Source organism: Cervus elaphus, chromosome 18 (assembly GCF_910594005.1).
Source record: "Cervus elaphus chromosome 18, mCerEla1.1, whole genome shotgun sequence".
NCBI classification, from domain to species: Eukaryota; Metazoa; Chordata; class Mammalia; order Artiodactyla; family Cervidae; genus Cervus; species Cervus elaphus.
This window is the reverse complement of record NC_057832.1, coordinates 69736346-69846683: the sequence shown is the minus strand read 5'-3', so window position 1 is coordinate 69846683 and position 110338 is coordinate 69736346. Positions and strand designations below refer to the sequence as shown.

Genomic DNA, 110338 nt, shown 5'->3' with positions numbered 1-110338 from the left:
GAGTGATGTTACAGACTATGGAGAAGCTGGCAGGACCCCAGCTTCCAGGAGGCGGGGGCTTCTGAGCAGAGACGTGAAAGATGAGCAAGAGAAGAACAGTTAAGGCCTTGATAGACTGGGTGGAGAGTGTGAGCACAGACAAGAGAAAGGGACGTGGCGATTTCAAGCAGTTCATTGTTGCTGCAGTGAGAGTGCTGTGTGGTAGTATCAGTGTATCCGTGGTCCTGGACAGGGAGGGAGGGACGAAATCAAACAGAACCTTCTAAGGCATGGGAGGTGGGAGTTGGATGGATGAAATAGCAGAGGTGTGGGGGCAAGGGAGAAAAGCAGGAATTATGCTTCTATCACTATCTGTGAGTAAATCACAATGTAAAAAAAAAAAGTGTGATTCATGTCGAGTTCTCTTCATTTCTCCTTTGGAGTTTTCCTATTTTCTATTAAAGTGAAAGTGAAAGTGTTAGTCACTCAATCATGTCGGACTCTTTGAGACCCCCACGGACTGTAGCCTGCCGGACTCCTCCATGGAATTCTCCAAGCAAGAATACTGGAGTGGGTTGCCATTCTCTTCTCCGGGGAATCTTCTCAACCCAGGGATCAAACCCAAGTCTCCTGCATTGCAGGCAGACTCTTACTCTTTAATCAGGGACGCCCCCTATTTTCTATTAAAACACATGTAAACATGAAACACATTTCATTCATGAAATAACATACCTACAAAAAGTGTTAAGGAATAATTTTGCTGAAATAACATACCTATAGAAAGCGTTAAGGAACTAGTTTGCATGGCAACTCACTCCTGTATTCTTGACTGGAGAACCCCATGGATAGAGGAGCCTGGGGGAATACAGCCCTTGGAGTCACAAAGAGTGGGACACTATTTCATGACAAATGTTATAATACGTCATAGCCAGCAGATGGCACTAGGCATATATAAAATAAACATTTTGGGCACTGTAACTTTCCAGTGGCCATTCCCTCCTAGTTATTACCCCAAAAAATTGCTTTTATAATACAACAAATCATTTTGGTAAGTATGGGGAATAAACACAAACTATGTTTCAGATTATGATAGCTTTGCTTTTCAGTATAGTAGAGAGTGTCTAATAAAGCCCAGCTGTTCATTTAAGATAACTGGACTTGGCTAGAGTAATTTTATGATCAAATTTCAGTGTCTAAATCCTCAAAGAAGCGTGCATGTGTATTTACTAAGCTTTGATGGTTTGAATGCCTGGCTTCTATGGTTCACATAGCACTTTATTCTGGGAACTCTGAGGTTTGACTAAGGTCCAAGGTGTGAGAAGCATGGGCATCTCATAGTCATGCAGTCACCCTCTCCTGACAACAGCTACCATGACATAGCCCCAAAAGGGATTACCTTCAGTGCCTCAGTGAGCTTCTAAAAAGAAATTTCATTGGTGGCACCATCTCTGAGTAGTCAGGAAAATTCATGGAAAACTAGCATGGGTGCAACTAGATTTTCCTACAGTCAGGGTTGTTTTGTATTTATAAGCCCTGCACACACACAGAATGGCACAACTCTCCAGAATCCCTGGCAGACTGAGACATAACCCTGAACTTTCTCTGCTTGGGATTCGAGCTGGCAATCCACCTAGGTTAGTTTGGATTCTCCAGAAAACAGACGCTGAGAGAGGGCAAGAGGCTTATTGGAAGGGGAATCACCTGTTAGATTTTAGGAATGAGGTGGATACCTACAACAGGAGGAGCAAGAAAGGAGAGCCAGGGGGATCCAACCAGGTCTTGGCTTCCTCAGTAGGGAGTTCCAAAGTCCAGCACTGGGCAGAGATGGCCAGGCCCTGGTACCCTGCTATGCCCCGTCACTGGTTGGGGACTTCCTGGAAGAGTGTGACCTTCGCTTGAACACTAGTGGAAGATGCAGAAGGGGTTGCAGGAGGAGGAGGCCATCAGTAAACTGTAGGTGGACGGTTAGTTTTTTTTTCCCAGAAGGAGGTCTGAGGGCTGGTGTACCTTTGTGGCTGCCACACTAGCCTAGTTAAAACAAACTCTATTCATGTTAAGATCCCCTTTGTATTCCTTAGGTTTCTCTCGGATGAAGGTGTGTGAACAGACTGTTTCTTTTCCAGTAGTTGAGGTGCTATTTCTGTACAGATGTTAACTCCTAGATTCTTGGGTCATGATTCAATCCAGAATATTCCATGAAGGGCCCTTCAGCTTCATTTGAAAAATCTCGATGTCTATACATGAATCATATGTACTTCTTTTATGGAATTTAAAAAAATAAAGACTGCTGTCTGAGTTTAAAAGTTACAGATGAATTTTAATATCAAGCAAGCATAATAAGGAAGTCAGTATCTGCAAAGGCTCCTCTAACATAAGACAAAGTCAATATAAGTGATTTTGTTACATATTTGCTCTTTTGGATTAATAATTCTTAGATCTTTCTTATTAACACCTCGGTCAATGTTGACTCAGTGTCTGGATCGCAAGGGTGATGCTGTCCAACACACTTCCACATGGAACATCTTATTTATGCACACGATTCAAGGTATTCAAGGTGAGAAAGGTGTTATACTCAATTTACAGATGAAGGAACAGAGCCTGAGAGGTAACAGATTTAAGAGTAAGGCATGCGTGTCTTTACACTCCAGAGGCCTAGCTTTCCTTTAGACCCTGCTGCTTTCAGGATCTGCCCGTCTCTCCAACTTACGGTAAATACCTCCACAGCCAGGTGCTCTCACTGAACCAAACTGCAGTTCCTGGATTGAGCCATGTCCCCTGATGATCTCATGCTGTGGCACATGCTGCCTCCTTTACCTGGAAAGACCCCCGATACCACTGTGGCCCCCTTTACTTGGTTACTTGCTGTTTTCCCTATAAGATCAGATCAAGCAGCACCTCTGCTAGGACATCTTTTATGAAAGGACCCAGTCGTCTTTCCTTCCATTGTGCTCCAGCACTGATCACAGTGCGATGATTTATCACTTGCTATCTGAACAGACTCTTGTATATTGTATCTATACAGTTGGCAAACAATGAACTTTGAAAAGATCAAAGACACAACTCTAAGAGCTACAGAGCACACGAAGAGTATTAGATAGTAAATATTAATACTTGATTAGATCTTATTTCAAAGAAAAGCAGTGTACCCTATTAATATTAGTGAAACGTGCTAGAAATTTTGCTTTTGAAAAAACATCTAATGGATATATACAGTATTCTATTAACTGTGTACATTTTGTATTTTTTCTAATCTTGTAGTTAACAACAGGGGGAGAAAAGGAGGTAATTTAGCATGATACAAGAGAAACAGGGAGGCTAATTTGAAGTTCTAAACAAGGTACTGCTGAGTAATAAAAATCTTGACCTTTGAAAAAATAACAAATTTGCATTTATCTTAACTATTAAACGACATGAATATTTGATATGCAGAGGCTGTCAACTAACTACTCTGATGGGTTACAAAAACAGAATTCTCATCACATGGAGGCTATGTTAAGGACATGAAGAAGCCACATTATATTGCACATTTTAAAAAAATATTCTTAATTGTAACAAAATTTCTATGAATGATGTCTTTCTTCAGTCTATAATGTAATTTTTAAAAAGCTATACCACCATATAAAGTACCATATATCATGTACTTTCTCTCCACTACTATTATGGATTTTCCAACTTTCCCTTTATGAACACGAATTACTTTTATAGAAAAAAATTTTAAAATAAGAATAAAAAATAATAATCACTTTCTATCCAGTTTGGTTGTTCAATACAGGCACTGTCATATCATCTGCCATTTAAAGAAACTAAGTAATACACTGCACAAATATACGCTCATCTACAATTTGAGAATTTGACAAGTTGTACTCCAGTCTGATGATGCTTGTTTAAGCACCCGAGAACCACTAAAAGAGAATCTGAGGGTTAAGAACCACTGATATGGTATCAAGGCCTTACTTTGAAGGGTATAAAATATATCAAACATTATCAAGTATAAACACATCTTAATTACAATATGAAAACTTACATACTTCACACTCAGTTAAGAACAGGGACATTAAAGCACCCAGGGTTCCTCTGGATTGCACTCTCTCTTAGAAGTGACTGCCAGCCTAACTCTTGTATGAATTATGCATATGCTTTTATTGTTCTGCTACACATGTATCTCCTAATATTCTTGTTTTGCTTTTAGGCTATATACAAATACCATATATACTTATACATGTATACACATACAACCATTGATAACTTTTTTATTCTTTTTTCAAAAATGTATGTATCTATTTTTGGCTGCTATGGGTGTTCATTGCAGTGTGGGCTTTCTCTAGTTGCTGTGAGCAGGGGCTACTCTGTGTGGTGAGCAGGCTTCTTACTGTGGTGGCTTCTCTAGCTACAGAGCACAGGCTCTAGGCAGGTTTCATTAGTTGTGGCATGCGGGATCTTTCCAGACCAGGGATTGAACCCATGTTCCCTGCATTGGCAGGCAGATTCTTAATCACTGGGCCACCGGGAAAATTCCAAGTTTTTTATTCTTAACTTTATGTTTGAGATTCATTCCTATTGACATGTGAATAGATGGTTTACCCCTGTATAATATTCCATCATATGGAACTATTTTGCTTTACTCACTCACTCTATTGGTGTCTTTATGTTGTTTCCAGCTCCCTCCACCAGGTACAAATAATGCTTCCATGAACATTCTTGGGGTTGAAAATTTAATAATTCTGCCTTCTATAACCTATAAAAAGCAGCCCAGATGAGATCAATAATAATGGTCTAAGAAATTTCATACATAAAACACAATTTATAAAGTCAATGGTGTCCAAGCATGAAATTATGATCATTGAATCCTTATTTAAAAGCAGTGGAAGCACTGAGATTTTTTAATGTGGCATTTAATATTAAATATGACATACTGGATATACTACAAAGTATATTATATAGTATAAAGTATATGGTATAAATTATAAACTATTTTAGACAGGCTGAAGCATCATGCCCAGCTTATTGAGGAGTAGGTAAACTAATATGGCATTTTTATCAACTTTATGGAGTACTTAATGACAAGACAGACTCACCAACAGTGAGGATCTGTAACCCAGCTGGTCTCAGTGCCAGGCTGGGCTTTCATAAAATATATGCAGACAAATGTAAACAGACAATGTACAAAAGGAAATGCACCATTTACAAACATGAATAGGTGGCCCAATCACACAAACCATAGGATAAACGCAAATTAAAATGATAATGAATACCATTTTGAGTGTCACAAATTAGTGAAAAATATTAATTAAAAACCCAATGCTATGAGTATTGTGAGATGAGCATTATCATTCGCTGATTTTTGGTGATGCATACCATACTTTTGCAGAGGTAATTTGAGGCAAACTGCATTGACAGTATCCATAGTGTTTTATTGAAAGGAATTTATGGGAATGTACCCTAAAGAAATAATTTGAAAATTTAAAAAGGAATTCATGGCAGTGTTCTATACATATCTTATATATCATACTACGATATCCACATAGTTGCAAAAGTGGAAACAGCTAAACAATGGTTAAGATACAAATATCTGTGCATATATTTATATACAAAATAGGGTATTATGGAGCCATTAAAAATAGTTGGTATGTAATACTTCCATATTTATTACATGAAGAACAAAACATAAAACTGTTTACATTAAAACAACAAAAACTTATGCCTAAAGGTTGGAAGAAAACAATGAGATATTAATAAGGTCTTGGTGAACATTTTTGCCTTTTAAATTTTGTTTTTTTCAAAACTAATTTTTCATAATGAGTTTGTATGGCTTGTATAATACAAACATATAAAATATAAGCATAGTTTTATTATTAAAATTAACATGAAAAGTGAAGTGAAAATCACTCAGTCATGTCCAACTCTTTTTGATATATAGTCCATGGAATTTCCCAGGCCAGAATACTGGAGTGGGTAGCCATTCCCTTCTCCAGGAGATCTTCCCAACCCAGGGATTGAACCCAGGTCTCCTGCATTGCAGGCGGATTCTTTACCAGCTGAGCTACCAGGGACTCCACCATGAAAAGTATTCAATGATTTTTTTTTCTATGCATGCAAGGTTTAATAAGACCTTATAATACACTCTATCCAATTTTATCTGCTTGTTTACGAGATGACGTAAGTACAGAGTGAAGGACAGTGACACGATGCCTAGTTCCATTGCTGTTTTAGGCTCTTGATAGCCAACTCCATAAATATAAAAAGGTCTCTGGTCAATTGAGAATATGTGTCTTTCCAAGTTTTTCTCCCCAGTGGTCAATTTTTAAAAATTTATTGTTAATTGGAGGATAATCGCTTTACAATCTTGTGTTGGTTTCTGCTGGTCTTAGTTCTACTTTCTAACAGAATTCCATCTGTAGCAAAACTTTCAAGACTGATTTAACTGTCAAATCCGTTTGACATTTTCTATGCTATAAAGATTTCTCCTTCAGGAACATAGCTTTTTGTCAACAATAATCAGTATCTATTAAAAAAAAAAAATAGTGAGCTTAAAGTTTCCCTGCCATTCTGTATTCCTTTCTCTTAGATGAAAATCAGCCCCAACATAGACTGTTCTATTTCTAACAAACTTGTGCTTTCCTTTTTGATCCTACTTTTTTTTTCTTTTTTTTCCATTTATTTTTATTAGTTGGAGGCTAATTACTTTACAATATTGTAGTGGTTTTTGCCATACATTGACATGAATCAGCCATGGATTTACATGTGTTCCCCATTCTGAACCCCCCTCCTACCTCCCTCCCCATATTCAATGATTTTTTATGTAGTGTTATTAGCAGCAAGACTAGCATATAACACACGTATTATTCACTGAAGCTGTATATCAGCTTCTGACAACTTGATGGTGGAGGGAATTGCTAAACTTGTGCACAACTCACTTTTATCATGGTTTCAAATAAGTGTGCAAAAATATGACCATAGAAAACTAAGGAAAATGCTTCCTACCCATTACTCAACAAACAGCATTCATGCATTTTTTTTTCAGATTTCCAAGAATAAATAATAAAATGTACACAGATAAGAATCTAATAACCTAATTTATATTAAAAAAGCAAGCAGTAGTCCAGTATTCTTACTTATTGACACTAAAGAAAAGTAGGACTATTTGCATTAGTATATGAACCTATTTACTGGGAAGGGATGGAGACACAGACGTAAAGAACAGACTTGTGGCCACAGTGGGGGGAGGAGAGAGTGGGATGAATGGGGGAAGTAGCATCGACATATGTGCACAGCCATGTGTAACATGGATAGCTGGTGCTGAGCTCCTGTATAACACAGGAAGCCCAGCCACGCACTCTGTAATGACCTGGCGGGGTAAGAGTTGGGGATGGGAGGGAGGCTCAGGAAGGAGGCTCAAGAGGGAGGTGATATATGTACAGTTGTGGCTGATTTGCATTGTTGTATGGCAGAAACTATCATAATACTGTAAAGCTATTTCCCTCCAATTAAAGAATAAATTTTTTAAAAAAGTAGGACTATTTTGAATTCTGAAATGAGACAACACACCAGGTAACACGGAATTACAGAACTGGTTATTGGTGGGTAAGGGAGAAAGAGTAAACGGGCTAACAACTGTCGAGGGCCTGTATGTGCTGTAACATATCATCTCACTAATCCTCAAAATGACTCTGCCAAGTAGGTAGTGTGAGTCTCCTTTATGTGTTAAGAAACTGAAGTTTTCAGAGTCAAGCCACATGGCCAAGAACAGTGCCTGACATACAGTAAGTGTTCAGTAAATGCCTTTTCGATGGATGGCAGGTAATATACCTAGTAAATGAAAGTTATCAGGATTCACACTGAGATTCACCTGGTTACAAAGCCACACTATTTCCTCCATAGTACATTGCCTTTTGTGTGAGACTACACAGAATTGTTTTAAAATGGTTAACTATCAGTGTAAACATGGTCAGGAAACCGTAATTTCTACCTTCATATCAGAGTGATTTCAATATCCAAATGTGTTTTAGTAAAGAATGAAGAAAGACAGAAAACACATGCCAGGATCTTCAAGGGCTTTTTTAATTTAAAACATATATAGCATGTGAAAATAACATAAATTCATATTAATACATTATATTTATATGAAATATGTTTTAGTTAATCCAACTCATCCATTTTTGTTGCTAAATTCTAGCAATTTCTTTTAAATGTTGCTTATGAAAATACCATCCAAAATGTGCTGCTTTAATTTCATTAATCTTAGGTGTTGTAGCTCTTTTCTTTATCCCACATTTACACCAAATGAAATATTTGAAAATGCTAAAATAATGCTTTCTTAGTGGCTTTGCATCCTGTATTAAAATATTTTATAACTATAAAAGGTGAAAATAATTTTATTGATTCCCTATATATAAATCCATGTAAATATACTTGTACTGCATATTTTATTAACTGATAAAGTTCTTTAAAAATTCTACCAACTTCTTTAGAATAGTTCCTATGAAAGCATCATCCAAAATATATTTCAATTTTTGTGTTAGGTGTTCTATCTCCTTTACTTCTTTGCCCCCTACTTAGATCAAAACAAAGTATCTGAAAATTGTGAATATAACTACAATGTTGTATTCTTAGCTGTTCTGTATCTTGTATTAAAATATTTTACAACTATAATAAAAGTTGAAAAGTAATTTATTGGTTTTCCTGTATATGTAATTTTCTACCTACTATAAATGAACTAATCTATGGAATTAAGTCATTTTGCTATCTCAAACACAGAGAAGGCCAAAAACAAGGGAATTACAAACATTCCAAGATTATTAAAGTAGATGCACGTTAAAATACTACAGATAAGGCATAGGCAACATCTGTCAATCAGAGAGAGTGTTTAACTTTCCACTTGGCAACTATATTTTCCAGATAACTACCACTTTTCAAAGCATTACTGTTGGGTAGGTTTTATACTGGAAGAGATCTATAAAACATTACTGTCCTCATCCAAAGCCAAAACTAAACAAGGACTTAAAACATATTATTAAAAAAGATGGTGACTGGGGTAAAAATGACCATGACCAATGAGCTACAGGACTTCAAGATGAAATGCCTTTGCTTCTTCAAATTTTATTTCATAAATTTAACTGGGTTTTCTTTTCTGATTATGCTTAAGCCCTAAATTTGGCTGTGTACTATAACAATTTTAATTTACTTGGCTAGTAAAAGAAAAAAAAAAACCCACTGGATTCTAAAAGACAGATTAATGATCTGTTGAACTTAAATTGAGAACTGATCAGTGGAAAATATCTGGCTGGATAAATAAATTTTAAAAGACTGAAAACATTGCAAAATAAGCTGTTTTGAAAAATACTTAACTTGAAATGATAAAAAAAAAAGTTGTTAAAAGCTATTAAAGATCTTTCCTGAGGGTTACTAAAGGCAAAAACAACCTTAATAGACACATGGTTACAAACAAATTTCCTCACAAAAGTAGAGGTTGTGATCAGTAGCAGGATCTTAGGGAAGTGTCATTTCAGAAACTGCATTCATCTCTTCTAAGTGTTTTAAAGAGTTTGAGTTGGTACATCCTAGAACTAGCGAAAATTCAAAGCAATTTGCCTAGCTGGATACAAAAGGACTTATATATTCTTGATTTATTCAATTTCATTGTTCTGTTACATATACTTTTCTTCTTTAAAACTTTAAGATGAACATTTATTTATGGAACATGAAATGATTTATTCATTTATATGACAAGTTTAATAAGGCTGACATTCAATGGAAAACAATGAAATAATTTACCTTTTAGAAATTAGAAAAACTTTAAATCATTTTTCCTATCTTGTTTTTAAGGGTCCCTTATTAAAGCTTGTGATTTTTATTAATGTAAATAAACTAAATTGATTGTTTTTGTACACCTCTTTGCACCATAGTGTAAAGGGCAGTCTTTTCTCAATTAACCTTTAACACTCTGTACATACTATTCTGAAACACTGTGGTGAAGTACGGCCTCGCATCCTTGAGCAAGACGCTACATAAGGGGGGGTTAGCTGAGTTAGAAGGGTCTTCCACATCCCAAATTTCAAGCATACTGCAACCAGGCCTGAAAAAATAGACACACATATATATATTAAAAATGCATTCATATCTAGAAGAACTATAATTATAAAATATCTCAGATTTTTAGAGACTAACATTTAATAAATTAAAAATCTTGGTGCATTTCAAAAAACATGTTTAAAATTTAGAGATATTAATAATAAAATGAAATTATGCTATACTTTATATTCCAGTTAACCAAATAACCAATATATTATTGAATCAAATAATAAGAGCTCAATGTAATTCAGAAACATATATTTAAAAATCCACCTTCAAAGTGAAATATAAATGAATATATGTTCTAAGCAGTACTGCCATCCAAACATAATACCCATTTACAGTAGAATGAGAGAAATTAAAGCAAAGTTAATAGTTAATCTAATTCCTGATGAATTACCTACTTCATATTCTTGAACTTAAATTTTGAATTAAATTAGCATGAAAACATATAAAGTCCAAAGCAGGAAAAAGAAGCTCTTCTGCCAGTGTTACTCTCCTCAACTCTTCCCTTTCTGAGTGGACTGAATGAGATATTTCTCACTAGAGAATAACCCTGCACGGGAATCATTACAGGGAAGAAGTCAGACAATATCAGTCTATATTGAGGCATAATTTATGCACAATAAAATTCACTCAGTTTATGTGTAAATTTTCATAAGCATGGGTAAATGTGTATAGGTGTGTGAGCACCATCATAATCATAACACGGAAAATTTCCATCACCTCCATAAGTTCCCTGGTACTGTTTTATAGTCAATCCTCTCCCTGAAACATCAGCCTAGGTAAGTACTTATCTTCCTTCCACACTATAGTGTTGCCTTTTTAGAATATGCTAGAAAATACATATTTAGCATATGCTACACACATGGTTACTCAAGTGGTAACATTTTTATCCCTTCTACTTCAACCTTTCTTTCATGCATTTGTACTTAAAATGCATCTTCCTGTAAGGAAGGACATAAATGGGATTTGCTTTTGTATTCAGTCTCAATCTCTGGCATTTGATTGGAGTGTTTAGTCCCCACTCACATTTGCAAGTACTCAAATACTTCTTCCTATACATTATTTATTAGATTTTAAAATTAGGTACAAAAATTAGCTACTAAAATCTCCAAAATTAGCTCTTCAAAAGTCCCATATAGCCAATTCCTAATTATTCATAGGAGAAATGAAAATTCTTAATGTTAAGATTAATACAACTAAGGACTTTTTAAATCGAGGAGACTAAACAAAGGCCTGAAGATATTCATTACACATCTCAGAATTAGATGTATTTTTAGGTATTCAAAATTCAGAAATTTAAAACTGTTAATTAGAAACATTTTCTTATTATGTCCTTCTGAGTTATGTGAAACTTTTCTTATGTGTCTTATAAAGCCAATGTAAATCAGCTGTAGTAGCAGAATGCTAGTATCTCACTTTGCTATAAATTCAGATCTGTATTTTAGATATCTAATAAAAGTTTAAAAAACTTGAAAATTATGGAAAAAAGCTACATTCAGATGTTAAAATGAAAGAATTAGGATAGCAAAATATACTATCATTTCTGAAATTACATTATGCTTAAATAGTATAATTCCATGCAAGAATTTTAAATAAAATGCCAAGATAACAATTTAATGGAATTAATTTAAAATAAAAAAATTTAAAGCATCAGGACTGCTGTAATGAAGTAAAACACTCACTGCTTTAAAATATACCATATATCATAGAGCACAGGGGTCATACTCACTTAGTTCTCACAACACACCATGCCTCTTCTAAAATGTAGTAATTTACATGTAACTCCACCAACTTATCTCTCACTTCTTTTGCAGATTTTCGACTATATGCGGAGTAAACTATTTTTGTCCGAGCTCTTTAAATTCAAACAAGTTAAAAAAAAGTTTCTAAATAAGTGATAATAGAGTTGACTAGAGAAATTTTGTTACCAAATTAAAACCCCAATGCTTACTGGATGGAGCACTGATTAACATGACCCCAAACAGCATGAATTATTTGGGGATAGAAATTTCCACATTTTACTTACATTTTACATGTTCTAAAACTTACAGAAATTTGAATTTTGCAGGTAGTGATTATCAGTGTATAAGCCAGTTTAGAGTCTAGAGACAGGTAGCAGTATAATAGTTCAGAATATAAAATTAGCTCTGCATAATTCAAAAAATAACTAATCTGGGAGAAATTCAGATAGAGGCTAAATATAGTGAAAATACAGATTTCAGTAGATAATTTCATTTAGAGAAGGTCTGAAAGACATATGAGTTGAAGCTGAATATAGTAAATAGAATAATCAGACAGTGGGCATCTACAGTAGTGGTCAGGTAGAGAAAGTACCCTAACAGAAGCTTGAGAGACAGAAAGCTTAGCAAAATATGGTAGACAGATGATTTAGTTCTAAATGGGAATTTTTATAAAATCCTAAATAAATGATCAATTATACATTAGACTTTTCTTAGGAGCTCAAGCATACAGAATGCCCAATCTTCAAAACCAAACATAAAACTTTAAATAATTTAAAATATTACCTTTAACAATAAACCAAAGTCACATTAAAAGGAAAAGATTATCCAATTACTAGGATGATTAAAATAATTTTTAAAAGTCACTTAAGGAAAACAAAACTTTCAGATTTCAGTGGAAACTAGAGTTCCCATAATCAACTAGCAAAAGAGCAACCCATATTTTCATAAAAGCATTTAACATAGTGCACTTCGTAAACTCTTTTTACCTGTGAAGAAAGGCTAATCATTGGCCACCAGTAAGATCAAGAGTGGTTTCTTAAACCGGGCAGAGGGGCTGTGGAATCTAGAACGGGGGTTGGCAAATGATGGCCATGAGCCAAGTCTATTCCCTTCTTGTTACTACTACTTAGGAGTGCCACTGGAACACACACACCCACAGAAACACACAGAGGCTAGTCATAAATGTGATCTATTTTTACTTTGAGCAAAATTCAGTTTTGCTTTTTTCAGTTTTCAGCAATTTATTAAGGTTGCTTTAACAGGTATATGTTGTAATTTCTGAATTGTTATTACTTTTTAACTTTAAAATGAACATGAGGATGAAAGAATGTGTATGTGTATATAAAAATTTTCCCTATTCCTATAAGTCAGTAGAAGTCATTGGTGTGTCGGGTTGTAGTGTTCTATCAGTTGCCCACCTCAAGTCTGCATCCTCATAATGTGGGTGATTCACAATGGGGTGAAGAGTGGAAAGCTTGACACTTGCCATTGTAGGCATGGCACCAGCAAAAACAGCATCTGGAAAACAAGATTATATTTCTTAACAACATGTTTTAAAGAAAACCAAAGGTTAATCATCTGTAATATTTGAACCCAATTAAGAAAGATGTACTGTGCTTAGTTGCTCAGTCATGTCCAACTCTTTCCGACCCCATGGACTGTAGATACTAGCCTCCTCTGTCCACGGGATTTTTCTGGCAAGAATACCAGAGTAGATTGCCATTTCCTCCTCCAAGGGATCTTCCCAACCCAGGAGTCAAACTCGGGTCTCCTACATCGCAGGGAGATTCTTCACCGTCTGAGCCGCCAGGGAAGCCCAGGAATACTGGAGTGGGTAGCCTATCCCTTCTCCAGGGGATCTTCCTGACCCAGGAATCAAACCAGGCTTTCCTGCATTGCAGGCGGATTCTTTACCAGAAGAGCTACCAAGGGAAGCCCAAGAAAGATGAAGTACAGTTAAAATAATAATCATTGACAGCATTCTTTTTTTTTCACTTAATATTTACTGATGGTCTACAAAATAATAGCCAACTTTTTTAAAATGTTATCTTGGTACCATACACTTGGTGATTATACAATTTAACTTGCACAGCTTTGGGGGTGGGTTCTATGTTATTCCTGTTTTGTAGATTAGGAAGCTAAGAGACAGCAAAGCAATGAGCCCAAGATAGCACAGCTAGGAACTATCAGGGCCCACCCTCTTAGCCACTTCACTACAGCACACTGCCCTGTTCAAGCGCTATACTAACAGCACTACAAAGACAGGACTGGGAAGAACTGTAAAATTTCATATCTTGTTCCAATAGTCTAAAGTTCTAGGAACTAGAAGACTTATAAAGGGCAAGTCTCACGGTACATGTTTTAAAGTGAGTTTCATGGGTTATGAACTGTAATTCTGAGAACTTGCCAGATGAAGGCATTGTTTTCTTCCCTCAGATCACTTTTAAATATTCATAACTAAGTCTTCTTAGTTTTTGTTTGACTTTATAAATATATACATTTCATCAAACCATTTCATTACATGTTAGTAGTACTTTCTGGAGTAATACCAGTATAAATCCATTGCTTTCTGGTTATAACTAGTGATACACCAAAATCTACTGTGTGGCTTCAGTTTTAGTTGTATTTCTTGAGAGACAAAAAGACCAAATGGAAAGAAATAAATATGATTTATTATAATCATATAATAAATGATTATATAATTAGGAACATCATTATCACTTTTAATTAGCAAAGTAAAACCACCAATAAGAACTAGGCATATTACTCAGATCTACTGGAAATAATTGAATATTTATTTTCAAATATAATTAACCATTCTAAATGTAACTTTGAATGAATTTGTTGTTGCTGTTCAGTCACTCAGTCATGTCCAACTCTTTGCAACCCCATGGACTGCAGCACACCAGCTTCCCTGTCCTTCACCATCTCCCGGAGCTTGCTCAAACTCATGTCCATTGAGTCAGTGATGCCATCAAACCATCTCATCCTCTGTCATTCCCTTCTCCTCCTGCCTTCAATCTTTCCCAGCATCAGGGTCTTTTCCAATGAGTCAGTTGTTCGCATCAGGTGGCAAAAGTATTGAAGCTTCATATTGAAGCTTTAGCATCAGTCCTTCCAATGAATATTCAGGATTGATTTCCCTCAGGATTGACTGGTTTGATCTTCTGGCCAACACTCAAGAGTCTTCTCCAACATCACAGTTCAAAAGTATCAGTTCTATGGCTGATTCATATCAATGTATGACAAAACCCACTGAAATGTTGTGAAGTAATTAGCCTCCAACTAATAAAAAAATTAAAAAAAAAAAAGTATCAGTTCTTCGGCACTCAGCTTTATTTAAGGTCTAGCTCTCACATCCATATATGACTACTGGAAAAACCATAGCTTTGACTAGACAGACCTTTGTCCGCAAAGTAATGTCTCTGCTTTTTAATATGCTGTCTAGGTCTGTCATAGCTTTTCTTCCAAGGAGCAAGCGTCTTTTAATTTCATGGCTGCAGTCACCATCTGTAGTGATTTTGGAGCCCAACAAAATAAAGTCTCTCATTGTTTCCATTTTTTCCCCATGTATTTGACATGATTGGATACCATGATCTTCATTTTTTCAACACTGAGTTTTAAGCCAACTTTTTCACTCTCCTCTTTCACCTTCATCAAGAGGATTGTTAGTTCCTCTTTGCTTTCTGCCCTAAGGGTGGTGTCATCTGCATATCTGAGGTTATTGATATTTCTTCCAGCAATCTTGATTCCAGCTAGCACTTCATCCGGCCCGGCATTTTGCATGATGTGCTCTACACATAAGTTAAATAAGCAAGGTGACAATATACAGCTTTGACATACTCCTTTCCCAATTTGGAACCAGTCCATTGTTCCATGTCCAGTTCTAACTGTTGCTTCTTGACCTGCATACAGGTTTCTCAGGAGGCAGGTTAGGTGGTTTAGTATTCTCATCTCTTGAAGAATTTTCCATATTTTGTTGTGGTCCACACAGCCAAAGGCTTTATTTAGCATGGTCAATGAAGCAGAAGTAGATGCCTTTCTGGACTTCTGCTTTTTCTATGATCCATCGGATGTTGGCAATTTGATCTCTGGTTCCTCTGTCTTTTCTAAATCCAGCTTTAACATCTGGAAGTTCTCGGTTCATGAAGCCTGGTCTGGAGAATTTTGAACATTACTTTGCTAGCAGGTGAGATGCATGCAATTGTGTAGTACTTTGAGCATTCTATGGCATTGGCTTTCTTTGGGACTGGAATGAAAACTGACCTTTTCCAGTGCTGTAGCCACTGCTGAGTTTTTCAAATTTGCTGGCATATTGAGTGCAGCACTTTCACAGCATCAGCTTTTAGGATTTGAAATAGCTCAACTGGAATTCCATCACCTCCACAAGCTTTGTTTATAGTCATGCTTCCTAAGACCTACTTGACTTTGCATTCCAGGATGTCTGGCTCTAGGTGAGTGATCACACCATCATGGTTATCTGGGTCATTAAATCTTTTTTGTAAAGTTCTTCTGTGTATTCTTGCCACCTCTTCTTAATATCTTCTGCTTCTGTTAGGTCCATACCATTTCTGTCCTTTACTGTCTGCATCTTTGCATTAAATGTTCCCTTGGTATCTCTAATTTTCTTGAAGAGATCTCTAGTCTTTTCCATTCTATTGTTTTCCTCTGTTTCTTTGCATTGTTCACTTAGGAAGGCTTTCTTATCTATCCTTGCTATTCTTTGGAACTCTGCATTCAAATGGGTGTATCTTTCCTTTTTTCCTTTGCCTTTCACTTCTCTTTTTTTCTCAGCTATTTGTAAGGCCTCCTCAGCGAACCATTTTGTCTTTTTGCATTTCTTTTTCTTGGGCATGGTTTTGATCACCACCTCCTGTACAATATTATGAAACTCTGTCCATAGTGCTTCAGGAACTCTATCAGATCTAATCCCTCGAATCCATTTGTCACATCCACTGCATAATTGTAGGGATTCGATTTAGGTCATACCTGAATGGCCTAGTGGTTTTCCCTGCTTTCTTCAATTTAAGTCTGAATTTGGCAATAAGGAGTTCATGATCTGAGCCACAGTCAGCTCTTGGTCTTGTTTTTCTGAATGTACAGAGCTTCTCCATCTTCAGCTGCAAAGACTATAATCAATCTGATTTCAGTACCGGCCATCTGGTGATATCCATGTGTAGAGTTGTCTCTTTTGTGTTGCAAGAGGGTGTTTGCTATGTTGGAAGATGGTGTATGCATTCTCTTGGCAAAACTCTATTAGCCTTTGCCCTGCTTTATTTTGTTCTCCAAGGCCAAATTTGCCTGTTATTCCAGGTATCTCTTGACTTTCTGCTTTTGCATTCCAGTCTCCTATGATGAAAAGGATATCTTTTTTGGTTTTAGTTCTAGAAGGTCTTGTAGGTCTTCACAGATCATTCAACTTCAGCTTACTTGGCATTAATGGTTGGTGCATAGACTTAGATTACTGTGATACTGAATGGTTTGCTTTGGAAACAAACAGAGATCATTCTGTTGTTTTTGAGACTACACCAAACTACTGCATTTTGGACTCTTTTGTTGACTATGGGGGCTATTACATTTCTTCTAAGGGATTTATATCTCTTCATATGCCTTAAATTTAAAAAATATATAAATAAACTGAAGTAAACATATTTTTATTACTGTAAGATTTAATAATTAATGATGAAAAGCTCTTAGACAAGAGTAGTAGTTCTGTCAGGAGTAATTTTGTTCCTGGCAACTTCTGGAGACATTTTTGGTTACCACCCTATTAAGGGAGAGGTAATACTGATAACTGATTGGTAGAAGAAAGGAATGCTGCTAATGCTGCTAAATATTGTTCTGCCAGTGTAAAGGGTAGCCCCGAATATCAAAGTTGAGAAACTCTGGGCTAGAGCGACCCAAGTTCAGGACCAGGGTCATCCAGAAGAAACTAGGGAAGCCTGTCCAGCAAGAACTGGAACCCTGGAGAAGAAACCGTCTATGAAACAGAAGGAAAGGGAGAAATACTCCTTAGCTGCTTCTTTCCTCTTGGGAGTAAGGCATCAAATTTGAGCATGACAGGGAAACCACAGGATCTTTTCTATAATATATTTAAATCTCCAATTAGCCTACCGCATGTATTAGAAAAAAGTATCCCTTCTGATCTGACAGAACCTCACTAATACATGACTTGTGAGTGGCCCACAAGCTGGATTACAGTTCCCACTTGTCCTCTCAACTGAGCACCTCTGTGCTCTGTACAAACTACGCAAAGCCACATGGTAGACCTGAATGTAAGTTTTAGTCTCACCTTCTATAGTATCTCAAGCTTCTTTTAATAAAACAGGTGGTAACCATGAGAGAACTCATAATACAGAGATGAGAAAAACTGGCAGGATCAAAGAAGAGGCAAAAATGAGGTAGGAGTTTGTGGGAATTGTCTTAGAAGGATAAGTTGCTAAACATAGGCTTTTTTTGCCAAAAACCCAAGACAAACACTGGATAAAAGATGCAAGCAAACATGAAAAGAACAGATACTTTTTAAAGCTTTGGAAAAACAGGTGTAAGTGGTGAGGGGTGAGAGAGAGTAAAGGCAGTAACTACCTTGTACCTTATAGGGAAAAAATAAAATATTAATTCAAAAATTCTGATTAAACTAGCCTGGAAGCTCTAAGACTCAGAGTCTAAGTGATGAGGCACTGTCATCTACACCCTTTGAAAGCCACAAACCAAACATCTGAGTTGAAGTTTATAAGAGTTTACCTTAACGATAGCTAATTAGTAAAATGATGACTACCAAATAAGAGGAAAGTGGCTCAAAGAGTCACAGGATAAATTTAAATAAATCGTAGTGAAGAAATTAACCCAGAAAAAAACTGTCTTGAACAGGACTATAGAGTAGTTGCAGAAAACAGCATAGAATATGTTCATTCTCTGAAAAGGTATTTAAAAATGAAGTAAATATCAATCTGCTTGAGGTGGTCTTAGATAAAAGACTGTAAGAAAAAGTAAAAGAATTTTTTATACTATTTAAAAGTAGCATGTATAATCATCTTTTTGAGATGAGTTAGTGAAAAAACCCAAAAGTCTAAGATTTTAACCCTTCTGTATGTGATTGGTTTTCTAGACATGGAGCAGAGGGTATGCACTGACGGAAGTAATGGGAGGGGTGTTCTTAACCTCCCCACAGTCAACACTGGTTTCTCCAGTGGCCTGTTACATGGTGTGAAAGTTTGTCATTAAAGGTTTTTTACTTTGAGCTGTCACTGTTATGATTAAAATACAATAATAATCTCAGAGTTATAGCATATAATTTGTGAACAATCATTAACTCTAAATAGAATTAACATTCTTTTTGACAGGTACCCAGGAGGGGTTTAAAGAGGACACAACATTTCTTTTTGGAAATTTGACTTGGTGAACACTGCAGTTAACACACTAAAAATGTGTGAAGGTATGAATGCATGTTTTTTTAAATTGTATATATCAGTTCAGTTCAGTCGCTTAGTCGTCTCCAACTCTTTGCGACCCCATGAATCACAGCACGCCAGGCCTCCCTGTCCATCACAAACTCCCGGAGTCTACCCAAACCCATTCCCATCCAGTTGGTGATACCATCCAGCGATCTCATCCTCTGTTGTCCCCTTTTCCTCCTGCCCCCAATCCCTCTCAGCATCAGGGTCTTTTCCAACGAGTCAACCCTTCGCATGAGGTGGCCAAAGTACTGGAGTTTCAGCTTCAGCATCAGTCCTTCCAATAAACACCCAGGACTGATCTCCTTTAGGATAGACTGGTTGGATCTCCTTGCAGTCCAAGGGACTCTCAAGAGTCTTCTCCAACACCACAGTTCAAAAGCATCAATTCTTCGGCGCTCAGCTTTCTTCACAGTCCAGCTCTCACATCCATACATGACCACTGGAAAAACCATAGCCTTGACCAGATGGACTGTTGTTGGCAAAGTAATGTCTCTGCTTTTTAATATGCTATCTAGGTTGGTCATAACTTTCCTTCCAAGGAGTAAGCGTCTTTTAATTTCATGGCTGCAATCACCATCTGCAGTGATTTTGGAGTTCAAAAAAATAAAGTCTGACACTGTTTCCACTGTCTTCCCATCTATTTCCCATGAGGTGATGGGACCAGATGCCATGATCTTAGTTTTCTGAATGTTAAGCTTTAAGCCAACTTCTTCACTCTCCTCTTTCACTTTCATGAAGAGGCTTTTTAGTTCCTCTTCACTTTCTGCCATAAGGGTGGTGTCATCTGCATATCTGAGGTTATTGATATTTCTCCTGGCCATCTTGATTCCAGCTTGTGCTTCTTCCAGCCCAGCGTTTCTCATGATGTACTCTGCATATAAATAAGCAGGGTGACAATATACAGCCTTGAAGTACTCCTTTCCCTATTTGGAACCAGTCTGTTGTTCCATGTCCAGTTTTAACTGTTGCTTCCTGACCTGCATACAGGTTTCTCAAGAGGCAGGTCAGGTGGTCTGGTATTCCCATCTCTTTCAGAATTTTCCACAGTTTATTGTGATCCACACAGTTGAAGGCTTTGGCATAGTCATAATTGTATATATACAAACATATATATGTGAAATGACAACTGTACAACATATACAAACGTATAACAACATATAATGTGTGTGAGTGTATGTGTGTGTGCTAGCTATACATATAATCAAAACAGCTACATACCTGGCCTGGTATTGTATTTGATCCACTGTATCAGTTCTTCCTGGGGCAAATTATTAAATTCTCCTATTATGCTCCATTGATTATGGAGGTTTGCATAACCTTGTATTGACATTACTGTTACAAGACTGAGGATAAGAGGCATAAAACGAACTCTGCAAAAAAGCCAGCCAAAGAGCTGAAATGAAAGAAACCATTTATTTATAATTCTTATATGAACAGTGCTATTGGGTCAATAATATATTCTCACCTTTCTACCAAAACCAAGATGGATTACCATTTGATACTAATAATATACAGAATATAATAATTATCTATTATTTAAAACCAGCAAACATTTTAGAATTATATAATCCAGTTAAAATGGAGTTTACTTTCCTCTTGAAAGAATTAAACAAGAAATACCTGATCCTTCCAGTACAGATTTACAACCAGGAGTTAAGGTTCAGTTCAGTTCAGCTCAGTTTAATCGCTCAGTCATGTCCGACTCTTTGCCACCCCATGAATCGCAGCATGCCAGGCCTCCCAGTCCATCACCAACTCCCAGAGTCTACTCAAACCCATGTCCATTGAGTCAGTGATGCCATCCAGCCATCTCATCCTCTGTCGTCCCCTTCTCCTCCTGCCCCCAATCCCTCCCAGCATCAGGGTCTTTTCCAATAAGTCAACTCTTCGCATAAGATGGCCAAAGTACTGTAGTTTCAGCTTCAGCATCAGGAGTTAAGGTTAGCAAATCATAATTCTGACATATCCCCGAACTAAAATCCTGTAATATCTGGATGTCTTTTATGGACATCTTGAATATCTAGGGAAACACCATTAGTACTGACAATTTTTATCCTCTCAGGAATTTAAGTATTATGATATTCTAAGGCAAAACATTTTTAATCAAAACCAAGTAAGGGGTCTCCAGAAGTAACTTGGTCCCAAAATTCTAGCTACTTTATCTAGCTGTCTTGCATATGAGCTACAGTAACAGAACCCTAGAAATTGATAATTTTTCCACCAATTATCCAAGCCCAACAGGACAATACTACAGCAATTGCACTGCATCTTCTCTAGTACCACAAGAGCACTTGAGGATAGTTCTGATGGGCTGTGAAGCTGTTACACTGACCTCAATTTCAAAAACTATATTAGTGAGAATACTAATAGAGGGGAAAGTCACAGAATTATCAGCTAAAATCTAGGAATAAATTTCAAAGCTACTTGAATTTGCTTTTCTTATGCTATAATGGCACCCCACTCCAGTACTCTTGCCTGGAAAATCCCATGGACGGAGGAGCCTGGTAGGCTACAGTCCATGGGGTCGCAAAGAGTCAGACACGACTGAGCAACTTCACTTTCACTATGCTATAATGAATCACAAACTAGTACTTTAAATCACTTAAGATAAAAAAACACTGAGTGCTTTTACGTTTTAAATTAGTGAGCAAAACCATGATTAACTACATTGTAGTTGCTATAGTGTTATAGAGTAGTTATAAAAGAATGAAACCTTACCCGCCGAGAACATATCAGGGAAGCCATAACACACATGTGAGGTGTCAAAAAGAGTTTCAGCCTCATAATTAAAATGGCAAGGGAAGTAAATGCAAGCAACTGCAATGTGTGAAAAATTAGCTATAAAAACACAAAACAAAATTAATTTTCACTTTATATTTTAAAATTAGTATATGTACAACAAAGTATATTAAAACTATTGTTATTCACTAGGACAAGGATCTTTTACCTCAGTAATACATCTATTAATATTCATTCATTCACTCAACAAAGATTTATCAAATGCCTGCTATATGCCAGGTACTGTTCTGAGTGCTTTGGATACAGTAGGGTGCTAAAACTACACTGAGCAATTCCTGTCCTCATGAGACTCACATCTTAGTACATTTAGTAAGGAGAGACAGAAAATTGAATAGACGTATCAAATAACAAAACCTATTAAACAGTCTTTCAGAAAGTGGTAAATATAATGGAAAAGGAAGAAGAGCTGAAAAGGAGACTGAAGTGCAGGGTGTGGGGTGAGGTTACAGGCAGAAGCTGCAAGTGTACTTAGGATCATCAGAGCGGAACTCCTCAAAAAGGTGGTATTTGAGCAAGGACCTATACCAGGTGAGAAAGGGAGTCACAGAGACTTAAAAATGTGGGATGCTTCACAAATATGTGATATTCAGTCAGCAACAAAAATCATAACACAATTTAGATTATTTTAGAAGTAGTGGAATTGTATAAATATTTGTACCATCAGTAGGACACCCCATTTTGATTAAGATGGAGTTTCACTGAGCTAAGTTTTCCAACAAAACTTTTCTAATAGACATATTCATAAAATATCAAACTCCTCAGTACATAAATGGACAAAGAATTAATACAAGTAAAAGTAACTAAATATTCATATTCTAAACCACTAATATTAAAACAAGGGAAACAGTAAAAATAATGTTTTCATCTATAAAATTGACAAATATTAAATTGAGTATTAGAGAATATGCCATGAAACCACACACTGTAATAATCAGTATATTTCTGTAATTTAGCAATATTTATCAAGATCCTAGAAAAGAGTCAAACTTGGATAGGGTCTAGCCATGATCCTAGAACCAAACCAACCTAAATTTTGGTTCTAGGTATTTAAGGGAATAATCAAAACATAAAAATACTTGTACAAAGATGGTAACTGAAGTGAATTTTTCACACCAGAAATAGAAACAAACTAAATAAACAATGTAGAAGACTAAGTAAATTATAGCATTTTCACATGTGAAAATTAGTGTTAGTTCCTCAGCTGTGTCTGACTCTTTGCGACCCCATGTACTGTAGCCCCCCAGGCTCCTCTGTCCATGGGATTCTCCAGGCAAGAAAACTGCAGTGGGTTTCCATTCTCTTCTCCAGGGGATCTTCCCAAGGCAATAATCAAAGCCAGGTCTCCTGCATTTCCTGCATTGTAGGCGGATTCTTTATCATCTGAGCTACCAGAGAAGCTCCGTTATCACATGTATATAGACATTAATATATTGGAAGACTATTTAATGGTGTGGAACAGTTTTCAAAAACAAAGATCATGTCATATGGTCCCATTACTTCACAGCAAATATATGGGGAAAAAATGGCAACAGTCACAGACTTTATTTTTGGGGGCTCCAAAAATCACTGCAGATGGTGACTGCAGCCATGAAATTAAAAGACGCTTGCTCCTTGCAAAAAAAAAGCCATGGCAAACTTGGACAGCATATTCAAAAGCATAGCCATAAAGGTCCATATAGTTAAAGCTATGGTTTTTCCAGTAATCATGTACAGATGTGACAGTTGGACCATAAAGAAGGTCAAATGCTGAAGAATTGATGTTTTTCAACTGTGGTGCTGAAGAAGATGCTGAGAGTCCCTTGGACAGCAAGGAGATCAAACCAGTCAATCCTAAAGGAAATCAATCCTGAATATTCCTTGGAAGGACTGATGCTGAAGCTTCAGTGACCACCTGACATGAAGAGCCGACTCACTGGAAAAGATACTGATACTAGGAAAGATTGAAGGCAGGAGGACAAGAGGATAACAAGAGTATGAGATGGTTGGATGGCATCACCAACATGATGGGACATGAGTTGAGCAAACTCTGGAAGATGGTGAAGGATAGGGAAATCTGGCATACTGCAGTCCACGGGATTGCAGAGTCTGACATGATTTAGCAACTGAACAAAAGTGTTCAGAATATAAAATTCTATATTTACAAAATAATATTAATTGTGTGAAAACCATTTATGTGTGTATATAATATATATGCACAGGGGGAAAGGCTATAAGAGAGTATACCTAAAAAGTTTACAGAGATTATTTCTAAATGGTAATTTTTCTGATTTTTCAAATTTTAAAAACGTGCTATTCTTATAATCAGAAACATATACTTGATATTTCAAACAGAATGGCATATGACTCAACAATCCCACTGCTGGGCATACACAGAAATGAAAGAGACACATGCACGTCAACGCTCATCGCAGCCTGTTTACAATAGCCAGGACATGGAAGCAACCTAGATGTCCATGGACGGAGGTTCGTGACATTGTACAGGAGATAGCAATCAAGACCATCCCCAGAAAAAAAAATGCAAAAAAGTAAAACAGCTGTCTGAGGAGGCCTTACAAATAGTTGTGAAATGAAGAGAAGCAAAAAGCAAAGGAGAAAAGGAAAGATATTCCCATTTGAATGCAGAGTTCAAGAGAATAGCAAGGAGAGATGAGAAAGCCTTCCTCAATGATCAGTGCAAAGAAATAGAAGAAAACGATAGAATGGGAAAGACTGGAGATCTCTTCGAGAAAATTTGAGATACCAAGGGAACATTTCATGCAAAGATGGGCTCAATAAAGGACAGAAATGGTATGGACCAAACAGAGGGCAGAAGCTATTAAGAAGAGGTGGCAAGAATACACAGAAGAACTATACAAAAAAGATCTTCACGACCCAGATAATCATGATGGTGTGATCACTCACACTCACCCAGAGCCAGACATCCTGGAATGTGAAGTCAAGTGGGCCTTAGGAAGCATCACTACGAACAAAGCTAGTGGAGGTGGTGGAATTCCAGTTGGGCTATTTCAAATCCTAAAAGAAAGTGCTGCACTCAATATGTCAGCAAATTTGGAAAACTCAGCAGTGGCCACAGGACTGGAAAAGGTCAGTTTTCATTCCAATCCCAAAGAGAGGCAATGCCAAAGAATGCTCAAAGTACCACACAATTGCACTCATCTCACATGCTAGTAAGGTAATGTTCAAAATTCCCCAAGCCAGCCTTCAGCAATACGTGAACCGTTAACTTCCAGATGTTCGAGCTGGTTTTGGAAAAGGCAGAGGAACCAGAGATCAAATTGCCAGCATCCACTGGGTCATCGAAAAAGCAAGAGAGTTCCAGAAAAACATTTATTTCTGCTTTATTGACTATGCCAAAGCCTTTGACTGTGTGGATCACAATAAACTGTGGAAAATTCTGAAAGATGGGAATACCAGACCACCTGACCTGCCTCTTGAGAAATCAGTATACAGGTCAGGAAGCAACAGTTATAACTGGACATGGAACAACAGACTGGTTCCAAACAGGAAAAGGAGTACGTCAAGGCTGTATATTGTCACCCTGCTTATTTAACTTATAGGCAGAGTACATCATGAGAAATGCTGGGCTGGAGGAAGCACAAGCTGGAATCAAGACTGCCGGTAGTAATATCAATAACCTCAGATATGAAGATGACAGCACCCTTATGGTAGAACGTGAAGAAGAACTAAAGAGCCTCTTGATGAAAGTGGAAGAGGAGAGTGAAAAAGTTGGCTTAAAGCTTAACATTCAGAAAACTAAAATCATGGCATCCGGTCCCATCACTTCATGGGAAATAGATGGGGAAACAGTGGAAACAGTGGCTGACTATTTTTCTGGGCTCTAAAATCACTGCAGATGGTGATTGTAGCCATGAAACTAAGACGCTTACTCCTTGGAAGGAAAGTTATGACCAACTTAGATAGCATATTAAAAAGCAGAGACATTACTTTGTCCACAAAGGTCCATCTGGTCAAGGCTATGGTTTTTCCAGTAGTCACGCATGGATGTGAGAGTTGGACTATAAAGAAAGCTGAGCACTGAAGAATTGTTGTTTTTGAACTATGGTGTTGCAGAAGACTCTTGAGAGTCCCTTGGACTGCAAGGAGATCCAACAAGTCCATCCTAAAGCAGATCAGTCCTGGGTGTTTATTGGAAAGACTGATGCTGATGCTGAAACTCCAATACTTTGGCCACCTGGTGCGAAGAGCTGACTCATTGGAAAAGACCCTGATGCTGGGAAAGATTGAAGGCAGTAGGAGAAGGGGATGACAGAGGATGAGATGGTTGAATGGCATTATCGACTCAATGGACATGGGTTTGGGTAGACTCTGACAGTTGGTGATGGACAGGTAGGCCTGCCACGCTGCGGTTCATGGGGTTAAAAAGAGTCGGACAGACTGAGCGACTGAACTGAACTGAGATGTCCATTGGCAGATGAATGGATAAGAAAACTGTGGTATATATAACAATGGAATATTACTCAGCTATTAAAAAGAATACATTTGAATCAGTTCTAATGAGGTGGATGAAACTGGAGCCTATTATACAGAGCGAAGTAAGGCAGAAAGAAAAATGCCAATATAGTATATTAATTCATATATATGGAATTTAGAAAGACGGTAATGATGACCCTATATGCGAGACAGCAAAAGAGACATAGGTGTAAAGAACAGACTGTTGGACTCTGTGGGAGAAGGCAAGGGTGGTACGATTTGAGAGAATAGCATTGAAACATGTCATATGTGAAACAGATCACTAGTCCAGGTTCGATGCATGAGGCAGGATGCTCAGGGCTGGTGCACTGGGACGACCATGAGGGATGAGATGGGGAGGGAGGGGGGAAGGAGGGTCAGGATGGGGAACACATGTACACCCATGGCTGATTCATGTGAATGTATGGCAAAAAGGACCACAATGTTGTAAAGTAATTAGCCTCCAATTAAAATAAAAATAAACAGAATCACAAAAATTGTACTTAAAGCTATTTTTTCCATTTTTAAAATGATGTTTAAAATGCAATCTTTAATTTTTAAAAATAATTCTTGAACCCAAGTTTGGAATATGGAACATTTATTTCAAAATCAACCCTTCATTTTCCTTTAGTCAGAATCACCCTTGGACAAAATCTGAATCATGTTTTGGAGAAAAAAAAGAAACCTACACATTTCACACCTGAATAGGTCCTTTTTTGGAGGGCCACTAAATCACAGATTGGTAGATTATGTGAGCTATCTACTTTAATCAACTACCCAAAACAGGGATCACTTCTATAAATCTATTAACAGAATATTCACCATTTCCAGAATAGAAATATGCCATAGGAGTACCTATTACAAAGATAGATGCTGTATATATGTGAGAAAATCTTTTCTAAAACTGAACTAATGTTTTCCTATAACTTCCACACCTATTGGTGCATCTCAGTTCTCGATTATCTAAACACTGTAATTATGATTTTGCATTATTAACTTATACTTTGTCTCCAAACTATTCAACAATATAGTTCTAATAATCTGTGAATACAGAAGTGTACAGATTCCCAAAATATATTACTTAATACCAGTTTCTCAAAAGAAGTAATTCCTCCCCCAAATTCTGTATCACTTCACTTTTTCAACTGAATAGTTCCAAATAAGTTGTATGTTATGACATATGCCTTCGGCTGTATGCCATATAAAGCCCTTTGGTTATAACAGAAAAACTTTGTTTATAATATAAAACACAAAATAAAATGGACAAATATGAAGCATCTAATATAAAGTAATCACATAATATAATAAACTAGGGACTAGACAAAAATGAAGGCTGATGCAATACTGACTGTCATGCTCAAAATGAGGTATGAGTAGGTCAAAAGAATATTCAGGAGTTAATTCTAAATGTTATCTCTCCCTAGCCTATCTTTTCACAAGTTCTTCACAGTATTATTATATTCTGGAATCAAATAGTTTCTAAATCTCTTTCTTTTTCTTTCCTGTGAATTACTATGTATTCCTTCACTAATTTCTAAGCTCGTAACATAGAAAAGTTGGCTAAAAGAAACTAATTTGATGGAATAAATAAAACACAAGTACATTAAATTATGAGTAAAAAAATCACAATAGACTCCATTAATCTAACAAACTTTAATAATATCATGACAGTAGGGAGGTAACCCAGGGGTTCATTTAGTGAGTTGAGATTTGCAGACTGTCCCTGTTTCAGAGGGTTGGCACAAAGCAAGGAACTTAGAACTTACTCCCTGGTGAAAAAATTATCCTAAGGAATTCTCACCTAATTTTGAAACAAGCTGGAATGTACAACCTTTTGTTATCATATCACATTCAGAGTTTGTCAAGGTTTGTGCCTCTCATACCCTGTCATCTCTAAGGTGAAAACAGTTCCATCCCAAACCAAAGAGATTTATCAAGTGTGGATTACAAGTGGAAGTAGGATTAGGTTCCAGGAAGACAAAAGACTTCACATTGGTACTGCCCAGAAAGCTATCATCTCCTTCTATGAGATCTACTATTTTTAGAAATTTACATCTCTTATCTGCTTATGTATCAGGAGTTTAACATACCCACTTCGGTTTAAAAAATTAGAGATTTTCTATCACTGTCCTCTTTTTGGTCAGCTTGATTTCTAATTGCCTTTCAAAAAAATATATATATATCTTCTTTACTGCCAACAGACTAAAGTATTTAAAACTCAGAACTGACCATACCATCACCAACTTAACAACAAGGTCCTAATAAAGTCCAGCTTCTGTGCATACAAAGCTCCCACAGTCTAATGCTGCTTACGTTTCCGACCTTCTTGTCTTTTTATCCATCAGCAACACTGATTTGCCTTATATCTATAGGTAAATTTGGAAAACTCAACAGTAGCCACAGGATTAGAAAAGGTCAGTTTTCATTCCAGTCCCAGAGAAAGGCAATGCCAACAAATGTTCAAACTACTGCACAATTGCATTCATCTCACACACTAGCACTAGGCCTCAACAGTATGTGAATGAGAACTTCCAGATGTTCAAGCTGGATTTACCAAAGGCAGAGGAACAAGAGATCAAATTGCCAATATCTGTTGGATCACTGAAAAAACAGAAATCCAGAAAAACATCTACTTCTGCTTTACTGACTATGCCAAAGCCTTTGACTGTGTGGATCACAATAAACTGTGGAAAATTCTGAAAGAGATGGGAATACCAGACCATCTAACCTGCCTCCTGAGAAACATGCATGCAAGTCAAGAAGCAACAGTTAGAATAGGACATGGAACAACAGACTGGTTCCAAATTGGGAAAGGAGTACGTCAAAGCTGTATATTGTCACCCTGTTTATTTAACTTATATGCAGAGTACATCATGCAAAATGCCATGCTGGATGAAGCACAAGCTGGAATCAAGACTGCAGGGAGAAATATCAATAACCTCAGATATGCAGATGACACCACCCTTAGGGCAGAAAACAAAGAAGAACTAAAAAGCCTCTTGATGAAAGTGAAAGAGGAGAGTGAAAAAGCTGGTTTAAAACTCAACATTCAGAAAACTAAGATCAGGGCATGCAGTCCCATCACTTCATGGCAACTAGATAAGGAAAAAATGGAAACAATGACAGACTTTATTTTCTTGGGCTCTAAAATCACTGCAGATGGTGACTGCAGCCATGAAATTAAAGGTCCTTGGAAGAAAAGCTATGACAAACATAGAGAGCATATTAAAAAGCAGAGACATTACTTTGCGGACAAAGGTCTGTCTAGTCAAAGCTATGGTTTTTCCAGTAGTCATATATGGATGTGAGAGCTAGACCATAAAGAAAGCTGAGTGCCAAAGAACTGATACTTTTAAACTGTGATGTTGGAGAAGACTCTTGAGAGTTGGCCAGGAGATCAAGCCAGACAATCCTAAAGGAAATCAATCCTGAATATTCATTGGAAGGACTGATGCTGAAGCTGAAGCTTCAATACTTTTGCCACCTGATGCGAAGAATTGACTCACTGGAAAAGGCCCTGATGCTGGGAAAGATTGAAGGCAGGAGGAGAAGGGAATGACAGAGGATGGGATGGTTTGATGGCATCACTGACTCAGTGGACATGAGTTTGAGCAAGCTCTGGGAGTTGGTGATGGATAGGGAAGGCTGGCCTGCTGCAGTCCATGGAGTCACAGAGTCAGACACAACTGAGTGACTGAACTGAGCTAAACCAGATAAATTTATTACCTTCTGTCTTTCTTGCACACATGCATCCTTTGTCTTCAGCTAGCTGTTCCTCTATATACATTTTAAAAACCTTTTTCCAACTACCACATCCCCTCCACACAGATTTAATCACTTCTTCTGTACTACTTTTATGTCTCCCTTTGTCATTGCACATATACTTATATGTTCTCATTTTTTCCTTCTACCATATACCTTCATTTCCATAGAAATAGAAACCTGGTGTATAGTAGGCACATAATAAAGATTGAATGGATAAATATACAGAATTAACACAAAAGAGAAAAGTGGGCAAAATAAGAATAAATGGAGAAATGAAAGACAATGAGAAGGTAGCAAACTAACGTGAAAAAGGGAGGCAGAAACTTAAGGAATACTGTATGGAATTAGGTGGTTGCAGAGTGAATGACAAACAGCATAGATTTTTGTTGCTACACTGCCTGGATTCATAGTACTTGGCTCTACAAAGCTCAGGTCACTCTAGCTTTCTGACTTTAGGCAAGTTACTGATCATCTCTTTGCCACACTTATTTTAACCTGTGAAATAAAAAGTAATAGTATTTACATCAGTGGGTTGTTGTGAGAATGAAAGTATTAAAGTACGTAATTAACTACCCCCCCAACCAAAATACCTGGCACACAGGAAGCAGTAAAGTGCTGACTGCTCCTCTGAGAGCACTGGAAATGGACTGGTAGTGGATAAATTCAAGATCTACTGCAAATTCGCTGTGAGACCTTAGGTCTCCAGTTAGCAGAGACTCTTTGCTCTTATTCCTAGAAACACAGCAAGATCCCACTTCCCAGCCTCACTGGCAGTCAGGTGTGGCCACACGTCTGAGTTCTGGCTATGAGCAGGAAGCGATATTTATCTATCTTTTCCAGGGCTAGCTCTTACAAAGCCTCCAGTGTGCAGTGTTCTTTTTTCTTTGCTGTCTTGTACAAATCAAGCCTGAAAACCACATGTTAAAGATGGCAGAACCATAGAGGGAAGGAATCTGGGTCCCTGAAACACTGCTTGCTGGAGAACCACCTGCTAATCCGAAACTCTGGTTTTAACTTTATGTGAGCAAAGAATTAAACTTCCACTGAGTTAAGTCATTTTGATGTTATCATTTATCTTTAAAAGCTAATATCATATAATTAACATAATTTTCTTATTCGCAAAGTAGGAATAATATTATGAGACTCAAACAGCACAGTACATGGCACATAGTAACTATTCAAAACATATTGTTTATCATCATAAGTTATTCCTATTAAGTTCACAATCAGTTGTCCTTTCATGTAAATTTGACCTGTCCCTTAAGACTCAAACTTCTATGACTTAGGAAATCATATTTCTAGCCCATGCTGATCTTTCTCTTATCACAAAACAATTTGGCACCATAAAAAAAGACTATCCTGTTTTGTTTTCCATTGAAAAATTAGATGTATCTGAGAGCAGAAACACTGCTATACCATCTGTTGTATCCTATAACACTGCTAAGATTATAACTGATTGACCATCAAGTCTGTATGTGGCAAAGTCACCAGTCACAGTACCTACCCTGATAGCCCATAGCTGATTGGCTCAGCAGGCTAGAAATTAATATTTATTATTGTTGAATGAATGAACGAATGAAAGTAATTTAATCATACTGGGTGGTCATAAATCAACTTTCTGGTTGTCAAGTCCTTACCACTCTTCAAAATTGAGAGCAGCATAAAAAGTGGGAAGGATCATCAGAAATTTACTACCAGTACTGAACCATTTTAGCACTGCTGATGGTGTACCTGCAACAAGGTTATACCTTTGTGAATATCCTTGAACTTAAATATAATACACAAAACTAGCAGAGATTAAGATGAAAGCTTTACCTCACCATGTTCAAGAAGCTGTTTTCTGGAATAAAACAAAAATATTCTCTATTAACTGACTGTTCATTATACTATAATTATATCAGAATGAACCTCCACTTATTTGTTCTTATATTTTAAATAAATTAATATATAAATAAAGCTGTTAGATAAAAATTACTAAGTTCTACCAAAAAATTACTAAATTAGATAAAAATTACTAAAAATGATGGAAATTTAAAAGGTATGATTTATAGTCATTCTATTTAACGTATATCAAAATGCTCTTCTTTGGTTAAGATAAAATGGGTTTTACTGACTGCTAAATATGACCTCTGGAGAAATAAATAATAAAAAGAATATTTATTAAATATTCAATCACATACATATATTATGCTTTAGATAAGCATGACTGTAACTTTTGAGTTATTTTTATTTTTCACAATTATAAATAACATGAACATCCTTGTACTTAAAACTCTAAGCATTTCTGAGTAGTTCCTTAGGATAAATTTCTAGAATAAAAGTTTTTGGGTAAAGCATATAAATATTTTTAGTTCCACAAAAGTTGTTTTACAAATTTTCTAAATATTTGTGCCTAAAAATTTACTAAACTTTTATGGCACACCTACTGTGTTCCAGACACTGCAGTGAACACAGTGTGGACAGCATAGATCCTGTTCTTATTCTCCACAGTTTGTGTTAGATTGACAAGAGGTACAAGACTGCTTGTTTTATTGCCCATTGTAAAGACAATATTTCACTTCTTAACAAAGCTTTGTAGTATAAAAGGCCTTCTCATATGGATTTTGGGTTTGGCAAGAGAAGTAAGGCAGTATAAATATGAAAGTTAGAAGTATAAGGAAGTTCAGGGGCACACACAAATCCAGAGATTAAAAAAAAAAAAAAAAAAAGAGTAGTGAGGGGAAGGCCTCTTAGAAGAGTAGTGAAATCACTAAATTATTTTTCCACCACTGCAGCTCCTTCCTGACTTTCGCAGTCAAGAGTGGAAGTGGGGGTGTATGGATGGGTTCCCATATGTCCAGAAACCTGTCAGTCACAACAGAATTCTGTAGTGAGCAATTGCATGTAAGGGAGAGGCCTGGTAGGTAAGTATTATAATCATCAAAGATCCCAACAATAACTATGGATACAAATAAATCTAGTAACTAACTTAGAATATCAGTGTACAACCAAATCATGAGAAACAAACAGGATGAAAGAAAAACACCAAGATAAATGAGCAAATGAACTGAACTCTCAAGAAAGTGTTAATATAAGTAATAAGTGTATTAAATGAAAGTTCCAATTATCTTCACAGATGCTTAAGAGAACACTGCATCCATACAAATAAAACAATCTGTAATAAAATAGAGCTTTCAGAGATAATGAAAAAAATGTATTTGCCAAATTTAAAACCTCAAAAGAAGGTCAAATAGCAGTATACACAACTGAAAGTTGTGTTGAAGATGCATTCATGAAATTCTGAGAGGAGAAAAAAATTAAAAATATGATAAATGTAATAATAGATGTTTAAAAAAGAGAGGCTAAAGCAAAAAAGAGAGGGAGAGAGAATATCCCTTGAGCTAAAGAAAAATCTGAGTGTTCAGATGAAAATTTCCATGAATAATTATATAAGTAGAGCAGAAATTTTATTTAAGAAATACCAGCTGAAAACCTGCAAACTCTGGAGAGAGATATGGACATTCAAGTACATGAAGCTCATAGGTAACTCCACACACACACTGCAAATTCACTAGATATAATAAATCCATCAAAAGCAAAAAATGAACTTTGAAAACAAAAAATCATCTCATATAAGGGAACCCCTTTAAGGCTATCAACAGATTTCTCAACAGAAACCTTGCAAGCCAGGAGAGACTGGGATACCTAAAAGTGCTCAAATAAAAGAATCTGCCATCTAAGAATACTTCACTTAGCAAAGCTGTCTTTCAGATGAAGGTGAGAAAGACAAATATTTCCCAGACAAATAGAGTTGAGGGAGTCATCATCACTAGACCTGCCTTATAAGAAATGCTAAAGAGAGTCCTTCAAGCTGAAATGAAAACATGCTAATCAGTAACATAAACATACATGAAAGTATAAAATTTGCTAGTAAAACTAACTATATAGTCAACCTCAGAGTACTGTAATACTGTAATAGTGGTGTGTAAATCACTTAACTCTAGTATAAAAAGACCAAAGCATTAAAAAATAAATATAGCTACAATAATTTGCTAACGGACACACAATATAAGAAGATACAGATTGTGACATCAAAAGCATAAAATGGGGACGAGGGAAGTAAAAAAGCAGAATTTTTTTTTTAAGCAGAATTTTTATATATAAATGAAGTTAAGCTGTTATCATCTTAAAATAGACTCATAACTATAAGATGTATTATGATAAGCACACAGCAAAAACGTACAACAAAAACATACAACAGATATACAAAAGATAAAGGAATCAAAGTATACCACTATGAAAATCATCACATGATGAAGAAAGATAGCATGAAAGGAAGACAGACACTACAAAACAGAAACAAGATGGCAAAAATAAGCCATCCCCATCTACCAATAATTACTTTAAGTATAAATTGATTAAATTCTCTAAAGATAGTAGCTAAACGGATAAAAAACAAGACCCAATCATGCTGCCTATGAGAGTCTCATTTTAGTTTTAAGGATACACATGAAGTAAAAGTGAACGGATGGCAACAAGTATTCCACTAAAATGGAAATGAAAAGAAAGCAAGGGTGTGTATATACATATTATATATAAAATCAGGAGAAACAGCCTAAGTTGAAAAATGTAACAAGAGATACAGGATATCCCAGGATATCCAGATCAGGCCTGTTGGAAATTTATCATCAAATCTTTGATGATGACATACCGCTTTAGATGATCACAAAGATCTAGGATCTTGATAACATATAAACTTTAGATAAAAAGTCCCTGAGATGTGTCCTTCCCCTCTCTCTTTTTTACTTGCATGTGTCCTCAATAGGTTTCTAATCAGTATACTTATCCTCGGCAGACACTACACCCAGGAAAAGTCCTTCCTAGCATTAAGGGACAGAAAGCTACTGAAACTGGAAAACCTGACTCTCGATCAATGCTGCTTTCAGAGAAAGGTCTTGATCAAAAGGAAGAAAGAAGAAAAAAATAGAAATCTCAATTAAATAGGAGTCGGGAGACAAGAAGGGGGAACTTTCGTGCCCTGAAACAATAGCAGAGTCCAGTAAGAAGAATAAGGATTCCTCTCCTTTCCTGGCAAGTATTCAGCCAATGAAAAGCCATGAATTTTTTGTTTACTATAGCACTCACAACTTTGTTTTCCCTTCCATAGAAGTGTTCTCTTCTCCTTGCTGTGCAGGGACTTGCATGTGGCTGACCATGGTGGTAAACCTCAAAGTGCAATCCTCTGCTGATCCCCAATAAACCCAACTGTGCTGAAGAAATTATCTGGCAGTCCAATTGTTTTAGGTCAACAATGAATAAAGGAAATGTGGTATGTGTGTATACTCTAAAACAATAATACTCTAATACAATAGAGTATTATTCCACCATTAAAAAAAAAAAAGAAAAACAAGGAAATCCTGTCATTTGCAACTACATGGATAAACCTGGAAGGCATTATGCTATGTGAAACAGGGCAGACAGGGAAAGACAAATATTTTATGGTATCACTCGTATGTGGAATCTAAAAATGACCGCCCAAAATATAAAACTCAGAAATAGCAGAATGGTAGTTGCCAGGATCTGGGGACTGGGCATAATGACATGATGTTCCTTAAAGGGTACAAACATTTAGTTATAAGATGAAGAAATTCTGATGAAGCAATGTACACCATACTGACTATAGTTGACAATACTGCATTGTATACTTGACATTTACTCATAAGGTAGGCCTTAAGTATCTACACACACACAAACACTCACAGTAACTCTGTGAGGTGATAGATGTGTTGAATGTGTTAATTAACTTGGTTGTGGTGATCACTTCACAACATTTATGAATATCAGATCATTGCATTATATACTTTACACATATTTATTTTGCAAAAAATGAAAATTATGAAAGAGAATATGGGGAACTATTTTAATGATATTGATGTGGGGAAGTGTATCTAAGCACAGAAATTAACAGAAAACAGAGAGCATACAGTTGTGATTGTATAGAAATTTTAGTCTTCTATAGAGCAATGATCATTAATAAGTTATAAACTGACATTCTAGAATAAAGCATGTTATACACATAATAGACAAAATATTACTGTCTATAATATAAAAATACACCATAAATTAATTTTCAAATGGGCAAAAAGAAATACAAATAGCCAACAGACATATGGAAAGATGTACTTCACTGGTAAAGATGTAAAACTTCACTTCACTTTCTAAAATGAGTTACTTCTTAAAAAAACTACCAGTAACAAAATGTGATTAAGAAAACTTAATAACGTTGGTATTCATAGAGATGCAGAGAAATGGATACCCTCACCATTATAAGCTCTCAGTATCCATCAAATTATAAAATATTCATAGTCCCATTTCAAATATGTTAAAGATTCTAAATACTGAAATAAGTGTCCATGTGAATGTGTATAAAGTTGGTAATTACTCATAGCATTGGTTGTTATGACAAAAAGAGAAACATAATCTAAACATTCACTAATGTAAGAATGGCTAAGTATGTGATAGTCACTCGTGATAATGAATAAATAAAACATGGGGACTACTATAAAGTATGAGCAAGATGCCCAAGAGAAACTGTGAAATAAAAGTAAAGTTAGATAAAGAACATTACAGCATACTAACACATATATATGGAATTTAGAAAGATGGTAATGATAACCCTATATGCAAAACAGAAAAAGAGACACAGAAGTACAGAACAGACTTTTGAACTCTGTGGGAGAAGGTGAGGGTGGGATGTTTCGAAAGAACAGCATGTATATTATCTATGGTGAAACAGATCACCAGCCCAGGTGGGATGCATGAGACAAGTGCTCGGGCCTGGTGCACTGGGAAGACCCAGAGGAATCGGGTGGAGAGGGAGGTGGGAGGGGGGATCTGGATGGGGAATACGTGTAACTCTATGGCTGATTCATATCAATGTATGACAAAACCCACTGAAATGTTGTGAAGTAATTAGCCTCCAACTAATAAAAAAAAAGAAAGAAAAAAAAAAGTAAAGTTACAGAATAATACCAGTAAAAAAAATACATTGTGCTTTCAGAAGTATTTCCTGAAATGACACATACTAAGCCATTTATAAACAGCACTAATTGAGGAATACATCTAAGAGAGGGGAATATTTCTTCTTTTCTTGATATACTATTTTTTCTGATTGTATCACCATAAGCATATAGTTGACCCTTGAACTATATGACGGTGAAGGGTGCAGTTGAAAGTCTGAGTATAAATTACAGTCAGCTTTCCATATACTTGGTCTCTCTATATCCTGAAATTCAATCAACCACAGATCTAGTAATAGTGTAATGTTTAGTACTGAAAAAAGTCTGGGAATAAGTGGAACCATGCAGTTCAAATCCATGTTGTTCAACAGTCAACTGTATTATTTTGTGGTTTAAAGGACCCTTCTGCCAGATACTCATAGAGAGCCAGAACTTTCAGGAATGTAATCACCAAGAAAGACCTCATTATTTCCACCAATTTGCCCCCTCAAGTCTGTCCTCTACATTGTTGTTGTTGTTTCAGTCACTGAGTCATGTCCAACTCTTTTGTGACCCCATGGACTATATAGTCCGCCAGGCTCCTCTTCTTGTTCATGGGATTTCCAGGCAAGAATATTAGAGTGAGACATTTACTTCTCCAGGGGTTCCTCCTGACCCAGGGATGGAATCCGCACATCCTGCATTGACAAGTGGACTCTCGACCACTGACTGAGCCACCAGACCCTCTCCATTTTTTTGAGACAGCAGCCATGTATCCTGGGCTTCCCAGGTGGCACTAGTGGTAAAGAACTCACCGGCCAAGGCAGGAGACTTAAGAGACATGGTTTTGATACCTGAGTGGGGAAGATACCCTGGAGGGGGTGTGGAAACCCAGTCCAATATTCTTGTCTGGAGAATCCCACGGACAGAGGACCCTGGAGGGCTACAGTCCACAGGGTCACAAAGAGTCATTCAAGACTGAAGTAGCTTAGCACACATGCCATGTACCCCTTCATCTTCTATTATTCAATTAAATATCTCAAGTCTCTTAATGCACTCCTTATGTAAATAGTTTTCAGAGCTCTAAAAACATTGTTTTTAGATTGTCAAGACACATTCTCTGGCTTCCACCTGATCAGAACAAGGTAGAGTGGATCTATTAACTCTCTTGATTTGGAAACAATTTCAACAAATAAGACTTTACCATTTCAACTATAAGATTCTAATTAGCTCTTCTGGCTACCATACAAAGTTGTTTACTGAAAATATAAGCAGAGGGCACAGGGTTCATGGAAACCCTGTGCACTAATTTTATAATTTTTCTGTAAATCTAAATTGTCCTAAAAAATAAACTTTATTAAAAAACAATAAATCTAATGGCTATATCTACAAATATAACGCAATTTGAGTTAGATTTTTTTCCTCAGAGGAAGTTTTCCTCACAATTTACTTCTCATGTCCTCTAACAGTGTGTGATTTAGTTATATTTTGCTTATATTTGTTTATACCATAATTCTAGTGACTGCTAAAACCACAAATAAATGTAATAAAACAGTTTTAACAATAAATGGAAAACTATTTCATGAATACTCAGAAAAGCAAGTTGCTTTCTCTGAAAGTTAAAAAAATCACCAAAAAAAACCACTTCAGCTTACTTCTGTTACTGACTTTAAATTGTAGTGGTATATTAAATTAAACCAATTTAAACTTTGAGTTAACTCACAAATATAAATCCTTCAAAACAAGTCCAAATACATAAAAAAGACACAGCCATCATACAGTCTTTCTTTTTTTCCAAGAAGAAGAAATCTAAATTTGGTTCATGTTTCCTTTCATAATCATAATGCTGAAGTTTAATGTACATTCATTTGGAAAACTGATATTATACTAAGTTATTTAATAACCAAATATTAAAAATAACTATGATATAATTACCTTAGATAAGTGTTTGCACATAAGACACACAGAATATCACGAAAAGCCTGTGAACAGAATCAAATTGATGAAACGTCTAAGGAATTAAGTGATATTTAAAATTCCCTGATTCATTAACAAAGACATCCCTACTAGAAAGAAATATTTTTATTATTAAAACAAGTCCTTGGGAATAATTTAGTTCCAGCTCTGCCTTAGGAAAGCAGTATCTTGAAGTTGTAACCTCCTTTTCTATGAAAATAAAAGGTACTAGAGCAAATCTTTCAGGTCTAAAATTCTAAGGTTTATATATGGGTAAATAGATGGGGAAACAGTGGAAACAGTGTCAGACTTTATTTTTTTGAGCTCCAGAATCTCTGCAGATGGTGACTGCAGCCATGAAATTAAAAGACGCTTACTCTTTGGAAAGAAAGTTATGACCAACCTAGATAGCATATTAAAAAGCAGAGACATTACTTTGCCAACAAAGGTCCGTCTAGTCAAGGCTATGGTTTTTCCAGTGGTCATGTATGGATGTGAGAGTTGGACTGTGAAGAAAGCTGAGCGCCGAAGAATTGATGCTTTTGAACTGTGGTGTTGGAGAAGACTCTTGAGAGTCCCTTGGAGTGCAAGGAGATCCAACCAGTCCATCCTAAAGGAAATCAGTCCTGGGTGTTTATTGGAAGGACTGATGCTGAAGCTGAAACTCCAGAACTTTGGCCACCTCATGCAAAGAGTTGACTCATTGGAAAAGACCCTGATGCTGAGAGGGATTGGGGGCAGGAGGAGAAGGGGACAACAGAGGATGATATCGCTGGATGGCATCACTGACTGGATGGGCATGAGTTTGGGTAAACTCCGGGAGTTTGTGATGGACAGGGAGGCCTGGCGTGCTGCGGTTCATGGGGTCGCAAAGAGTTGGACACGACTGAGTGACTGAACTGAACTGAACTGAACTTCTGACTGGAGTTTAAGTTTATATTTTACTAGATGCAAGTGGGCTGTAGTTGGGGAATTGGTTTCCACAAAGGAGGCAGGTTCCTCTAGCTATCTCAGAGGCTATTTTATCTCGAACTTCCAAGAAATTAGGACTCTCTCATCTCTGTCTACAAAGACTACATTCCTACCTCAAACTCTTGAGTATTATAAAATTAGCTGTGGCATACCTGCTTCCCTGGTCTACCTCAGCCTGAAGTGACTACTACAGAAGGCTTAAGAGCACTTATTAAGATGTATCAGCTAATGATGAGAGAGGGAGAAAGGAAGGAATGAAGATGAGTATGAAGCTAACGTTGGCCAAAGAGGTTTAAACAGCATTTATAGACAAGAAATTTACAAGAACTTAAAATTTTGTACTCTGCATGAAATGTGGCTTATAACTCACAGATAAACATTGGAAAGATACATAATAAAATTTGGACTCAAATGTTAAATCTAAGTTTAGAATTTTTAACTTCTCTCATTGATCCAAGAGCATCCTGCATGGAAGAATGTTTCAAATAACAAAAATGAGATTACACTCCTTTTGACAAGCAAAAGCCTATTCAAAGGTATAGACAACAGAACACACACATTTATAGGAGTCTAAGATTCAGTAGGGTCATGGTAAAATCATACTACACATTCCTTGCTCCTTTCCTTCCCAGAAGTGATTTCACACAAGTGAAAAGTTAAATGAACATCAGAAGTATCCCTGATATGGAAAATAAGCCATAACAGGACAAATAAAGACTGAGGCATTTATGTGGATGTGAAAGTGGAGTTAAGCTTTAATGCCTGCAGGGATGGTTATGTCTGTGTATGTGCATGTGTGTGAGCGGGATACATGTGTGTGCATGTCAGCTACTGCACAAACATGGCTTGAGCTGTGGTATGTTTGGGGGCTAATATTACGTTTATGAGGCTTTGTATCTTTATTTTTAAAATAGTTAATAATAGATCTAGCTATCATTTTCTCCTGTGCTGGATATCTCCCCACTGAATAGATAATTCTTGCATTAGTACTTCCAAGTGGGACCTCATAAGAGTAACACAAGCTGACATGATGGAATAGAGAAACTGGCTAATAGAGAGAACCTGCAACTTGAGCTGCTGCTGCTAAGTCGCTTCAGTGGTGTCTGACTCTGTGCGACCCCATGGACTGCAGCCTACCAGGCTCCTCCGTCCATGAGATTTTCCAGGCAAGAGTACTAGAGTGGGGTGCCATTGCCTTCTCCGGCAACTTGAGCTAGGCAGAGTCAAAGCAAGGGAGAGCAGCAAACTTGTGTGCGGTTTACTCACTCCCTCTCTCACCTCTGTCTATCCTGATTCTTTCCAAGTGGTGCCTAGGGAACTAGACCAAGGGTGAAGAAGCACAGATGTAGAGGGAATGCCTTCCTCACTCATAAATTATTCATCTTCAATGTGAAAACAAAAGAATAAGAAATGTGGGAACTGGAACTACATAGAGAGATAAGCAATTTGACTTTAAATATAGAATACTGACTTCAACAGAACCAGCTGAAGTAGAGACAACTTGCTGTGACAGTGGAGAAATAATGTTACTGCTATCTGCTTAAAAGCATAAAACACCTACTGACTAAAGGCAGGACAATTTTTCAATAATATAAATAAAGATGGTTCAAAATTGCTAAAAACTGAGGACCCATTGTCTTTAACCAGGCTTTCAGATAAACTACTCCCAGACCAAGAAAATCTTCCAGTAATATTTTAAACATTAGTTCTTCTATGGTGATAATACTTTCCTTTTTGTGTGTGTGAAAACAGTGAACAGTAGAGAATGATATTTTAATGGCTATACAAATTTCTATTCATGTTTCAAAATGGATCAAGACTTTTTTCAAAGTGTCTTATTTTGAAAGATACTGAAATGGTCATTCTACTTTTCTTTTTTAGTACCAATAACAATTGCAATTATTTAATCATTTGGGAAATTATTTGTTTAATGTCCCCACTGGATCAGACTGTGAGTTTCAAGATAGGGTGGACTTGTCTTATTTATCCCAGTGATTAACAAAGTTCTTACCATATAGTGGGTAACTGACACATTTCTTTTGAAAGAATAAATAAAAAATATCTTTTCTAATGTGGCAGATTAAAAACTCCATATAAAGTGATATAAAGAAAAATCTGAATTAAAAAAAGGTTTTAGGGAGGGGAAGAGTCATCCTAAAAGTAAGACAGCATTCTGAGCTATTAGCACTAACCTAAGTCCTTAAACCCAAAAGCAAGTAAAAAAAATTTTTAAATACCTTTTTAAAGATAAAATAAGTAATCACCACAACAGTTGGAAGCAACAATGTCTTTGAGTATCGCACTGGCGTCTGAAATGTAGCAAATTATTCAAAATATTTTTTATTAAATTTTATACAATAAAAATCTATGTCAAATTGTCACAATGAGATTTCTTAAAGGTAAAAGATATCTTTGTCATTAACAGAATATATATCATCAAGTTTCATGTTCTAACATAAGAATCAAAATTATAATGAGTTACACAAATATATCAAAAATTATAATTATAAAAACTATTAAAGCAAAATTAGCTATGGATATTATTTTTTCCTTTCTTGGGTTTTATCTTTCCTTTATTTATATAATAGTAAGATTTAAAATGTGTGTTTATTGATCCCTGGGTCCTAGATTATCATCTCCTGGGCTTTAACTTTCTATTATTTTCATTTGTGAAACTATAGGACTAACAACTGAGAAAGACTAGGTAATTACTGTAAGTATAAATAAATACTGAAATAAGAGCAGCAGCTAAATAATTCTCATGAGTTGTGATAGGGAGTGATTTACCACTTAACTAAATTATATATTTCTTAAAGGCAGGAACCAAGTTATTTAACTCTTTGTAGTCCTATTACAAACTGCCTCATAGATAGTGATCAATAATTGTTTTTGAATGAATGTATCACTGATTTGACAATAACAGAATAACATATGATTATTAGCATATTTACTTGGCAACATTTTATTATAAAATTTTGTAATATTTGAGATATTAAGTAAAATAAAACTGAATTTTTAAAAAACAGAACAATAATTTGGGCTTATTTTTCCTGAATGCTCTCATACCTCCAACTGGCCTATATTATTAAAAGTAACTGAAGTGCAATAATAGTAATTGACCATAGGTCACATCCTGTGCACTTGCCCTGGTAGGGGTCATTGTTTACTGACATTACATGTAAGAAACTAGATGAGAATGCCCATATTATTAGCAAAAATCATCATAAAAAATGATAAGAATAAATAAATTGGGTGTTTCCAAATAAAATTTTTGAGTTTCAGATTAAAGGGAAGAAAAAGAACTCTTCATACCTGTAGAGGAAAAAAAATAAAAGAATCACTCATACCGCTTTTTCCATGAAGTCAAATTCAGGAGCACAGGTGTAAATTAAGGTATCAAAATCTGTATATCTTAAGATTCTGGCGGCAATAAGGTCACTCAGGCGAATCTGGAAGAAAAATTATAATTACAAAAATAATTATAGTTAATAATAATTGGTTTGCTGCAGCAGTAATAACTTCTACAGAGAAGATATATCCACGGTACATGGATGCCCCTTCAAGAAAACAAAAAATACAGTGAACCCCATTATGTGCTGAGTTATGAAAAAAATTGAAAAAAAATTAAAATATCAAGAGAAATGAAAAGGAAAAAGAAGTCAGGGAAAATAAGTAGATAAGATGATAATACAAAGAATGAGCTAAAATCAACATTTGCTGGGCACAAACCACCGTGCAGCTGACCATGAAATTTCATGATCAGATCATTTATCAAGAACAAAACATTTTATGCTAACTCCTTTTACCACATATTGTAAATCATTAACAAATTTTCCATGTTTTGTTATTCACAAAGCCTCATACATTAAGCACAATTTTTTGGTGCTTCTTAATGGTTTTTCCAGTGGTCATGTATGGATGCGAGAGTTGGACTACAAAGAAAGCTGTGTGCTGAAGAATTGATGCTTTTGAACTGTGGTGTTGGAGAAGACTCTTGAGAGTCCCTTGGACTTCGAGGAGATCCAACCAGTCCATCCTAAAGGAGATCAGTCCTGGGTGTTCATTGGAAGGACTGATGCTGAAGCTGAAACTCCAATACTTTGGCCACCTGATGGGAAGAGCTGACTCATTTGAAAAGACCCTGATGCTGGGAAGGATTGAGAGCAGGAGGAGAAGGGGACGACAGAGGATGAGATGGTTGGATGGCATCACCGACTCAATGGACATGGGTTTGGGTAAACTCCGGGAGTTTGTGATGGACAGGGAGGCCTGGCGTGGTGCAGTTCATGGGGTCGCAAAGAGTTGGACATGACTGAACGACTGAACTGAACTGAATTTTTCAGACATACATTGAAGCCACTGACAATGAAGTTATTCTTCAAGAGAATTACAACAATTATGCATACCACTCTGATTTAGTTACTTGGTCTGGAAGGCCTGTAGAACTATTTTCTACTGATCATTTATTATTTAGTTTGGTGAGACAATTATTTTTACACTGCATCCTTAGAAGGTAAGAAAAATATCTAGTATGCAAAGTAGTAATTCAAATTACTTTACAAGAACATAAATTATTTTATATCAACTTCGATGATTATAGTTTTCAATTACTCATCATTGCCCTTATCTATCAGTACCAAGCATAATTTACAGTTAACTTTATTTTTCTAATTTAGAGTAGGGCTGGTGACTAATGATAATTTAACCAGGCCACTTTAGTTTCAAGTCTTTCTCACAGTTGTCATAGAAGTCACTGAAGAATACCAAGGGTGTATGTGTGTGTTTTAGGATTTATAAAGAGTTGGGTGACAATGTAGGCAAGTCAAGAAAGAAAATCACAGATCAATAATAACTTAAGATGCCTAAATAAAGTTTACAATAAAATATACATCCCCTAAAGAATAAAAATTTAAGAAAGACAAATAAACCTAATAAACCACAATGCAGAGCTAACAGTAAATGACAAATCCTTATATTTTGAAATTTCATTTATCATGAATATGTATATAGGGTCAATTGTACTGGATAGTGATAGCTCTTGTCATTTTAAGAGAGTTATCTACTATAATCCCTTGTTAAGTTTGAAGCAATTTCATCAGCAGACAGGGTTCTAACTGGAGAGTACTAGATATGGTAAATTTCAGAGTAGATTATTGCATGATACACTCATCTATTTTCTACCTGAACAGAAAGTGCTAAAAATCAAAAGTTAAATTCATGCACTGCTTTCTATTCCCTAAACACATTAGCTGATAGGAATTTATCTTTGAAAAGAGCCATCACTGGAGGCATTAGCTTTAAAACAGACAAAAACACTGTGCATTAGGGATGTGATCCATATATGTTCTAGAAGATGAAAAGATAGAGAATTTTTATCATATTCTTTATATAAGAAAAACTTTAAAGATATCAAATCACACCTTAATTTTAGTGTCTAATTATAAATAAAACTTTGAGTTCTATATTTCAAAGTTGAGGACAGACTGTTCATATTTACATTTATAATGAATCAATAACTTGCGAAACAAATTATTTGTATTTTAACCAAAATACAAACAACTATTTAACATAACTTTTTCCTAGAAGGTTTAGTCACCATTCATTAATGTACTTTTTTCTTAGTGGGCTGAAAAAAATCTACAGGATTTTAATACTGACTCTGCCAATAGCTAGCTTGGGACTTTGAAGAAGGTACTCAGCCTCCATAAGATACAGAGGTTTCATTTTAAAACAGATGATTTCAAAATCTTCTCCAACTATGCAATTACAAAGCTTTTAATATTCTAACTAGAAAGCACTTAGTTAGCTAGTTCAGTCGCTCAGTCATGTCCAACTCTTTGCGACCCCATGAACCGCAGCACGCCAGGCCTCCCTGTCCATCACAAACTCCCGGAGTTTACCCAAACTCATGCCCATCCAGTCGGTGATGCCATCCAGCCATCTCATCCTCTGTCGTCCCCTTCTCCTCCTGCCCCCAATCCCTCCCAGCATCAGGGTCTTTTCCAATGAGTCAACTCTTCACGTGAGGTGGTCAAAGTATTGGAGTTTCAGCTTCAGCATCAGTCCTTCCAATGAGCACCCAGGACTGATCTCCTTTAGGATGGACTGGTTGGATCTCCTTCCACCCCAAGGGACTCTCAAGAGTCTTCTCCAACACCACAATTCAAAAGCATCAATTCTTCGGCACTCAGCTTTCTTCACAGTCCAACTCTCACATCCATACATGACCACTGGAAAAACCATAGCCTTGACTAGACAGACCTTTGTTGGCAAAGTAATGTCTCTGCTTTTTAATATGCTATCTAGGTTGGTCATCACTTTCTTTCCAAAGAGTAAGCGTCTTTTAATTTCATGGCTGCAATCACCATCTGCAGAGATTCTGGAGCCCAAAAAAATAAAGTCTGACACTGTTTCCACTGTTTCCCCATCTATTTCCCATGAGGTAATGGGACCAGATGCCATGATCTTAGTTTTCTGAATGTTGAGCTTTAAGCCAACTTTTTCACTCTCCTCTTTCACTTTCATCAAGAGGCTTTTTAGTTCCTCTTCACTTTCTGCCATAAGGGTGGTGTCATCTGCATATCTGAGGTTATTGATATTTCTCCTGGCCATCTTGATTTCAGCTTGTGCTTCTTCCAGCCCAGTGTTTCTCATGAGGTCCTCTGCATATAAGTTAAATAAGCAGGGTGACAATATACAGCCTTGACGTACTCCTTTTCCTGTTTGGAACCAGTCTGTTGTTCCATGTCCAGTTATAACTGTTGCTTCCTGACCTGCATACAGGTTTCTCAAGAGGCAGGTCAGGTGGTCTGGTATTCCAATCTCTTTCAGAATTTTCCACAGTTTATTGTGATCCACACAGTCAAAGGCTTTGGCATAGTCAATAAAGCAGAAATAGATGTTTTTCTGGAACTCTAGCTTTTTCGATGATCCAACGGATATTGGCAATTTGATCTCTGGTTCCTCTGCCTTTTCTAAAACCAGCTTGAACATCTGGAAGTTCTTGGTTCACATATTGCTGAAGCCTGGCTTGGAGAATTTTGAGTATTACTTTAATAGCGTGTGAGATGAGTGCAACTGTGCAGTAGTTTGAGCATTCTTTGGGATTACCTTTCTTTGGGACTGGAATGAAAACGGACCTTTTCCAGTCCTGTGGCCACTGCTGAGTTTTCCAAATTTCCTGGTATATTGAGTGCAGCACTTTCACAGCATCATCTTTCAGGATTTGAAATAGCTCAACTGGAATTCCATCACATCCAGTAGCTTTGTTCGTAGTGATGCTTTCTAAGGCCCACTTGACTTCACATTCCAGGATGTCTGGCTCTAGGTGAGTGATCACACCATTGTGATTATCTGGGTCTTGAAGATCTTTTTTGTAAAGTTCTTCTGTGTATTCTTGCCACCTCTTCTTAATATCTTCTGCTTCTGTTAGGTCCATACCATTTCTGTCCTTTATTGAGCCCATTTTTGCATGAAATGTTCCCTTGGTATCTCTAATTTTCCTGAAGAGATCTCTAGCCTTTCCCATTCTATTGTTTTCCTGTATTTCTTTGCATTGATCACTGAGGAAGGCTTTCTTACCTCTCCTTGCTATTCTTTGGAACTCTGCATTCAAATGGGATATCTTTCCTTTTCTCCTTTGCTTTTCACTTCTCTTCATTTCACAGCTATTTGTAAGCCCTCATCAGACAACCATTTTGTCTTTTTGCATTTCTTTTCTATGGGGATGGTCTTGATCCCTGTCTCCTATACAATGTCACGAACCTCCGTCCATAGTTCGTCAGGCTCTCTGTCTATCAGATCTAGTCCCTTAAATCTATTTCTCATTTCCACTGTATAGTCATAAGGGATTTGATTTAGGTCATACCTGAATGGTCTAGCGAATGGTCTAGAAAGTACTTACATGGTCTGAAACACCTAAAATTTTAGATGTCAGAAATTTCACAACGATTGTTCCACAAAACCAAGCACTACCTTGAATTACCTAGAAAATAAACAAAATAAATAGAAGTCAGAAGACTAAAAAGCCCTTTCTCTTGGAAATTATTAATAACGAACATTCTAATAACAAGTCTTAAGTGAAAGGGAAACACAAACTTGAAGAATTTTTTTAAAAATAAGGTAATGAAAACTACATACTAGAAACTAAGGAATGTATGTAACACAGTGATCAGAAGAAAATGTATGGCCTCAAAAACTTTTATCAATAAAAAAATGGGGGAGAATGGATCCATGGATATGTATGGCTGAGCCCCTTTGCTGTTCAACTGAATCTACCACATTGTTAATCAGCGATATCCCAGTACAAAATAAAAAGTCTGTAAAAATTAGAGTAAAAATAAATGAAAAGCCTGACTCAAATATCTAGATAAAAAAACAACAAAATAAAAAGAAAACACATGAAAGGAAATACTCAAGAGAAAAACAGTCAATCATATTTACACTTATGTATATCCATTTTGTTGTCCTTTATTTCTTCTGAATGTTCTAAGACTCTTTCTCTCATCATTTACTTCCTGCTTTGAGGACTTCCATTTAAGGGCTGCTCTGCTAAAAACAAATTCTTAGTTTTCCCTCATCTGAGAATATGTTTTACTTTCCTCTTCATTTCAAAAAGACACTTTTACTGTATATATAAATTATCATTCACAATTCTTTCCAGCATTTTTCAAATGCTGTGCCATATCCTTCTGGCTCCGATAGTTATAGACAAGAAGTCTGCTATAGTTCAAATCTGTTTGGGCCTAAAGGTAACGTCCCATTTCTTCCTATCTCCTTTCAAAACTTTTTCTTTGCCTTTAGTTTGCAGCAGTTTATGATTGTGCCAACTTGACATGGATTTTGTTAGCTTTATCCTACTTTGGATTCACTCAGTTTCATGACATACATATATATATATATATATACACACACACACACACATATATACATACACATACATCCACACACACACACAATCATACACACACATATGCATATGGCTACTTTTGAGCTGCTAATCTTTTCTTTTGTATTTTAGATCCATGGAGTATTTTTCAGTATAGATGGAATTTAAAAATCTATGTTCATGAGTAAACCTAGGCTTAATCATACTGTTCATGCCTGACCTTAGTACTGAGCTTTAGATTACCAACGTGGTTTTGTTTTCCTTCTTGTAAGGATTTACATTCCTTATGATACACACAGAGTTCCCCTTGGGTTTTGAGTAAATTTCAGCATAAGCTCAGTTCAATATTTACCTTGCAACTAAAAACTGAGGTCTTCCATTAAGCACTGAATTTGCTCCTATTGAGGAAAACGGTAAGTGAATCACTTAGGCCTAAAAGCACTTGTTTAGGCTTTACGTCATAAATACTTATCTTTGCTAAAGATACACAGAAGCTAAAAATAGAGAATACCTAATACCTAGCAAGGGGAAAAAGAATCTTTCTTCCAACGTACCACATGATGGTAAAGAATATTAAAATTAGGGTTTGATCACTCATAAGTGACAATTCTCCTATACATTATTTTACTGTCATTCAATGCAAAAACACAAGGATTTCCTTGTTTTCAAATTTCCCAATTATGACAGAGTAAGATATGCAACATAATCTTTATTCCATAGGCATGTAAGAATTACTTGGAGTAATAAAATAGGTGTTTTTGTAAAAAAAAAAAAAAGTGTCAGTTCAAAAAGTTTTGCCTTTTCTTTTTTACTCTTTAAAAAAAAAAAATAGCCATATAAAGCGAGAATATCTTTTATGCTGTTTAGATGACCATGATGGTTCGTTTCTCCCTTTTGCAAGAAACTGGTGGTATTAAGTATATCAATTTAAAAACATACATATAAATTGAATATTCATAATGTCGTAACTTTTCCCTCATTCAGATATTTTTCTTTGAAATTCTTGAGTTGAAAGCTTTTTATTGTTTCTGATCTAAAACTGAAAATATACAAGACAATAAACTTTCCTCTGAGCACAATATTGGCAGAATTCCCTAAATATCCACAGGCACTGCTGATTTGCTATCATTTTACAATAATTTGTAATTAATACTTTGCTTTTCTTTTGAGTTCAATTATTAAATAAAAATCTTTAAATTTTCTTTGATTTCTTGGTTTAATCTTTAAAAAAACAGGCATTGCCAATTTTTCTGAAATAAAATAAACTCATATATCATACATTAGAAGGGTAATGTGATTCAATAACTTACATGCATTTTCATCATGAGGATGGGAGAATGCCTCCAGTATTGAGAAACTGGCAACTCATTCCATTTTGTTCATTTGTGTTCTGAGTAGATATTTACCTTATATTTTCCAGTTTTACCATAACAATATGTAATATGTAATCACACAGTTCTCCCATATGGCAGATTTTATTATTTAGAAAGAGTACATTAAAGACCCAGAGAAAAAGAATGTCATCTGTCTGATATGAGAATTAAGTCATCGCAACACCTACCTAATAAAATACTTACTTTACTTTGTAACATAACACACAAGTATAAAGGTGACATGGGCCATTTATGTGTACATTTGGGAACAAGTGAAACAAAGATCAGGTAGTGGCTGAGTTGAAATTAAAAAGGGACTGTGAGGTTGTAAGGAAAATGTTAAAAAGACAAAGATAATAAGAATCTAAAGATGGAAGATGAAGATTGATGATGAATAAATGCAGAAAAAACAAAAAGGGACAGCAGGGACAGAACTACAGATTGAGTTATGTTGAAGAGAAGGTTACTAAGTCTAAAGAAAAAAAAAAAAAACTCAAAGCAAATGGAAAAAAAAATTAAAAGCAAGGTAGTAGGGGTATAGCAAAATGAAAAGTAAAGAAGAAAGGCCTGAGAATAGTGCTGAAATAAATGAACTAACTTCTTGAAAATGACTTGTAGATGTTGCTAAGGATTATTTCCCACCATATGAAAGTAGCTATAATATTTATTAACTATAAATCATTCAATTCTTAAAGTATATTACTTGTATTCAGTTTGTAGAAATAAAGAAGGATTTGAAGAAATTGTGGTTAAAAATGTTGAATCTTACCCAAAAATGGAGTTCAGATACTCCAAATCTTTGAATTTTATTTCTCTTTAGAATTATCACCTAAAATGCATATGATATAAAATAAAATAATTAAATAAAATTAACATTTATATCTTATATGAATGATACATTTCAAAAATCATGCAGCCAACCCCTTCTACCTTGGTTATCACCAGACATTTTCCTTCATTTTGGATTTTCCTGAATTTGGAAATGGAAAATTTTGGGGGGTGTGAGAGCCAAATGCTTTCTGTGCCAAAATGTTGACTCTAGAATCAAGTTAATTCCTCACTGAGTTACTTGGGATGTTTTATGTAGGAAAACTCCTCTGAGGAGGCAGATGGTGTGGGGAAGGTACATTCCATGCAAGTATACACATAAGTTACCCAGCAAAAGGAAAATTCTTCCTCTCCAAACTCCCACAAATTTTAAAATGTTAAAAAATATGTCTAACTGAATTTATATGAAAGAAAAGGTACTTATCAGGTGCCAAGAAAAGGAGGTGATTTTTAAAAACTAAACCATTAATTAGGAGAGAACCTATGACAGTTTTTAAGGAGGTCTGTAGAACAGAGTTACAGGGTTACAAATGTGAGCTTATATTAAAAGGGAGGGCAATAGAAGTGACTTGAGGCTATGTAAGGTTAATTAAGATTCGTGCATACAGTTGGGATCCTCAAAATCCCTGGGATCCTTGGTGCTATCAACTAAATATTTATGTCCCTGTACAAATCCATATGTTGAAATGATAACCTCAAATGCAACATATTTAGATGTGGAAACTTTGTGAGGCAATTATATAACATTATGAAAGTGGGAACTTCATAGATGGGCTTAATGCCTTTCTAAGAAGACACATAACAAAGAAAATCCCTTTACCCATTATGGGAGGACAAAGCAGATATCTGTCTATAAATCAAAAAGAAAGCTCTTATCAAGAATTAAATCAGGTGACATCTTGATCTTACACATTCCAGCATTTAGAATTGTAAGAAACAGATTTCTGCAAAAGCTACCCAGTCTGGTATTTTTATTATAGCAGTCTAAACTGACAAAGATGGACAGGGACTAGGAATACTTCTACTACTATCTCTGCAAATTGGTAAGGTATTTGTTTATTCTCAAGTTTGTATTGAAAAATAAAGGCTCCAATGAGAAACAAATCTTAGGCCTGTGTATTATTTAGATCTGGAGGAGAATTTTGTATCATCTAATTGGCCCAAGATGAGCCAGATTTCCTGAACTTCCAACAATAGAAAAATATAAATGTTCCATATTATACAATGCAAAATTGCTTGTAAATGCAAAATACAAGAATAAACCAAGTGCCCAGACAGAGGACAGTGGTTAAATTATCTATAGAATATGCAGAAGAGAATACTTACTATGAAATTATAAGGAAGGTTGAAGATCTCTATCCAGGAAAGGTTACTAAGTGATACCCAGGATAGGTTGATAAATCAAAAATGCAAAAGACTGTAGTATGCTACCTTTCATGTAAGTAAGAAGGGTTGTGATAAAATATATATGTAATATTTATTAGTTCAAAAAAAAAAAAAAACTAAATGGGTAAACTAGAAAACCAATGAGCTATCTCACTTATAAGAAATAGGGAGGGGACTTCCCTGGTGAAGCCCCTGTGGTTAAGAATCCACACTGCAATGCAGGGGATGCAGGTTCAATCCCTGGTTGGGGAACTAAGATCACACGTGCCTCAAAGCAACTGGTTCCCTCGCCACAAACGGAGAGTCCGCACGCCACGATGAAAGATCCCACATGATGCAATGAAGATCCTAGGACTCAACACAGCCAAATAAATAAATACTTTTTTAAAAAGAAATAGGCAGGATCAAGGTAAAAAGAAAAGTGCAGAGAATGAGGTGGGAGGGATGAGAGAGAGTGGTATTTTCTGAGTATAAGATGTATATTTCTTATTCCTAGAAACATGGTACTTTTCACCACAAAATTAATTAAAATCAAGCAAGAGGGAACTTTTGCTTGTGGTCAAAGTTGGTACAACAGGAAACAAATTTACTTTCCCATCTTTAACAACTAAACACAAGCAAAATAGGTAAGAGACTACTATGAACAATTAAATGTCAATGTATTATATTATAAAAAATGGATCCATTCCTCGAAGCACATAATCTACCAAGACAGAATCATGAAGAAACAAAAACTCTGATCACACCTATAACTAGTAAGGATACTGAATCATATTCACAAATCTCTCAAAAAAGAAAAGCGGGACCAGTTGACTTTACGGGTGAATTCTACCAAATATTTCAAGAAGACTAACATCAATCCTTCTCAAACTCTTCCAAAAAATTGAAGAGAAAGGAATAATTCCAAACATATTTCATAAGGCCAGTGTGTTTCAGATACCAAAGTTAGACAAGGACACTACAAGAAAACTAAACTATAAATAGACCAATATCCCAGATGAACACAGATGCGAAAGTTCTTATCAAAATATTATCAAACCAAATTTAACATCACATTAAAGGATCACACACGATGGTCAAGTGATAATTATCTTTGCAATGCTAGGATGGTTTAACATAACAAGGGATAAAAATCACATAATCATTTCAATCAATGCAGAAAAACATTTGATAAAATCTGACACCCATTCATAATAAAAACTCTCAACAAACTAAAGGGAAATTATCTCAACAGAATTAAGATCATATTGGAAAATCCCATTGCTAACATCATACTCAATAGTAAAAAACTAAAAGGTTTCCTCTAAGATCAGGAACAAGGAAAATGTAAAATTATCTCTGTTCACAGATGGCATCAACTTAAATGTAGAAGACACTAAAGATTCTACACATACACACACACAGTGTTAGAATTAATAAGTTCTGCAAAGCATCAGGGTACAAACTCAACAAAGAAACTATGTTGCATTTCTATACATTAACAATGAACTATCTAAAAAGGAAATTAAGAAAATAATGCTATTCACAATAGCCTAAAAATGTATAAGATAGTAAGGATAAACATAACCAAAGAGGTGAAAGGTTTATACACTGAAAACACTTCTGAAAATAATTAAAGAAGACACAAATGGAAAGACACTATCTGTCTTTCTGTCTGACTTATTTCACATAGTATTATGTCAAGGTCTACTCATGTTGTCACAAATGGTAGGAAAATCTTTAGCTACCACTTCCAGTGCTTTTCATAGAGCCAGACTGATATCTAATACTATATTCTTTTCATGAAGGACCTTCTTTAACATTTCTTTTAGTGTAAAACTGCTGGTCATAAATTCTTTATTCTGCCTTCATTCTTGAAAGACATGTCTGTGGAATATAGAGTCATAGATAGCATTTAAGTATTTTAAAGATGTTGCTTGACTGTTATCGCTTGTATTTTTTTCTTATGAAAAATCTTCTGACATCCTTATTCTTTGTTCTTCTATATTTGTCTTACTTCTCTTGCTGCTCTCAAGATTTTATCACTGACCTTGAACAAACTGATAATATACCTTAAAGGTCCATCTAGTCAAGGCTATGGTTTTTCCAGTGGTCATGTATGGATGTGAGAGTTGGACTATAAAGAAAGCTGAGCGCAGAATTGATGCTTTTGAACTGTGGTGTTGGAGAAGACTCTCGAGAGTCCCTTGGACTGCAAGGAGAACCAACCAGTCCATCCTAAAGGAGATCAGTCCTGGGTGTTTATTGGAAGGACTGATGCTGAAGCTGAAACTCCAAAACTTTGGCCACCTCATGCGAAGAGTTGACTCATTGGAAAAGACTCATGCTGGGAGGGATTGGGGGCAGGAGGAGAAGGGGACGACAGAGGATGAGATGGCTGGATGGCATCATCGACTCAATGGACATGAGTTTGGGTAAACTCCGGGAGTTGGTGATGGACAGGGAGGCCTGGCATGCTGTGATTCATGGGTTTGCAAAGAGTCGGACATGACTGAGCGACTGAACTGAACTTTATGAGTTTTGTACTTGAGATTCATTGAAATCCTTCATCTCTGAGATCAAATTTGGAAAATTTTTGGTCATAATTTCTTCAAATATTTTTCTACCTCTTCCCAACTCCACTGATTTAGACATGCACTTTTCATACATAAACTGTAACTGGGGGATTAGAAGATCAGCATTTTGCAATCCTTATTGAATTAATGAATCTGGTATTAAGCACTGGAGGCTGTGATCATAAAAGAAGAGGTACCAGTAACAAGTGCTTTCTGCTTAAAGAACAATACTATAGACTTGCCAAAGGTATTAAACTTGAACATGTCTAAGCTTTAGACTCAAGTATTAATACAGAAGACAAAAGAAGATGTAAAGCTGCCTCATAACGACTCAGAGAGTTAAATCTAGATCACAGAACCCTTCACATGTTCAGTGACCCAGGGTTTTCAACAAATAAATATTCCAGAAAGAAAACATGGAGACATATTAGAAACCTGTAGATTAAAAACAGAAACTTGATAAAATTATAAGGAAAAGCTTGGAGTGATCAAGTGATCTTGACTATAGCCGAGAGAGGCACTACTGTTTTAGAGCCCCTCTAGGTCACATGGAGGGCTTCTCTAATGATTAAACAAGTTCTGGTTTTGATGTGATGGTATTTTAAGGATGTATAACAGTCCTTAATAACAGTATTATTAACACTTATCAGTACTAGTCAGTATATAAAAATTGGTTTTATAAAGTTTTATATATCTGCTATATTTCAAAATAAAGGTTTTCATAAAAAGAGGCAGATGAGCAGAATATAACAAGTTCTGTACTCTGTAATGCTGAAAAGGTTTGACAAAATGCTGAAAAGAACCTGTGTCTTTTGGAGATAGAAAGAAGAGAGCTTACTCACTGTGAGGCAAAAAAAAAAAAGTATGGGGAGATAAAAAAGTTAAAAACCTAAATTTCAAGAATATATATATATAATGTATGTATGTGTGTGTGTGTGTGTGTAACTGAGTCACTTTGCTCTACAGCAAAAATTGGCACAACACTGTAAAACAACGATACTTCAACTTTGAAAAGCGGGGCGGGGGGGGACCCTAAATCTCGAAAAGATTCAATCAATGCACCATACATGGAAAAGTGCTATATTTTGGTATTTCTGTATTAAGTTATCATTTTCTGATCATTGTGGAAAGGGAATATCCCAGAACATTCCAGTGAAGGAGAACATTCCAGGTTCTGGCATATGAACATCAAAAGTGTGACTATGGTAATAAAACTGATTTACTGAACCACCATTCCAAATATAACTGCAAATGAGAGTTAGTCCATGAAAGTAAGTTGCATGAGGAGACTACACACTTACTCTAGTTATGTTGCCATTGCTCAAAACAGTTTGGAACTCCTCTTTATAAACTTTATAATTCAGAGATTATTTCCTTATGGGTGCAAGAAAATCGGTCTTATTACTTTTTTGTCACACCATATTTTGATCAAGATCTGTATTACCCAGTCCAATCACCCACCTTAGTCACAAGACTGGTCGTTTCCAAAAATCAAATCCACCCTTGAAAGATGAAGATTTGCCACCATTGAGGATATTCAAAAGAATGTGCCACAGTCTGTGAAGGCAATTCAGAGGAATTCCAAAAATGCTTTGGGCAATGGCAGTGTCACTGCAATAAGTATTTAGCCTACTGAAGTGACTTAGAAGGAAATAAATAATTTTTATCATAAATTATGGCATATTTTTAAAAGTAAGTCATTACTTTATTATTTAAAAAATATTTACTGGGGGTATTGGCTTAAAAAGGTAAACCTTCCTTATATTATTTTTTAAGGATGAGATACAGAAAAGCAGTATCTTGGAAAAACTTTGCAAGTGAGTAATAATCCAGAAAGGGCCCTATTTGTTCTTGTTAATTGCTGTTGTGCTCAGTCTTGTCTGACTCTTGGTGACTTCATGGTATAATAGCCCATTAGGCTCCTCTGTCCATAGAATTTCCAGGCAAGAATACTGGAGTGGGTTGCCATTTCCTACTCCAGGGGATCTTCCCGACCCAGGGACTGAACCCACATTTTTTGCATCTCCTGCATTGGCAGGCAGATTCTTTATCACTAGTGCCACTTGGGAAACCCATTTATTCTTCCTAACCTATATTAAATGGTTAAAATTGCTATTTGAAGGTTAAAATAAAATCTTTATGAGCTTAACAAACACTCACCAATGTTATTAACAGAGATGAAGAATAATAAGAAGATAAATACATTGGATTTCCAAACATGAATACAAAACAAAGGAAAACTGAAATCTGAAAATTGGAGAAAATAAATACATTTTATAGTTATTAGATAAATATTATAATGCATACTTTGTCTACAAGGATATAGTCATTTCTAATATAAAATTTATTTGCATAGAATATTAATAAATAGATCTTGACCAAGAATTTCAAAACACTGACAGGCTCTAAGTATCTTCAACACCATAAATACTATATGACAGAATTTAATTTTTTTCTCATTTGCAACTTGGCACAAAGAAAAAGCTATTATTTCTACCAATTTAATAATGGAATGCTATAAAAAGAAAGACTTAGTTATAAGTATTAGTTTTCTAATCTGAGTTTCGTTAAACTACTTGAGGACTTCTCTCAATAAGGAAGTTTTATTTTACATTCTTTAATTTTCACTTCTTATTTTCTTAAAGGAGATGTGTTTGGAAACTAATATAAAAACAATAATGGAAAAACATTTATAGAGTATCATAGTCATGCAAAGTATTAAAAAATCTCAGGTCTCAGAGAGAAAAGGCAGTTTCAAAAGTAGCGACAATAATAATAAAACAAAAAAATTTTAAAGTTTCATTGGGTACAAAACATCTGCAGTCCAGCTGAAAGTAAAGTTGCTATAATATGTCATTCAGTTATCCTTCTAATATTATCAACATCATATGTATTAAATACTACCTGAGAGGAGGTATATAAAACAGTCAGTTCTATTTTATAAACTCTGAAATCTTATTTTAATATATGACTTATAAGTATTTAAAACATTACCATGTTCGCATGAATTATCTTCTGAAACTTGTTTGGCTCAATGTACCCCACAACATACATAGGAAATAATGAGGCTATCTGAAATAAAAACATAAAAAAGCAGAAGCAAAAAAATATAGAAAAGCATTTCCCTATTCATTTGCAATGTAATTGTAAGAGGACAGTCATATTTCTAATAATTGAAGTCAGAATAATGTGAACCAACCTCCTCACTAGTAACTAGAACAGCTCGAAAAAATACTAAAACTACCTGTTTGAAAGGGCTTCCAAGTGACTCAGTGGTAAAGAATCCGCTTGACAAGGAGGAGACGTGGGTTCAATTCCTGGCTTGGAAAGATACCCTGGAGAAGAAAATGGCAACCCACTCCAGGATTCTTGCCTGGGAAATCACATGGACAGAGGAGCCATGGCGGGCTACAGTCCACTGGGTTGCAAAAGAGACAGACACGACTTAGCAACTAAACAACAACAACCTGTATGAAAGCCACAGACTACTACTAAGGTGAAAAAGAATTAGGAAGCTAAGACCAGAGAAAAGATAGAAATCTACACAGATGAGCATGACATTTTGGATCACTTTTCTTCCAGAGGCATCTGCCAGTTCCATCAGCAGCAGATGCCCGCCAGCTGAGAGGCAGTTGAGAGGTTTCTACATACTCAGCAGCCAGGTACTCCCAAGAGTGAGATCTCTGCTAAGTCCCCAAGATTTGGTTTGGGACTTCGAAGAGTTATACTATAAGCGTGAGTGCTCAGTCGCTCAGTCGTGTCTGACTTTTTGCAACGGCATGGCCTGCGCTCCACCAGGTTCCTCTGTCCAGATAGTCTCCAGGCAAGGATACTGGAGCAGGTTGCCATTTCCTCTTCCAGGGGATCTTCCCGACACAGGGATTGAACCCATGTCTCCTGTGTCTCTGTATTGGCAGGTAGATTCTTTACCACTGAGCTACCTGGGAAAGCCCTTATATGAGAGGCAACCAGAAATCAAAGCATCCCTCCAAAATACTGAAGCCCATTTTTGAATTATCTCATTCTCTGATTGCAGGAGTATGATTAAAGATTGTCAGTCCCTGTATTTGCCTGCTGGATGAAAATTTAATTTTCTCTGGAAGAAGTGAATATCATCTTAGTCTCAAATTAACTCTACAATTGTTCATGTACAATGTCTAATACCATATCAAAACTAATCAGATATAGGAGGAAATATGGCATTATCACTAAGACAACAGAAACAGATCTAAAAAGAATCTAAATCTAGTTCAGGGGTCAGCAAACTTTTAATGGAAAAAGCCAGATAGTAAATGTATTATGATTTATAGGCCACATACAGACTCAACTGTATATTCTTCTATATTTTTAAAACAACATTATAAAAATATTAAGACTACTCTTAGCTCACAAATCACTCAAAAACATGTCTGGCATCATCAGACACAGACTTTATGTTTCACATGTGCACAGAAATAATACATAAAATTCCAGGAAGGTATTCAAAGCCATAAAAAATAAAATAAAGATATACAACTAGTATTACAATAATCAATAGTAAGAAGTCAAAGATGGATTTAAAAGCAGGTGAAACACAAGCAAACAAAAAAGTGATAAATCGAAAGAGAGATCAGAAGAAAGCATAAAGTGACAAAGGGATGAACAACATATGAAAGAATGTAAGAGACGTAAAACATACGGTGTAAAGATCATACTTTACATCTCAGAAAAGGTTGAGGGATTTATACTTAAAAGACATTTTACCCGAGAAGTTCCCAAACTCTATAGAAAAAAAATCAAGCCCTGATGCATAAAGTATTACTGCTGCTGCTGCTAAGTTACTTCAGTCGCGTCCAACTCTGTGTGACCCCACAGACAGTAGCCCACCAGGCTCCTCTGTCCCTGGGATTCTCCAGGCAAGAATACTGGAGTGGGTTGCCATTTCCTTACTAGCCCCCAGCAAAGCATAAATTATAACAAATAAAACCCAACCACACTTAGGCATGTTGTAGTAAAAACCGCTTATAACCAAAGGCAAAGAGTAAATCCTTAAATACAGTCTGAAACTGACTTTAAGACTTAAGTTTCTGTAATCAAGACATCATGGTACTGGAGAAAAAATAAACAAACTGACCAAAGGAATAAAACAGAGGGTCCCAAAACAGATCCACACAATCACAGGCAACTGAGCTTTGACAACAGAGCAAAGGTAATTCAATGAAGAAATGACAGTCTTTTCAGTTAAACATGCTGGAAGACTTGGACATGCATGTATTAAAAAAAAAAAATCTAGACCCACTATAAAAAAACTAAAAGACAAGCCAGGTATTATAAGAAAATCATTACATAACTCATATCTAATAAAGGTCTGTAAATAAATAAAGCATGTAAATACTAAGAACTATCAAAACTCAGAAATAAGAAAACAAATAACCCAATTTAAAAATGGGCAAAATATCAGAACAAATACCTCACCAAAGAAGATACGCAGAGGGCAAATAAGCACATATAAAGATTGAAAGGCAATACTACATTAGGGAACTGTAAATCAGAAAAACAAGACACTGCTACACACCTATTAGAGTGGCTGAAATTCAAAAACTTGACACAACTGGCAATTTCTTAAAAGATCAGTCTTACGATACACTCCATCAATCATAATCCTGAGCACTTACCCAACTGAGCTGAAATCTTTTGCCCACTCAAACCCTTCACATGAATTTTTATAGCATTTCAAATCATGTTATTTGGTGACTAGTCATGATTTTTTCAAGAGATGAATGGATAAACAAACTGTGGTACATTCAGACAACAAAATATTATTCATCAGTAAAAAGAAAAAAGCTATCACTTCATGAAAAGACATGGAGGAACCTAAAATACATATGGCTAAGTGAAAGAAGACAGTCTAAAAAAATGACATGATATATGATTCTAACCATATGACATTTTATTCTGGTTGTATTTTATTTCATTAAAAATTGCAGAGCTCAACTGTGAATTACAGTATTAACATTTCTTGTATTTTAGATGGCTGCACGCACAATAACAATTATGACTGGGCCCAGGAATTCTTTTGTTTGGGTCTTTGAAAAGTCCCATGCAATTTAACATTCAGCAGTGACCAGATTATGGATTTGTTGTAGAAGTAATACAATGATGGATAATTCATTTAAGAATTCCAAAGAGAATTTTATTTCAAGAGGTACCAGTTGAAGACGGTTGATGACATTCAAGTAATAACCAAATTACCTGAATATAGTTTCCCTGAATTTTGCTTATAACTTAACTGCTTAGAGCTTAAAGTACAATTTTCTGGAAATGAGTCTATAAATTCAAATCTATTCAATGGGTACCAGAGCCAATGCTATCTTCACCCTAAAGAAACTTACTTGCTGGTGGTGTGGAATAAAAGGCAAGGGCACAAATGTTTCAGCAAACCTCTTTTCAACACATTATCAAGTGCCTCATGGAGTAAGCTCAAGCAAGGCTATAGAACCTCAGAGTCAAAACAGAGAGCAGAATATTGGTTGGGGGCTTGGGGGTAGGGGAATGAGGGAGATGTTGGACAAAGGGTATAAATTTGCAACTAGAAGATGAATTGCAAAGAGTCGGACACAACTGAGCGAGACTGAGATGAATAAGTGCTGGAGATCTAATGTATCACATAGTTATTACAGTCAATACTATACTATATAATTCACAGTTGCTAAGAGACTAGGTCTTAAATGTTCTCACCAAAAAATGAAATAATATTATGTGACTTGATAGAGGTGTTAACTAACACTATGATACTAATCAGGTGATAATCATATTGTAGTGTAATAACATATCAAATCAATACACTGTACACTTTAACTTTATAAAATGTTAATTATATCTCAATAAAAATTAAAAAAACTAAAAGTCTAGTATATCTTTTGAATGGATAAAAAATCATTAAGGCAATATCAAAATTACCCAAGGAACTAAATAGTTTTATCAGCACCACTAAATTAATACATTTGCTTGCAAGGCAATGATGTACATTGGAAATCTATTCTACTATGTTGGCATATGCAAATAATGAAAACCACAGACATTCTGTGTTATTAATAGTTATAGATCAAATATAAGGAAGTAAGGCAGAGTGAATATTCTAAATATGCTTTAGACATGTGGCATAAACTAGGTTGAGATTGTAGCTTCATTTTTTATAGATAATTCCACATACAAAAGATTCTTGGCAGAATTTCTCACTGCCAATAAAGAATACTATTACACATTGTCAGTGTTAGTTAAGTGGAAAGGAGTTCTAACAAAAATTCATAATAGGAAATTTCATCAAAATTGACCTTTTACTCTGCTTTCCTGGTGGCTCAGATGGTAAAGAATCTGACCGCAGTGCAGAAGAACCAGGTTTGATCCCTGGGTCAGGAAGATACCCTAGTATAGCAACCCACTCCAGTAGGCTTGGCTGGAGAATTCCATAGACAGAGGACCCTGGTGGGCTATAGTCCATGGGGCTGGAAATAGTTGGCAACTGACCACCTGATGTGAAGAGCTGACTCATTTGAAAAGACTCTGATGCTGGGAAAGATTGGGGACAGGAGAAGGGGACGACAGAGGATGAGATGGCTGGATGGCATCACCAACTCAATGGACATGAGTTTAGGTAAACTCCAGGAGTTGGTGATGGACAGGGAGGCCTGGTGTGCTGCGGTCCATGCGGTCACAAAGAGTCGGACACGACTGAGCAACTGAACTAAACTGAACTGAGTGATGAACACTTTCACTTTCTGCTTCCCCAGCTCGGTTTCTTGCCATTAATTACTTAGTTGTTTGGGGTAACAGGATATGGTCTCAGTTTACTCCATAATATCAAGATTAAAGCTCTGAGAAGTGGTGTCCAGTAAGATTCTGCTCTTCAGACAAAACAACCTTTAGCTGGATTAGAAGCAGAAATCCCCTAGCATGAAGAGTTAAAGTGGCCCTTATCATGTTATGCAGCTTGGCACCTAAAATGATTAGTCAGGCAAAAGGAGAATCTACAGGTAGATTTACAGAGATCACCTCAAATATCAATAGGAAATATTATGGATTAAAATAAGAGCAAAAGTTCTCTTTTACAGGTTGACCTTTAATATCTGCCTAACCAACACATTAACAGAAGGTAGGATTATGTAATTTTTTAAAAATCAAACACGTATGTCAACTTTATAATCTTTCAATATTTTGAAAATCTATTAGGACACAAATATAATCACATTTAAAATTTCTCCAAATGAAAAAGAACATTTAAAAAAGAATGTATGTATGTGCATAACTGAGTCACTCTGCTGTATGGCAGACAGCACAGCATTATAAATCAACTATACTCAACAGAAAAATTTTTTATATGGAAACAACCAAGCACATCTTGTATTTGACTTAAATTAGTTTAAAATCATCTTACCTGTGTAAAAAGTATAAACTGAGCAAATTGCCAGGGAAGCATAAAAGCAACATTGGAAAGGCAGAGAGCAATAAAGTGCCTTCTACTATTGTTCGTGGTCCTTAATGAAGAAAATTGACACCAATAAGTTTTACTATATATAAAAGTAGCCTATCATTGAACTGAAAGACTGGTTGCAAAATGTTAAAATCTAATGATCCCCTTACCTTTGATGTAGGATAACAAAATACAGTTAACTTTTAAAAGCACATTAAAAAGAACAAAATATTCAAATTATAAAAATTCTTATAATAAAACAATCAAAATTAGAGCTTTAAATAAGATATTGTATCTAGTTTATCAGTAAGTATTTTAAACATATAGCACAATAATTACAGTCATTATTTTGCAATTAACTTTTAACAGAGTATAATCCATAAAAATAATGAATCACACTTCTGTATACCTAAAACTAATACAATACTGTAAAACAACTATATTCAACTAAAATTTTATTTTCCTTTAATGATGCATGACACTAGACATTTAATACTCCAGCGAGAAGGTCAGAAAATAGAATGTGAACTGACTTTGCATACCTCGAGATATTTACATGGTACGAGCAGCAGTAGCTTTCATATACCACCACTTTTAAGTTTTGAAAAATGTTAAGTGCTGGTGAAATTATAAGCTAATGACTAAGAGGGAAATTTAAAGGACATTTTCAACAATGACTTCAAAGGAATGATTCTGGAATACAGTTAAACTAATCATATTGAAATTTAAACTGTCCATTTTTCAATTATGAGATATATCAGTAACCAATACCTTTTACCACATAAGACTTTAGTATCTTTTAGAATATGAAAAAAAGAAATGCAAACATTTTGTGTAAATTATAAAACTCTGTTATTTTTCTAAAGGTGATACATTGTTATAATATGGTACATAAATTTTCAAAAGTAAAAATTTTAATGATCATACTGTTTAGTAATATATCACGAAATATATTAAGTACTCAGTTATGGTTATAAAATAAAAATTACTTTTGACTAAAGTCCATCTTAAAGGAAATCAGTCCTGAATATTCATTGGAAGGACTAATGCTGAAGCTGAAACTCCAATACTTGGGTCACCTGATGTGAAGATCTGACTCATTTGAAAAGACCCTGAAAGCTGGGAAAGATTGAAGGTGGGAGGAGAAGGGGACGACAGAGGATGAGATGGTTGGATAGCATCACTGACTCAATGGACATGAGTTTGAGTAAACTCTGGGAGCTGGTGATGGACAGGGAGGCCTGGCAAGCTGTAGTCCACAAAGTCACAGAGTCGGACACAACTCAGCGACTAAACTGAACTGAACTCAAAGTGTGGAGTATAACACATGCACTCAAGCATACAGTTCTAAGTGTTCTAACCAATGTGTTTCCTTCCATGAAATCTTTGCCTGGTCAGACTAATGTCACTTCAAAAAATTTAAACAAATGGAAACATAAATGGATAAAAATTAGATTCCCAAATCCAAATTCAATCCAAAAAAAACCTTTCATGTAGGTAAGGTAGTCTGCACCTTTTTAGAGGTTGGTACTACCCCAGTTTCCCTTTATATATCTTCTTTAAGTGAACACATAAAGGGCTTTAAAAGGCTACAAGACAGTGTGCTAAGTGCTCCATAATTAAAGAGATAAATGTAGCATGGTTTCTGTTTTCAGTGGCATTTTACTAAATTAAGTGTATATTTAGACATTTGTGTGTGTGTGTGTGTGTGTGTGTGTGTGTGTGTGTGTGTGCTGCATTAACAAATCTATGGTTTTAAGAAAGAAGATATACACAAATGATCTTAATATAGGCAAAATATGAAGGGTACTAATAAGTGATCATTAATAATGATCACTATCCCATTTCCCTGGGAGTTTGGAGGGGATAGTTTTCACTATTTCATTCAGTGATAGATCTTAATAACATTCTATGACACCTATCTACATGATAGTTATTTATAGCATTCTACTATTTATGTTTTTGATGTTGTTGCTCAGAATTTCAAATTTTCTGAAATGCTTATAAAGTTAATCCCAACCAAAACATATGTCCAGGAAAAAAAGTTGAGATGAAATTTCGGTTAAACCTCTAGAAATATCTGGAGTTCAGAAATATTAATAAACATATGAACATAGATACTCCTTATCTAACTCAGCATTTCCCAAATTCATTTGTGCATCAAAAACTTACTTCATGCTTCATCAGAGCCACAGATTGGAAAACAGTCAGTCAGAGTACAAGAGGATTGAGAGGAAAAAGTATTAGCTTCTCAAAACCCTTTGAATCTTTCATGTTGTTCAGCAGCTAAGTCATGTCTGACTCTTTGTGACCCCATGGACTGCAGCACGGCAGCCCTCCCTGACCCTCACTATCTCCTGGAGTTTGCCCAAGTTCATGTCCACTGAATGAATCAGTTCTGCCATCCATTTCATCCTTTGTTGCCCTCTTTTCCTTTTGCCTTCAATCTTTCCCAGCATCGGGGTCTTTTCCAATGAGTCTGCTCTTTTCACGAGGTGGCCAAAGTACTGGAGCTTCAACTTCAGCATCAGTCCCACCAATGAGTATTCAGGATTGATTTCCTTTAGGATTGACTGGCTTGATCTCCTTACTGTCCAAGGGACTCTCGGGAGTCTTCTCTAGTACCACGGTTCAAAAACATCATATCTTTGGTGCTCTGCCTTTCTTATGGTCCACCTCTCATATCTGTACATGACTATTGGAAAGAACATAGCTTTGACTATATGGACCTTTGTTAGCACAGTGATGTCTTTGCTTTTTAATACACTGTCTAGGTTTGTCATAACTTTCCTTCTAAGAAGCAAGCTTCTTCTAAATTCAAGGCTGCAGTCATCATCTGCAGTGATTTCAGAGCCCAAGAAGAGGAAAATTTACCTCTGCTTCCACTTTTTCTCCTTCTGTCATGAAGTGATGGGACCAGATGCCATGACCTTATTTTTTTTTTAATGCTGAGTGTTAAGCCAGTTTTTTTTGCTCTCCTCTTTCACCATCATCAAGAGGCTCTTTAGCTCCTCTTCACTTTCTGTCATTAGAGTGGTATCATCTGCTTATATGAGGCTGTGAGTATTTCTCCTGGCAATCTTGATTCCAGCTTGTAACTCATCCAACCCAGCATTTTGCATGATGTACTCTGCACGTAAGTTAAATAAGCAGGGTGACAATATGCATCCTTGTCATACTCCTTTACTAATTTTGAACCAGTCAGTTGTTCTATGTAAGGTTCTAACTGTTGCTTCTTGACATGCATACAGGTTTCTCAAGAGACAAGTAAGACAGTCTGGTATTTCCGTCTGTTTAAGAATTTTTCATAGTTTGTTTAGATCCACACAATCAAAAGTTTTAGTGTAGTCAATGCAACAGAAGTACACGTTTTTTGGAATTCCCTTTCTTTCTCCAAGATCCAATGAATGTTGGCAATTTGATCTCTGGTTCCTCTGCCTTTTCTAGACCCAGCCTGTACATCTGGAAGTTCTCAATTCATTTACTGCTGAAGCCTACCTTGAAGGATTTTGAGCATAACCTTACTAGCATGGAAAGTGAGAACAGTTGTCTGGTAGTTCAAACATTTTTCAGCACAGACCTTCTTGGGAATTGGGATGAAGACTTACCTTTTCCGGTCTGATGGCCACTACTGGGTTTTCCAAATTTGCTAACATATTAAGTGCAGTAGTTCAACAGCCTTATCTTTTAGGATTTGAAATAGTTCAGCTGGAATTCCATTACCTCCACTAGCTTTATTGGTAGTGTCCGACTACTCAGTCATGTCCAACTCTTGGCAACTGTATAGTCCATGGAATTCTCTAGGCCGGAATACTAGAGTGGATAGCCTTTCCCTTCTCCAGGGGATTTTCCTGACCCAGAACTGGGGTCTCCTGCATTGTAGGTGGATTCTTTACCAACTGAGCTATCACGGAACCCCTTATTGGTAGCAATGCTTCCTAAAGCCCACTTGACTTCAACAGTCTAGGATGTCTGACTCTAGGAGAATGACCACACCATCATGGGTATCTGGGTCATTAAGACCTTTTTTGTACAGTTCTTTTGTGTATTCTTGCCACCACCTCTTCTTAACCTCTTCTGACTCTGTTAGGTCTTTACCATTTCTGTCCTTTATCATGCCCATCTTTGGATGAAACGTTCCTTTGATATCTTCAATTTTCTTGAAGAGATCTCCAGTCTTTCCCATTCTATTATTTTCTTCTATTTCTTTGCATTGTTCACTGAAGAAGCCTTCTTGTCTCTCCCTGCTATTCTCTGGAACTCTGCATTCAGTTGGGGATAACTTTCCCTATCTCCCTTGCTTTTTGCTTCTCTTCTTCCTTCAGCTATTTGTAAAGCCTCCTCAGACTGCCACTTTGCCTTCTTGCATTTTTCTTTGGGATGGTTTTGGTCACTGCCTCCCGTACAGTGTTGTGAACCTCTGTCCATAGTCCTTCAGGCACTCTGTTCAGTAGATCTAATCCCTTGAATCTATTTGTCATCTCCACTGTATAATCATGAGGGATTGGAGTTAGGTCATACCTTAGTAGCCTAGTAGTTTTGCCAATTTTCTTTAGCTAAAGCCTGAATTTTCCTATAAGCAGCTGATGATCTGAGCCATAGTCAGTTCCAGGTCTTGTTTTTGCCAACTGTATAGAACTTCTCCATCTTCAGCTGCAAAGAATACAATCAATCTGATTTCGGTATTGACCATTTAGTGATGTCCATATGTAGAGTCATCTCTTGTGTTGTTGGAAAAGGGTGTTTGCTATCACCGTGCATTCTCTTGACAGAATTCAGTTAGGCTTTGCCCTGCTGCTTCATTTTGTACTGCAAGGCCAAACTTGCCTGCTATCCTAGGTATCTCTTGACTTCCTACTTTTGCATTCCAATTCCCTATGATGAAAAGGACATCTTTTATGTTGTTAGTTCTAGAAGGCCTTGTAGGTCTTCATAGAATTGGTCAACTTCAGCTTCTTCAGCATCAGTGGTTGGGACACAGACTCGGATTACTGGGATGCTGAATGGATTACTGTGATACTTGAAACTTTACCAAATATATATCATCACATACATATTAGTTTATTAAAACAATGTAATTATCTAAAATATGTAGCCTAAACTATTTTAAGTGGAAAGCAATTTTTTTTACATAGTGATTTTAGATCTTGTTTAAACTGGATACAATTTAATTTTGAATAATATTTAAAAATTGAACCTAATTTAGTAACTATAACAATAGGTTGAAGTGATTTTGAGAAACTCATAATTTATCTAGATTTTTTTTTATAAATTAAAATTACCTGAGAATCACAGTTAAGATGTACATCTGAAGTACAAGAAATGGATATGAAAAACTTTCCCGGAGAGGTGGTGTCCACATCACCCGAGTAGCCTGAAATCAATAAAATGCTTACTTTACTCTATGTTCCATTGCAATAAACATCATTAACTTAATAATCATGGGTGTGTTGGCCCTGGCTGGTCTTAGTAATTTTCATGTTAGGCTTACTTATTTCTGAATACCTAGTATAGCCTCTCAGTTTTTGGAGTTCTCTTAAAGGACATAGTAATTAGGTAGAGAGCCATTAACTACCAAGTCCAGAAACATGTGAAAGATAGATCAGGACAAATATAAGGACATCCAAAGGACAAAGAAGATGATAGGGTTAGGAGCAGTGAGGATTCTGGGAACAACCAACCAGATCCACATTCCAGCTCTGTGGTGGTAACTGTGGCACCCCAGGGCTTTGGGATTTATGCATGATTTGTGCATGATCAGAAAAAAATAAACAAATGTCACCTAGGGCATTCACAAACACCAAGAGTTTGTACATGACAAGTATAATGAGTATAGACATATATTATAAATAATTAAGATTGTCTTTGAATTTGTGAAATATACCTTTGGAAGAGTTAATTGCAAACTTCTAAAAACAACGAGGAGTATTCGGGAATCACCGATATGATGTTTATAATGTAAGTATTAATTATCAATAAATTTCATACAGTCTTTAAAACTATTTTCAAGACAAATGGGACTGTGATCTCATGGACTGTAGCCAGTCAGGCTCCTCTGGCCATGGAACTCTGCAGGCAAGAATACTAGAGTGGGTAGCCATTCTCTTCTCCAGAAAATCTTCCCAACCCAGGGATTGAACTGGGGTCTCCTACACGGCAGGCAGATTCATTACCATCTGAGCCACCAGGTAAACCCAGATAAATGGATGGAAATATTAGAAAATTTTATATCAAGAATTCTGAAATTCTAGAAAAGAATCCAAACTCTTATAACCTTGCAAGAGTCTTAAAATTCATTGCTCTTCCTACAGGAAACCAAATTGTAAACCTTGGAAGATGAATTACATACAATATGTATAAGAAAATTAAAACATAATGCCAGTTGTCTGGCATACTCAAAAGAAAAGCCTTGTCTTTGCATAAAGACAAGACACATTTTTTTGTATAACACATTGTTGACTGACAATGTATTTAAGTTAATATATTTAAGATACTTATATATAATTTTATGATTCCCTTCCCAGGTGGCACTAGTGGGAAACAACCTGCCTGTCAATGCAGGAGATGTGAGACACAGGTTCCATCCTTGAGTCGAGAAGGTCCCCTGGAGGAAGGCACAGCAACCCACTCCAGTATTCTTGCCTGGAGAATCCCATGGACAGAGGAGCCTGGCAGACTATAGTCCATAGGGTCACACAGAGTCGGACATGACTGAAGAGACTTAGCACGCACTTGTCTAATTGATTTTTTTTAATAACCAAGTATCTACCTTTCCCAACAGTAATGAAGAGAGACTTCTACCCTATATAATCTGTGCCATTAGATATTACATATTTTGTTTACAAAAACTAGCAGTCAAGATTCTTCCACTTTTCACTGCCAAAACCTCAGCATCTAACACAGGGCCTGGCACACACTTTGTACTTGTTTTGTTGAATGAATCTATCATATTCTAAATAAGTTTTCATGAGCTCTTTTTAGGTGAATCCTGTTTTGGTGGACTGAGTTACTAAGTTAATTTCTGTTCTGAATTCAGCAATTTGTGTTATTAAAGGGATCATGATGTAATAGAAGTGAGGTTTTAGACTCAGAGAGAAGGATAAGAGGAAACCCATGGAGTCAATGTGGAATCTTGACTATGTAATTTAACCTCTCCAAATTTCAATTTCATATCTTCTACTGTGAAGATATCAACCACCTCTCTAAAAAGTCTGACAGAAGTAGAGATAATGTATATAAGGTGCCTGAACTCATCAAGTATAATATTTCCTTTTTCCACAAAATATATGTAACACATATACATGCTAAAAACCAGGCAAGATATTTTATATCATAAATTCTAATTACTATGTAAAAATGTGGATCAACATGATTAAAATAACTTACAAGATTCTTTAAAATATTGCAAAGTCCTAAGTAAGATACAATTAAATACTGCTTTAATATACTGCCCTTTCTATTTCTAAAAATTATTTTCTAGAAAACAAACCTCTCCATGGTTGAAAAAGAAGCATAAAACTGTAATTATACCTCCAAGTTGAGTCCCACTGTAAAAAAATATATATATACAATCAAAATTCACATATAGTGATTTTTCACAAAATTATTTTAGATTTTAAAATGCCACAGTACTAAACCATATAAAATAACAATAAAAATTTCAAAAGTACTCATGTAGTTGATGTTTTACTCTTGAATGTATAAAGATCCAAAGTATAGATATAAAGTAGTCTGAATCTTACAATTTATTGTATTAATAATATTTTCTAAGTATAATATTAGATGTGAACATAAAATATTTTTTAACACAGGCCAGCACTTTAGAGTGTATATACTCTATTCTTTGAATATTCTGAGTGGAGGCAAATTTTTGTCATCAAACTGGATATCAGTGACTAAGAGATGAAGAGTCTAACAGTTTCATGTAGCAGTAACTGAACCATCTAAACTGCTGCAAATATTGTTTTGCTGAGCCCCAACGAGCAACACTATAGAATATAAAACTCAGATCAAGGGTGCCTGATAATTATCAAAGATTAAGAACCATTTCTTAAAGTTGCCTTTCTTTAAAGTACTGTTCATCATTATATACATAGCTTCACACTCAGAAGACAAATACTGGTTTAATGACTGAAAAAAGGGAAGAATGAGTTCAACAAAACAAGCAGAGGGAAGTTAGTTGGAAGTAATTTACCTTGAAGAGATTTTCACTAAGGGAAATACAAAGGACACACTTTGGAGAAGAAATTGAGAGGAAGAAGGTATGAGAAGCAAGAATAAATGCTGCCTATATAAACTAGGAACATGTAGATAAATCTAAAGAAGACTTGACAACATGAAAAAAAAATAGTGGTGACTACTGTGGAGGCGTACTAGAAGTACTAAATTTCTAATTATTATAGTTAGAATAGTTATAATATGCTAGGAACTGATTTCAAGTACAATGTTCTAAATTCCATGTATTGATCAAAAAGAAGAGGAAGGATATCAATCAATTTTAGACTTGGTGAAGTTAAGTATGCATGTTATAAAGTTTTATCATTAGCCACCAAAAGAACAGAAACACAATACCTGTGTCCCAAGTTACTGCCCGCAGGGGAGAGTAGCGAAGGTTAAGAAACAGAAAATTTCCCCCCAAACCCCTATTTCTTTTGTTCCTCATATGCCATAGTTTCTAGTCTCCTCACAATTTTGGTAACACTTTTATAGTCAGCATGTGTTATATCTACCTATCCTTCTTAAAGACTGGAGCTTAATAAAGTATTGATATCCTGGAACTGTGTAACCAATTTAAAGAAGACTGTCACCTCATGGGTAGTTTTCCCAATGAAAAATACTACTTTTTAAAATGTCTTGGTCTAGTGTAAAATTTTCCATATTTGAAAAAAAGCATAATAAATACAAACTTAAAATAGAACATCTTAAAGCCTATTAGCATAATCTAAAAGTAATTCTTTTCCGTCAAAATACTGACGAGTTTATATATTTTTCTATATAGCATACATATGGAAAAGTGCATTAAGGTTTTTCAGATAGTTTACAAAACACTTATAAATTGAATATTCTTTTAACCACCATATGTTGCTGAAATAGAAAACAGAGATCACATCCTGACACCTCACATGCCATCCCTTGAGACAGCCACTATCCGAGTTCTGTAATTATCAACATAACTGCTTCTATACGCATCATACTATCATTTACTTTTAGCTGTGTTCAAACTTTATACAAATATAATTTTGCGATATTTTCAAATTCTGTACCTGCTTTGACTCATTCAACATTGTATTTGTAACATTTTTTCCATGTTGATGTTTGTAGCTATAGTTCATTCATTCTTATTGTTGTATAATATTTCCCTATACTAATAAACTTACAATGTGTACATTTCTCTGGGGAGGGACATTTAAGTTGTTTCTAGTTTGGAGTTACTACAGACAACGATGTTATATTATTGTTCATATTTTCTGGTGTACATGTAGAAGAGTTTCTTAGGCATATTTACTTCAAACTGGAACTGCTGAATTATAAGGTATCTACATATTTAAATTACTAGATAATGCACAATGTTTTTCCAAAATAGTTGTACTAGTTAATATGTCTACCAACTGGGGATAAAAGCTCCTGTTGTCAATCTCCCCACCCCAGGGATCGAACCCAGGTCTCCTGCATTGCAGGCAGATTCTTTACCATCTGAGCCAGCAGAGAAGCCCTTTGTCAACCTAGTAGATGTGAGATAGTATCTCACTGTGGTTAAAATGAATATTTTCCTGATAATTAATATGGTGATCAATTTTATATATGTTTTTGGCAATTTGGAACTCTTCTGGAAAATGTATTTTCATATTTTTTCCAAATTTCAATTGGGTGGTCTTATTTTGTCTACTTCCTAGAATATAAATTCCAAAAGGACAGGGATTATTTGTTTTTGTATTCCTAGCTCCTATAGAATAGTGCTCCCAGTCACAGTAGGCATCTAATAATTGTCAAATTAATGAGCATAAGTTTGGATACCACATCCATAACTTTGGATTACCCCACAAGGATAAAAAGGAGGGCTTTTAATAGCTTAAAGATTTTGTTTTAGTGACTAGCTCTACTTTGAGGCTGCATATTTGGCTAAGCTTTTGAAAAAAATAAAATCTAAAAGTTTCCAGCTGTTAGTCAACTAATCTTGTTAATTATCCTTTTAATTTAATCAACAAATGTCAGAAAGTTCTTATCACCCCACCGAAATGTCTTTTAATAGAGTAGTCTTACCTCAGGTAAGCACCATACATGAAGAACAATCCCATCATTATTCCATTTAAAATAAAAATCACACCAACATAAAAGCAAGCAGGGTCTCCCAATCCTTTAAAAAGACACAGATTATTAAGTATTTAATGAGGAAATGACTATATAGCAATTGAGCATAATTATCTCAGTGCTTTGTAATCAAGAGCTCATGAATTAGATGAAAGCTTTGAGGCTCAGACTGCTGCTCTATTTAATAGTTACATTAGTACTTTCCCCATACATGAGGTGTTATTGGTTACATTTATATTTTTCTCCACTGACGTATTATCATACTGTCATGATTAGTTGGTGCTTCATTTTATTTAGGTGATGCTCCTATTGTTCAGTATCTAGAACTGTCTGTAGAGTTACTTGATAAATCACAAGAGAAAATCCATTACATTAATTTTATCCTGGATGACTTAGATATGGCCCCTGACCTTAAGGTGCAGCTTTAGTCTATAGGAGATAAACTGATCCATTACTATGTATAGCCAGGACCATAATATTTAATATATTCCATGTATAAACACCATGTACATGGGATATATTGACACAGACATAATCTACTAGGTGTTTTTCCATTATCATTTCACATAACACTCAGAACAAATCTTTGAAAATACCTGGTATGAAAATACGTTTTTCAGTGGTTGAGAAAACAACACAGAAAACTTAACCTGCCAAAAGTTATTTAGCTGTAACTGGTGGAGGCAGGATTTGAGGGCTAGCCTTTCTGATCTCTTCTACTTCTCCGATCACTCCTTTTCAGTCTGACCTAATAATTCCTCTTCCTATACATGCCCTCCTTCAACACTGAACTACTTCAGGATCAGTCATATGCCCTCCTCTTTTCTTCATATTCTCCTCAAGGAAATTCTTTCACTTCCGTGGTTCCAATTACCATCTACATACAGATGATGCCAAGTCTACATTCAAATGAGAACTTTATTCCTGTATGTATGTACATAAGTAGCCACTTGACATCTTTACTTTGGAATCTCTCAGATACCTCAAATTAACGAACCAATTCAAATCTGCTACCTTTATAATGTTTCTTATCATTCTGAATGGAGGGACTCAATTACTTAAACCAGAAACCCAACAATATTACATAAATTCATTCTCTTTCCTCTTTCCCATCAACCATCAAATCCTTTCATTTCTGCTTCTGACTCTCTCTCAAATCCATTCGTTTTCCAGTTACCTTTCCTGCAATCACTTGCTGAGAGCAAAACAGTTTCCTACCTGGACTCACTGAATTCACTTTTGTCCTTTACTAATTATCTTTTCCATGTAATTGCCAAAATCATGTTTTAAAAATAAAAATCTGTCAAAATTCTTCAATGAATACATATGATATCTGTAGCCAGTAAATGGTTCTTCATTATCTGCCTCTTGCTTACATTCCAAACATCATTTCACACCATGTTTTCTTCTCTAACTGCTCAAGGAAGTCTAGCTTTCTTTCAATTCTCTCTTGCTTCAGAACTTTGGAATATGCTGGTCCCTATTCTCGAAACACTTCACTTATCCTCAGCAATCTTATTTTCTTGTTTGTAATATCCACCACAGTTGTACCTGCTAACATCCCTCTTATGCTGTAAAATCTATGATGGTAAGACCCCATGTTTACCAGGTTTATCTCAGGATCTCAAGTGCCAATACTAACCTATCACTTAGTGGTAACTTAATAAATACCATATATATATTCACATATAAGGTGATTTTTTTCCAACTCTCAGAAAAGGTTCTATGCTGGCTGAATCTCTCATTTTATGAGGCATTCTCTCAATTCCTTTGTACAAAAAAGTTTAACTGTCCTCAAATATCCTCTACCACCACTATTTTAGATATTACAAAGACCATCTGAGGGAATCAGTAAAAATGTAAGGGAAAGATGGAAATACAGATTTAGGATATATTCTGAGAACAGAATGTTATTGCATACAAGTTAACAGAAAAAATATATATATATAAAACAATGTAGAGAATATGAAAAAGAAAAAAACAACTATCTAAGTGTTATACAAGTAGATACATGTGATTGCAAATAAAAGTTTCAAGGTACAGCATCATACTTAGATTGTAATAGTGCTAAATCACAAATATCTTAAATAGCAATGACAATTACAGATTCTGTAAAACTGTTAAATGATTCTAAAAGTGGTTCTCTGACAAAGATATTGATGTAGAAGATGTATATGAAGAGTTTAATTAGAACTATTCATGGACTGTGAGAGCACAAAAAAGTAGAACTTCTAAAGTAATCTTTATTATATATGTCTGATTTTTAAATATTTATGCATGACTAAATTTTTACATTAACTATGTTAACTATTACAGGTAGAACTGTGACTATTTGATCTACATCCCCCAAATTTACATATTCAAGCCACCTCAGAACCTTTCTTGTACCTTATGAAATGAAGGAATGTCTTATAATCAGTATGACCTTACACAGATATATATTAATATTCAAATTCAATTCCAAATTAATACTCATGTTAGTAAGTACACTGCCTTCTCAAAAAATTACTTTAAAGGGTAAAGGTAAATATTTAGGTGAATCAGTTCTATAGTGTTTTTAAAGAAAAAAATCAATCATAGTAGTTTATAATAATTCTTAGAAAGTCATAATATTATAAAATGTTTATGTAAACGTTAATGACAATATACAGCAGCATTTTAGGAAGAAACATGCCTTCACAGCTTTGAACTTCATTTAGAGGTTCAATTCTGGTCACGTTCCAGCAGGTCTTAGTTTCTAACCCAAATAAATTCATTATTCCCACAAATGTGCGATAGCAGAAGGCTATAATCACCTAAAAAAGATAATAGATATACATTATCTTCATAATTAAAATTTTTCCAAATTTATCATTTTATAATGGCTGCCTTTAACATTATAAACTTTGATGAATTTATTTAAATCATTTCACTTGGGAAACAGTCACTTAAAAATTGTATATACACACACACACTATCAAGTTGTGTACTACTGAGTAATGCACAGCTACACAGTTTATGTTGTGACTGACATCTCTGTAACACTCTTTTAAACAACTGAAGCAGAATAGTAGCTATAAAATCAAGCATTAAGTATATAATTAAAATATGAAGATAATTAATAGCAAATATACAAAGCTTTACAGTATTCTATAACATTTCTCTTAGGCCCTTGAACTTATTCTCTTCATAGTCTAAAAACCAACTCATAGTCTATAAAAACAACTGCACGTGGAATAATAGCTCCTTATGCCCATTAAGCATTAACATTTGATTAAGCAGATTTAATTAACCAATCCTTCCCAATCTGAAATCTGCTTTAAAAATTTTAAAAACAAAGGAAATTAGCAACAAAAAATTACAAAAAAATGCTGATTCCTGGGAGATTGTTTTTAAAAAATAATTTTATACATTTGAGAAAAATAATGCAGATCACTGTACGGGGTGGGGGGACAAGTTAAAAAATAAAGACTTCAAAGGGAAAGTAAAAATAATCTAGAACTAACTACTTTTACTGTTTTGGTGACCATCCTTCCAGTTTCTCCCTAGGCACAAAAGACAGGTAGCTAGTGTCATTGCGGCTTCCCTTGTGGCGCTAGTGACAAAGAACCTGCCTGCCAATGGAGGTTAGATGTAAGAGACCTAGGTTCGATCCCTGGGTCGGGAAGATCCCCTGGAAGAGGGCACAGCAACCCATTCCAATAATCTTCCCTGGAGAATCCCATGGACAGAGGAGCCTGACAGGCTGCAGTCCATGGGGTCACACAGGGTTGGACATGACTGAAGTGACTTAGCATGCACACATGCAGTTTTTCATTGTACAATATTATACAAGTAGTTAGTGTAATACACATCAGTAAATATCATAAAAAACTTTTCATGTATAACATAGATTTACTGTATCACTTAATTTTGTAAAACTGACATTCTGCTAAACTTTATAACTTCTTGTGTATTTTTCATAAATGTACAAAAATTTGTCACATTAAATGTATGTGCAAAATCTAGAATTATACTCCTTTATGAGATGTCATTTAATACAGGAAGAAAGCATGACTTTGAAGTCAAAATAAACAAAAAATTCTGACTCTACAAGTTACGGTTTCTATGGTGTGAAGTAATCCTTCAGCCTCTGAACCTCAGCCACCTCCTCTCTAAAATGACATTAATGACCCCCTTACAAGAGTGATGGGAGATTAGAGCTTACATATATAAGTGCTGGTATAGAGTAAGCATTAAATGCCTTTGCCTTTTTAAAACACATTGTTTCAAACTCATATTTTAAGATGAGGAATTAATCTCCTTGTGAACACAAAGTATGGACATTTACTTCAACACTAAAGTACCACATAAGGCTGCAAGCAAAGCTAAGTCTTCTCCATATTGTATCTAATGCAATATGAAAATAAGACTGGACGAGCCCTTGTTGGCTGTCATTTACATGCTTTCAAGTTTTAAAAATGACTCAACTACATTGTCATGATTACTTTTTCGTAACATCAAAGTAACTGAAAATTGTGCAAATTATTCAATAAATTTTTTGATAAGTAAAAAGAAAAAACCAGCTAATCTTTTAAAGACCATACTGATGGAAATTAGTAGAACAAAAAAAGAGATTTTATGATATAAAATTCCAAAAATAACTCAAAACTAAAAAAAATAATTATCAAACACTGTAAGAACTTGGCCTAGTCCAATAAGCTAAATCCTTATCTTATTTACATTAACTAAAGTTGAAGATTCAACAAATCATTTTTTTTCTCTTTGATTTTTCTATTTTCACTAGAATTATCCAGATAATCATTAGAGGAAATAAGGTCAAAGTGCCTCTGAAAAGTAAGATGGGATATGGAGAAAGCTGATGCAGAAAACCTCTTATTTCATCTTAAATCTTATGTAGGTCTATACAATTGTTACTACCACAAATTACATTGAAAAGCACTTATAGAAATCAAAGAAATAAAGAAATCTGAGAAACCCCTAAGTTCTTTGAAATTCAATAACACAATATTTAAATATCCAATGGATCAAAGAAGAAACCACATGGAAAATTAGAAAAGCACTTAAACTAAATGAAGATTTTTAAAAAGGCAATATTTAAATAATGTAAATGTCCACTTTTGGGAAATGGAGTGGATGTACTTTTCTCTATTCCTACAAGTACAACTAGAACTTCTGCGAATCATATAAATCAAACATAAGAAGAAAGGTACAAGAAAAAAGGCACATTAGCTAGGAATCTCAGGACCCAAGGAATGACATGGTGGCAAGTTCCCTGGACTTTCCTTTTGCCTTATTTTCTCAGATTTGGAGTCAGAGTCTGGCAACCAGAAACACCACTGGGGGCTTACACGGCATTCAGAAAAGGCCTACTCTTTCTAGCCAAAGGACTAGGAAAGCAGCAGCCTAGAAATAGATAACTTTTAGACAATAAAAACAACCAAACACTCAAAAAACAATACATACACACACACACACACACACACACACACATATAGTACCATTCTCTTCGGTAGAGGTCAAATGGAGTATATAGATAAAAATTTTATCGAGGTTTTTCAATTCTCTATACATAATGAATTTAAGCTACAAATTAATAACAAAGATAAATCTTCAAACACTTGAAAAGTAAAAGAAACCCACTAAAAAAAGTCCATGGACCAAGTAAGAAACCTCAAGGGAAATAAAATATATTGAATCAAATTTTTTAAAAAGTACAAGGTTTCCAAGTCCAGCATGTAAGAAGCTTATAATTTGCCATTCCATTCTAATAAGAAAAAAATTAAACAAGCTGAAAAGTCAACTCTTCTTAGATCCAAAAGAGAAGTGAGGTCACTAGGCAAACTGCTGCTCCCAGACTGTAAAGGTTGGCAGGCAAATACAGAGAATCACAACTTATTGGAGCAAAAATCCAGGGGTAGAAACTTCCATGGGAACCAGATGGAGAAACAGAAAACCTAAATTATAAGTGATGACTTGCTAGAGGCACAGTGTAAACAATTGTGAGAATCAAAAACTCCAGGGAGACCCAGCAATAGGGACAATGCCAACATATTTATGAATTTTATCTCTAGGAGATCACTAGTTTCTTACAGTGATATCAGAAAAAAATCTGTTTCTGAGGGGGAAGTGGAAAGAGGAGCATTTTGAAATACACCAGAGTACTCTGTTCTTAACAAGGCCTGCCCTTGAAGGAGACTATTCTACCAGTACGCCTAACCAGCTAGGGTTTTATCAGAGCCTAAACTACAGGGTGGCAGAGTAATACCCAACTCCACCCCTCTATGTGAGAGAAGGGAAATACCCAACTCCAGCCCACTCTAGTCATCCTGCTGTACCTAAACGGGAAAGAAAAAACCAAGAAGCACTTGCAAAGTTCACAGTCCAGAGGTAGAGATTCACAAAAGATTGAGACCTAACTACAGAATTACAGAATGCTTCCCTTACACTATTAAAGGCCTATTTATGGCAGCTCTTTGTACCCACTACCTCAAGATAGCTATTAAGAAAGGCATCATAAGGCATACTAAAAACCAAAACATAGTTTGAAGAAACAGCAAGCATCAGAACTAGACTTAGATATGGCAGGCATGTTGAAATTGTAAGACTAGGAATTCAGGACAACAATAATTAATGTGCTAAAGGCTCTAACAGATAAAGAAAAGAGCATGCAAGAACAGACTGGCAAGGTTAGCAGAGACATTCTCTATACACTATAACAGAATACACAACAGAAATCAGGAATGCCTTTGATGTACTTATTAGTATGCTGGACCTGGCTGAGGAATCTCTGAGCTTCAGTATATTTCAATAAGAAACCTCCAAAACTGAAAATCAAAAATATAAAAGATAAAAATAAGAGAACAGAATATCCAAGAACTGTGGGACAACCACAGAAGGTACACCATACATGTAATGGGAATGCCATAGGAGAAAAGATAAAGAAACAGAAGAAATATTATGAATAGAAACAATGACTGGGAATTTCCTCACATCAAACTATAGGTACAGAAAGCTTAGAGAACATCAACCATGATAAATGCCAAAAAACTATACCTATTCATAAATCATATATATTGAATATGCATATAACATTCAAACTATAAAAAATTAAAGAAAAATTCTTACAGAAGTCAGAAGAAAAACATGCCTTACTTAAGAAGGAATAAAGGTTAGGAAGTACATCTGACTTCTCAGAAACTATTCAATTTAAGAAGAAAATGAAATATTTAAAGAGTTGAGAGGATAAAAACCAACTTAGAATTTTGTATCATGTGAAATTATCCTTTAAAAGTGAAGGAGAAATACTTTCTCAAACAAACAAAAATTGAAAGACTCTGTATATCTTTGAGAGAGATAAGAAAGATACGGATTAGAAAACTTGGATCCACAGAAAAAGCATCAAAGAAAGAATAAGTGAAGATAAAAAAAACTTTTCTTTTTCTTACTCTTAATTGATCTAAAGTATAACTTTGTTCAAAATTATAATAGCAACAGTGTATTCATTTATGCATGGTTGTGCATGTACTTAAACTTATGTATAATAAACATAAATGACAGCAATGATTCAGGGTTGGAAGGGAGGAATTAGAATTATTTTGTTATTATAAGGTCCTCACACACACACACACACACACACACACACACACACACACACACACACTGCCCTGAAAGTGGTTTAGTGTTATCTGAAAGTGATCTTGGATTCATTTTAAATGTATACTGCAATCTCTAGGTCAACCACAAAGAAAAGTTTAAAAAAACAGAATTATAACTAATATAGTAAGAAAGAGAAAATGAAATAATATAAAATGCTCAGTTAGAACCACAAAAGGCATGAACAGAGTGGACTCAAAATAGGAACAAAAAACAAGGGCAACAAATATAAAATATTGTAGCAACAAACATAGTTGATATCAATCTATGTCAATAATTACTTAGAACATCAATGATCTAAATGCACCAATCAAGAGACAGATTATCAGAGTAAATCAGAAAATCAAGACTCAAACATACTTTGTCTAAACTAACTTTAAATATAAAGACACATATAGATTAAGAGTAAATGAAGAGGACTTCCCTGGTGGTCCAGTAGTGAAGAATCCGCCTGCCAACGCAGGGAACATGGGTTCCATCCCTGGCTGGGTAAGATTCCATGTGCTACGGAGCAACTAAGCCTGTGAGCCAAAACTACCAAAGCCCATGCACCCTAGAGCCCATCCTCGGCAACAAGAGAAGCCACCGTAATGAGAAGCCTGTGTACCACAAACAAGAGTAGCCCCACTTGCCCCAACTGGAGAAAGCCCTTGCAGAGCAACAAGATCCAGCGCAGTCAAAAATAAATACGTTTTAAAAAGAGCAAATGAATAAAGTAAGATATACTATGCAAAAACTAATTAAAAGAAAGTCAGAGTAGCTGTACTAATTTCAGACAGAACAAAACTTCATGAAAAGTTATCAGGGCTTTAAAAGTGGTATTACATAATGATAAAGGGGTCAGTTCTAAAAGGAGACATGGCAATCCTCAATGTGCCTGCGTCTAACAACAGGGCATTAATAAAATCAATAAGCCTACAGCCAGGCTAAGAAAAAAGAGAACGAACACAAATTACTAATATCAGAAATGGAAGAGGGGTCATCCTTATAGATCTCAGACATTAAAAAGGATAGTAAAGGAATAATGGGGCTTCCCTGGTAGCTCAGTGGTAAAGAATCCACCTGCCAATACAGGAGACATGGGTTTGATCCCTGGGTCAGGAAGATTCCCTGGAGAAGGAAATGCCAACCCATTTAGGTATTCTGGCCTGGAAAATCTCATGGACAGAGGAGTCTGGCGGGCTATAGTCCACGGGGTTTCAAAAGAGTTGGACCTGACTGAGCAACTAAACAACCAACACAACAAAAGGAATAATGAACAACCCTATACCCACAAATGTGATAACCTATGAACCATCTCCATTGGTGAATCTGTGGCTCCTTCCCATCTGGCTTGTCTATTACACTGGCTACTATTGCCATACTAATAAACTGTGGAAAATTCTGAAATAGATGGGAATACCAGACCACCTGACCTGCCTCTTGAGAAACCTATATGCAGGTCAGGAACCAACAGTTAGAACTGGACATGGAACAACAGACTGGTTCCAAATAGGAAAAGGAGTACATCAAGGCTGTATATTGTCACCCTGCTTATTTAACTTACATGCAGAGTACATCATGAGAAACGCTGGGCTAGATGAAGCACAAGCTGGAATCAAGATTGCTGGGAGAAATATCAATAAGCTCAGATATGCAGATGACACCACCCTTATGGCAGAAAGTGAAGGGGAACTAAAAAGCCTCTTGATGAAAGTGAAAGAGGAGAGTGAAAAAGTTGACTTAAACCTCAACATTCAGAAAACTAAGATCATGGCATCTGGTCCCATCACTTCATGGGAAATAGATGGGGAAACAGTGGAAACAGTGTCAGACTTTATTTTTTGAACTCCAAAATCACTGCAGATGGTGACTGCAGCCATGAAATTAAAAGACGCTTACTCCTTGGAAGGAAAGTGATGACCAACCTAGATAGCATATTAAAAAGCAGAGACATTGCTTTGCCAACAAAAGTCCGTCTAGTCAAGGCTATGGTTTTTCCAGTGGTCATGTATGGATGTGAGAGCTGGACTGTGAAGAAAGCTGAGCGCCGAAGAATTGATGCTTTTGAACTGTGGTGTTGGAGAAGACTCTTGAGAGTCCCTTGGACTGCAAGGAGATCCAACCAGTCTATCCTAAAGGAGATCAGTCCTGGGTGTTCATTGGAAGGACTGATGCTGAAGCTGAAACTCCAATACTTTGGCCACCTGATGGGAAGAGTTGACTCTTTGGAAAAGACCCTGATGCTGGGAAGGATTGGGGGCAGGAGGAGAAGGGCACAACAGAGGATGAGATGGCTGGATGGCATCACCAACTCGATGGACATGTGTTTGAGTAAACTCCGGGAGTTTGTGATGGACAGGGAGGCCTGGCATGCAGCAATTCATGGGGTCACAAAGAGTCAGGCACGACTGAGTGACTGAACTGAACTTAACTGAAGGTTCTATTCTTTAAGTTCATGTGAGAATAATTTCTGGGCTTTTTGATTGAGGAAAGGAACTTTTGATGCGGTGCTCAACTATAAGGACACACACAACAATCAGTAAACTTTATAGATCCCTTCCTTCCTATAACATCATCATTGTGCTTATAAGTTCTATCTGATAAAAGAAGAAATCCCACTACAAACATTTGTCCCAAAACATTGCTTACCTCTGGATAAAGATGGAAGCGTTTCACTGTATTAATTACAAGGGGATATTCAGTGAGCCTGTCATTCATAATCATCCATAGTCCTTGCAAAAATGAAGGTGCTTCAACAATGGTCTTGAAGTAGGAATAATAAAGTCCCTTTTAAAAAGTATAAATTGTCAACGTAAGTTAATTTTTAAAATACTTATTTTTCTAACTCTTTTTAGACAATTGATTCTGAAAAGGAAAAAAAGATCGATAATAATACTTCCTAATTTCTACTTACTATTGCATTCTTGAATGCAAACAAATGCATACCTTTTCAGGTCATCACTATACTATTCTTTCATATTTTCCATAGGTTTGAAAAAGAGTTAAAGGGATGATTCAACGTTTTAAGGAATTTTTCTAATAGCAGCTTATAATAAGAAACCAACACATTTTTAATTCTACCAAGCCTGATTTTACCCCCGTATTGTGAGACACCTAGAGGCTGAGATCTGATAATTCTGGCATAGGTATGACTTTGTGTCATTGTACGTGTACAACTTTGCATAATTACTTATATTTCTCCAACTCTTTAGAAATAATGTATGATGGTCACAAGAGCATCAGATGGCACTTCATGCTTTCCTTTTCCTTTCCGGTTCCATTGACTGGCTCTGCACAAAGTGAAAGCTAACTAAATGTGAGCTACTGTTCGTGACAGAAATGTGTCCTGAAAGAGGGGTTATTCTAGTGCATTAGTACAGCATGTGAAATTATTTTATTAGGCTAGTAAAATTGCTATTTAAAATTCAAAGATTAACAAAAGTATGCTGTTTCATATTACTTGCTCGTCAATTTCCTGCTTTCTTTCCTAAAAAAATAAAGGGCCACATAGTTTGTAATATAGGTTCCTCTCAAAATCATTAAAAGTAACCTTCAACTCTATACTCATTCTGGCTTCATACAACTATAAGGTACTTTATTTTTTTACAGATTAAGCAACAGTAGTGACTATTAAAATTAAAGATTTGTTTTAGCTAATATCTGAAATGGCACTTCTTCATAATTTTAATTAGTATCAATAGAGCAAGTTCATATAAGGATCTTTCCTTTTTGCTTATGAGAGAAACAAGCCAATACAACAAGAAGATGTTTAATATGCATGTCTGTACTAACAGAAAACATACACACTTTTATTATTAACTTATTATTTTTGTGTATGGTACTGTGCTGTGTGTTTCATTCACTTCCTCTTTCTTCATTTTCAATAAAATCCTGGAAGGCTGGCATTATTTCTAATTAACAGATGAGACTGAGAATCAGACACCTTACTCATCATTATACAACAAAGCATAGAACTGCTATCTGAATCTAGTGATCTGTCATTGAAGCCCAGACGCCGACAGAGCTACAGGTCAGTTCAGTTCAGTCGCTCAGTCGTGTCCGACTCTTTGCGACCCCATGAAGTGCAGCACGCCAGGCCTCCCTGTCCATCACCAACTCTTTATTAAATAATATTTTATATCCTCTCTTTGGAAATAACACCTATAAGATATTAAAAATTCAAATGCCATACAAATGCTAACATGTCCAACTCTTCAAAGCTTTTAAGTGGCCATATGGTGAGAGATTTATAAAGCAATGGCTAAGACACCTAGACGAGGCACATTTATAGACAGGAGTAGAATAGAGGTGACTAAGGAGCTAGGTGAGAAAGCAGTGGGAGTGGGGAGTCACCTGCTTAACAGGTACAGTCTGTTTGGGATAATAAAGTTCTGGAGATGGATGAGGGTTAATGGTTGCACAACATTAAGTGTGTTTAATGCCACAGAACGATATACTTAGAAATAATTGAAATGGTAAATTTTGCTAATTTTTATTCTTTAATTAAAATTTCTAATTTAGTCACAATTAAAGGCAAATAAAAGAGCCAATGTCAGCTCTTTTCTTGGCCCCTAATTAGCTCATCTGGACAGTCCTGGCTTCTCTTAATTGTAAATTTCTGCAATTCTGGCATTCTTTATCCCATTTAATCCCCACAACAATTATGTAAAATACAGTAGATTACATTATCCATTTTACAGATTCGGTGTCAAAAGAACAGAAAAAGTGATTATCTGGAAATCAAGAGAGCTTAAAAACAAAATTTAAAGAGCCAGCTAAAACTGGCCAACTCAACCTGAGAAGAAAGCAATTTCCAATAATTCTGATAGGTCTGTAACACTTCTTAAAACTCTGTCTTTGTTTTCCTTTTCACTGCTATTATAATTGATCTTTACTATCTTATAAAGAAGTCTGCCTTTAGAAAAGGAAGAGAATGTGACAATAGAATCCTGAAACACTTTTCTGTTGTATATATTTTTTAGATTCCATATATCAAAATGAGTAGCAAAATAGAAGGGAATTGTCGGATCATATGGTAGTTCTATTTTTAGTTTTTAGAGAAGCCTGTACACTGTTTTCCACAGTGGCTGTACCGATTTACATTCCCATCAACAGGGTAGGAGAGTTTCCTTTCTTCCAAAATTTCATCAACATTTGTTATTTGTAGACATTGCAATGGTAGCCATTCTGACCAGTGTGAGGTGATATCTCATTGAGGTTTTGACTTGCACTTCTCTAACAATTTGTGATGTTGAGCATCTTTTTATGTGCCTGTTTGCCATCTGTATGTCTTCTTTGGAAAAAGTTTATTCACATCTTCTGTCAATTTTTCAAAATTTTTTTTATATTGAGTTGTATGAGCTGTTTATGTATTTTGGATATTAACCACTTATCAGTCATAGCATTTACAAGTATTTTCTCCCATTCAGTAGGTTGTCTTTTAGTTTTGAGAATGGTTTCTTCAGCTCCCCAAAAGCTTTCAGGTTTAACTAGGCTCTATTTATTTATTTCTGCTTTCATTTATTTTGCCTTAGGAGACAGATCCAAAAAAACACTGCTACAATTTATGTCAAACCGTGTTCTGCCTATGTTCTCTTCTGGGAGATTTACGGTTTCAGGTCTTACATTTAGGTCTTTAATCCATTTTGATTGTACTATTGCTTACAAAGTGAGGACTAAAACATTTTTTATTTAAATAATAAACTTATAGGCCAGATTTCAAAAACAAACCTACAGTTACCAAAAGGGAAATGTGGGTGAAGGACAGGGAGAGATAAATTAGGAGCTTGGGATTAACATACACACATTACTGTACATAAAATAGATAACCAACAAGGACCTATTATACAGCACAGAGAACTCTATTCAATATTCTATAATAATCTACAGAAGTAAAGAATCTGAAAAAGAATGAAAATATGTATATGTATAACTGAATCAGTGTGCTATACACCTGAAACTAACACAACATTGTAAGTCAACTATATCCCAATAAAATTCTTTTTAAAAACAGCAAAAATAAAATAAACCTACAATAATGTGAGAAACAGTGAAATTCACCAAAATTCATTTCAGATTCTAATAAATTTGCACCTTACTATTCTTAAACTACAAATGAATTCATTAGAAGAAAGAACCTAACCATTTCAGTGCGAAAAGTCATCTCCCGTTCTAAGGCTGAGAGGTGAGAAAAATGACGATCATTTTCAAAAAGTGTTATCAAATGTACCCTAGAAGAAAAACAACATGTTTCAAAAACAGGGCTAAACTATTATAAACAAAGTATAAAAACCATAAGAAGAACAAAGAATAAATTTTTACAATAAATATTGAGATAACTTTATAATTTGCCAATTTGTATATTTTTAGGCATTTATAATCCAGCACTATAACACAGATAATTGTATATCTCCCCTTCATGGATCACTGCCTTGTCATGGTGAAAGGGCTTGCATAACTCAATGAAGCTATAAGCCATGCCGTGTACAGTCACCCAAGATGGATGGATCATAGTGGAGAGTTCTGACAAAACATGATCCACTGGAGCAGGGAGGCCTGGCAAGTTGCAGTCCATGGGGTCGCAAAGAGTCGGACATGACTGGGAGACTGAACAATTGTAGATCTAAAACTCTTGTAGATTTCTCCATCATTCTTCCCACTCCAGATATCTAAATCAGAACTGTTTATCTGTTATGTTTTACAAGTGTTTCTAATGTATCAGGTTTGGGAAATGTCTCTAACTGCTGAAAAGATTTAGAATATAATTTTAAATAAAATTATTTTAAGTTAAATCAGTTTTTAAATAAGTAGAACACTACATAAAGTGCCAAAGAAAACAGGATTGTACTAAATATGTTTCATCAGTACAACTTAAAAAAAAAAAACAAAACCCAGCTGTAGGTACTGAAATAGGAGCATATGTGACAAGTAAAATTGTAGTCAGCAATTCACTATCCTTCAATTATATAGTAGATGCTTTCCAGTGAAGTAGAAAATAAAACAAAATTCCATATAGCAACCCTGTCTTCCACTCACCTTCATTTACACCTAGGACATATACCAGGGTATCACAAGCTGTAGAAAATATTTCTTACCATTACAGTCTTAGTTCTATTAACAACATCAAGATCTCCGTGCAGAATAATGGTCAGAAAAGCACTGTCCCAACAGGATGCGGGGCATATCCCCTTCTTTCCAAGAGCAGAAATCCTTGCGCTCAGGTAGGAATGAAGATATGTCAGAGGAAAATTATTTTACATACATTTTTTACAAATATATCATTTATGTAAAATAATGTGTATGTGTATGCACACTGAAAGGCTCATTTAATTCTGTATTACCATTACAGGTGTTTATCTTCATTTCTACCTGATTTACAATTGACGGGTGCTACTAAAACTTTACAGAAACCCTCAGTTTCTGTCACTGCCACTGCTGCTGCTGCTAAGTCGCTTCGACTCTGTTCGACCCCATGGACAGCAGCCCACCAGGCTCCTCTGTCCCTGGGATTCTCCAGGCAAGAATACTGGAGTGGGTTGCCATTTCCTTCTCCAATGCATGCATACATGCTAAGTCGCTTCAGTCGTGTCTGACTCTGTTCGACCCCATGGACAGCAGCCCACCAGGCTCCTCTGTCCACGGGATTCTCCAGGCAAGAATACTGGAGTGGGTTGCCATTTCCTGCTCCCTTATGTCACTAACAATTCTCAATTACTATAAAATGAGGACATTTTTCACATGAAATAAACATGAAAATTACACTACAAAAGCTAGATATTTAGGAAATACAGTGGTGAACTTTTTAGTAAAGCAAAACTATTTTAATTCATAAATTACTATTCCCATAATGCATTCATTTATAAATATTTCACACATGAGGTTTTTAAAAAGTTTTATACACACACACACACACACATATGTTAACTGGTAAACATATAGATATTCTATACACATAGCAAACAGTTATTATTTTATATATACAAACAGTAATACTAATTTTTATTATCCAAATGTTTTTATTTATATCAAATTGAAACTAATCTTACCAGTGCAAAATTGCCACAAAGGCAGCTGGAAAAAGAAAAAAAGGAAAAAGTCATTAAAAGTTGCTTTATTATAATATGCCTTTAAAATGACTACTTAATAACTTTTAAAACAAACACTGCAATGTTGGAAGCTCCCAATCATGCTTCTCCAGCTCTTTTTCCATATTCTCACCATCCTGAGCTCAGTCCTACCACTCTTCAATATTTCTCAGATGTCTAGATTTATGTCACAATCAGCAAACTATGGTCTATGGTCTGTCTGGTCTGTTTTGTCTGCAAGCTAAAAATGGTTGTTAATTTTTTTAAGGGTTGTAAAAAAAAATAGGAAGGAAGAATAAATAACACAGACTATATGTGGCCTGAAGTTTAAAATTTTTACTACTTGGGTCTTTACAGAAAAAGTATATACTCACTACATATGTTAACTTTTCATCTAATACATACGTAATACTATGAACCACTTTAAAATTAAACCTATACCTTTCCTCTCAACTCTGATAAGGTTTCATTAACTCTAAGATAGACAATGTCCTACTCAACTATATTTGTATCCTCTTTCTTATTCTCAAGGCAATTACTCTTAAAAATAATATTCAAGAAAAAAATCAAATATCCTACTAAGTCCATCTAGCTTTCCAAAATCTTCAAAATATTAGTGTCTCCCACTCCCTCCCCTTAACCCACGTTCCATACCCAACAAAACTGTAAGGTGTAATTTGTCAATACTGTAAATGCAAAGAAGGGCTTATCACAGCTCCTTCTAAAGTTGTGATTAAAAGCTTGTGTCCTGTATCCTGCCTCTGTCAATTTCACCTCTGAAAGTGACCCAACCTTATACCTTACTGGCACAAAGACCATTTGACACAAGCACTCTCAACATCTCTTATATTCATTTCAACATTTCTCTATATAGTGATCTTTGCTTCTCTGTTCTCTACCATCTCAGAAGAGGAAGCATCTCTTCTCTTTTCTACTGATAGCTTCTCAAATTCATGCCTTTAGCTCCATCCTTCCCAATTATTCCAAGACTGCACCATCAAGTATTCACTCTCTTCGAACCTCAATCTCACCCTCTCTCCTTGGTCCTTCCCCTTCAGCCTTTAATATTCCCAGGCCTTAAAATACTTCTCTTGATATAGTAGACCTTCCAACTACGAAATATTCTCTTCTCCATCCCCTGCCATGTCTGACAAGATAATCAGCCAACATCTTTAAAGTTCCTGTAACTCTTCTAAATGACTAATGACCCTTCAGTTATCAACGTCAACAGTCTCTTTCAATTCTCCTGCTTTTCAATCTCTCTGTAGCATTTCACCAGATCCTTAGATTTCTTTCTCTATCAAGTCCCATCATACCAACTCTGCCAGTTCTTCCATTTTCTGACCATTTTGTTTTTATATGCTTCTCTATCTGGTTTTTCTCTTTTCTCTTCTCTCTTAAAGTATGCAGGGGTTTTCCCAAGTATCTTTACTTTGCTCTCTTTTCTATCTTGGAAATCTCACTCAATGTTAATGTTTCGACTCACTTCTACATGAATAATTCCCAAATCTACAATCCTCATGCCTGACCAAATGTTCCCTTCCTCTCATCACATTCCTTTCCTCTTCTGCCTCATCTCCTACCCAGTTGCTCTCAACATGTTTCCATCAACTTTCACCTCTGACTTCTCTTCTCCATTCCTACTTTCGCTTCCCTTCATTAAGACCACTACTGTCTGGGGCTTCCCTGGTCCAGTGGTTAAGAGTCCACTCTGCAATGCAGGGACACCAGTTTGATCCCTGGTCCCAGAGGATCCCACATGCCACTGCAGAGCAACTAAGCCTGAGCACCATAACTATTGAGCCTGTGCTCTAGAGCTTGGAAGCTGTAACTACTGAGCCAACATGTACCAACTACCGAAGCCCGGGTGCCTAAAGCCTGTGATCCCCAACAAGAGAAGCCAGTGCACCCCAACTAGAGAAAGTCCACATGCAACAACAAAGACTTATTACCACCAAAAAATAAAATAAATATTAAAAAGACCGCTATTGTCTGGATTTTAGCATTCAACTGTTTTTTTCTACCTCAGTCCACATCCAGTCCATTTTACACACTGCTGTCAAATTAATCTCTCTGAAGCACACTTCTGATCATGTCACTCTATTTATGTCAATGTCAACATCAAGAACGTACTAAATCACAAAATTGTTCACTTTAAAAATGGTTAATTTTATGTTATATGTATTTCACCTCGTTAAAAAAAAAAAAATTATATTCCTAAAAAAATGAATCCATCAGTGCCACCCTGCTGAATGAAGTTCAAATGCCTTAAATGTAAACTTGAATTAGACTCCCCACGGCTGGTCCCAACCAATCTTTTGAACACTCTACGTTCTCTTTTTGTAACCTTACTTTTATTTCATATGTACTTACTTCTATAGCTCTGATTATGCTGTTCTATAGGCCTCTAATACTTGTTCTCTGCTCCACACATCCAAATATTACCCTTTTTTGGTCACAATTAAAATCCTACACTTTCTGTAACTAGACATCTGACAAAATCTAAATATGAACCCCTATCTATTATTTCTCAAGTATTGTCTACATGCTCCAAATGTGGAGATCCATTCTACTTTAATATCAGCAATCAACTTATGATGGAAAAGAAATCACAGCTTACATTAGGAGACATCTATCTGTGTTTCAATGTATAACAGCGGCCAGTCTGAGCAAGGACTAGGCTCAAAACTGATCTTAATGAAACAGCAAAATTTACATCTTCAAAAATTAGAAATGCAAATAAAGAAAAATCTTCCAAGGGCTTAAATAAGAAGGCAATTTAGGCACCAAGCTCCTCAGCAGTAGGAAAGTAAATAGATACCAACATGGGTAAATGTATTGCCTAATTTGATCCTATTTCTCCTGTGAAAGATTCTCAACTCATTAAAACCAACACATTATTTTGCTTCATTCAAGGTGCAGAAAAATATAAAGTCTGACATCCCCCTCCCCTTAAGCTACCCTATCATTTTCACTAGGGATAAATGGCTGCCTTAAGATGACATTTTGTTGGTGACACATGAAGTTATCACTGTGCCTGCAAACCCTTGAAAATGTTTTAAAATAAGAACTAAGAAAAATAAAATAAAATAAGAACTAAGGGGGCTCGGAATTCTTGTCAGCGATTTTCCGGATATTGGAACTCGCCATTATTGCTGCCAGACTTGCTTGTTAAACTGATATTCAAGATTCACGGAAACAACTTCCAACCCTAGGCTCAAGAGGGTCCACGGCTCTCTCCATTGTGAGCCTGGCCGCGCGGGAGTGCTGGTCCCGGAGCTGTCAGCGCTCCTGCAAGGGGCTTTCCTCGGTCGGTTCCGCTCACCTATGCCGAAGGCCCCCTTGCCCGAGACCTGACGTCTTTGCAATAGTTGCGCCTTGTCCCAGAGCTGTTCCAGAAAAGCGCGGAGAAACTGAAAGCGGCCATTCAGAAGATCGGTCCTTGTGACCATCTCCACTGGCACGCAATTCTGGGTTTTCAGGTTTCGGATCCTCCGCGGCGAATACTCCCGGGCGCCCCCTGGCAGGTTCCCCCTGCGTGTGGGCAAAGGCGGCTCCGGCCTTTTCACCTCCTCCTTCGGCTCCTCCTCCAACTCCGGCTCCCCAGCTCCTGTGGCGCGGCGCCGCCGCCTAGACTGCGTGGAGCGGAGAGAGTGCGACGGCTCTGAAGCCGCACCTCTGAGCTTATTCCTCGTTTGCCCGACCATTTTCTCATAGTCCCCGTTCGGATGGGGCTGGTACTCTCTCCGGCGCCGGCCCGGCCAAGTCAGGGAGGTCCGCAAGAGGGCCTGGCTCGGCTCACAGCCTCAACGACTCGCCGCAGCGCCGTTGCAGGCTGCCCGGTCGTCAAGGCGACCGCGAAACAAAACCCAGGCTGCCTGGCGCCGCTCGTGCGCGGCTCGTGCGAACAGCCCCACGTGCGCTTATCCCGAGCACCCTGCCACGTGCGCCGCCCACGCGTTCAGTCCCAGGCGCGCTTATCCAGAGCACCACGCGCAACCTCCCGCGTGCGCTACCACGCGTGCAGCCCCACGTGCGCAGGTCCTTAGCACCGCCCCTCGCGGGCCCTCCCACGTGCGCCCCCACGTGTCCATTCTGTGGTGAGCGGGCTGCTCAGCGCCCCACGCACGTCTCCACGCGCGTTTCCCCGCGCATTCTCTCCCGTGCGCGGCTCAGCTGTCATATCTTGCTAGCGGACAAGACTGAAGAACTTTCTTCGTTTTAATTCCTTTCTTCGAGTTTAGCCTTAGCTTTGTTTTTGCCAAAAGGTTGTCTGTTTCAAGGTTATTAACAAGAAAGATCTCAATGTTAAAAAGTAACTGTGGGGGGGGGGGGGGGGAAGCGAGGGAAGGAAGCCAGAGTCTGTGACGCGCCTGGCACTTACTAGGAGCGTCTCTCCTCGCCTCCTTGGAACCCTTGGCTGGTATGGGACACCTAGAGTCCATCTCCTACACCGAAGCAGTGGCCCGAGGCTGCAGGCAGCAGGTGGCAGAGCTGGCGTGAGCCAGGTGAGTCTAACCGCACAGCCTCAGGTTGAATGCGAATTCCGCGTTGTCCCCTTTGAGGACAGAGTTTATCCATCTATTCTGAAGTGAAATTGTGTCCCAAACCAGGTTGCTCAGAATTCCTCAGCAGGTGAGCGCGGAGCTGTGCTCAGCACTCTCACCTTTCTGAACCAGAAACCACCCGGGGCCACTTAAAAAGGAGAAACCCAAAGTCTCTGCAGAGCCATACACGACGCCATAGCGACTGGCAAAGATGCACAGGGACCTTGGCGCTTGTCATGTCCTCTGCTCCCGGCCCTGAGGCCGGAGCCCACACCGCCTCACGTCCCATCTGTTTCCCGACGGATCCAACTCCCTAAACCCCTTTCCCCGGATCTGGTCTAGACGCCCTGTGGCTCGGTTAATTTCCCGGATGCCACACCGCTCAGAAATGCTCAGGACTCCCATTAGCCCATAAATAAAAGTTAAACTCCTTGGCTTGTTTATTGGCACCTTTAGTAGCCTGCCTCATCTACCTTTTCAACTTCAATTTCCCACGTCCCCGAACACAGATCTTCCTCTCCAGTCATTCCAAGTGAGGTCTTCAATATGATTAGTAACTACCCCTTTACTCATACCCTAAAGCCCTCTTGTAGCGTTTTCATCCGTTTTTGCCAGCCTCTTTAAATTCCGTTACGTTCCAAGCCCCACACGGTTCTCCAGCCCAGGTTAATTTCCCTATTTTGCAGGTCTAAACCAGTTACTGACAGCATTATTCATCTTGTCACTTAAATTCAGTAAATGTTCTTATTAATTTGCTGGTTTGTAAGATTTTTTTTTCCCCCCAAGGAGCCTTTCTATATTCCTGGCACTGTGTTTGCTGCTTAAAATGTTCACGCATTTAGGGAATTCACTGACAATCCAGTGGTTAGGACCCCACTCTTTAACTGCTGAGGGCTCAGATTCAATCCTCACCCCGACCTCCACCCCCCCCCCACCCCGCCACCCCTGCGAGGCTAAAAAAATTAACCAAATGTTTTCGTATTTAATCATATTTAATTCACACAGTAACTGTATGAATTAGGAAACCGTGGACTAAGGATTTAGTGATTTACCCAAGTTTTAACAACTGAAAAATCGTCCAATTCTGAGTTTAAAATACAAGGCACTTATGGGTGGTTGATAAAAACATATTATTGAAAAAATATGCAAATTCAAAAAATACCTTATTTTTTCATATGAATATTCTAATATTGATTTTGGAGTACTATGATTATGTTTTCATTTAATGAGAAGGAAATTATAGAATTATGTAAGACATGAATGGGGTGTATTTGCACCTTTATGTATGTATTAGAGCATCTGGTTCTGGAGCCTTTTTATTTCTCTTTAATCTATCATTATTATTGGTGTACTTACAGGCTACTACTTCTGGTATCAGTTTGGGAAATTTATATTTTCCAACAGACATTTCAGGTCAACTGAATTATACACTCTTTTACCTGAAATCAATATGGTGACCTGTGCCTTTTCTAAAAATCAGTGTTTTCCCAATTAATCTGTTTATTCGTCAACTCTGTGATTTTTTCCTAGATGTGGTTAAGTTACATCTTGTTGAATATTTTCAAAGGTAATTTCAGGGTCCCTGTTGATAGATTATCTAAAGTGATTTTATGTTTTACATCTTTGTTTTTTGTGAGGAGTGGGTAGTTTTCTGGGAGCAAAGAGTGGCTGCTACTGGGATGTTGGCCAAATGTCATTTTCAGTGACATTTTCTTGTATAACTCTGAACTGAAATTTCTGATTTTGGTCTTCTCTTCAGTCTATTTTGTCTGTTTCTTATGTTTCTCTCTTTGCAAATTTGTTTCTTCCAGTTTCCTGTTGTCTTTTGGATCACTCCTTGTGCAAACAGAATAAAGCATATGCTTACCCTTGGTCTAGTCCTCAAAGGTTCAAATCTGATCATGTTCTCCATTTAAAAAATAATTTTTATGATGTTCATTGTACTATTATTTACATAAGTGAAAATTAGAAGAACTCCCATGTCAAACAGTGAATTACAGAATACCGATGATGGTGAAGCATTACTAAATTGAATAAAGTAATTTTAAATGAATATTTAACAGTATAGGAAAATACTTATAGTGTTAAAGGTGGGCTTACCGGGTGGAGCTAATGGTAAAGAACCTGCCTGCCAGTTCAGGAGATGCTGGAGACGTGGGTCGATCCCTGAGTCAGAAAGATCCTCTGAAGGAGGGCATGGCTACTACTCCAGTATTCTTACCTAGAAAATCCCATGGACAGAGAAGCCTGGCAGACTACTGTCCATAAGGTCATAAAGAGTTGGATGAATTGAAGTGATTTAGCATGCTTATAGTGTTAAAGGTAAAATAAGCAGTGTATATATGATTCAGTGTATAGTAAACACATAGAATTAACTGTGTCCCATGGACTTCCCAGAGAAGGCAATGGCAACCCACTCCAGTACTCTTGCCTGCAGAATCCCAGGGGACAGAGGAGCCTAGTGGGCCGCCATCTATGGGGTCGCACAGGGTCGGACACGACTGAAGCGACTTAGCAGCAGCAGCATGGACTTCCCTGGTGGCTCGGATGGTAAGGCGTCTGCCTGCAATGCAGGAGACCTGGCTTTGATCCCTGAGTGGGGAAGATCCCCTGGAGAAGGAAATGGCAATCCACTCCAGTGCTCTTGCCTGGAAAATCCCATGGACGGAGGAGCCTACATAGGTTTAACATAAGGAGTAACCCCATACATAGGAGTAACCCCATAGACTATAGTCCATGGGGTTGCAGAGTCAGACATTAGTGACTTCCCATACTCTGCTCTAAATCTTTTACATAGAAGACTCATATATGGAAAATTACCAGTGTGTGACCTTTAGTTAGTAACTTAGTCACTCTAATATTTATCTCCTGATCTGAAAAATGCTGAAGCACCTAAAACATAGTAAAGCATCTAAAAGAGTACATGCTTACTTTTAAAATTGTTACTATATCTTGGAGACTTACCTGGTAGTCCAGTGGTTAAGACTCCAAGCTGCCACTGCAAGGGGCAGGGCTTTGATTCTTGGTCAGGGAACTAAGATCATACATGTTGTACATTATGACCAAAAAATAAGATAAAGTTATTACTGTATCTTGCTCTAGAGTGACCATATTTAGAGTAATACTGATGAGTATTACCTCCAATTAATGTTTTGCTCATGTATGTTTTTGTCATTAGCTTTATGTTAGTTCTATTGTTAAACAGTAATAAGAGTTCTGTGTTCACTACTTAACTGAGAAAACTGAGAGACAGTTGCCTAAATGATTTTGCATTCTCTCAGTAAGGGGAGGGATAGACTGTGTCTGTGAGGGGAAACATGACACTCAGTTTTATTATGTTGAACAGAATCTTGGCATGTTTTCATCTTGTATAACTTCTCTAACAGTGTTCATTTATTTTGAGCTAGTTATTTTGGATACAGTTGTTGCAGTCATATTTTAGCTACATGCTTGTTAATGACAATGACTTAAATCAGAATTCCTGATACTTATTTTCTGCTGAACTGATAGTGCATTATAATTTTATATAATGCAATATATTCTTAAATTATTTTTTCCTCTTTGAAATGAAGATAATACGTCATTTAGCAAATTGTTTCCCTCACATAGGAAACAGATTCCCTCACAGATGGGAAAATCATCTGTGTCTAAAACTTGTCTCAGTTTTCTTTTAGAAAAGCAATTGCTTCTCTTTATGCCAAAATGCAGTGAAACTGTAAAACCAGCAGATGGCAGTAATGACTTGTAAATCAGGATTTTAAAAATTAACAAGTTTTTAAGTTCATTTTTTTTTTAATATGAAAAAATCACTGTTATTGTAATACATCAGTTAACTAAATAGGAAATGTAGGGAACTTCAAAATTAATCCAGCATAAAAATATTACATTGTATATTTCATATATCAAAATAATTAAGATATTCATCATGGCCAGTGTTCAGTTTTCACAATGATAATGATTTTGCTTTCAATGAGTCAGATATTTTTAATCAAGTTTAAGTGTTTTAACTTTGCACAGATACATAGATATAAATTTAAGTGGATAGATGAGTTACATCTATATCTAGCTTAGTTATATGGATCTGGAAAGATTGAGATAATTAAGTGAATATTGTTTTGAAAATGTTAAATTTTCCACATACAAGTTGATAATTTAAAATACTAATTTCACTTTAATAATATGCATACAAAATAGGGTTTTGTTTGTGCTATGTCAGTTTCTTATATATACATTACTTTTTTCCTCTTTTTTTTTTTCATTTATTTTTATTAGTTGGAGGCTAATTACTTTATAATATTGTAGTTGCAATTGGCATCATACCTCTAGCCTGTCATCATTAACTAGTCCCAAAGATGACAGCAAAATTCTTAGGATCTCATGATTATGCTATTATTGAGCCACATATCCAAGATTTTTTCAGAGCATTTTGATTTAGTGATTTTATTCATTTCAATTAAGTTTTTAAAAGATAAACTAATGGGAGTCATTTTCTATACTTTTGCAAGACTTCCTATAAATTCACAAAGATGAAAAAATTTCTGTTTATTCATGTATCTCTGTATTTGTTTCAAAAATAGAATAACCATAGACTCAGTTTTCTTGGTGGCTGTTTATTTTCTGATTGGTCTGTTTTATATATGTTAAAAGGTCCTTTCAAATTCATCTGCAGCAAGTTACTTCCACTAAAAGAAATGTCTTTGCACATGTATGTTTTATAAAACAACTGCTTCAGTCTAAAAACGTTACATATCTTGCATTGATTCACTTTTACATAGTGCATTTGCTGCTATGAATTACTTTATAGAGCCTGTTTAATTCTAGTTTTATGCAGGTGCTTGTTCATAGAAGAAAATGGAAAGTCATCAAATTGCAGTGAAGCATACAGCTTGAATGTAAATACATCTGTATGTGACACTTGGTGTAAACACTGCCTTTTCATCCACAGGAGAAAAGGTATCTTGTAATAAGTTGAAATTTCTGGAAGTTCTAATCCTTCTGTGTCTATGAGGGTCCTATTCTCCTTTTAAAACTGTTTCTCTCAACCACCCATACTGGTTAGTTCCCCAGGCCTATATCAGATGAAATGAGATCTGCTTGACCTTAAACAGTCTTACATAGAAATATTTCATTCAGAGGAAGGAAGATAATCCATTAATTAACTGGGAGAATTCCTTCACCTCCCCCACAGAGAGACCACCTGATCGCATAATATGTGCACACTGATTTGAGCAGAAGGATACTCGGTAATCATTTTTAAATGACTTAACCATAACATACACAACCACGGGCATGTATTTATGTCATACCCCCAAAGTCCAAAGTCCATGAACCCAATGGTGATAGTTCCTTGAATAATTTCCAACAGATGGATTTAAAAAAATTTACAACCAAAGTGACTAATACAGGAACTACTACAAATAAGCAAAAGTCTGAGACCACATTAAAGAATGGACTGTTGTTTATGTACGAGCAGGTTAGATGCAAAATACAGCAAAAAAAGAAGTGAAACATAAGACGCATGTGTGCTGTGTTTTATATCTCATTTTAGATTGACTTAAGAGTTGACTGTGTGGATCACAATAAACTGTGGAAAATTCTGAAAGAGATGGGCATACCAGACCATCTGACCTGCCTCTTGAGAAACCTGTATGCAGGTCAGGAAGCAACAGTTAAAACTGGACATGGAACAACAGACTGGTTCCAAATAGGAAAAGGAGTACGTCAAGGCTGTATATTGTCACCCTGCTTATTTAACTTATATGCAGAGTACATCATGAGAAACACTGGGCTAGATGAAGCACAAGCTGGAATCAAGATTGCTGGGAGAAATATCAATAAGCTCAGATATGCAGGTGACACCACCCTTATGGGAGAAAGTGAAGGGGAACTAAAAAGCCTCTTGATGAAAGTGAAAGAGGAGAGTGAAAAAGTTGGCTTAAAGCTCAATATTTAGAAAACTAAGATTATGGCATCTGGTCCCATCACTTCATGGGAAATAGATGGGGAAACAGTGGAAACAGCGCCAGACTTTATTTTTTGAACTCCAAAATCACTGCAGATGGTGACTGCAGCCATGAAATTAAAAGACGCTTACTCCTTGGAAGGAAAGTGATGACCAACCTAGATAGCATATTAAAAAGCAGAGACATTACTTTGCCAACAAAGGTCTGTCTAGTCAAGGCTATGGTTTTTCCAGTGGTCATGCATGGATGAGAGTTGGACTGTGAAGAAAGCTGAGCGCCAAAGAATTGATGCTTTTGAACTATGGTGTTGCAGAAGACTCTTGAGAGTCCCTTGGACTGCAAGGAGATGCAACCAGTCTATCCTAAAGGAGATCAGTCCTGAGTGTTCATTGGAAGGACTGATGCTGAAGCTGAAACTCCAATACTTTGGCCACCTGATGGGAAGAGTTGACTCATTGGAAAAGACCCTGATGCTGGGAAAGATTGAGGGCAGGAGGAGAAGGGGACGACAGAGGATGAGATGGCTGGACGGCATCACCGACTCAGTAGACTTGGGTTTGGGTAGACTCCGGGATTTGGTGATGGACAGGGAGGCCTCGGGTGCTGCGATTCATGGGGTCGCAAAGAGTCAGACACGACTGAGTGACTGACCTGAACTGAAGATTTAACTTTGATTATGACATAGTGGTAAAGAAATATCACAGTAGGATATTAGCCAGGATGTCTTGGCAATTTACTTCACCAGCTCTGATTTCTTCAACTATGAAATAAAGACTTTGGACTACATAGCCTTATTAAAGGACTTCCTAGGTGGCCCGAGTGGTAAAGAACCCACCTGCCAATGCAGGAGACATTAAGAGACACAGGTTCAATCCCTGGGTTGGGAAGATCCCCTGGAAGAGGGCATGGCAACCCACTCCAGTATTCTTGCCTGGAGAATCCCATGGACAAAGAAGCCTGGCAGGCTAGAGTTCATGGGGTTGCAAAGAGTCAGATATGACTGAAGCCACTTAGCATGCACACACAGCCTTATTTAAGTCTTTTAAGCTTGATTCCAGTTAGTATTTGACCATATGTTTAGGTAGCTGGAAAAATATACATGGTGAGTTGTATAGTGCCCTGTAGTGAGTTACGTAGTACCAAACTCCCTTGTCAACCGTGCTTCTCTTCTCTCCTTACCTGCCTCTAGCTATGTGTTCAGATTCCACCTTGATGGTCTTACTCTCTGCAATCTTCCCCACAATTTGTTCCCTATCCTGTCCTTCAGTTGCTACACCTCTCACTGCCAACTCAGAAGAACTAAGCCTATCTCACTCTACCTATTCAGCCCAGCCCCAACCTGGCCTCCACTGCATCCCTAATCTCTGTTCTGGTTCTTTCCTGATTCTATATGCTGTCCCGTCTCTTAAATACAGTTGACTTCATTGTTCCTATTCTCTAATTACGTCCATCCTTTAGAAGCCTAAATGGCAACTAGTGTATAAAGGGAAGAGGAAATGTCCCTAAATAATAGGTATTTTTATGAAGACTACCAAGCTCTTGCTTTGGACATATCCTGCTTTCACATAAATATTGACCTGTCCTTAAAAGGTAAATGTGGAAGTTTAAAATTTCCTTCTTGTCATTGCTACAGTCTGACAACTCTTCTTGAGACTCATCAGTAACAGTGTAAAATTCGGTAAGAGAAAAATTGCTGAGTTATGTGTTTATGTTTCCTAATTAAGATTACGTACCTGGAGACACAGAAGACAATGTATTGTATAATTCCATGTATATGAAATGCCCAGCAGAAGGATATTCAGAGAAACAGAAAGTAAAGGCAATGTAGGCCTTAATTTTTCTTTCTAAAATCTAGAAATATTTGTTATAGGGTTTAGCATAGAGTCTTAGTTATGAATTTAGACAGGGTTTGAAACCTGGCTATCTCACTTACTTTGTAGGTCTCTGAGCATTTAATTTCTCTAAGCCTCAATTTTCTCATACCTCAAATGGGGAATAATAATAGCTCATACCTCAAAGAGTTGTTGCAAAGATTAAGTAAGATAATGTATATAAAGTATATAGATATAGTAAATGTTTTATAAAAGGAAATAATTATTACCATATCAAGGCTTAAGATGGAAAATGGAATTATGATGGAAAATGGAATTATTTATATCTTTTTCTTTTCCAGGGAGTCCAAAGAAACAGCTACAGTTATTCCTAAGAAAAAAATAAAGAGGAGATAAAAATAACCCAATTTAAATTGAGAGCCTAAAACCATACAATGCTATCTAATAGGCAGAATTATCTTCTTTTTACAGATAAAAAGGAATTTTGAGTCAGGGAGAAGATTTTAGACTGCTCACTCCTAACTCACAAGTACACATGATTTACTCCCCTGGAAGTCCTCAAAGTTGACAAGTTGGGCCCTAAAAAATGGAAATGAAATATTTTCTGGATAGCTTTTTTTATGTTTTAAAGTAACAGCTTTAGTGATATATAATTCACATACCATGAAATATATTCTTTTAATGTGTAGGATTCAGTGACTTTAGTATATTCCCAGTGTTGTGGAACAATCACTGCTAATTCCACATTTTTACTACCCCCCACCCCCAAAATATATCATACTAGTTAGCTGTCATTCCCATTTCTCCTTCCTTCTATCCCCTAGCAGTCTGCTTTCTGTCTCTCTGAATATCTTTCTACTGGGCATTCATATAAATGGAATCACACAGTATGTTGTCTTTTGTGTCTGGCTTCATTCACCTAGTATAATGTTTTCAAGTTTCCTCCATGTTGTAGCACATTATCAGTACTTCATTTCTTCTTATAGCTAAATAATATTTAGTTACATAAATATAACAAATTTAATTTATCTGTTTACCGGTTGATGGACATTTGGGTTGTTTCTACTTTTATGGATAGTATGAATAATACTACTATGAATATACATGTACAAGTTTTTATGTGAACATATGTTTTCATTTCTCCTAGATACATACCAGGCATAGAATTCCTAGGTCATGTGGTAATTTTACCTTTAACATTTTAATGAACCACCAGACTGTTTTCCAAAGTGGCCATATCGTTTTATATTCTCAACACCAATGTACAAGGGATCCAGTTGGTTTGCATCCTTGCCAACACTGGTTACTCTCAATCTTTTGATTATAGCCATCATAGTGGGTGTGAAGTGGTAGCTCATTGGCTTTTTTAAATTGTTGTTGTTTAGTCATTAAGTCCTGTTCCACTCTTTTGCAACCCTGTGAACTATAGCCTACCAGGCTCCTCCTGTCCATGGGATTTTCCAGCAAGAAAACTTGGGTTGCCGTTTCCTTCTCCAGGCGATCTTTCTGACCCAGGGATTGAACCTGCATCTCTTGCATTGGCAGCTGGGTTCTTTACCACTGAGCTACCAGCTCAGTGGTAAAGGGCTAATTTTTTTTAATTAATATACTTTATTTCTTAAAATAGTTTTAGAATTACATAAAAACTGAGCAGAAAGTACAGAATTCCTATATATCCCCATATGCCCTTCACACAGTTTTTCCTGTTGCACACAGTTTTTCCTGTTATTACATTTTGCAGTAGTTTGGTACATTTGTTACAATTGATAAACTAATAATGATACATTTTTATTAACTTTTGTAATTATAGTTTGTATTATGGCTCATTCTTTGAGCTGTATGGTTCTTTGGGCTTTAACAAATGCATCATGTCATGTATCCACCATTGTAATATCATTAGAATTGTTTCATCACCCTAAAAAGTCTATATGTTTCACCTTTTCATCCCTCTCTCTTCTCAAACCTCTGCAAGTCACTGATCTTTTTACTATCTCCATGTGCTTAAGTCACTCAGTCATGTCCGACTGTTTGAGACCCCATGGACTGTAGTCTGCCAGGCTCCTTTGTCCATGGGGAATTCTCCAGACAAGAATACTGGAGGGGGTTGCTATGCCCTTCTCCAGGGGATCTTCCCAACCCAGGGATCAAACCCAGGTCTCCCACATTGCAGGCAGTTTCTTTACCATCTGAGCCACTAGGGCAGTCCACTATCCCCATAGTTTTGCGTTTTCCAGAATGTCATACACAGTGGTTGTACCATTTTGCATTCTCACCAGCAATAACTGTTATTTGTCCTTGTCAGCATTTGGCATTGTTGGTGTTTTGGATTTTAGCCATTCTAACAGGTGTGTAATGGTATCTCATTGTTGTTTGAATTTGTATTTCCCAAGTGACATGTGATATTGAGCATATTTTAATGTTTATTTGCCACCCTTATATATTTTCTTGGTATGTTGTCTATTCAGATAGATCTCTTGCCTATTAAAAATATGGATTGTTTTCTGATTGGTGAGTTTGAATAGGTCTTTGTATATTAATACAAGCCCATTATCAGATACATGTTTTGCAAATATATTCTCCCAGTTGTGGCCAATCTTTTCATTCTCCTAGTAATGTCTTTCACAGAACAAATTTTTTTTTTATTTTAATATAGTCCACTATATTAACTTTGTCTTCAACAGATCATGCTTTTGATGTTGTATCCAAAAATCCAAGATCACCTAGATTCTCTCCTGTTATGTTCTAGGAGTTTTATAGTTTTGCATTTTACATTGAGATCTGTGATCCATCTGGGGTTAATTTTTGTTAAGGGTGAAAAGTCTTTGTCTAGGTTCATTATTTTACATGTGGATATTCAGTTGTTATGGCATAATTTTTTTTTTAAAGTTATAGTTTCTCCACTGAATTGCCTTTGCTTCATTGTCAGGGATCAGTTGACTGTATTCATATGGGTTTATTTTCTGGGCTCTCCATTGTGTTTTGTGGATCTACTTGTCCCTTCTTTTACCAATACCATACTGTCTTTATTCATGTAGCTTTATAGTAAATTTTTAAGTTGAGTACTGTCAGTCCTCCAGCTTTGTTCTTTTTCAATATTTTGGTTGGCTGTTCTGGGTCTTTTGCATATAAACTTTAGAATCAGTCTGGTGATGGGCACAAAACTTGCTGGAATTTTGACTGGAATTGTGTTGAGTCTATAAATCCAACTGGTTTTCACTCTTGAGTATCTGTATGCACACATAGAATATATCTCCATTTATTTAGATTTTCTTTGATTTCTTTCATCAGAGTTTCATCATTTTCTTCATATAGATCTTGTACATATTTTATTATATTTATACCTAAGTATTTCTTCTCTTACATTTTGCTGCTGATATAAACGGTGTTGTATTTTTAATTTCAAATTACAATTGTTCATTGCTGGTAGATTAGAAAGTATTTGATTATTTTTATTGACTTTGCATCCTGTGACCTTGTTATAATTGCTTATTCTTTGTTCTTTAAGTTTTTTGTTGGTAGCATGTTAATATTATATATATATTGAGTAAGAATGAGAGAAAAACATTCTTAAAACTGTAAGCAAACTGAAAAAATGAACCCAGTTGTATTGCAAATAAATAGCATAACCATATAGGAAGAAAAACTAATCTAATTAACTACTAAACATGTCATTTGACTGAATGAATACCCTTAGTTGAGTGAGGAGGGAATGTCTACAAACAAATCCTAAACTTTTTAGAAGATTTATTGTAGTTGTAAGAAATAAGTAATATGAAATTATTTGGAGTGTATAGTAGAATTGAGTGAATAAATATGACAGTGTTGTTGAGAGCCAGGATTCTCACTGTGGAAGAAGGCAGATATAGACGTGAAATGGGGCAAAGCCTGGAAAAAAATACCCTATGGCAGTACATTGGAGTTGGCGATAACAGCATAAACTCATGACTTCTAATACATTTCTAATACACACATTCACACACTACATATATTTGAATGTGTATGCTTACATACACTTGTGTATTCCTAACTTTGTCAGCTGAAAAGGCCTAGAAATATACCAGAGTGAGTACATCTGGCACCCAGATAATTGGTTCCTAATACAGTTCCCCAACTAACAAAGGAATCTAGGCTCCAGTAGGAATTGTTAATTCCAAGCCTAAGGCAGGAAAGATACAAGATGAACCTGGAACAATGTGTTATGCCAGAAACTGAAGAAGTACTTTAAAAAAAAGCAAATTAGGACAGGTCAAGAGGACACAGGAGCCAATTTGAGGGGCTCCCAATGACCAAATCTGGGATGTTTTGAGCATCAAAATAACTAAGGGTAGTAATAAACTATAAGCCACTGAAAAATAGGAATTATTTTTCTGTTAAAGACTGAGAAACTATTGGTACCAGATTAAAGGAGACTAAAGAAAGATAATAGCTAAATGCAAAATGTGATTCTGAACCAGCTGATCCTTACTGAAAGAAAAAATATGCTACAGAGGACATCACTGGTGTCATTTGACAAAACGGGAATAATATGGTAGATCACAGTATCATACCATGGTCAAAACTCCTGAAGTTGCTAATTCTGCTATTGATATTTAATGGAATCATCTCAGTTTTAGGAAGTATACTTTGGGTTACTTAGGAGATAATGGGGCATGATATATGAGCTTACTATAAGGATAATGGGGCATGATACATGAAGCTTACCGTCAGATGTCCAGAAAACCAACTTGTATGTATGTGTATATGCACTGACTACTCAGTATGAATGCAAATGATAAATGGAGCAAAAAGCTAACAACTGGTGAATCTGGGTAGAGAGGATACAGAGTTTCTTTGTACTATTCTTGTAACTTTTATGCAGGTTTGGAATTATTCCAAATAGAAGATTTTGTTTTTAAAGGCTGGTGTTTGACAGGCACAGAATATTAAGGTTAATAGAACAGACTTCTGAAAGCACAGGGTTTGATAACGTCAGGCATTTTGTGGGACTGTTACATGGAAGAAGTATTAAGACTCTGAATTTGGCTAATCTCATTTTGTGTCAGTATGCTTTGTGTAATATCATTATAGCACATCCAAGGGCTCATGACTGGAATGAGAGGTAGGAGTTCTTTGAGTTTTATGGAGTCTTCAGTATCATTCAGTGCAGAGAAGTGCAAAGAGTGGCTCATCGGGTAGAGTGAATGAATGAATGAAAAGAACTGGGTGTAGAAAAATGGGAACTGGTGGCAACTTGAGAGCAGTGTCTTCTCTAAAGACTTTCAAGTACAAAAAGACAAAACCAAAAAACCCTTGTGTCTGTTCTGGGAGTGACTAGTGGGGACCCCTAATCTTACCTAATCTTCCTCTTTTTATTCCAGGTGAGGAAAGGGTACCAAAAGTCACAGAGCAAAGTGTGTGAGATAATGAAAGGTGTAAGTGTGTGCATATATATCAAAAACACACATTTAATGAAAGAAATTAATATTCACACATTTGTACTTCTGTACAATTTTGAGTAATATATAATTTTAAGCTGTTTACAAATAGCATGTAATGCTTAAAATATTACATAATGTTGATAATACATTTCTAGCAGAAATAAATATATTGCACTTAAAAAGAACTTCATTAGATGTTACTTCATAGTATTAGGCTTATAACTTCTTTTTTCATAAAACATTTCCCATGCCCTTCCCCCCACCCCCAACACACACACTTCATTACAGTGACTGTTCTCACGCAATTCATTAAGCAAATAAACACAGCAAACAATAGAACTATGATAGAGTCTACTAAAGAGGCTAGATCAAATTTTATCCTTTAGGAAATGAAAGATTTAGGTTTCTGAAACTAAGAAAAGCAACAACTAAATATAGTATTTTAAAGTACCAGAAGTAAAATACAAGTTGTATTTTTTGTCCAGATGTACTATTCACCAAAATGTTTTTATTTTCTTATTATGGGGAGGGGGGGATTAGAATTATCTAAGGGAGGGACAGAGAAATAAAGACCAAAAAATACTTAATGGTCTATCAAATATTAATAAATGAACCTTTGCATATTTAAGCATGATGAAGAAAGCTAAGTACTGGAATATTTTATAACTGACATGAGATAGTAGTGACAAAAGGATCTTATGATTTCCTAAAATTTTAAATGTTTTAACCTTCCCTTTGCTTGTTTACATAAAAATCCTTATTCCAAAATAATATAAAAATTTATAAAAATGCATCCTCCACCCAAGCCCAGCTCTCTAAGGGAGGTAGCAGAAACTCTTTTCTGTCCAGTGCTTTATTTCTGTCCAGTCTAGATGTAGAGTATGACATTGTTTTGTTTGTAGTAATTATTAATTCCATACACATTTAATAATGAAAAGTTTTCCTTAGTCAATGCAAAATTGAGTGAAAACGTTGCTTTTCTTGTCATATTTGATTCTGCGCATTATGCAACTGACATTTTGAACTTTAGTTACTAAGTCACGGTTTGAGTTTGACCATGTTTTCAATGGGGTGGTCAAGTCAATGTTTATTTTATTTGAAGTTCATTTTTCTCAATATTATTCAGCTTAAATATAAGCAGACAGCCTGAAAAGCTAATGTGAAATTCAGAACTGGGATAAATATCCTAATATCTCTGTGAAAAATTTTTAGTCTGTATGAATAGGCAGATGCTTTGCTGCTAAGGATACTTATTCTTGGGCTTTTGAGGTTTCCATTTTACCCCCCAGGATGGGCACTGTGACTTGAGAAGTGCAATGACAAAGATACGGATAATAGTGGAGGGAGACGGTTTTGGAATATCTCGCAAGTCAGTGTGACTCCTGCCCAGGGTATTTACTAGATGATGCATCATCATCAGGAAGCTTAATATCTCCTACTCTGTGCCCGCCTACTAGAAATGACGGGTGACCTCTCAGACAATATACCATCCCTATAAATCCGCAGTGTAATACAAATTCATTAATGTAGACCTTGTTACCTAATAACTTGCGATATGTTAGACACAAGCTGGATAGGCTTACCTTTATACTGCCAAGGGTGGGCAAGGGGCGGGGGGTAGATTTACTAAGTAAAAGAAATAAAGAGCTTACTCAGAATTATTGATAAATGTTTTAAAAACATATTACATATGTAGAATCTACTAAGTTATGAATTAATTCTTTTGGGTTAGATAAAGCCATGCAGGCAGAGCTGCTCTTTAGCAGCGCTACACATTACCCAAGCTTTTTGATACTGTAATATAGCTGGGGGAACCCTGAATTTATTCCAAATACACCGTAAATCATGCTCTTTATCATTCAATTGCCCTTCTCACTAATTATCTAGTTCTTGCAATTGCTTTTGATAAAACAGACTTTATAGAGTTTTAAATGTTAAATACCCAAAGAGTTAAATAATAAACAAATAGAATAGCTCAGAAGGACCCTTGTGGGGCAAACATCTATCTCTAGTTCCCATGACTAGTGACTGATCAGGTTAAGCTACATTTCACTTGTGCTTTTACTTTCTTGTTCAAATAATGCTAAGTACTTTTTAAAAAAGTATCTGATTTAGAATTTCAGGTATGATTTTCCAAGAGCATGCTTTGGTGTCTTTGTCTCTGCTTTTTTCTAAGTATGCTACTTATTTTTAGTCTTATATTGATTAATTACAAAATAAAGTATGAATTCAGGACTTACTATCATAAAACAATATTTAACAAAAATATACAAGCCTACTTTGAGACACACCAATTGGGCAAAAATGTCAAAATAGTATTAAAATGATTCTTTCATTCTCCTTGAAAAGAAAATTCAGATATGGGTTCACTTTAGTAGACCAGTCATTTATTAGAGTATTAAGTAGCATCATATAAAATAGTATTTACTTTTGTTATTCCTGCTTTAAGTAGTAGTACTCTATATTAAAAGCACTGACAAACAGGCTAACTATTAAATAGTAAATCCTTATCCTAAGCTCTGTGGATATTTACTTTAAACATTATGCATAACTAACTTTTTAAAGAAATGCACATCTGAGCTATGTTTGAAAGCAAACTACCTGTGGATACTAGAGCATAACATGCAAGAAGTTAGAAACAAGCTTACGGTGTCGGCCATAGGACTTTGAGATGTTTAGTTAATGCAGCTTCATAAATAAACCTTGGGATACAGTGGAGAAAGGCAATTGCAAGGTCCAACAATAGCATCAGTTAGACAGGCTGTGCCAATTATACCTTGTTTCATAGGCTGGAAATGCCCAAAAAAGGCATTTGATATGGAAAAGCCTAACATTAAAACAACCAAATAAAACCACACTTGAGTTTGACATGATAAATATATTACATTTTACTTCCAAATA

At 36.1% G+C, this 110338-nt stretch overlaps 1 protein-coding gene across 1 annotated transcript; it reads right to left on the bottom strand.

Moving 5' to 3' along the window:
• Positions 1–9668: 9668 nt before the first annotated feature.
• Positions 9669–93530, bottom strand: DPY19L2 (dpy-19 like 2). Its single transcript, XM_043872443.1, has 22 exons — positions 93004–93530; positions 89640–89664; positions 87737–87824; positions 84244–84381; positions 76652–76772; positions 73930–74023; positions 71159–71216; positions 68952–69043; positions 63634–63733; positions 58215–58292; positions 57381–57467; positions 51221–51280; positions 48095–48175; positions 43539–43640; positions 42429–42500; positions 39199–39245; positions 32102–32126; positions 21971–22090; positions 20471–20645; positions 13214–13313; positions 11783–11908; positions 9669–10051 (listed from the first exon to the last, which is right to left on the bottom strand). Exons 1-22 carry the CDS (start codon positions 93383–93385, stop codon positions 9901–9903), a joined length of 2322 nt encoding a protein of 773 aa, XP_043728378.1. The 5' UTR covers positions 93386–93530; the 3' UTR covers positions 9669–9900.
• Between the last annotated feature and the right edge of the window lie 16808 nt (positions 93531–110338).

What these genes read in the sequence shown, in the direction of transcription:
- DPY19L2 (XM_043872443.1), bottom strand. Translation starts at nt 93,385, where the DNA reads ATGGTCGGGCAAACGAGGAATAAGCTCAGAGGTGCGGCTTCAGAGCCG. An exon ending in CTTATTTTATCTTTAAAAAG is followed by an intron (nt 39,246 to 42,428) that starts GTATTTAAAAAT and finishes TTCTGTTCACAG; the next exon opens with GCTTTTCGTGATATTCTGTG. An exon ending in TATGAGGATGCAGACTTGAG is followed by an intron (nt 11,909 to 13,213) that starts GTGGGCAACTGA and finishes TTGAATTTAAAG; the next exon opens with AGCTCGGACAAAAATAGTTT.